Source organism: Taudactylus pleione, unplaced genomic scaffold, assembly GCF_031769625.1.
Source record: "Taudactylus pleione unplaced genomic scaffold, aTauple2 ptg000762l, whole genome shotgun sequence".
NCBI classification, from domain to species: Eukaryota; Metazoa; Chordata; class Amphibia; order Anura; family Myobatrachidae; genus Taudactylus; species Taudactylus pleione.
Genome location: NW_028285164.1, coordinates 684,094 through 828,272, shown reverse-complemented (window position 1 = coordinate 828,272; position 144,179 = coordinate 684,094). Strand labels below are relative to the sequence as shown.

Genomic DNA, 144,179 nt, shown 5'->3' with positions numbered 1-144,179 from the left:
GTTGTACAATAACATCACAGTGGGATCGGGAGCCGGGTGTTGTACAATAACATCACAGTGGGACTGGGAGCCGGGTGTTGTACAATAACATCACAGTGGGATCGGGAGCCGGGTGTTCTGCAATAACATCACAGTGGGACCGGGAGCCGGGTGTTGTACAATAACATCACAGTGTGACTGGGAGCCGGGTGTTGCACAATAACATCACAGTGTGACAGGGATCCGGGTGTTGTGCAATAACATCACAGTGGGATCGGGAGCCGGGTGTTGTACAATAACATCACAGTGGGATCGGGATCCGGGTGTTCTACAATAACATCACAGTGGTATCGGGAGCCGGGTGTTGCGCAATAACATCACAGTGGGACTGGGAGCCGGGTGTTGCGCAACAACATCACAGTGTGACTGGGAGCCGGGTGTTGCGCAATTACTTCACAGTGGGACTGGGAGCCGGGTGGTGCGCAATAACATCACAGTGGGACCGGGAGCCGGGTGTTGCGCAATAACATCACAGTGGGAACGGGAGCCGGGTGTTGCGCAATAACATCACAGTGGGACCGGGAGCCGGGTGTTGCGCAATAACATCACAGTGTGACCGGGAGCCGGGTGTTGCGCAATAACATCACAGGGTGACTGGGAGCCGGGAGTTGCACAATAACATCACAGTGGGACCAGGAGCAGTGGGACCGGGAGCCGGGTGTTGTATAATAACATCACAGGGTGACTGGGAGCCGGGTGTTGCGCAATAACATCACAGTGGGACCGGGAGCAGTGGGACTCGGAGCCGGGTGTTGTATAATAACATCACAGTGGGACCGGGAGCCGGGTGTTGTACAATAACATCACAGTGGGATCGGGAGCCGGGTGTTGCGCAATAACATCACAGTGGGACCGGGAGCAGTGGGACTGGGAGCCGGGTGTTGTATAATAACATCACAGTTGGACCGGGAGCTGGGTGTTGTACAATAACATCACAGTGGGATCGGGAGCCGGGTGTTGCACAATAACATCACAGTGGGACTGGGAGCCGGGTGTTGTACAATAACATCACAGTGGGATCGGGAGCCGGGTGTTGTACAATAACATCACAGTGGGACCGGGAGCCGGGTGTTGCACAATAACATCACAGTGGGACCGGGAGCCGGGTGTTGCACAATAACATCACAGTGGGACCGGGAGCCGGGTGTTGTACAATAACATCACAGTGGGACCGGGAGCCGGGTGCTGCACAATAACATCACAGTGGGACCAGGAGCCGACATCACAGTGGGACTGGGAGCCGGGTGTTGCATAATAACATCACAGTGGGCCTGGGAGCCGGGTGTTGCGCAATAACATCACAGTGAGACCGGGAGCCGGGTGTTGTATAATAACATCACAGTGGGACTGGGAGCCGGGTGTTGTACAATAACATCACAGTGGGACTGGGAGCCGGGTGTTGTACAAAAATATCACAGTGGGACCGGGAGCCGACATCACAGTGGGACTGGGAGCCGGGTGTTGCATAATAACATCACAGTGGGCCTGGGAGCCGGGTGTTGCGCAATAACATCACAGTGGGACCGGGAGCCGGGTGTTGTATAATAACATCACAGTGGGACCGGGAGCCGGGTGTTGTACAATAACATCACAGTGGGATCGGGAGCCGGGTGTTGCACAATAACATCACAGTGGGTCTGGGAGCCGGGTGTTGTACAATAACATCACAGTTGGATCGGGAGCCGGGTGTTGTACAATAACATCACAGTGGGACCGGGAGCCGGGTGTTGCACAATAACATCACAGTGGGACCTGGAGCCGGGTGTTGCACAATAACATCACAGTGGGACCGGGAGCCGGGTGTTGCACAATAACATCACAGTGGGACCAGGAGCCGACATCACAGTGGGACTGGGAGCCGGGTGTTGCATAATAACATCACAGTGGGACTGGGAGCCGGGTGTTGTACAATAATATCACAATGGGGTCGGGAGCCGGGTGTTGTACAATAACATCACAGTGGGATCGGGAGTCGGGTGTTCTACAATAACATCACAGTGGGACTGGGAGCCTGGTGTTGCACAATAACATCACAGTGGGACTGGGAGCAGTGTGTTGCGCAATAACATCACAGTGGGACTGGGAGCCGGGTGTTGCGCAATAACATCACAGTGTGACTGGGACCCGGGAGTTGCGCAATAACATCACAGTGTGACTGGGAGCCGGGTGTTGCGCAATAACATCACAGTGTGTCTGGGAGCCGGGTGTTGCACAATAACATCACAGTGGGACTGGGAACCGGGTGTTGTACAATAACATCACAGTGGGAACAGGAGCCGGGTGTTGCACAATAACATCACAGTGGGACCAGGAGCCGACATCACAGTGGGACTGGGAGCCGGGTGTTGCATAATAACATCACAGTGGGCCTGGGAGCCGGGTGTTGCATAATAGCATCACAGTGGGACTGGGAGCCGGGTGTTGTACAATAACATCACAGTGGGATCGGGAGCCGGGTGTTGTACAATAACATCACAGTGGGATCGGGAGCCGGGTGTTCTACAATAACATCACAGTGTGACTGGGAGCCGGGTGTTGCGCAATAACATCACAGAGGGACCAGGAGTCGGGTGTTGCACAATAACATCACAGTGGGACTGGGAGACGGGTGTTGCACAATAACATCACAGTGTGACTGCGATCCGGGTGTTGCACAATAACATCACAGTGTGACTGGGAGCCGGGTGTTGCACAATAACATCACAGTGGGACTGGGAGCCGGGTGTTGTACAATAACATCACAGGGGGACCAGGAGCCGGGTGCTGCACAATAACATCACAGTGGGACCAGGAGCCGACATCACAGTGGGACCGGGAGCCGGGTGTTGCATAATAACATCACAGTGGGATCGGGAGCCGGGTGTTGCACAATAACATCACAGTGGGTCCGGGAGCCGGGTGTTGTACAAAAACATCACAGTGGGATCGGGAGCCGGGTGTTGTACAATAACATCACAGTGGGACCGGGAGCCGGGTGTTGCACAATAACATCAAAGTGGGACCGGGAGCCGGGTGTTGCACAATAACATCACAGTGGGACCGGGAGCCGGGTGTTGTACAATAAAATCACAGTGGGACCGGGAGTCGGTTGTTGCACAATAACAACACAGTGGGACCAGGAGCCGACATCACAGTGGGACTGGGAGCCGGGTGTTGCATAATAACATCACAGTGGGACTGGGAGCCGGGTGTTGCATAATAACATCACAGTGGGACTGGGAGCCGGGTGTTGTACAATAACATCACAGTGGGGTCGGGAGCCGGGTGTTGTACAATAACATCACAGTGGGATCGGGAGCCGGGTGTTCTGCAATAACATCACAGTGGGACCGGGAGCCGGGTGTTGCACAATAACATCACAGTGGGACCGGGAGCCGGGTGTTGCACAATAACATCACAGTGGGACCGGGAGCCGGGTGTTGTACAATAACATCACAGTGTGACTGGGAGCCGGGTGTTGCACAATAACATCACAGTGTGACTGGGATCCGGGTGTTGTGCAATAACATCACAGTGGGATCGGGAGCCGGGTCTTGTACAATAACATCACAGTGGGATCGGGAGCCGGGTGTTCTACAATAACATCACAGTGGGATCGGGAGCCGGGTGTTGCGCAATAACATCACAGTGGGACTGGGAGCCGGGTGTTGAGCAACAACATCACAGTGTGACTGGGAGCCGGGTGTTGCGCAATTACTTCACAGTGGGACTGGGAGCCGGGTGTTGCGCAATAACATCACAGTGGGACCGGGAGCCGGGTGTTGCGCAATAACATCACAGTGGGAACGGGAGCCGGGTGTTGTGCAATAACATCACAGTGGGACCGGGAGCCGGGTGTTGCGCAATAACATCACAGTGTGACCGGGAGCCGGGTGTTGCGCAATAACATCACAGGGTGACTGGGAGCCGGGTGTTGCGCAATAACATCACGGTGGGACCAGGAGCAGTGGGACCGGGAGCCGGGTGTTGTATAATAACATCACAGGGTGACTGGGAGCCGGGTGTTGCGCAATAACATCACAGTGGGACCGGGAGCAGTGGGACTCGGAGCCGGGTGTTGTACAATAACATCACAGTGGGACCGGGAGCCGGGTGTTGTAAAATAACATCACAGTGGGATCGGGAGCCGGATGTTGCGCAATAACATCACAGTGGGACCGGGAGCAGTGGGACTGGGAGCCGGGTGTTGTATAATAACATCACAGTTGGACCGGGAGCCGGGTGTTGTACAATAACATCACAGTGGGATCGGGAGCCGGGTGTTGCACAATAACATCACAGTGGGACTGGGAGCCGGGTGTTGTACAATAACATCACAGTGGGATCGGGAGCCGGGTGTTGTACAATAACATCACAGTGGGACCGGGAGCCGGGTGTTGCACAATAACATGACAGTGGGACCGGGAGCCGGGTGTTGCACAATAACATCACAGTGGGACCGGGAGCCGGGTGTTGTACAATAACATCACAGTGGGACCGGGAGCCGGGTGCTGCACAATAACATCACAGTGGGACCAGGAGCCGACATCACAGTGGGACTGGGAGCCGGGTGTTGCATAATAACATCACAGTGGGCCTGGGAGCCGGGTGTTGCGCAATAACATCACAGTGAGACCGGGAGCCGGGTGTTGTATAATAACATCACAGTGGGACTGGGAGCCGGGTGTTGTACAATAACATCACAGTGGGACTGGGAGCCGGGTGTTGTACAAAAACATCACAGTGGGACCGGGAGCCGACATCACAGTGGGACTGGGAGCCGGGTGTTGCATAATAACATCACAGTGGGCCTGGGAGCCGGGTGTTGCGCAATAACATCACAGTGGGACCGGGAGCCGGGTGTTGTATAATAATATCACAGTGGGATCGGGAGCCGGGTGTTGTACAATAACATCACAGTGGGACCGGGAGCCGGGTGTTTCACAATAACATCACAGTGGGACCTGGAGCCGGGTGTTGCACAATAACATCACAGTGGGACCGGGAGCCGGGTGTTGCACAATAACATCACAGTGGGACCAGGAGCCGACATCACAGTGGGACTGGGAGCCGGGTGTTGCATAATAACATCACAGTGGGACTGGGAGCCGGGTGTTGTACAATAATATCACAATGGGGTCGGGAGCCGGGTGTTGTACAATAACATCACAGTGGGATCGGGAGTCGGGTGTTCTACAATAACATCACAGTGGGACTGGGAGCCTGGTGTTGCACAATAACATCACAGTGGGTTCGGGAGCCGGGTGTTGCACAATAACATCACAGTGGGACTGGGAGCAGTGTGTTGCGCAATAACATCACAGTGGGACTGGGAGCCGGGTGTTGCGCAATAACATCACAGTGTGACTGGGACCCGGGAGTTGCGCAATAACATCACAGTGTGACTGGGAGCCGGGTGTTGCGCAATAACATCACAGTGTGTCTGGGAGCCGGGTGTTGCACAATAACATCACAGTGGGACTGGGAACCGGGTGTTGTACAATAACATCACAGTGGGACCAGGAGCCGGGTGTTGCACAATAACATCACAGTGGGACCAGGAGCCGACATCACAGTGGGACTGGGAGCCGGGTGTTGCATAATAACATCACAGTGGGCCTGGGAGCCGGGTGTTGCATAATAGCATCACAGTGGGACTGGGAGCCGGGTGTTGTACAATAACATCACAGTGGGATCGGGAGCCGGGTGTTGTACAATAACATCACAGTGGGATCGGGAGCCGGGTGTTCTACAATAACATCACAGTGTGACTGGGAGCCGGGTGTTGCGCAATAACATCACAGTGTGACTGGGAGCCGGGTGTTGCGCAATAACATCACAGTGGGACCAGGAGCCGGGTGCTGCACAATAACATCACAGTGGGACCAGGAGCCGACATCACAGTGGGACTGGGAGCCGGGTGTTGCATAATAACATCACAGTGGGCCTGGGAGCCGGGTGTTGCGCAATAACATCACAGTGGGACCGGGAGCCGGGTGTTGTATAATAACATCACAGTGGGACCGGGAGCCGGGTGTTGTACAATAACATCACAGTGGGATCGGGAGCCGGGTGTTGCACAATAACATCACAGTGGGTCTGGGAGCCGGGTGTTGTACAATAACCTCACAGTGGGATCGGGAGCCGGGTGTTGTACAATAACATCACAGTGGGACCGGGAACCGGGTGTTGCACAATAACATCACAGAGGGACCGGGAGTCGGGTGTTGCACAATAACATCACAGTGGGACTGGGAGACGGGTGTTGCACAATAACATCACAGTGTGACTGCGATCCGGGTGTTGCACAATAACATCACAGTGTGACTGGGAGCCGGGTTTTGCACAATAACATCACAGTGGGACTGGGAGCCGGGTGTTGTACAATAACATCACAGTGGGACCAGGAGCCGGGTGCTGCACAATAACATCACAGTGGGACTAGGAGCCGACATCACAGTGGGACCGGGAGCCGGGTGTTGCATAATAACATCACAGTGGGATCGGGAGCCGGGTGTTGCACAATAACATCACAGTGGGTCCGGGAGCCGGGTGTTGTACAATAACATCACAGTGGGATCGGGAGCCGGGTGTTGTACAATAACATCACAGTGGGACTGGGAGCCGGGTGTTGCACAATAACATCACAGTGGGACCGGGAGCCGGGTGTTGCACAATAACATCACAGTGGGACCGGGAGCCGGGTGTTGTACAATAACATCACAGTGGGACCGGGAGTCGGTTGTTGCACAATAACAACACAGTGGGACCAGGAGCCGACATCACAGTGGGACTGGGAGCCGGGTGTTGCATAATAACATCACAGTGGGACTGGGAGCCGGGTGTTGCATAATAACATCACAGTGGGACTGGGAGCCGGGTGTTGTACAATAACATCACAGTGGGGTCGGGAGCCGGGTGTTGTACAATAACATCACAGTGGGATCGGGAGCCGGGTGTTCTGCAATAACATCACAGTGGGACCGGGAGCCGTGTGTTGCACAATAACATCACAGTGGGACCGGGAGCAGGGTGTTGCACAATAACATAACAGTGGGACCTGGAGCCGGGTGTTGCACAATAACATCACAGTGGGACCGGGAGCCGGGTGTTGCACAATAACATCACAGTGGGACCAGGAGCCGACATCACAGTGGGACTGGGAGCCGGGTGTTGCATAACAACATCACAGTGGGACTGGGAGCCGGGTGTTGTACAATAACATCACAATGGGGTCGGGAGCCGGGTGTTGTACAATAACATCACAGTGGGATCGGGAGTCGGGTGTTCTACAATAACATCACAGTGGGACTGGGAGCCTGGTGTTGCACAATAACATCACAGTGGGATCGGGAGCCGGGTGTTGCACAATAACATCACAGTGGGACTGGGAGCAGTGTGTTGCGCAATAACATCACAGTGGGACTGGGAGCCGGGTGTTGCGCAATAACATCACAGTGTGACTGGGACCCGGGAGTTGCGCAATAACATCACAGTGTGACTGGGAGCAGGGTGTTGCGCAATAACATCACAGTGTGTCTGGGAGCCGGGTGTTGCGCAATAACATCACAGTGGGACTGGGAACCGGGTGTTGTACAATAACATCACAGTGGGACCGGGTGTTGCACAATAACATCACAGTGGGACCAGGAGCCGACATCACAGTGGGACTGGGAGCCGGGTGTTGCATAATAACATCACAGTGGGCCTGGGAGCCGGGTGTTGCATAATAGCATCACAGTGGGACTGGGAGCCGGGTGTTGTACAATAACATCACAGTGGGATCGGGAGCCGGGTGTTGTACAATAACATCACAGTGGGATCGGGAGCCGGGTGTTCTACAATAACATCACAGTGTGACTGGGAGCCGGGTGTTGCGCAATAACATCACAGTGTGACTGGGAGCCGGGTGTTGCGCAATAACATCACAGTGGGACCAGGAGCCGGGTGCTGCACAATAACATCACAGTGGGACCAGGAGCCGACATCACAGTGGGACTGGGAGCCGGGTGTTGCATAATAACATCACAGTGGGCCTGGGAGCCGGGTGTTGCGCAATAACATCACAGTGGGACCGGGAGCCGGGTGTTGTATAATAACATCACAGTGGGACCGGGAGCCGGGTGTTGTACAATAATATCACAGTGGGATCGGGAGCCGGGTGTTGCACAATAACATCACAGTGGGTCTGGGAGCCGGGTGTTGTACAATAACATCACAGTGGGATCGGGAGCCGGGTGTTGTACAATAACATCACAGTGGGACCGGGAGCCGGGTGTTGCACAATAACATCACAGAGGGACCGGGAGTCGGGTGTTGCACAATTACATCACAGTGGGACTGGGAGACTGGTGTTGCACAATAACATCACAGTGTGATTGCGATCCGGGTGTTGCACAATAACATCACAGTGTGACTGGGAGCCGGGTGTTGCACAATAACATCACAGTGGGACTGGGAGCTGGGTGTTGTACAATAACATCACAGGGGGACCAGGAGCAGGGTGCTGCACAATAACATCACAGTGGGACCAGGAGCCGACATCACAGTGGGACCGGGAGCCGGGTGTTGCATAATAACATCACAGTGGGATCGGGAGCCGGGTGTTGCACAATAACATCACAGTGGGTCCGGGAGCCGGGTGTTGTACAATAACATCACAGTGGGATCGGGAGCCGGGTGTTGTACAATAACATCACAGTGGGACCGGGAGCCGGGTGTTGCACAATAACATCACAGTGGGACCGGGAGCCGGGTGTTGCACAATAACATCACAGTGGGACCGGGAGCCGGGTGTTGTACAATAACATCACAGTGGGACCGGGAGTCGGTTGTTGCACAATAACAACACAGTGGGACCAGGAGCCGACATCACAGTGGGACTGGGAGCCGGGTGTTGCATAATAACATCACAGTGGGACTGGGAGCCGGGTGTTGCATAATAACATCACAGTGGGACTGGGAGCCGGGTGTTGTACAATAACATCACAGTGGGGTCGGGAGCCGGTTGTTGTACAATAACATCACAGTGGGATCGGGAGCCGGGTGTTCAGCAATAACATCACAGTGGGACCGGGAGCCGGGTGTTGCACAATAACATCACAGTGGGACCGGGAGCCGGGTGTTGCACAATAACATCACAGTGGGACCGGGAGCCGGGTGTTGTACAATAACATCACAGTGTGACTGGGAGCCGGGTGTTGCACAATAACATCACAGTGTGACTGGGATCCGGGTGTTGTGCAATAACATCACAGTGGGATCGGGAGCCGGGTGTTCTACAATAACATCACAGTGGGATCGGGAGCCGGGTGTTGCGTAATAACATCACAGTGGGACTGGGAGCCGGGTGTTGCGCAACAACATCACAGTGTGACTGGGAGCCGGGTGTTGCGCAATTACTTCACAGTGGGACTGGGAGCCGGGTGTTGCGCAATAACATCACAATGGGACCGGGAGCCGGGTGTTGCGCAATAACATCACAGTGGGAACGGGAGCCGGGTGTTGCGCAATAACATCACAGTGGGACCGGGAGCCGGGTGTTGCGCAATAACATCACAGTGTGACCGGGAGCCGGGTGTTGCGCAATAACATCACAGGGTGACTGGGAGCCGGGTGTAGCGCAATAACATCACAGTGGGACCAGGAGCAGTGGGACCGGGAGCCGGGTGTTGTATAATAACATCACAGGGTGACTGGGAGCCGGGTGTTGCGCAATAACATCACAGTGGGACCGGGAGCAGTGGGACTCGGAGCCGGGTGTTGTATAATAACATCACAGTGGGACCGGGAGCCGGGTGTTGTACAATAACATCACAGTGGGATCGGGAGCCGGGTGTTGCGCAATAACATCACAGTGGGACCGGGAGCAGTGGGACTGGGAGCCGGGTGTTGTATAATAACATCACAGTTGGACCGGGAGCCGGGTGTTGTACAATAACATCACAGTGGGATCGGGAGCCGGGTGTTGCACAATAACATCACAGTGGGACTGGGAGCCGGGTGTTGTACAATAACATCACAGTGGGATCGGGAGCCGGGTGTTGTACAATAACATCACAGTGGGACCGGGAGCCGGGTGTTGCACAATAACATCACAGTGGGACCGGGAGCCGGGTGTTGCACAATAACATCACAGTGGGACCGGGAGCCGGGTGTTGTACAATAACATCACAGTGGGACCGGGAGCCGGGTGCTGCACAATAACATCACAGTGGGACCAGGAGCCGACATCACAGTGGGACTGGGAGCCGGGTGTTGCATAATAACATCACAGTGGGCCTGGGAGCCGGGTGTTGCGCAATAACATCACAGTGAGACCGGGAGCCGGGTGTTGTATAATAACATCACAGTGGGACTGGGAGCCGGGTGTTGTACAATAACATCACAGTGGGACTGGGAGCCGGGTGTTGTACAAAAACATCACTGTGGGACCGGGAGCCGACATCACAGTGGGACTGGGAGCCGGGTGTTGCATAATAACATCACAGTGGGCCTGGGAGCCGGGTGTTGCGCAATAACATCACAGTGGGACCGGGAGCCGGGTGTTGTATAATATCATCACAGTGGGACCGGGAGCTGGGTGTTGTACAATAACATCACAGTGGGATCGGGAGCCGGGTGTTGCACAATAACATCACAGTGGGTCTGGGAGCCGGGTGTTGTACAATAACATCACAGTGGGATCGGGAGCCGGGTGTTGTACAATAACATCACAGTGGGACCGGGAGCCGGGTGTTGCACAATAACATCACAGTGGGACCTGGAGCCGGGTGTTGCACAATAACATCACAGTGGGACCGGGAGCCGGGTGTTGCACAATAACATCACAGTGGGACCAGGAGCCGACATCACAGTGGGACTGGGAGCCGGGTGTTGCATAATAACATCACAGTGGGACTGGGAGCCGGGTGTTGTACAATAACATCACAATGGGGTCGGGAGCCGGGTGTTGTACAATAACATCACAGTGGGATCGGGAGTCGGGTGTTCTACAATAACATCACAGTGGGACTGGGAGCCTGGTGTTGCACAATAACATCACAGTGGGTTCGGGAGCAGTGTGTTGCACAATAACATCACAGTGGGACTGGGAGCAGTGTGTTGCGCAATAACATCACAGTGGGACTGGGAGCCGGGTGTTGCGCAATAACATCACAGTGTGACTGGGACCCGGGAGTTGCGCAATAACATCACAGTGTGACTGGGAGCCGGGTGTTGCGCAATAACATCACAGTGTGTCTGGGAGCCGGGTGTTGCACAATAACATCACAGTGGGACTTGGAACCGGGTGTTGTACAATAACATCACAGTGGGACCAGGAGCCGGATTTTGCACAATAACATCACAGTGGGACCAGGAGCCGACATCACAGTGGGACTGGGAGCCGGGTGTTGCATAATAACATCACAGTGGGCCTGGGAGCCGGGTGTTGCATAATAGCATCACAGTGGGACTGGGAGCCGGGTGTTGTACAATAACATCACAGTGGGATCGGGAGCCAGGTGTTGTACAATAACATCACAGTGGGATCGGGAGCCGGGTGTTCTACAATAACATCACAGTGTGACTGGGAGCCGGGTGTTGCGCAATAACATCACAGTGTGACTGGGAGCCGGGTGTTGCGCAATAACATCACAGTGGGACCAGGAGCCGGGTGCTGCACAATAACATCACAGTGGGACCAGGAGCCGACATCACAGTGGGACTGGGAGCCGGGTGTTGCATAATAACATCACAGTGGGCCTGGGAGCCGGGTGTTGCGCAATAACATCACAGTGGGACCGGGAGCCGGGTGTTGTATAATAACATCACAGTGGGACCGGGAGCCGGGTGTTGTACAATAACATCACAGTGGGATCGGGAGCCGGGTGTTGCACAATAACATCACAGTGGGTCTGGGAGCCGGGTGTTGTACAATAACATCACAGTGGGATCGGGAGCCGGGTGTTGTACAATAACATCACAGTGGGACCGGGAACCGGGTGTTGCACAATAACATCACAGAGGGACCGGGAGTCGGGTGTTGCACAATAACATCACAGTGGGACTGGGAGACGGGTGTTGCACAATAACATCACAGTGTGACTGCGATCCGGGTGTTGCACAATAACATCACAGTGTGACTGGGAGCCGGGTGTTGCACAATAACATCACAGTGGGACTGGGAGCCGGGTGTTGTACAATAACATCACAGTGGGACCAGGAGCCGGGTGCTGCACAAAAACATCACAGTGGGACTAGGAGCCGACATCACAGTGGGACCGGGAGCCGGGTGTTGCATAATAACATCACAGTGGGATTGGGAGCCGGGTGTTGCATAATAACATCACAGTGGGACTGGGAGCCGGGTGTTGCATAATAACATCACAGTGGGACTGGGAGCCGGGTGTTGTACAATAACATCACAGTGGGGTCGGGAGCCGGGTGTTGTACAATAACATCACAGTGGGATCGGGAGCCGGGTGTTCTGCAATAACATCACAGTGGGACCGGGAGCCGGGTGTTGCACAATAACATCACAGTGGGACCGGGAGCCGGGTGTTGCACAATAACATCACAGTGGGACCGGGAGCCGGGTGTTGTACAATAACATCACAGTGGGACCGGGAGCCGGGTGTTGCACAGTAACAACACAGTGGGACCAGGAGCCGACATCACAGTGGGACTGGGAGCCGGGTGTTGCATAATAACATCACAGTGGGACTGGGACCCGGGTGTTGCATAATAACATCACAGTGGGACTGGGAGCCGGGTGTTGTACAATAACATCACAGTGGGGTCGGGAGCCGGGTGTTGTACAATAACATCACAGTGGGATCGGGAGCCGGGTGTTCTACAATAACATCCCTGTGGGACTGGGAGCCGGGTGTTGCACAATAACATCACAGTGGGATCCAGAGCTGGGTGTTGCACAATAACATCACATTGGGACTGGGAGCCGGGTGTTGCGCAATAACATCACAGTGGGACTGGGAGCCGGGTGTTGCGCAATAACATCACAGTGTGACTGGGACCCGGGTGTTGCGCAATAACATCACAGTGTGACTGGGAGCCGGGTGTTGCACAATAACATCACAGTGTGACTGGGAGCCGGGTGTTGCACAATAACATCAGAGTGTGACTGGGAGCCGGGTGTTGAACAATAACATCACAGTGGGACCAGGAGCTGGGTGCTGTACAATAACATCACAGTGGGACTGGGAGCCGACATCACAGTGGGACTGGGAGCCGGGTGTTGCATAATAACATCACAGTGGGCCTGGGAGCCGGGTGTTGCGCAATAACATCACAGTGGGACCGGGAGCCGGGTGTTGTATAATAACATTAAAGTGGGACCGGGAGCCGGGTGTTGTACAATAACATCACAGTGGGATCGGGAGCCGAGTGTTGCACAATAACATCACAGTGGGTCTGGGAGCCGGGTGTTGTACAATAACATCACAGTGGGATCGGGAGCCGGGTGTTGCACAATAACATCACAGTGGGACCGGGAGCCGGGTGTTGCACAATAACATCACAGTGGGACCGGGAGCCGGGTGTTGCACAATAACATCACAGTGGGACCTGGAGCCGGGTGTTGAACAATAACATCACAGTGTGACTGGGAGCCGGGTGTTGCACAATAACATCACAGTGTGACTGGGAGCCGGGTGTTGCACAATAACATCACAGTGGGACCGGGAGCCGGGTGTTGTACAATAACATCACAGTGGGACCGGGAGCCGGGTGCTGCACAATAACATCACAGTGGGACCAGGAGCCGACATCACAGTGGACTGGGAGCCGGGTGTTGCATAATAACATCACAGTGGGCCTGGGAGCCGGGTGTTGCGCAATAACATCACAGTGGGACCGGGAGCCGGGTGTTGTATAATAACATCACAGTGGGACCGGGAGCCGGGTGTTGTACAATAACATCACAGTGGGATCGGGAGCAGGGTGTTGCACAATAACATCACAGTGGGACTGGGAGCCGGGTGTTGTACAATAACATCACAGTGGGATCGGGAGCCGGGTGTTGTACAATAACATCACAGTGGGACCGGGAGCCGGGTGTTGCACAATAACATCACAGTGGGACCTGGAGCCGGGTGTTGCACAATAACATCACAGTGGGACCGGGAGCCGGGTGTTGTACAATAACATCACAGTGGGACCGGGAGCCGGGTGTTGCACAATAACAACACAGTGGGACCAGGAGCCGACATCACAGTGGGTCTGGGAGCCGAGTGTTGCATAATAACATCACAGTGGGACTGGGAGCCGGGTGTTGTACAATAACATCACAGTGGGATCGGGAGCCGGGTGTTCTACAATAACATCACAGTGGGACTGGGAGCCGGGTGTTGCACAATAACACAGTGGGACCAGGAGCCGACATCACAGTGGGACTGGGAGCCGGGTGTTGCATAATAACATCACAGTGGGACTGGGAGCCGGGTGTTGTACAATAACATCACAGTGGGGTCGGGAGCCGGGTGTTGTACAATAACATCACAGTGGGATCGGGAGCGGGAGCCGGGTGTTCTACAATAACATCACAGTGGGACTGGGAGCCGTGTGTTGCGCAACAACATCACAGTGGGACTGGGAGCCGTGTGTTGCGCAACAACATCACAGTGGGACTGGGAGCCGGGTGTTGCGCAATAACATCACAGTGTGACAGGGACCCGAGTGTTGCGCAATAACATCACAGTGTGACAGGGAGCCGGGTGTTGCGCAATAACATCACAGTGTGTCTGGGAGCCGGGTGTTGCACAATAACATCACAGTGTGACTGGGAGCCGGGTGTTGCGCAATAACATCACAGTGGGACTGGGAGCCGGGTGTTGTGCAATAACATCACAGTGGGACCAGGAGCCGGGTGTTGCACAATAACATCACAGTGGGACTGGGAGCCGGGTGTTGCACAATAACATCACAGTGGGACCGGGAGCCGGGTGTTGCATAATAACATCACAGTGGGAATGGGAGCCGGGTGTTGCATAATAACATCACAGTGGGCCTGGGAGCCGGGTGTTGCACAATAACATGACAGTGGGAGCAGGAGCCGACATCACAGTGGGACTGGGAGCCGGGTGTTGCATAATAACATCACAGTGGGCCTGGGAGCCGGGTGTTCTACAATAACATCACAGTGGGACTGGGAGCCGGGTGTTGAGCATTAACATCACAGTGTGACTGGGAGCCGGGTGTTGTCCAATAACATCACAGTGTGACTGGGAGCCGGGTGTTGCGCAATAACATCACAGTGTGACTGGGAGCCGGGTGTTGCGCAATAACATCACAGTGTGACTGGGAGCCGGGTGTTGTGCAATAACATCACAGTGGGATCGGGAGCCGGGTTTTGTGCAATAACATCACAGTGTGACTATGAGCCGGGTGTTGTATTATAACATCACAGTGTGACTGGGATCCGGGTGTTGTATAATAACATCACAGTGTGACTGGGAGCCTTGTGTTGTATAATAACATCACAGTGGGACCAGGAGCTGGGTGCTGCACAATAGCATCACAGTGGGACCAGGAGCCGACATCACAGTGGGACTGGGAGCCGGGTGTTGCATAATAACATCACAGTGGGACTGGGAGCCGGGTTTTGCCCAATAACATCACAGTGGGCCTGGGAGCCGGGTGTTGCACAATAACATGACAGTGGGAGCAGGAGCCGACATCACAGTGGGACTGGGAGCCGGGTGTTGCATAATAACATCACAGTGGGCCTGGGAGCCGGGTGTTCTACAATAACATCACAGTGGGACTGGGAGCCGGGTGTTGAGCATTAACATCACAGTGTGACTGGGAGCCGGGTGTTGTCCAATAACATCACAGTGTGACTGGGAGCCGGGTGTTGCGCAATAACATCACAGTGTGACTGGGAGCCGGGTGTTGCGCAATAACATCACAGTGTGACTGGGAGCCGGGTGTTGTGCAATAACATCACAGTGGGATCGGGAGCCGGGTTTTGTGCAATAACATCACAGTGTGACTATGAGCCGGGTGTTGTATTATAACATCACAGTGTGACTGGGATCCGGGTGTTGTATAATAACATCACAGTGTGACTGGGAGCCTTGTGTTGTATAATAACATCACAGTGGGACCAGGAGCTGGGTGCTGCACAATAGCATCACAGTGGGACCAGGAGCCGACATCACAGTGGGACTGGGAGCCGGGTGTTGCATAATAACATCACAGTGTGACTGGGAGCCGGGTTTTGCCCAATAACATCACAGTGGGACCGGGAGCCGGCTGTTGCGCAACAACATCACAGTGTGACTGGGAGCCGGGTTTTGCCCAATAACATCACAGTGGGACCGGGAGCCGGGTGTTGTATAATAACATCACAGTGGGACCGGGAGCCGGGTGTTGTACAATAACATCACAGTGGGATCGGGAGCCGTGTGTTGCACAATAACATCACCGTGGGACTGGGAGCCGGGTGTTGTACAATAACATCACAGTGGGACCGGGAGCCGGGTGTTGCACAATAACATCACAGTGGGACCTGGAGTCGGGTGTTGCACAATTAACATCACAGTGGGACCGGGAGCCGGGTGTTGTACAATAACATCACAGTGGGACCGGGAGCCGGGTGTTGCACAATAACAACACAGTGGGACCAGGAGCCGACATCACAGTGGGACTTGGAGCCGTGTGTTGCATAATAACATCACAGTGGGACTGGGAGCCGGGTGTTGCATAATAACATCACAGTGGGACTGGGAGCCGGGTGTTGTACAATAACATCACAGTGGGGTCGGGAGCCGGGTGTTGTACAATAACATCACAGTGGTATCAGGAGCCGGGTGTTCTACAATAACATCACAGTGGGACCGGGAGCCGGGTGTTGCACAATAACATCACAGTGGGATCGGGAGCCGGGTGTTGCACAATAACATCAGAGTGGGACTGGGAGCCGGGTGTTGCGCAATAACATCACAGTGGGACTGGGAGCCGGGTGTTGCGTAATAACATCACAGTGTGACTGGGACCCGGGTGTTGCGCAATAACATTACAGTGTGACTGGGAGCCGGGTGTTGCGCAATAACATCACAGTGTGACTGGGAGCCGGGTGTTGTGCAATAACATCACAGTGGTACTGGGAGCCGGGTGTTGCGCAATAACATCACAGTGGGACTGGGAGCCGGCACAATAACATCACAGTGTGACTGGGAGCCGGGTGTTGCACAATAACATCACAGTGGGACCAGGAGCCGACATCACAGTGGGCCTGGGAGCCGGGTGTTGCACAATAACATCACAGTGGGACTGGGAGCCGGGTGTTGTACAATAACATCACAGTGGGATCGGGAGCCGGGTGTTGTACAATAACATCACAGTGGGAGCCGGGTGTTGCGCAATAACATCACAGTGGGACTGGGAGCCGGGTGTTGCACGATAACATCACAGTGGGATCGGGAGCCGGGTGTTCTACAATAACATCACAGTGGGATCGGGAGCCGGGTGTTGTGCAATAACATCACAGTGTGACTGGGAGCTGGGTGTTGCACAATAACATCACAGTGGGTCCGGGAGCCGGGTGTTGCACAATAACCTCACAGTGGGACCGGGAGCTGGGTGTTGCACAATAACATCACAGTGGGATCGGGAGCCGGGTGTTCTACAATAACATCACAGTGGGATCGGGAGCCGGGTGTTGCACAATGACATCACAGTTTGAGTGGGAGCCGGGTGTTGCACAATAACATCACAGTGGGACCGGGAGCCGGGTGTTGCACAATAACATCACAGTGGGACCGGGAGCCGGGTGTTGCACAATAACTTCACAGTGGGACCGGGAGCCGGGTGTTGCACAATAACATCACAGTGGGACCGGGAGCCGGGTGTTGTACAATAACATCACAGTGGGACTGGGAGCCGGGTGTTGCACAATAACATCACAGTGGGACTGGGAGCTGGGTGATGCCCGATAATATCACAGTGGGGCTGGGAGCCGGGTGTTGCACGATAACATCACAGTGGGACTGGGAGCCGGGTGTTGTATTATAACATCACAGTGTGACTGGGAGCCGGGTGTTGTATTATAACATCACAGTGTGACTGGGAGCCGGGTGTTGTATAATAACATCACAGTGTGACTGGGAGCCGGGTTTTGTATTATAACATCACAGTGTGACTGGGAGCCGGGTGTTGTATTAAAACATCACAGTGTGACTGGGAGCCGGGTGTTGCACAATAACATCACAGTGTGACTGGGAGCCGGGTGTTGTATTATAACATCACAGTGTGACTGGGATCCGGGTGATGCATAATAACATCACAGTGTGACTGGGTGCCGCGTGTTGTATAATAATATCACAGTGTGACTGGGAGCCGAGTGTTGTATAATAACATCACAGTGTGACTGGGAGCCGGGTGTTGTATAATAACATCACAATGTGACTGGGAGCCGGGTGTTGTATAATAACATCACAGTGTGACTGGGAGACGGGTGTTGTACAATAACATCACAGTGTGACTGGGAGCCGGGTGTTGTATAATAACATCACAGTGTGACTGGGAGACGGGTGTTGTATAATAACATCCCAGTGTGACTGGAAGCCGGGTGTTGCATAATAACATCACAGTGTGACTGGGAGTCGGGTGTTGCACAATAACATCACAGTGTGACTGGGAGTTGGGTGTTGCATAATAACATTACAGTGTGACTGGGAGCCGGGTGTTGTACAATAACATCACAGTGTGACTGGGAGCCGGGTGTTGTATAATAACATCACAGTGTGACTGGGAGCCGGGTGTTGTATAAGAAAATCACAGTGCAGTACTTGGCTCCAGGTCAATGAGGAGAATCCAGCCTTTTGATGTTACCCCCTCGGAGGTTGACACCCTATGCAGTCCACAGCCCCCTAATGATGCCACTGGCCCCCAGGTCCTTCACTATGATTCTTTGTACACCGATGAACCCGGACTGGGCCGGGGGGCAGGGTGCCACCTGCCCCCGGGGCTGGTACAATTTCAGTGTTCTAGTGCCGCCAGGGTGCCGCAGGCAAGCGGATGATGCTTCTACTCCCTAGCCCCGGCACAGGTAGAGAGATCCGACTGAAGTGCTAGGGACTAAAAGAAAATGGCTGCCCCCGTCACAGACTACAAAAAGATGGCCGCCTTTGACCAATGGGGAGCCAGGTTTCCCTACCCAGAAACCCAAGAGGCTGGAGAATGGGTAAAGGGGGCGTGGCTTATCAAGTGGGAAGAGAAGTTGAAATTTTTTTTTATGGCACCCATGGAGGTGAAAGTCAGAGGACAGAGATGAGTTTCACAGAGAGTGGAGGAGAGTCTGCTTCCTGTCTTCTCCACTCATACCAGGTAAGTGGAAGGTGGGGTGAGACATATATACATATATATATATATATATATATTTATATATATATATATATATCTATCTGTACATACACACACATAAATAATAGAGAGAGAGATTTAACTGTTACCACACAACTGTTTTATTTTTTTCTGTTTAATATTTGTGACCAACAAATTTGTTACAAAGTTGTAACTTACATTAGTTCCACGGTATCACTATTTTTGGACTGGTATCTGTAATGTGCATACAGCATAATAATAACATAAAAAACTTTAGAGGTCTATGTACTAACTTGGAGAGTAATAAAGTGAATGGAGATAAAGTACCAACCAATCAGCTCGTATCAGTTTACATGCTGTGTTTTAAAAATGATAGTTAGGAGCTGATTAGTTGGTACTTTATCTCCGTCCACTTTATCTCTCTCCAAGGCTTAGTACCTAGACCCCTATGTACTATGGGCCTGATTCAGAGGTGGACGCTATTGCAATTCGCACGCAGACTGAGAGATTGTTTGCCATTGAGCATGCGATCGCTGTGCGAGCTCGCAGACCACGGAGGCCCATTGCAGATTGGTTGACAGGAAGTGGTCGTTTGGGGGTGGTGACGGGGGGGTGGTTAAGGAAACACAGGTGTGTCTGGGCGTTTGAACGCCGTTACGTGGGTGTGCATAAATTAGCCACTGCTAGTGCATACGCAGCCCTGCGTGGTAGAAGAGCGCCCTAGGCTGCGGCAGGTCAGACCTTCCGCAAGGGTAAAACGGCCGCCGATGTCCTTCGATGTTACCGATATTTATGCGTGCATGCGCACGCAAGTACGAATGCTTATGCTCGGGTGATCTTTGCTAACATTAGCATATTGTTACAGCTGCGAGCGTAGGGATGCACGGCTGCGTACGCATTAGCGTCCACCTCTGAATCAGGCCCCATGTCTCCAGCAGCCCAATCCACGCAAGCGCACACGTATGTACAGCTTTCCCCTGTGACTGCAAGACACCAGAGCACAGGAATTTACCTGAAGGATATGGAGCAGGCTGAATGCTGTGGGCCAGGATCCGGCATGACAGGCATTACTAGATGCTACACACACAGGCTGCTGGTCACCTTGTAATTGTCAGTGAGAGGCGAGGGCGGACCGGCGGCTAGACACAGGCGGACGGTAGTGACCATAGCTGGATAACACCTCACCATGAAGAGGCCCCTATTTCTACTGTGACCTTAGCACAGTCTAAGCCTTTTTCTTTTTAAAAAAATCGGCCCACCGTAATAAACAGCCTTATATTTACCTGATTTTACGCAAACCACACCCCCAACATTATGGTCACGCCCATTTTTAAAAGTGCATTTGCTGGGCCACTTGCTTGTGCTTGCCCCCCAGGCTGAAAATTGCTAGCCAGCCCCTGCCGATGATCTGATTGGCTACAGCTTGTTATGCATGTCAGGATTTGAAGATTGAATTGAATAAGCTGCACAGCCCTAGCCAATCACATCTTAACAAATATATCATTGGTATAATGTACTCTCCTACTGTGCAATTTATGGATAGTAGAGGACACAGGGAAATTCTGTGACTGGTGCTGGTCCTCTCCTATTTGGGCTTTGCCCATAATGAAACCTTGAAATAACAAAGCAGGAGACGTGTGTGGCAGAAATTGGGTATCAGTGTTTTATGGAGTATTAAAGCAATGGGGAAAACGGAAGAGTGGGGGCATCTTTCTCGACTTCGCACACAGGGTTTTCCATTTAGGGTTGTCCATGTTCATAAATGTAAAGACATCTGTAGTGGCTTCCCGTGCTTACTGTAGGGCCGTTCCATGTAGGTGACTGCAGCACTTCTGCCAAACAAGGTCCAAGGGGCTACTGCCCCTGCCTGCCTACCCTTCTGTGACCTACAGAGGGCGCTACTAATGACTGGCCCTGGTCCCTTGGGCACGTGCCACAGATTTTTCCTTTAGGATTCTGGGCCTGAATCAGGGCCGTCCTAGCTGAAATTTGAGCAGCCTCCTGGACGCTCGCATAGCTGTGGGTGACCACCCACAGCTTATGCGATTGTACAAAAAGATGGTCGCGATGGTCAAGACCATCGTGACCATCGGGCTTGCGACGAGACCCTTGTGGTAGGGTCTCGTCTGCCGCAAGGCCGGAGTGCTTTTGGCTCTATCAGAGCCAAAAACACTCCCACTGACATCACTAGTGATGTCAGTGGGGCCGGACCCAGACGGTAGGCGTTCCCATGGGACCGCCTCCGTCTGGGCAGCCATGCCCTTGGCACGCCCACCAAAGGGGGCGTGCTGTCACTCACCATTGACAGCACGCCCCCTTTGGTGCGAGACCCATATCGACGGCTTGGCCGCCGTTATTCGGGTCTCGCGCATGCGCACGACGGAACTCCCTCCGTCGTGCGCATGCGCACTTGGGCACCATCGACCCGCTTGCGAGCGGGTCTGAATTAGGCCCTCTGTTCCCGAGGAGGACAGTGCTGGAAATTTTCATCTCTACATGCGGAAATGTAAGTCGGTGTCAGACATCTCTCTGCGGTAATACTCATCACATCTCTCATTCTGAGCCACAGTGAAATGGTTCTTCCAGTCCCCGCAGATTCCTAGGGAGAGACACATAAACAGTCAGAGAGACCGTCTAACATAACTGAAGAGAGGTAACAGAAATGAGAGATCCTTGTGTAGCTTTTCCTGATGGGCTGCAGTTTAACCAAACAGACAGCACCTGCTCTGCAAAGGAGTCACTTCCTGCCTGGTAAATGATGATCCCCCATGGTGCACACATTCTTTCACACAGATACGCACAGATTCTGCATTAACATAGCGATACATAGGGCATGACTCTGGCTCGCACTCAGTGCCGATATTTACCCAAATGGTTCATGTCTTTCAACTGCGCTTGCGTCCAGTTAGCTAAAAAGTTGCACAGCACATGCGTTCCAATGTGTATACGTACAGAGTCGGTGTAGCAATTGAGACGCACGTGTGTGAAATGTGTTTGGCGTTTCTGGGAGGTGGTTATTCAGACGCATGGAGATGTATCATAACTAGTCCTTTATCTACCCACAATGGAGGCCGTATACTGACGCAGAATAAGCACCGAACGTGGGGTTGGTGCTAGCTTCGATTGTAGGTTCTAAAGATGCACAAAGTGGGCGTGCCAGTTCTTACACATGCAGACGCACGGCTGTACACCAGGGGAAGGGCACTAGCATAAAATAGCAAACGCGAATACGGAAAAAGAGGGTATATAGTCTCATAATGTATTAAGAATAATAAAAAAAAAAATACATGAAACCTTTCGTTTATACCCAGCTCCGCACTTCCACTGCGTGCTGCCATCCAACCTTTTCAGTGCCCGTTTCTCTGATTTTCATTTTTTGTTAAATTGAACTCTGCTTATTGTGACTAGGGGTGAGCGGGTTCGGATTTCTGAAATCCGAACCCCCCCGAGCCCCCCCGATCCGAGTCAGGCTCGACTTTTCCCGCGTGACTCGGATCTGAAATCGAGGCAAAACGTCATCATCCCGCCTTCCGAATCTCGCGGGTTTTGGATCCTATATAAGGTACCCGCGTCGGCGCCATTTTCTCACTCGGCTGTGGACAGTGAAGAGGGAGGGTGGGAGTTAGGGCTGTGTAGTGTAGTGTAGTGTAGTGCTGCTGTTGTCCACTACTTCAAAGTCCATAGGGGCTGGCTGTGTTGTGCTGTGCTGCTGTTGTTAATAGGGGCTGTGTCCACTACTTCAAAGTCCATAGGGGCTGGCTGGACTGTGTTGTGCAGTCAGTTGTCCATAGGGGCTGTGTCCACTCCAAAGTCCTGTGCAGTGTCCCAGTCCTAAAGGGGTGCTGTAGTGTTGTCCAGGGGGTGCTCTGTCCATCAGGGGTGCTCCCCCCAAGTGCTAAAAAAATAATATATTTTCTGTGTTTGTGAATTGTGTGCGCAGTAGCCGCACGTGCATCAACAAAGTAGTGCCAAGCGTGCGCCTGTGTCATAAGTAAAGGGCCGGCTGGCTTGACCGTTAAGGGTGCTGTAACCCCCGAAAGTACACTCCAGTCCAAACCAAAAAAAAAATTATTTTCTGTGTTTGTGAATTGTGTGCGCAGTAGCCGCACGTGCATCAACAAAGTAGTGCCAAGCGTGCGCCTGTGTCATAAGTAAAGGGCCGGCTGGCTTGACCGTTAAAGGGTGCTGTAACCCCCAAAGTACACTCCAGTCCAAACCAAAAAAAAAATTATTTTCTGTGTTTGTGAATTGTGTGCGCAGTAGCCGCACGTGCATCAACAAAGTAGTGCCAAGCGTGCGCCTGTGTCATAAGTAAAGGGCCGGCTGGCTTGACCGTTAAAGGGTGCTGTAACCCCCGAAAGTACACTCCAGTCCAAACCAAAAAAAAATTATTTTCTGTGTTTGTGAATTGTGTGCGCAGTAGCCGCACGTGCATCAACAAAGTAGTGCCAAGCGTGCGCCTGTGTCATAAGTAAAGGGCCGGCTGGCTTGACCGTTAAAGGGTGCTGTAACCCCCAAAGTACACTCCAGTCCAAACCAAAAAAAAAATTATTTTCTGTGTTTGTGAATTGTGTGCGCAGTAGCCGCACGTGCATCAACAAAGTAGTGCCAAGCGTGCGCCTGTGTCATAAGTAAAGGGCCGGCTGGCTTGACCGTTAAAGGGTGCTGTAACCCCCAAAGTACACTCCAGTCCAAACCAAAAAAAAAATTATTTTCTGTGTTTGTGAATTGTGTGCGCAGTAGCCGCACGTGCATCAACAAAGTAGTGCCAAGCGTGCGCCTGTGTCATAAGTAAAGGGCCGGCTGGCTTGACCGTTAAAGGGTGCTGTAACCCCCAAAGTACACTCCAGTCCAAACCAAAAAAAAAATTATTTTCTGTGTTTGTGAATTGTGTGCGCAGTAGCCGCACGTGCATCAACAAAGTAGTGCCAAGCGTGCGCCTGTGTCATAAGTAAAGGGCCGGCTGGCTTGACCGTTAAAGGGTGCTGTAACCCCCGAAAGTACACTCCAGTCCAAACCAAAAAAAAATTATTTTCTGTGTTTGTGAATTGTGTGCGCAGTAGCCGCACGTGCATCAACAAAGTAGTGCCAAGCGTGCGCCTGTGTCATAAGTAAAGGGCCGGCTGGCTTGACCGTTAAAGGGTGCTGTAACCCCCGAAAGTACACTCCAGTCCAAACCAAAAAAAAAAATATTTTCTGTGTTTGTGAATTGTGTGCGCAGTAGCCGCACGTGCATCAACAAAGTAGTGCCAAGCGTGCGCCTGTGTCATAAGTAAAGGGCCGGCTGGCTTGACCGTTAAAGGGTGCTGTAACCCCCGAAAGTACACTCCAGTCCAAACCAAAAAAAAATTATTTTCTGTGTTTAGCTGCACGTATATATCAAATCGATATAACATAAATGGAGGACCAAACTTTCTCCGATAAAAATAAAATAGAGAAAGATCAAGAACCACTTCCTCCTAGTGCTGAAGCTGCTGCCACTAGTCATGACATAGACGATAACATGCCATCAACGTCGTCTGCCAAGGCCGATGCCCAATGTCATAGTAGAGGGCACATACAATCCCAAATGGCAAAGTTCAGGAAAATGACCTTGAAAAAGACATTTAAATCAGCTGAAGAGAAACGTAAACTTGCCAATATGCCATTTACGACACGGAGTGGCAAGGAACGGCTAAGGTCGATCCCTAGTATGTTCATGACTAGTGGTTCAGCTTCACATGACGATGGAAGCCCTCCTCCCACTAAAAAAATCAAAAGAGTTAAGCTGGCAAAAGCACAGCGAAGAACTGTGCTTTCTAAGAAGATATCACAAATCCCCAAGGAGAGTCCAAGTGTGGTGGTGGTTGCGATGCCTGACCTTCCCAGCACTGGACGGGAAGAGGTGGCTCTTTCCACCATTTGCACGCCCCCTGCAAGTGCTGAAAGGAGCACCCACAGTCCACTTGCTGATATGCAAATTGAAGATGTCACTGTTGAAGTACAACAGGATGAGGATACTGGTGTAGCTGGCGCTGAGGAGGAAGTTGGCGAGGAGGATTCTGATGGTGATGTGGTTTGTTTAAATCAGGCTCCGGGGGAGACAGTTGTTGTCCGTGGGATGAAAAAGCCCATCACGGTCATGCCTGGGCAGAAGACCAAACATTCCACCTCTTTGGTCTGGCAATATTTCTATCCAAATCCGGACAACAACTGTCTTGCCATATGTACCATATGTAAAGGTGAAATAAGTAGGGGTAGGGACGTCAACCACCTAGGAACATCCTCCCTTATACGGCACCTGCAGCGCGCTCATAAAAAGTTACTGTCAAGTTCAGAAACTTTGGCTAAGACCGTAAGCAGTCCAGGGACACCTAAATCCCGTTGTCCTGTTGTATCCAAGCGCCTGCAAACCACACCGTCAACTCCCTCCTCGTCAATTTCCTCCTTAGTCAGGATCGGAAGTAGTCCTGCAGGCCATGTCACTGGCATGACTGACTCTCCTATCCGGGATTCCTCTGGAGGATCCTGCATTGCTACGCCTACTGCTGCCGCTGCTGCTGTTGCTGCTGCTGGGAGTCGTTCATCATCCCAGAGAGGAAGTAGGAACACCACTACTTTTACTAAACAATTGACCCTCCAACAGTCCTTAGCGAGGAGGATGAAGTACGACAGCAGTCATCCTGAAGCAAAACGTATAACTGAGGCCTTGACTGCTATGTTGGTGTTAGACGTGCGTCCGGTATCCGCCATTAGTGCAGTGGGATTTAGACAATTGATGGAGGTAGTGTGTTCCCGGTTTCAAATCCCGTCTAGATTCCACTTCACTAGGCAGGCGATACCGAGACTGTACAGAAACGTCAGAAAAAGTGTCCTCAGTGTCCTGAAAAATGCCGTTGTACACAATGTCCACTTAACCGTGGACAAGTGGAACAGGACAGACTAAGGACTATATGACTGTGACAGCCCACTGGGTAGATGTATCACCTTACGCAGCAACAGCAGCAGCGTCACCAGTAGCAGCATCTCAGAAACGCCAGCTCGTTACAAGGCAGGCTACGCTGTGTATCACCGGTTTCAGTAAGAGGCACACCGCCGACAACCTCTTAGAGAAACTGAGGGAAATCATCGCCCAGTGGCTTACCCCACTTAGACTCTCCTGGGGATTTGTGATATCTGACAACGCCACCAATATTGTGCGGGCATTACATCTGGGCAAATTCCAGCACGTCCCATGTTTTGCTCACACAATAAACTTGGTGGTGCAGAATTTTCTGAAAAGCGACAGGGGCGTGCAGGAGACGCTTTGGGTGGCCCGAAAAATTTCTGGCCACTTTCGCCATTCAGCGACTGCGTGCCGAAGACTGGAGCGCCAGCAAACACTCTTGAACCTGCCCCGCCATCACCTGAAGCAAGAGGTTGTGACGCGGTGGAACTCAACCCTCTATATGCTTCAGAGGATGGAGGAGCAGCAAAAGGCCATACAAGCCTATACATCCACCTATGACATAGGCAAAGGAGGGGGTATGCACCTGACTCAAGCGCAGTGGAGAATGATTTCCGTGTTGTGCAAGGTTCTCCAGCCCTTCGAACTTGCCACACGTGAAGTCAGTTCAGACACAGCCAGCTTGAGTCAGGTCATTCCCCTCATCAGGCTTTTGCAGAAGCAGCTGGAGAAAGTGAAGGAGGAGCTAAGACGGAGCGATTCCGCTCGGCATGTGGGACTTGTGGATGAAGCCCTTCATTCGCTTTGCCAGGATTCCAGGGTGGTCAATCTGTTGAAATCAGACCACTACATTTTGGCCACCGTGCTTGATCCTAGGTTTAAAGCCTATGTGGTGTCTCTCTTTCCGGCCGACACAAGCCTGCAGAGGTGCAAAGACCTGCTGGTGAACACACTGTCAGCTGAAGCGGAACGTGACACGTCAACGGCTCCTTCTTCATTTTCTCCCGCAACTGGGGCTGCCAGGAAAAAACTTAGGTATCCTAAGCAACCCGCTGGCGGTGATGCAGGGCAGGCAGGACCAAGTTTGGACATCTGGTCCGGACTGAAGGACCTGGCAACAATTTCTGACATGTCTACTGTCACTGCATATGATACTGTCACCATTGACAGAATGGTGGAGGATTACATCGGTGACAGCATCCAAGTAGGCATGTCAGACAGTCCATACCTGTACTAGCAGGAAAAAGAGGCAATTTGGAGGCCCCTGTACAAGCTGGCTCTATTTTACCTGAGTTGCCCCCCCTCCAGTGTGTACTCCGAAAGAGTGTTTAGTGCAGCCGGGAACCTTGTCAGCGAAAGGCGTAGGAGGTTGCTTCCACAGAATGTGGAGAAGATGATGTTCATCAAAATGAATTATCAGCTCTTCCAGGGAGACCAGCCTCCAGAAGGTACAGAGGGACCTGTGGTGGTGGATTCAAGTGGGGACGAGTTAATACTTTGTGAGGATGAGGATGTACACACTGAAGAGGAGGAGGATGAGGATGACATCTTGCCTCCGTAGAGCCAGTTTGTGCAGGGACACATTAATTGCCAGCTTGTTTTGTGGGGGCCCAAACGAACCAATCATTTCAGCCACAGTTGTGTGGCAGACCCTGGCGCTGAAATGATTGATTTGTTAAAGTGTGCATGTCCTGTTTATACAACATAAGGGTGGGTGGGAGGGCCCAAGGACAATTCCATCTTGCACTTCTTTTTTTTCTTTGCATTATGTACAGTTTGGGGCCTAGTTTTTCTAACTGCCATCCTGTCTGCCACTGCAGTGTCACTCCTAGATGGGTCACGTGTTTGTGCCGCCCACTCGTGTCGCTTAGCATAGTCATCCAGCTACCTCGGTGCAACCTTTTGGACATGAAAACACTATTGTGAGGTGTGAGGTGTTCAGAATAGACTGGAAATGAGTGGAAATTAAGGTTATTGAGGTTAATAATAGCATAGGAGCAGAGAAACCAACAAATTCTGTGATTTTAGCTGTTTTTATGCTTTTTAAAAAAAAAATACAGATCCAAAACACAAAACCCAGAACCCAAAACACGGAAGGGTGGTTTTGGCAAAACCAATCCAGATCCAAAACACGAAGAAAGATCCAGATCCAAAACCAAAACACAAAACACGAAAAGTGGCCGGTGCACACCCCTAATTGTGACAGTTAAAAAAAAAAAAAAAATCACTTGTCACTACAATTTAGCCCAAAAAATTTCCAGGGCAGCTGACAAAAGTATCGGCCCGTGGTGGTAAGTTTAATTGTGGGCATGCTTGAGAAGGCTTTCTATGTCAGGAGAGCGATAAGAGGTCAAAATCATTTTTATTAAAAAATACTTTATTCTAAGAATAAAACACTTTTTGAAAATTAAATATTGATTAAGAATAATTAAATTTTTAAAAGTAAGTCATTTATTTCTAGACTTGATATATATGCATACTGTTTTTTGGTTATTGCCACGTTAAGTAGTTAAAACTAAACTCAGAGACTTATCACATCTGTAGGGCTCAATAGTAAATCATCATCTATATCCTCCTCCTTTCTAGGCCAGTACCCACCCCAAATCCTACTACTCCCCACTCCCTACACTAGTACCCTTACACACCCTACTAATCCCCACACATTACATTGTGTTCCCCACTCCCTACACATCCTACTAATCCCCTCACATTACATTGTGTTCCCCACTCCCTACACACCCTACTAATCCCCACACATTACATTGTGTTCCCCACTCCCTACACACCCTACTAATCCCCACACATTACATTGTGTTCCCCACTCCCTACACTAGTACCCTTACACATCCTACTAATCCCCAAACATTACATTGTGTTCCCCACTCCCTACACTAGTACCCTACACATCCTACTAATCCCCACACATTACATTGTGTTCCCCACTCCCTACACTAGTAACCTACACATCCTACTAATCCCCACACATTACATTGTGTTCCCCACTCCCTACACTAGTACCCTACACATCCTACTAATCCCCACACATTACATTGTGTTCCCCACTCCCTACACCAGTACCCTACACATCCTACTAATCCTCACACATTACATTGTGTTCCCCACTCCCTACACCAGTACCTCTACACACCCTACTAATCCCCACACATTACATTGTGTTCCCCACTCCCTACACTAGTAACCTACACATCCTACTAATCCCCACACATTACATTGTGTTCCCCACTCCCTACACTAGTACCCCTACACATCCTACTAATCCCCACACATTACATTGTGTTCCCCACTCCCTACACTAGTAGCCCTACACATCCTACTAATCCCCACACATTACATTGTGTTCCCCACTCCCTACACCAGTAGCCCTACACATCCTACTAATCCCCACACATTACATTGTGTTCCCCACTCCCTACACCAGTACCCCTACACATCCTACTAATCCCCACACATTACATTGTGTTCCCCACTCCCTACACCAGTACCCCTACACATCCTACTAATCCCCGCACATTACATTGTGTTCCTCACTCCCTACACCAGTACCCCTACACATCCTACTAATCCCCGCACATTACATTGTGTTCCTCACTCCCTACACCAGTACCCCTACACATCCTACTAATCCCCGCACATTACATTGTGTTCCTCACTCCCTACACCAGTACCCCTACACATCCTACTAATCCCCGCACATTACATTGTGTTCCCCACTCCCTACACCAGTACCCCTACACATCCTACTAATCCCCACACATTACATTGTGTTCCCCACTCCCTACACCAGTACCCCTACACATCCTACTAATCCCCGCACATTACATTGTGTTCCTCACTCCCTATACAAACTAAAGCTGTAGTTGGTATGAAAGCAATATATGGTGATAGGTAGAGTGATGGGGCCTACCTTTCCTCATGAAGGGGGAGATAGAGTGATCCATGTTTGGAAAGGTACTATAATTGGACATCGGGTTGTTCTTCATGGCCTGGAAGGAGGAATGCTGATCAATCTTCTCCAGAACTTCATCTGATAAATTCTTCCCCAAGAACGTCATCACCTTTTTTATCTCGCGCATTGGGTCCTGTCCAGAGAAGAAATGTAGAATATAATTGTATCATACCCTTTATTACCTTCACGAGTCATATCCACAGGACTGCATAGCTGTAGCTTCATGATGAAGAACAGTTTCTTACCTCAAGCATATCCTCATAGAACAGGTACAGGATGTCTCTCTGCTGTCTCATCTTCCACCAGCCCTTCACATGGGAGCTCCATGACCCATAAGAAACTGCAGGAGATGGGACACTAACATCACCATTCTACAGCCCAGATACAATGGACGACAATTTCAGTGGGGAAGCTAAAGTCCCCTATTTGAATTTTGGACTGCATTGCAGCCCCCACCTACAGATCTGCCACTGGTTACCAACTTACCATACATGCAGAAACATCTACCTCATCCACTGATGCTTTCCCCTTTGTGCATGTCTTCCCGGGGGCTTTCTCAAATCTGTCACCCTTTGTCTCCGGCTTGCCTCTCTCATTTATCTCATGACTTTAGTGTCTATCCTGCCCTGTCTTCCACGTCCAGTTTCATCTCCTTCCTTGTGATTGCAGAAGATTTAGTAGAACTTCTAGTTCTGAGTTCAAACCTTCACCTTGCTGCATCGTTACGGCAAAAATTGAGAACCTCATGTTTTGCTATTAAAAACATTGCCCTTTAAATGCGCAGTGAAGCGCCAGTTTATACATGTGGTTTAGTGAATAAACCCCTGTGACACTTTGCAGCTTTTATTTCCCTTCAAATAAGTTGGCTCTCAATTTAAACATATGTCCCAATGCAGAGCCTCATTGTATAGCGTTAGGACTATCCAATAGCATACCATGACTTATTGGGTAGCTTAGCATATATATGGGTGACAGTCTGACCCCAATAGTTAGATTATGATGGCTACTGCAGCTATACCATTTAAACCTGTTATGGACAAGGGCCCTCATTCAGAGCCACTCGCTATTTGCGGTCGTTCGTTCTAAAACAAGGGGTGGCTATTCAAATGATCCGTTCGCAAATTGCAGTCTGTTCACACCTCTAAGTCTGAACGAGCGAGCAAAACATACGCTCGTTTATTTGTTAAAAACGCCCCCTGGCCGCTCGTCATGTCATGTCATGTCCGCTATTTATTAGATTAATCGAGTACATCGTACAGCATATGAACTGCTCGCTATTCTTGTGGTTGGTTTTTTCAACCGCTATTTTGCGAGCAGTTCTGAGTAAAAAAAAAACAAGTGACGTGGTCAATGACGCTGCTGTATTAATTATGCACACCCTTAAAACGCCCGTTTTGACCTTTAAGCACGCCTGCGTTCTGATCTCCACTCCCCGTTTACAAGCACCTTCCCCTGTTACCACCCACATACACCTCATTCTGTCACTCAAAATAGCAGGCACTCGCTATATAGCGTACAAACGATTTTCGGCCGCAATGACTGGTTCGCGCATGCGTACTAAAAACCATACGCATGCGCAGATGTGCGAACATCGCTCGGAACGAGCGTACGGCCGCTAGCGAGCGGCTCTGAATGAGGGCCAATGTCTCCTTGAACAGTTGTAGACACACTTACCCTTCCCCTCCATGAAGGTGGTGAGATATTCCTCCCATGTGCCCGGATCTGGGTGTATAAGTGCCATCCTGTAGAAATGGTAGTACGATACTGCCACATCTTTCGCGTTACGAGCCACGTAGATCATCTAGACATAGGGGAGAGTCGTCAGTGAACGGATGGAAGCCGTGACAATAGGACGCAGTCTCTGTAATGTGGAATGGGTGTACGGCCAAATAATTCCTACATAAAGCAATGAGAGAGCCAAGTGTGGAAGCACAACTTATAAACTGGATTTCAATCTCATAATTAATGTGTACAGGGTTCTTGATTAGAGATGAAGAAGTCTGCAAAAGGCCACTAGGGAGATTGGAAAATGGTGCTGAGCAGATATGTGATACGCAGTAAGGCATGGAGGGCCTGATACAGAGACTGATGGAAACCTGATGGTTTGTATACATCTCCAATGGCGGGGAGACCCCCTAAGCCCCAGCCTGATTGACAGGCTCTTACCCTTTGTGGGGAGGGGGCGGCACTGCGCACATTTCCAGAAAACAGGTGTGTGTCAGCCCCATTTCCTGGTAGTACTGTGACCAGTGTCATCGTCGACTGATGCAGATTTATTGGCCTCCAGGAGGTGGCCATCCTGAGTAAGCTTAGGCTTACTCAGATGACCATTGTTGACCAATGTTTTTCCTTCAGACGCCTCCTGCAGACAATATCATATTTTTGCACAGCACCTGCATCCAAAGATGTAGTAACAGAAGAGGGTTAAGCTTCTCTGTGACCATGAAGTATGAAGTGAGAGATTGGTGTCTAAAATGAGATGGAGGAACCTTGCAATTCTTTTCCCAGAAGCTCTTAGGAAGAACATTCACTGGAAGATGCGTCTTAATCACACGGGGGCCATTCTGTTTACTGAGTAACTCGGCTCCTGAAGGAGACAGAAGTTGGGACATGGGAAATGGACGTCAGAAGGGAGCGGGCTTTGGATGCAAACTGGTTAAGAAGGTCTACATTAGAAGCCACATTCACAGAAGGTTTAGTTGTGTGGTAATATATATATATTTTTTCATGGCCAATTCAGGTAAGTTGCATAGGGATGTAGTTAGCACAATGGCGGACGGCATGCCCCCAGTCTGAATCGCGACGCTGGAAGTCTGACACTGGACTGAAGATTGGCATCGAAATACCGACGCCTATCTTAATCCTGACACCGGAACACAGACAGACGCCAGCCCGAACCAGGTAAGTCCGGGGCATCTTAGCTGTTAACCGTGGGGAGGAGGGTTAGGTTTAGGTACCATAGTGGGGTTAGCGTTAAGTTTTGGGAGGGTTAGTGTTAGGCACCCCTAGGGGGGAGGGTTAGGTTTAGGCACGAAAGGGGGAGACTTAGTGCTTAAACCTATCGGGGAGGGTTAGGGTGCGGGGTGGGGAGGGTTATACTTACCCGACCCCTGTTGGGATACTAACCATTGGGATGCTCCTGTCAGTATTTTGATAGGAGGCATCCCAACAGCCGGCATTACGTACCCATTCCGTCGCATAGCGGTGTCTGAATTTCCCATATTATTAGTAGTTCTCTCTAATGAAGAACTGAAATGACCTTTCCTGGATTTGTTGGTGTAACCATGGATTTTATAATCCTTTCAACATATCTTGTTGGAACGAATGCTAACATTAATTACATCTTAAGCTACAGTTGAACAACTGCAATCACCCTTTTGTGAATTCAACCGTCTTACTTTATTCCGGTAGTAGTCCCTGTAATACCAGGTAGTTAGCCATATTCAGATCTTCTCTATTGTCCATAGCAGAATTGCCCCTTTTTCTCTATAGCGTATCAGAAAAGGTACCTGAGGGTATGCCTTGTATCCCACACTCCAGGAAGGGAATACGCTCAAATATGGCTTTTTTCTGGCTTTCCTCCGTATCTGCTCCATTCCAGATTAAATCCACAATCTTACTCACCCACGTTGTTCCTAGGAGTAAAATACACATTTATATCACCATGCTAGTGTTATGACCATGGGTCATCATAATAATCACAGAGTAATGAGAATGCTGGTGGGGTTCTACATACTTGTATGATGTATGTATATGTGTAAATGCTCACCAGATTTAGGATAAGTAGATATCAGCAGATCATCTGCTCTGGCCTGGAACCGCTGCACATTCTCCCAGTTCTCTGCGAATGGCCCCAAGATGGGCATCCCACTCACCAGCTTCAGTGGGCAGCGACTTTCCATGTCTGCCGGCAGAATGAGGGGGACAGCTGGCAGCAAGAGGCACTGTCTGTTCCACCAGGTTGCTGTACCCGTCACAAAGCCTGCAGGGGAAATACAACCAACCAATATCAGGTCAGTAGATGCCCATTGTGTCTTCAGTAAGTTGTCTACATATCTTGTTGCCAAGTGGAATCTCACGGTCTGGAGAGCTCTGCTTTCACTTTCTCTTCCCCATAAACAATTTGCCATCTGTGGATGGCGTAATGAGGGGAAATTAGCCCATTGGCGGGAGAAGGGCAGTTTGAGATCTTCCTGCCTCCTCCCCTTCCACCTCACCACTTGCTCCGCCCCTTTTGTAGGGTCCAGCGGCCATTCCAGCAGTGTGTGGGGGCAATAGAATCATTCTACACTGTGCCCAAAGAGTATGAAATTATACTATAAAGGTAAAGGCGACATGTCTGGGTAACGTGTGTTGGAAAATGTATGAATAAGATGTGTCATACTGTCCACATTTCCAATTTTGGCATTTATAGGGGTCTATTCATGAAGCAGGGAAGTTCCCGGTTTAGCTGAAATCAGGGCTCTTCTCTGCTTCGTGCTCCATACCTGTATGGCATCACCATACTATTGTATGGCCAGGGCTGCCATCAGAGATTGCGGGGCCCAGGACTGCCAAAATAGGCAGGGCCCCAGGCCCCTCTCCCTACCTTATTCATACCCCCCCCCCAGGTTATTATATCCAGTCTCCGCCCAGTTTTTTTTTTTTTTTTAACACCTCAATCCCACTTACCTTACTTTCGGGAAGAAGGAAGAATCAGGCTTCTTCCACCAGTACTGCAGACGCTGCTCCTCTTAATCCGCGGCTCCTCCGACATTGACGATCTCTCCAGTGGCAGGACTAGAGAGTGGTGGGCCCAGGTGAAAGAATATGCTGTGGGCCCTCTCCCTCCCCCCGTGTGTGTATCCTGATGATGAGGATGTAACCCCCGAAATGTTGAAAATGTGCCGCCTATATATACACATAATTACATTATGTCCATATAAAATACGTTGGAGAAGCCGGATGTAAATTAAATACATTAAAATAGTATAATTGACATAAAATACATTGAAATAGCCACTTCCACCATTACACTTGTGCAGTTCAGATGGGTAAGACTTCACCTGCGTCTCTCAGCCCCTGACCCAGCCCCTGCATCTCTCAGCCTCAAACCTAGCCCCTGCGTCTCTCAGCCCCAAACCCAGCTCCATGCGTCTCTCAGCCCCAAACCCAGCCCCTGCATCTCTCAGCCCCAAACCCTGCCCCTGCATCTCTCAGCCCCAAACCCTGCGTCTCTCGGCCCCAGACCCATCTACTGCATCTCTCAGCCCCAAACCCATCTACTGCGTCTCTCAGCCCCAAACCCATCTACTGCATCCCTCAGCCCCAAACCCAGCCCCTGCGTCTCAGCCCTAAACCCATCTACTGCGTCTCTCAGCCCCAAACCCATCTACTGTGACCCAAACCCATCTGCTGCGTCTTTCAGCCCCAAACCCATCTACTGCATCCCTAACCCAGCCCCTGTGTCCCTCAGCCGCAACCTCAGCCCCAAACCAAGCCCCTGCATCTCAGCCCCAAACTCTGCCCGTGTCTCACAACCCTCAGCCCCTGTGCCTCACAAACCCCAGATGTGCCTCACAGCCCTCAGCCTTTGTGCCTCACAACCCTCAGCCTTTGTGCCTCACAGCCCCCAGACCCTGTGCCTCACAACCTGACTCTGTGTCTCACAAGCCCCAGACTCTGCATCTCACAGCCCCAGCCCGTGCCACTGAGCCCCCAACCTCTGAGTCTCACAGCCACAGCGTCTTCATCTCCAGCCCCCCCCAGCATCTTTATCTCCAGCTCTCCCCCCTCCGCAACCACCGCCCATACCGTTGCTCTCCTCACCAGCCAACACTTACCTGCTGCCTCCTGTGCTGTTCCTCTTCTCCAACAGCTCGGTCCTGGCTCTTTTCTGCATGCAGTGATGGGACGTCATGCGCGGCACTGCATCAATAAAAACTTGATTGCGCCAGGCCTCCTAGGCTCCGCCTCCCGCAGCCACATGCCAATCATAGCTTGCAGACCGGCAGCCAATCAGGAGTGGCTGTCGGTCCGCGAGCTGTAATTGGCCAGCGGCCGGCATTTGATCTGCTGCCGGGCACCCCTCTCTCTGTAAGGGCCAGGACTAGTCTGATGGCGGGCCTGCCCGGAGGTCTCTCCCTCCAGCGGCGCGCGCCGACTGTCATGTAAAGTGGTGGAGGAGCGGCCAGAGCAGCTTCTACCTCCAGCTCCATCCATGGGGACGGGTCGTTCGGGCTGCAGGCTCTGCAGTGGCCGTAGAAGCGGCTGGGCCCCCCTCCGTTCAGCCAGGGTCCGGGCCTGGGACTCCAGTCCCGGCAGTCCCCCCCTGATAGCGGCCCTGTGTATGGCGAGTGCGATTCATGAAGGAATGGAAAGCTCAGGTTTCCATTCCTCTCCTGCGGTACAATAATATGGGAAATTCAGACACCGCTATGCGACGGAATGGGTACGTAATGCCGGCTGTTGGGATGCCTCCTATCAAAATACTGACAGGGGCATCCCAATGGTTAGTATCCCAACAGGGGTCGGGTAAGTATAACCCTCCCCACCCCGCACCCTAACCCTCCCCGATAGGTTTAAGCACTAAGTCTCCCCCTTTCGTGCCTAAACCTAACCCTCCCCCCTAGGGGTGCCTAACCCTAACCCTCCCAAAACTTAACGCTAACCCCACTATGGTACCTAAACCTAACCCTCCATCCATCGTTTGGGCTGCAGTGGCCTTAGAAGCGGCCGGGCCCCCCTCCGTTCAGCCAGGGTCCGGGCCTGGGACTCCAGTCCCGGCAGTCCCCCTTGATAGCGGCCCCGTGTATGGCGAGTGCGATTCATGAAGGAATGGAAATCTCAGGTTTCCATTCCTCTCCTGCGGTACAATAATATGGGAAATTCAGACACCGCTATGCGACGGAATGGGTACGTAATGCCGGCTGTTGGGATGCCTCCTATCAAAATACTGACAGGGGCATCCCAATGGTTAGTATCCCAACAGGGGTCGGGTAAGTATAACCCTCCCCACCCCGCACCCTAACCCTCCCCGATAGGTTTAAGCACTAAGTCTCCCCCTTTCGTGCCTAAACCTAACCCTCCCCCCTAGGGGTGCCTAACCCTAACCCTCCCAAAACTTAACGCTAACCCCACTATGGTACCTAAACCTAACCCTCCATCCATCGTTTGGGCTGCAGTGGCCTTAGAAGCGGCCGGGCCCCCCTCCGTTCAGCCAGGGTCCGGGCCTGGGACTCCAGTCCCGGCAGTCCCCCTTGATAGCGGCCCCGTGTATGGCGAGTGCGATTCATGAAGGAATGGAAATCTCAGGTTTCCATTCCTCTCCTGCGGTACAATAATATGGGAAATTCAGACACCGCTATGCGACGGAATGGGTACGTAATGCCGGCTGTTGGGATGCCTCCTATCAAAATACTGACAGGGGCATCCCAATGGTTAGTATCCCAACAGGGGTCGGGTAAGTATAACCCTCCCCACCCCGCACCCTAACCCTCCCCGATAGGTTTAAGCACTAAGTCTCCCCCTTTCGTGCCTAAACCTAACCCTCCCCCCTAGGGGTGCCTAACCCTAACCCTCCCAAAACTTAACGCTAACCCCACTATGGTACCTAAACCTAACCCTCCATCCATCGTTTGGGCTGCAGTGGCCTTAGAAGCGGCCGGGCCCCCCTCCGTTCAGCCAGGGTCCGGGCCTGGGACTCCAGTCCCGGCAGTCCCCCTTGATAGCGGCCCCGTGTATGGCGAGTGCGATTCATGAAGGAATGGAAATCTCAGGTTTCCATTCCTCTCCTGCGGTACAATAATATGGGAAATTCAGACACCGCTATGCGACGGAATGGGTACGTAATGCCGGCTGTTGGGATGCCTCCTATCAAAATACTGACAGGGGCATCCCAATGGTTAGTATCCCAACAGGGGTCGGGTAAGTATAACCCTCCCCACCCCGCACCCTAACCCTCCCCGATAGGTTTAAGCACTAAGTCTCCCCCTTTCGTGCCTAAACCTAACCCTCCCCCCTAGGGGTGCCTAACCCTCCCAAAACTTAACGCTAACCCCACTATGGTACCTAAACCTAACCCTCCATCCATCGTTTGGGCTGCAGTGGCCTTAGAAGCGGCCGGGCCCCCCTCCGTTCAGCCAGGGTCCGGGCCTGGGACTCCAGTCCCGGCAGTCCCCCTTGATAGCGGCCCCGTGTATGGCGAGTGCGATTCATGAAGGAATGGAAAGCTCAGGTTTCCATTCCTCTCCTGCGGTACAGATTCACCATCTGCGGATGGCGTAAGCTGTACCGGTAGTCAAACAGAGCAGGGAAGCTGCATACTTCCCTGCTGTCTGACCGGTACCCAGCGCTGATACCGCCCCCTTTTCCCAGCGTCCTCTGACCTGACCTGCTGCCCTGGGATGCCGGGGCATGCGCAGTGAGGAGCGGGCATATGGGGCTCCCGATATGTCTGTCTTCTCACTGCGTACAGGCATCGCGGAGGGGCCAGATACCGCCGGAAGACTCTAGAGAGATAAGTGTACACGAATCGTTAGTAAACATCAATATATATCGCATCGATGTGATGCGATATATAGCGATATATTTTATTAGCCACTTCATGTTCTACATGAATTGACCCCATAATGTCTATACCACAATGGCGACAGTTATGATGTTGAAATGTTCACAATGTTGACGTATGGAATGTGGACTTTCTAATCTACACAGTCCGACAGCCGGGGTTTAGGGTTAGGCTATGGGAGGCGCATGTGCACTCATATCTGAAGCCGATCGCCCTGACTGGACTCGGTGCTGATTGGAGTTCCGCTATGGGGACAGATATGGGATCACTATTCAGAGAGATTATCCTCTGTGAATGCCTCCAAACAATATTATTTTTTTGGGGGGTTGAAAACTATTCTGCATTAGTACTTGAATAGATCTTTTTGAATCTCCCATCTTTTCAGGGGCATATTAAGAGAGGAGGGGGCCAGTGTGTGGTCTCTGTCTGGGGCCCCCTCCTCTCTCTCCGGCACTGAGCGCAGCGCCACAGCAGTAGACTCTGGGGACTATTTTGTGACCAGAGTCTACTGCGCAGGCCGCTGGGAAAATGGGTGCCATGCCACGGCTTACTGCGCATGCACAAAATCCTTGGAAAATGGGCACTGCGCCCATTTTCCAGGCAATTTTTCCAGCGCTGACATCGCCGACGTGGGACTCCGGAGAGGCGAGTATAATATTGGTGTAGGGTCCGGAGAGGCGAGTATAATATTGGTGCAGGGTCCGGAGAGGCGAGTATAATATTGGTGTAAGGTCCGGAGAGGCGAGTATAATATTGGTGCAGGGTCCGGAGAGGCGAGTATAATATTGGTGCAGGGTCCGGAGAGGCGAGTATAATATTGGTGGAGGGTCCGGAGAGGCGAGTATAATATTGGTGCAGGGTCCGGAGAGGCGAGTATAATATTGGTGCAGGGTCCGGAGAGGCGAGTATAATATTGGTGTAAGGTCCGGAGAGGCGAGTATAATATTGGTGTAAGGTCCGGAGAGGCGAGTATAATATTGGTGTAGGGTCCGGAGAGGCGAGTATAATATTGGTGCAGGGTCCGGAGAGGCGAGTATAATATTGGTGCAGGGTCCGGAGAGGCGAGTATAATATTGGTGTAAGGTCCGGAGAGGCGAGTATAATATTGGTGCAGGGTCCGGAGATGCGAGTATAATATTTGTGTAGGGTCCGGAGAGGCGAGCATAATATTGGTGTACGGTCCGGAGAGGCGAGTATAATATTGGTGCAGGGTCCGGAGAGGCGAGTATAATATTGGTGCAGGGTCCGGAGAGGCGAGTATAATATTGGTGTAGGATCCGGAGAGGCGAGTATAATATTGGTGTAGGGTCCGGAGAGGCGAGTATAATATTGGTGCAGGGTCCGGAGAGGTGAGTATAATATTGGTGCAGGGTCCGAAGAGGCGAGTATAATATTGGTGCAGGGTCCGGAGAAGCGAGTATAATATTGGTGCAGGGTCCGGAGAGGTGAGTATAATATTGGTGCCGGGTGTGCGGTGTGGGCCCCCTGAACCCAGGGGCCCATGTGCCCCGCACAACCCTACACCCATTATAGAAACGCACCTGTGTCATTTCCTGGTTCCTTTTTACTTGAGCCTGGCTCTAACCATCTGCAAAACAAGCTGCTTACTGTGACCCCCTCATAGTTACTATACTGCAAAGGTCGCCCCTTTTGTAGTTTCCCGGTACAGTGTAGTTAATGGCAATTCATATTAGTATCATAGTGTTCATTTCTTTTAGGTCGACTGCCTATATTTGTATTTTTGTTTTGTCCTGTGATAAGATATTGACTGTTGGGATATGGAAAAGTACAGTACTTTGACAAAACCATGGCTTTGATATAAGTAATTACATCTTCTACCACTAGAATGCTTCAAACAAATCAGCCCCAGCCTCATCTCATAGAAACGGAATCGGTATGAAATACCGCCGGCCGCATGGTTCGATCCCGGCAGCACCTGGCCGAGAGATGAGCAGAGCCCGGCAGCGGAAGCCCGACAGCGCTGGAAATCCCGATCATAGCTAAGGTAAGTATATACTAACCTAACCCTAACCTCCCCCCCAAGTGCCTAACCGTAATCCACCCTCTACGTGCCTAACCCTAACCCCCCCTTCCCCGCTGCTTAACCCTAAGTCCCTCCCGGGGGTGCCTAACCCTCCCTCCCCCTAGCCTAACCCTCCCGGGGGGTGCCTAACCCTAAGTTCCCCCAGGGTGCCCTAAACCTAACCCTTCCCCCCCGTCCCTCCCCCCCGGGCCCGCCGCTCTCGGCGCCCGGCATCCCTTCGATCAGGATGCCGGGCGCCGATCTCCCGGCGTCGGGGAAATGTCAGGCGTCTACATCTAGACACCCGGCATTTCACCCTCGCCGGGATATGACAGTCGGGAAGCCGGCTGCCGGTTTCCCGATTGTATACCCATAGAAACACCCAAGATCTAGCTGACCCAATGGGTCTCTGAAACATGGCAACGTATCATATTTTTGGTGTACCTATCATGTCCTTAAAGTGGACCCATCGCCTCTATACAGCAGAGGCAGTTACAGTCACTATTGATGTTTTGTGGGGCAACATTGTTACAGCTGTGGAGGGAGTAAAGGGGGCATCATTGTGGCCGTTTGCTTTACAGAAGTGAATCCCCCCCCCCCCCCCCCCTGCACAGAGCTGGCACCGGGTCTTATCCAACACTTCTAGCAGGGCACGTTTTGCAACAAGGAGTGACAACAACATCACAATGTCCTGCTGTGTGAAAACATCCAGCCTTTGCTCTACATAGCAGAAGCCCTGGCCTCACCCTGCTCCTGGCACAGCTGCCAGTTTATGCCAATACTGCCCTGTGTACAGATAAACTAGGGCAGGAAATCCTGCAGAAAGGTTACACTGATGGCAGTAAAGATATAAATACCTGTACAGCAGTCAGCAATTCAATATATGGAGTGAGGTCTTCACAGGAGCTGGGTGCGGTTCCTCAACCTCAAAATATGCCATCCTATTCCCTAGGGAATTGGGAGGAATGTGGGAAGGCGCCCTCCCCTCCAGGGAATTAGGAGAACTCAAGAGTTTCCTCTACATTGAACACGTCCTCCCATCTCTCACCTCAATTATTCCTTACTTCCACCCTTTGCTCATCACATATCCCCCCTCACCTCTGTCACACCCTTCTCACCTCAGTAACGTTTCTTTGCTACCCTCACCTCTAACACACCCCGTACCTCTAACACACCCCGTACCTCTATCACACCCCGTACCTCGGTAACGTCTCTTTTCCCCACACGTCTCACCTCTATCACACCCTCCTCATCTCAGTAACGTTTCCTCACACTGCCTTAGTGCCATCCCCCTGTTTACCCATCTAGTGCTAAAGGACACAGAGGCTCCCAGACAGCGGCATAACGTCATCTGGTTAGTACGTCATCTCTCCATTTTATCTCTCCCCCTGGATCTTTCGGTGTGGTATAAAAGGTTGATACCAGAAGGTCGACTGGTTCTGGAATGTCGACATGGTCATTAAATTGACCATCATTCTGTAGACATGTATTTATAAGTCAACGGGGTTAAATGGTTGACAGTCAAAAGGTCGACATTTAACATGTTGACACACTAACATTTTTACACGTTTTCTTATTTTAGCCTTAACTTAACCGTATGCCTTAAAAAATCAAGAAAAAATTTGTCGACATTTTAGTTTCAACATGTTAAATTTCAACATTGTGACTGCTTCGGCCATTTAACCCTGTCGACCTAAATACATGTCTACAGAATGATGGTAGACCTAATTACCAAGTCGACCTTTTCACCATCGGCATTCACGTGTCGACCTTCTGGTGTCGACCTTGTTTTAAAATTTGTTGACCAATTGACCGGTATCCGGTCTTTTATCTCCATCCTGAGAAGGCTTGCAGAAGCTTTGACCAGTGAAAGATGACAAATCTTTGGTCGGGGGGGGGGATGACCCTTTCATGCACCAGAAATTGCCGGATGGGCACGTATCACGCTCTTATTATGGAGAGCCATTTCATCCTTCCGCTCTTATTCTGATACAGTATTTTCCCAATGCTATTTTTTCCCCAGCGCTAATTCCGGGCAGAAATCTTTATACAATTATATAACTAGCATCCAAGGTGCCAGAAGCAGCTGCTTATTCCTTACACTCCCACTCGCTCACTTCCATCCACAGATGAAGGTCTATTAGTAGTACCTAGAAGTTCCCATACTTCATTTGGGGGTCAAGCTTTTAGCCTCTCTGGAACTCGGTACCTCGCAGAGTACAATGGGCCTCCACAGCACAGACTCTAGCCTTGCCTGGTTACTCACGCATTTCATTAATACCCTGCAACTTTGTACAGAAAACCCTAAATGCTTAGTTCTCCTTTCTGTAGTACGGTATTACTCAATTTCAGGCTTGTCAAACTCAAAATACCAACCGGGCCGAATATTCAAGGTCTACGAGTGTGTGGGCCACAATAAAAAAAAAGTCATATGCAATTTTGAAAGGTTTATTATTAATAAAAACCAATGCAATGCCCCCTGTAGTAGTGCCCCTTATGCAATTCCACCCTGTATTAGAGCCACTTTTGCAATGCCTCCTGAATTTGTGCCCATTATGCAATGCCCCAGTAATGTCCCTAGAAGTGCCCCTTATGCAGTGCCCCAGTAATGTCCCTAGTAGTGCCCCTTATGCAGTGCCCCAGTAATGTCCCTAGTAGTGCCCCTTATGCAGTGCCTCAGTAATGTCCCTAGTAGTGCCCCTTATGCAGTGCCCCCAGTAATGTCCCTAGAAGTGCCCCTTATGCAGTGCCCCAGTAATGTCCCTAGAAGTGCCCCTTATGCAGTGCCCCAGTAATGTCCCTAGTAGTGCCCCTTATGCAGTGCCCCAGTAATGTCCCTAGTAGTGCCCCTTATGCAGTGCCCCAGTAATGTCCCTAGTAGTGCCCCTTATGCAGTGCCCCAGTAATGTCCCTAGTAGTGCCCCTTATGCAGTGCCCCCAGTAATGTCCCTAGAAGTGCCCCTTATGCAGTGCCCCCAGTAATGTACCTAGTTGTGCCCCTTATGCAGTGCCCCAGTAATGTCCCTAGTAGTGCCCCAGTAATGTCCCTAGTAGTGCCCCTTATGCAGTGCCCCAGTAATGTACCTAGTAGTGCCCCTTATGCAGTGCCCCAGTAATGTCCCTAGTAGTGCCCCTTATGCAGTGCCCCAGTAATGTCCCTAGTAGTGCCCCTTATGCAGTGCCCCAGTAATGTCCCTAGTAGTGCCCCTTATGCAGTGCCCCAGTAATGTCCCTAGTAGTGCCCCTTATGCAGTGCCCCAGTAATGTCCCTAGTAGTGCCCCTTATGCAGTGCCCCAGTAATGTCCCTAGTAGTGCCCCTTATGCAGTGCCCCAGTAATGTCCCTAGTAGTGCCCCTTATGCAGTGCCCCAGTAATGTCCCTAGTAGTGCCCCTTATGCAGTGCCCCAGTAATGTCCCTAGTAGTGCCCCTTATGCAGTGCCCCAGTAATGTCCCTAGTAGTGCCCCTTATGCAGTGCCCCAGTAATGTCCCTAGTAGTGCCCCTTATGCAGTGCCCCAGTAATGTCCCTAGTAGTGCCCCTTATGCAGTGCCCCCAGTAATGTCCCTAGAAGTGCCCCTTATGCAGTGCCCCCAGTAATGTCCCTAGAAGTGCCCCTTATGCGTGCCCCCAGTAATGTCCCTAGTAGTGCCCCTTATGCAGAGCCCCCAGTAATGTCCATAGAAGTGCCCGTTATGTTGTGCCCCCAGTAATGCCCCTAGTAGTGCCCCTTATGCAGTGCCCCAGTAATGCCCCTTATGTTGTGCCTCCATTTAATGCCCCTTATGCAGAGCCCCCAGTAATTCCCCTTATGAAGAGCCCCCAGTAATGTCCCTTTATGCAGAGCCCCCAGTAATGTCCTTAGTAGTGCCCCTTATGCAGAGCCCCCAGTAATGCCCCTTATGTTGTGCCCCATCCCAGTATAGAACAGGCCCCACTCACCTATCTCTGCAATAATTACCTTTCTTAATGACGGCCGCTGGGCACCGCTTCAGTCCACGCCGTCTCGTGTAGACGCTGCCGCTGACTGGATCTATTTATTAGATCCAGAGTGGCAGACGCAGGCGCCGCTCGTCGTGGCGCTGAATCACTGTGAACGCTGGCCTCTGAAGCAATCGGAGGCTTCTGATCGCTTCAGAGACCACTGTTGCCAGCCTGGCAAGTGAACACTGCCCGATCAGAGCTATGCTCCGATCGTGGCAGGGGTGTGGGCTGCATATTATATATATGTGAGCCCACACTCTGGGGCCACAGAAAATGTTTATTCGGCGCGCGGGCCGCATGTCTGACATGCCTGCTCAAGTTTATTTTGTATCATGCAATCTGCAATGGTAAAGCACTTTGAGTCCTATTGGGAGGAAAGCACCATATACATAACATAATAATAATTAATTTAATTACATTTAAAAAAAATAGTAATGTTTCCACCCATCCATCACCATATGAAATAAAACAGTATCTCTACGCTCATCTTAATGGTTAGTACTTTAAAGAAGAGAGATCTCCATTTACCCTTTTTAGACTGCCACCACGGGTGGTACTAGCTCAAAAAGGGACCACCGGTCCCCTACCTCTATAACAATACTGCAGGCTCAGTGATACAACCCCCCTCAGTTAGCTGGCCTGCACTCTGCTTCTAGCAATCAACACAGTTATAGCGTAAAGCTCTATCCCAATTGCAGTCTCGACATCATAGATGATCATACAGTTCCCTGGGACGCCCCCTACTTCTAGCAATTACTAATAGATACAGTGCATCCTTAGCGGTCTAATAATCTCTTCAAACACTGGGTTTTGGCGCATATATGAAATAAACTAATACAGAATACTTTATTTACAAAAGGAGTACAATGCTTAGTAATAAAAAAAATGTTACAAAGGAAATAGGTTACCAATGTACATACAAGTATTGCAATTACAAATAAATATGGAAAACTTACGGAAGTAACACTCAGCTAAGTCCATGCTGGGGGCACAGCTGATGTCATGGACCAGTCCCTCAGTCAGATTGAACCCCAGAGTCTGAATCCAGAACACAGAACTCCAATACCTTTTATCCCCTGTGCTACCCCCTTGTGATGTCATTAGCAAGCGTTTGCCTACTGGCTGACCAGCTAATTAAATCCGTGACCCTCCCCAAACTACTTCAGTCACATTTATCTTAACTGACGATTCTTCCTGGCAAAAACGGGCAAAAATTGCCGGGTCCGCAGGAGTATCCGGTGAGTCAGAGGAGATCCCTTCTGCACGGGATCTGGTCTAAAGATCTACAGTAAAAAGGTCGACAATGTCTAGATAGAGACCAGATGTTAGACAGTCAATAGGTTGACAGGGACATTTTGTTGACGCACTAAATGTCGACATGTAAAAAGGTTGACGCAAAAATGGTCAACACATTTTTTTTTGTTAGGTTTAGGGTTAGGCACTTAATGGAGGGTTCGGGCTAGGCACTTACCCCGATGGTTAGGGTAAGGCACCAGGAGGGAGGGTTAGGCACTTACCGGAGGGTTAAGGTTAGGCACTAGAAAGGAAAGTTAGTGTCAGGCACCTACTCCAACAGTTAGGGTTAGGGTTAGGCACCAAGGGGAGGATTAGGGTTAAAAAATAAAAATGTATCAACCATTTTTGTGTCGGCCTATTGATCCTGTCGACCTTTTGTCTCTGACGACCTTTTGACCCTGTCGACCTACTGGCTGTATAACATCAGTTCACAGACATATCGGTGGTACACACCGGCTGAGATATATTGGCCAATCGATTGATGGAGGGGTAGGGGGTAGGTGGCTGGCCGGAAGACTTGCCTGCGTTTTTGGGGGACCGGGTGCGCCAGACAATTTTCAGGAGGCTCCCGGACGTCCCTGGAGAGTAGGAAAGTATGTCCTTGTTCCAAATACCAGGCAGACCCGGGAATTAATTATAAAAGGGATATAAATTTACTTACGCCACTTGTTAAAGTCTCAGGCATGTGTTGGCTGTACAGTCAGGCTGCTGTACACATATGACATGGTACGCTGACCTCACACAATGCTCTATATCAGGGCTGCCCAGTATTTCAGCCAATGCAGCAATATTCTCACCTTCAGCTGCTCTCTGAGGTCGGAGAGAGAGGACAACTCCAGCAGGTCAGGTCCTCCAGGTGTAAAGTCCCTGTGCTGTGAGTGTGACAGGGCAGAGATACAGAGACAGGAGAATCAGGGAGGAGTTTATAGGGTCAGACTCAGGAAGGACAATTAAGATCTCCAACAATAAAAGCGTTAAATCAGAGAGTGCAAACCTCATCATGACCCGAGCAGAACTGTATTCCAAGGGTTTTTAGCACTTCTTAGCCCAAAATGCTTGGAACCCAATATAAACCAAATATAACTATTGCATGTACTATGAGAGTTCTATGAATAAATAATTACAATATTATTGTTATTTTTGTTTTTCAAAATGTATCACTGCAAAGGAGAAATACATTTTGTGGACAACCCCCCAGAGACACACACACACACACACACCATGAATAGATCCCCCCCACACACACAGTCTCACACACAGACACACACATCACATTACTACACACACACACAGAAACTAGAGATGAGCGGGTTTGGTTTCCAGGGATCCGAACCCATCCGAATTTAGCAGAACCGAGGCGGATCCAAGCAGGCTCGGAGTTTCCCACCTGACTCGGATCTCGAAACCGAGGCAAAAACAATAGAGTCTGAAATCTCGCAGTTCGCGAGCTTTCGTCTCTATGATCAATGTAGTATATAAGGTACCACGCGACGGACGCCATTTCACTCCAGCCGTGGAGACTGAACAGGGAGGGTGGGTAGTGTAGGGCTGGGAGAGGTGCTGGTGCTGTGTCCTGGGCTGGTGACTGCTGATCCATTCTGGGCTGGTGCTGTCACTGTCACTGTGCTGTCTGCTGTGTCCATCTGGGCTGGTGCTGATCCATCTGGGCTGTCTGCTGTGTCCATCTGGGCTGGTGCTGATCCATCTGGGCTGTCACTGTGCTGTCTGCTGTGTCCTGGGCTGGTGTTTTTCATGTCAGCTGTGTCCATCTGGGCTGGTGCAGAACTGTAGATACATGTGGGCTGTGCTGTGTCCAACTGGGCCCAAGTTCTGGACTCAAAAAATAAAATATAGTAAAAAAAAAAATCAATCAAAGTGTCTTTTATATTTTTCTGTGTGCGTGCGTGCGTGTTAGGCTTAACCGTAATACCGCACAAGATCCAGCCAGCAACGCAAGTTGCAAGATAGTGCTGCCCGACTCCAGTCGTGATCAATCTGTGCTCTGGGCCCAAGATCTGGAGCTGAAAAAAAATTAAAATCAATTGTCTTTTTTTCTAATAATTGTCTGTGCGTGTTAGGCTTAGCCGCGCAAAATCTAGCAAGTCGGCAACGCAAGCTAGTGCTGCCCGACTCCAGTCGTGATCAATCTGTGCTCTGGGCCCAAGTTCTGGAGCATAAAAAAAATTTAAATCAATTGTCTATTTTTCTAATAATTGTCTGTGTGTCTGTAACCCTTCATTACCAGTTAGTAAACAGTGCATCCACCCAGATTTGTATTTGATATAAATTATCTAGGCTAACCTGGGAAAGCCCATACTATGTAATGACAGTATTATACTTGGGGTGTATAGTGTTAGTGTTAGTGTATATTGTATTAGGATACAATTTCAATACATTACATACCCAATCACTTATCTTTTCTTTCAGGTTCTGGCTCAACAGTTTCTCTACTCTACACTCCTTCAGGTAAGTAAATCATGCAATATATTTATATATTTTAGTTATTATTTTATCAAAGAAAATCACATATAGTTGCAAAATTAACCTATGCTATTAAGTTTCAATTATAACACTCCTACCAATATAATTATACTATTATAACATCAAGCAGTATTTTGACAATATAACAATACCCATATAAATATGCAATGGATTGGATAAACTATCGGGATTCCCTATAACTTAAAATGTCCTTCCCACAGTTCTGGTTTCTTTTTGTTATAATCACTTACTATAAGTCAAAGTCTTGAATACAGCCTCCTGGCAGCATAGATAGTTTCCGTCAGTCCTCTTTTACGGACCAAATAATATTTCCGCTTAAAGGTGAACCCTGTTCTCAGCTTACGGTATCAGTTCACACTCTTATTAAACAGCATAAATATATACAGGCTCTGATAGAGGGGCAAAAGTCACAGTGAGAGTTTATAGGTGAAATATTTACAATATCCCCAGATTTCTTTAAAACTAATTCCTTACTAGGTGTTCCTCTCTCTCTGTGTCTGATGTCCATGAAAGATGCAATTGTTACAATGTTGCAGCCTTGAATCCTCTGTAGACTGAATAAGTGACTCTGTAACAAGTTATATTCAGCTGCATCAGATGTCTTATTTCATTAGGAGCATTAACTCCCCCTACTCTCCGCTGGTGTACTCCTGCTACACTTTCTCTTTCACTATTATTGCTCCTCAGTGATAGCTAAATATAAGTGCTCAAAGAGAGGGGGCAAAAATACTGTTTGAAGTATAAGTCACTATCATTATCCTAGCTGAGACAAATGAGGACTTCCCCTATATCTCTATATATTCTGGGTTGTTAACTTGCTCCTCTTTAATGGTCCTGGCCTTTGGCTGATCCCTCTGTTCTGTATTAGCGAAGCTTACTGGGCTTCTGTATAAGCAAAGTGGTTTATATATGTTGGTACCCTCAATTGGTAAAGCAAGGTTGCTATACCTATCCACGTCCCATGCAGCCTTTACGGCTACTACGACTCCTAGATTAAACTGACTGCTTCGGCTTGCACTTCACCGGCTTACTTAACTGTCTGGCCAGCCGTCCGTCTACTTCATTCACTCCCCCGGCCTGGAGTCTTCTCTGACGCGGCTGCCTGCCCTGGAAACCACCCCCCCTGGAGATCTCAGGCTACCTTAACAACCGCAGGCCCCCACCATCAAGTGCCTGCTGGGAGCCTCTTACTTCTCCTCCGCCACAAAGTCCAGCGACTGCAGTTCGGCAGCTGCCGCTGAAGGTACCAGAAATACCAGAAAGCCCCACACTGGCCTGCCACTATCCGGCTACTGGCTGCCGCTAGGTTTTTCTCTCATCGCAGCGCTGGTAAGTCTGTTGTCCAGCTCTGGAGGGGGGAACCAGCGACTGACCCAACCACCGCTGTACTTCCTGTATCCCTCTGGTCATCACATGACCCGGTCCTTTCCTATGGCACTAACCTCTACCCTGAGTGTTTGTGCTCCAACAATGACTTTTACCACCCTGTACAAAATATACACATTTCCTATAACATCCTGTTATCTATATAAACATTAACATAAATATAAAATATTCTCTGTATTCAAAAGGGTTATTCTGGTTACCAATGACTGGTGCGGGTCCCTACTATAGGGGTAGTGTTGCTACCACCCAGCCCTTTTAGACTAAATACCCCAACACTCCAGTCATCATCAATCGCTGCTCTGGGCCAAAGTTCTGGAGCATAAAAAAAATTAAAATCAATTGTCTTTTTTTCTAATAATTCTCTGTGTGTCTGTGAGTGTTAGGCTTAGCCGCGCAAAATCTAGCAAGTCGGCAACGCAAGCTAGTGCTCCCGGACTCCAGTCATCATCAATCTGTGCTCTGGGCCCAAGATCTGGAGCATAACATTTTTTAAAATCAATTGTCTTTTTTTCTAATAATTGTCTGTGTGTCTGTGCATGTTAGGCTTAGCCGCATAAGATCTAGCAAGTCGGGAATGCAAGCTAGTGCTGCCCGACTCCAGTCGTGATCAATCTGTGCTCTGGGCCCAAGTTCTGGAGCATAAAAAAAATTAAAATCAATTGTCTTTTTTTTATCTTTTACTGTCTATGTGTTTGTGTCTGTGCGTGTTAGGCTTAACCACACAAGATCCAGCCAGCAACGCAAGTTGCAACCTAGTGCTGCCCCACTCCAGTCGTGATCAATCACTGCTCTGGGCCCAAGTTCTTGAGCATAAAAAAAATTAAAATCAATTGTCTTTTTTTTGTCTAATATTTTTGTGTGTGCGCACGACTGCACGTGTGAATTTTGTAACCGCACCTTGGCTACACTATTGGTGCTTGTGACACTGCTTCAAGACTGCAGAAAATATGGAGGGCTGTCACATGACAGGAGAGCAAGGCCAAGAACCACATGTTGTAGCTGCTGACAGCAGTGCAAGACCGTCAACTTCCTTGTCATCTATGAAGGCCCATGCCCCAGGGCTTAAGTCACGCCATAGATATGGTAAAGCTACTTGTACTGAAGTTAATAATAAAAAATTGAAAGGAAATTTGCCTTTAGATATACAAAAAATTGGCAATATGCCCTTCACTACACGAAGTGGCAAGAAAAGGATAAGGCCTTGGCCTTTCTTTAGGAAGACTGCTGATTCTGATAGCCCTTCGGAAAAAACAACTGTGTGCCCTGAGAAATCGAATTCACAAATCCCCGAGGAGAGTGCAAGTGTGTCCACGGTTGCCATGTGTGAGCCAGACCTAAATACTAGTGTACTGGAGGATCCTCCAAGTTCAAACATTTGTGTGCCCTCTGTAAATGTGGGGAAGGGCAGTCAACATCTTGCACACGTAGTCATTGAGGGTGCTTCTGTGGAATTGCACATGGAGGAGGAGGATATTTTGGTAGTTGAAGGTGCTAAGGAAGATGAGGATGTTGATGATGAAGATGTTGGTGATGAGGATGTTGATGCTGAGGATGTCCTTTGTGTAAGTAAGGCAACAGCTGCTGCCCATGGATTGAAAAAGACAAAGTCCATTGTTGTCATGCCGTGTCAAAAGACAAAAAAATCCACTTCTCACGTGTGGAATTATTTCAGCCCCAATCCGGACAACAGTTGTCAAGCCATATATACGCATTGCCAAGCAAGAGTGAGTAGAGGGAGGGACCTAAACCACCTAGGAACCTCCTCCTTGTTACGTCACTTAGTTCCAACGCATTCATCAAATATCAAAGTGTATGTCACCAAGTTCCAAAACTCAAAACGTAACAAGTCCAGTGTCACCTACCTGCTCCCTCTCTGTGGGATCCAAGTGCTTTCGATCTACAACACCAACACCATTATCATCAACATCCTCATTCGTCATCGGGAGTAGTCCTGCTGCATCCAATGTTGTTATTTGAAGCATGATTGACTCCTCTCCTATCCATGATTCCTCAGAAGGGTCCTTGATGACTACGCCTGTTGCTGCTGCTGTTGCTGTCAGTGGATCTTCATCCCAGAAGGGGACCAGGAGGAAGACTACTTGTAGTGTAGCCTCCAAAAAACAACTGTCAAACAATCGTTTGCAAGGGCAAACAAGTATGACAGCAATCACACAGTTGCACAGCGGATTTCTGACGCCATAACAGCTATGCTGGTATTAGATGTGCATCCAGTACCCGCCATTACTGCAGTGGGTTTTCAACAGTTAATTGAGGTCCTGTGCCCTTGCTACCAGATCCCTTCTAGATTCCACTTTGCTAGAAGAGCAATTCCAAATCTGTACAAGGACATTAAAAAAAACCTTATTAATGTCCTCAGAAATGCTGTTGTACCCACTGTCCACTTGACCACTGATATGTGGACAAGTGGGACAGGGCAAACTAAGGATTACATGACTGTGACAGCCCACTGGGTAGGTGTATTGCCTACAACAGCAGCAGCAACAACATCTACCAAAAGACAGCTGATACAGAGGCAGGCTACTCTTTGTATAACTGGTTTCACTAAGAGGCATACTGCTGAGAACCTCTTAGAAAAACTCAGGGAAATCAATGGCTTACCCCACTTGGACTCTCTTTGGGATTTATGATTTCGGACAATGCCACCAATATTGTGAGAACATTACATGTGGGCGACTTCCAACACGTCCCATGTTTTGCTCACACAATTAATTTGGCGGTGCAACATTTTTAAACAAATGACAGGGGCGTGCAGGAGATGCTCTCCGTGGCCCGCAAAATATCTGGACATTTTAGACATTCGGCAACCGCTTGTCGAATATTGCATGACCAGCAGGTACTGTTAAATTTGCCCTGCCATCAGCTAAAGCAAGAGGTAGTAACTCGGTGGAATTCTACCCTCTATATGCTTCAGCGGATGGAGGTACAGCAAAAGGCCATCCAGGGCTATACAACGGACTATGAAATAGGCTGTGGAGGGGGAATGCACCTTACTTAAGCGCAGTGGAAAATAATTTCCGTGTTGTGCAAGGTTCTCAAACCCTTTGAACTTGCCACACGTGAAGTTAGTTCAGACACTGCCAGCTTGAGTCAGGTCATTCCCCTCATCATGCTTCTTGAAGAAACTGCAAGTGCCGAGAAATGCGTCAAGCTAACAACCCCCGTTTGCTGATTATGCACATCTGAACCTCACGTGGGTGGATTGTATACACGCCGCAGCCTGAGTGGAGCCAAACTAGGAGTTTCCAGACATACGTAGTAGCTGCCCCCTAGTTGGACCTGGAGCTCCGGGACACACGCTGCAGTTACTGCTGTCCCGCTAATCAACTCAAGAGCGCTGACAGTCCACTACTAGGCGGCCACGAGTGCACTCGGTAAGGATATATCCCGGACGGCCGGAGGCTGTGGAATCCGTCCATTGGACACTGAGGTACCATTATTATTTCCACAGTAGCCGTGTACCACTGGCTCCAGAGTGTCCGTTTGTCAGGACACTACATATGTACTGTCCTTACACCCCAATCGGGTCTCCTATACAGGCTGAATCGGGACTATACCAGCGGCGTCACAGGGACTTAACCCTGGTGCTAATTCATGTGCATGAAATGTACCATTGTTTTTCACTAACCCTTTCATGACTGGTGGCTACTATTACAACTTCCAGCATTTTTGCCATCAATTGGCAACACTGTTGCAGCCTATTGAAAGTGTATGGCAATTTAGTTGCCACCATAGGCATCTGTCCAAACTTGGGTTACAGGTTAAATTCAGCAAGATACTATATATGATTTTGCCACATTACCAAATAGATGGTTTTAAGCCATTAGATGTTTGTAATTATGTCACTGCAATTTATGTGTATTTAATTTAATTTTATTTGGTTTTTATTTTTAATTGTATTTTATTTTATATGTCCATTTCATTATCTGTGTTTTTATCTATATTTTTTACTTTTGTCTTAATATTTCTCTTCATATAAAGTTTATTTTATAGATTTGCCGAAGGTATTGTCCATTAATTACCAGCTCAATTTATGTTTATTGTGTTAACATCAATAGTTGACACCATTACACTTATTATTGAGGTTCTCAGGGACAGCGCTTCCATTTGTGTTATTTTTTCCTTTTGCAAAAACAGCTGGAGAAACTGAAGGAGGAGGTGAAATGGAGCGATTGCGCAAAGTATGTCGGACTGGTGGATCAAGCCCTTGATTCACTTCACCAGGATCCAAGAGTCGTCAATCTATTGAAATCTGAAAAATATATTTTGGCCATCATTCTGGATCCTAGGTTTAAGTCCTACCTTGTGAGTTGTTTTCCAACAGACCGAAATCTAGAACTGTACAAAGAGAAGTTGGTAAAAAAATTGTCAGCTGCAGCCGCACGTGAAACGCCTTCATCTCCTCCTTCAGTTTCTGCAGCTGCCAAGAAAAGATTCAATTTTCCTTACAGAATGCCTGCTGGTCATGCAGATCAGTCACCAAAAAATTACATCTGGTCGGGCCTGAGAGAACTGCCTGCTAGTGACATGTCTTCTACCGTGACTATGTGTGTTACGGTCTCCATTCACAGAATGGTGGAGGACTATTTCAGAGAGAACATCCTAATAGGCATGTCAGACAGTCCCTTTCACTACTGGAAAGAAAAAGAGGCAATTTGGAGTCCCATACACAAACTGGCTTTGCATTACTTAAGTCCAGTGTGTACTCCGAAAAGATGTTTCAATGCAGCTGGCAACCTTGTCAGTGATCGGTGTAGAAGGTTACTTCCTCAAAATGTGGAAAAGATGATGTTCGTTAAATTGAATTACAAATTCCACCTCTACCAACAATTACATCCAAAAATTACAAATTATGGTGGATTCCAGCAGGGATGAATTTATATTGTGTGAAGAAGAGGATGTACACTGATGGGGATGACGAGGACAACAATGACAACTGATGTTGTAATATAAAGCCAGTTTGTGTATGGGATCATTTCCATGTCCAATGCACATTGGCAGCTTGTTTTAAGGGAGTCCAAACAAACCAATAATTTCAGCCACAATTGGCAGTCCTTGTCGCTGAAATGATTGGTTTGTTATACTGTGAATGTCCTGTTTCGTATACAACATAAGGGTGGGTGGGAGGGCCCAAGGACTATTCCATCTTGCACCTTTTTCCTTTCAATTATTAATGTTATGGTTGTTTTAGGAACCAGTGATTTGTCTTTAAATTAAATTATTATCAATTTTACAGCCAGGGTCTGCACCAATGAATTTATTTTTATTAATTATTCAGCCAGGGACTGCACCCAATGAATTGTTTTTTAATTAATTTATTATCAATTTTACAGCCAGGGGCTGCACCAATGAATTTATTTAGTATTATTACGCCTGGGGATGCACCAATGAATTGTTTAATTCATTTATTATCAATTTTACAGCCAGGGGTTACACCAATGAATTTCTTTTTATTATTTATTCAGCCATGGGATGCACCCAATGAATTGTTTTTAAATTAATTTATTATCAATTTTACAGCCAGGGGCTGCACCAATGAATTATTTTATAATTAATTTATTATCAATTTTACAGCCGGGACTGCACCAACTATCAATTCTTCAATCCTCAAGGGTATCCCAACCATCATCTTTGCACAGTCCTCAACTCTATTAATAATTATATCAATCAGTTTTGAGCCAGCAAGCTGCATGCAACCTTTTGGCCCTTTAACTATATGAAAAAATCAATATTGTGAGCTGTGAGGTGGTCAAAATTGACTGGAAACGAGTGGAAATAAATGTTATTGAGGTTTTTAATACTGTAGGAACAAAAAAAGGCCCATTTTATGTGATTTTAGCAGTTTTTTTTATTTTTTAAGAAAAAATCCAGATCCAAAACCAAAACACGGAGGTGAGGTTTTGGCAAAACAAATCCAGATCCAAAACCAGGGGAGATTCAGATCCAAAACCAAAACACGGGGGTCGGCACACATCTCTAATAGAAATACTAAGGAAAAATCCTTTGAGCTGATGTAAAAAATGAAGAAATGAAGAGTGGTACAATCTGTTGTATATCAAATAATTATATATATATATATATATATATATATATAAAAAAACACATAAATTAACTCACATATAATCTAATTTGTTGACCAGTCAACAGAAATAACAGATTAAACATTACATACTTTTTATTGAATCCATGGATTTTTTTCTGTATTAGACACATTAAACACATTATAAAGTAAATTCTTGTTCTAGTTCCAAGCTAATATTATAGTTGGAGGAGGTGAATGTATTAATTTGATGTTTCAATAACAGGTAATTTCTGTATCCACACCCAATATGTTGTCTTTAATATGATTAATATGTCCTCTTAGGAGAGAGTATGTATAACATCACTCATCTGGTAGACTCTTGCCGCAATTGATTGAGATGTAGTTGCCCGTTAGATTGGCTCCATATTATCCAGACACAATAATTGTATCAACATGTGGTAGCTCCGTAAGTGAGAGACAGCTTGGAACTAGAACAAGAATTTATTTTGTAATGTGTTTAATGTGTGCAATACTTTTTATTGAATCCATGGATTTTTTTCCATATGTAATGTTTAGGGGTCTATTTACTAAGCAGTGTTAGGAGACAGAGTGAAAAGTGATAAGAAAGTGATAAGGTACCAGCTAATCAGCTCCCAACTGTCTTCTCACAGGCGGTGGTTGAAAAATGATAGTTGGGAGCTGATTGGCTGGCACCAGCAACTTAAGCTCAGGCTCTGCCCCCTTTATCTCCGGACTCGCGCATGCGCAGTCCAGATTTTTAAATTTGTAAATGCGGGGGATTCAGCCTACTTTGCAGGGTGGCGGGAGCCCCCACCTTAATTCGGGAGACTCTCGCAAAATTCGAGAGAGTAGGCAACTCTGCTTATATGTGTAGCCCTGGTTAATGACTGGAGCAACTATATTTGTAACAAAAATATATATGTGAGAAATCCTGAGGATGACAGGTACTTTATATGTACATATTTCATGTTTTGCATACTCCTGAGGAAAAATTTGGTAATTTATGTAACTATATTGTTTATTGAGATGACTTATGTAATAATGAATGTACATTTATATAACTTTATGTATAATATGTATTAATACCCTCTTGAGGTAAAAAATGTGGCCCCAGTGTGTGGGATACACATGCACTGTGGAGGAAGGGGCGGAATGATAAAAGTAGGAGTGATTTGGTTCCTGTCAGGGAAAGAGGTTCCGGTTTGAGAGAGGTATATAAGAGCTGTCAGCAGCAGCTGACAGTCAGTCTGGAAATCCCTCCCTTCAGTGCCGACTCCTCCCCCTATGCCTTGAGCAGTAGCAGTGCTGTAAACAGGCTGCCGGGCACAAGGGGGGAGGGTGAAGCCAGTGAGGGAGCCGCACTGATGAAGGCAAGTGGTAGCACCGACTAGTCAGCTGTCCCCTCTCCAGCACTTGCGTCCCTGAAGCCTGAGCTGTATCTGAGCAGTAATTAGGGCTATAAACAAACAGACATTCTCAGGATTGGTAAAGTCAGTATGGGTGCCGGTTATCGCAGAAGCTGCTGTGAAGCACTTATCAGGTGATGACGATGGTACCAGATGGGCAGGAGCCAGTGAGGGCTGTGAGAGGTGCCCTGATAGGTGGTCAGCCGCTATCAGACAGCACCACAAGGGAGCAGTGGCAGCAGGTATCCGAGGTGGGGAGCAATCTGTTAGGTGAACCAGAGTGACCAAAGCCGCACCAGGGAGCCTGGCAGTGGCGGTAGTGGTTGCAAGTAGAGTCAAGCCCCCTTCAGCTGATTGGGCATAGGTAGGAGATAGAGGACAGCTGCCAGCAAAGAGCCAGTCCTGCCAGCCCAGTAAAGAGGGGTATCCAGGTATTCTACACAGCAGCAGTCAGCAGAGGTTCATCACTATTGGCCATCAGGGAGTAAATCATATGTACTGTACACATACAGCTACGGTATAGTGAGAGCGAGAGCTGGGCAGTCACATCGATAGCAGGCCGTGTTACTTGCACTTACTAACCCCATGCAGAGCCGTAACTAGACTTTTTGGTGCCCTGTGCCAGGAAGAGCATTTTTCAAAGGGACATAATACACCCAAAAAAAGGCCATGGCCTCATGGGGAAGGGCCAGGGAAAAGATATGAGAGGCCAGGAGATGCTGGGGATGAAATAAGAGGAAACTACAAGCAATAATGATAATAAACAGAAATTTGACAGGCCCAAACAGAGCCCCCTGACCTGTGGTGCCCTGTGCGATGGCACCGGCCGCACTACCCTAGCTACGGCCTTAGCCCCATGTACTGTATCCCTAATGGTGCATACACACGGTACGATCAGCCAGCGATACCATATCATTTTCTGATCATCCTGCACATTCCCTGATGTGCTGGATGATCGATATCGATCATCGCGCACACCACCAACGTTGGCAGGTGACCTGGGGTCTATGATCGCAGGTCCCTATGCAACCTGGACGAAATCGTCCAGGTTGACCTGCATTCACGGGCGATGGACGATATCGGTATCGTTCTTACGTGCCCACGCATCACTGGTCGTTTTGCGGTTGGAAGAGGCCAAAAACTGAATGATAATGATATAATCGATATCGTTATCGTTCATATCGCCCAGTTTTATCACTCCGTGTGTACGCACCATAATGCTCTCTCATTGTTATCTACCAGACTGACTAAAGAGTTGGGGGAGAGAATAGTTTACTGCATTTATTCTGACAAAGCTAGAAACTGGTTCTGTGTATTGACATTTGACCACACAGTAAAGTAACTATTCAGTTTTAGCTTCTGATAGCAGAGATCCACAGGAACTATTTCTGTATCTTGTGTTAAATATATTGTTCTCTCTAAAAAAACAAAACAAAAAATGAACACCCAGGAGGGAAATCCCGCGATCGCACGGCCAGGCTAAAGGACGCCCTCTATGTCTTAGAGAGCGATGGCAGAGTGATCGCACGCCGGTGTAATGACGCCCACTTTTCTTTCTTAGCACACGTCATCTCCAGAAAGTGTATGATTAATCAGTAACATCGAGAGCCATCGGAGCTGCTCGCAGCGATTGAGGTAGACCCCACCCCGCCACAAGCACTGCGATCACTGCAGGCTGAAATACCACCAGGTGACGTGTAATGACGCTTCCATGCTAATTATGTACACCCAAAGTATGCCGTTTTGACGCTCAGACACGCCTGCGCTCGCACATCCACTCCCCCGTTTTCCAACCCTTTCCCCTGTTACTACCCACAAACAGCACTATCTGTCACTCAAAGGAGCGGCCCGTCTGCGGGCTTCGAGCGAGCACTTCCCCATCGCACAGACTGCTTCGCGCACACACACCGCGATGCATACTCATGCACAGACAGGCGACAATCACCCATAGCGAGCGATTGCGGCTTAGTGTCCGGGTCTGAATCGCCCCCTTAGTATTAAACAGAATATCTATCTACATAGATATATTGTTATTATTTATGTATGATGTTCCTGCATTGTTCAGATAAACATATGTATGTCAATGTTATACACAGTATACTGTTATGTCATGTAATGAGGTGAATGTATGTTCTTATTTACTTGGAATTTCGTCAATATAATGTACGTTATATGTAGATGTACTTGTGTTTACTCACCTGGAGTTGTGATGCAAGCATCCAAAAAGAATAAGGAACAGATGTATTTGAAACTGTTATTTATTGTGTAATATTAATGTTTTCAACTAACATGCCCCTTCTGCACACTACCCTATTAATATTAATACTTGAGTGTATCCTTGGGCTTACATAGGCAAGTCCTATATACTGTATATGTACTATGGGTTTTCCTAAGTTTGCCCATAACGACAACCAATACTTGGGTGGAGGCAATAAAGGTACACCACTTAATATGAGATTACAGGTGGGTAAACTGAACCACGAGCGAGTTAGTAACCTGGTGACCCTTTAGTGGAAAAAGGTTTGTTACATATGTCTAATAGACTGACCTTGAAAAGAAACTTGACAAGGGCTCCTCTCCATTCTGTTCCCCACATACCGCTTCCTCACTAGTATGTTCGTCACATGCCCCCTACTCACCAGTCTGTTCCCCACATGCCCCCTACTCTCCAGTCTGTTCCCCACATGCCCCTACTCACCACTCTGTTCCCTACATACACCCCTCCTTGCCGTCTGTTCCCCACATCTCCCTTCCCAGTCTGATTATTACATGCCCCCTATTCACAAGTCTGTTGTCCACTTGCCCCCTGTTGTCCAGTCTGTTGTCCACATACCCCCTACTCACCAGTCTGTTCCCCACATGCCCCCTACTCACCAGTCTGTTCCCCGCATACCCCCTACTCACCAGACTGTTCCCACATATCCCCTCCTCACCAGTCTGTCATGTTCTCCACATGACCCATAGTCAATAGTCTGTTCCCAACATACCCCCTCCTCGCCAGCTTATTCCCCACATAACCCCTCGCCAGTCTTCCCCACATACCCCCTACTCACCAGTCTGTTCCCCACATACCCCCTACTCACCAGTCTGTTCCCACATATCCCCTCCTCACCAGTCTGTCATGTTCTCCACATGACCCATAGTCGATAGTCTGTTCCCAACATACCCCCTCCTCGCCAGCTTATTCCCCACATAACCCCTCGCCAGTCTTCCCCACATACCCCCTACTCACCAGTCTGTTCCCCGCATACCCCCTACTCACCAGACTGTTCCCACATATCCCCTCACCAGTCTGTCATGTTCTCCACATGACCCATAGTCAATAGTCTGTTCCCAACATACCCCCTCCTCGCCAGCTTATTCCCCACATAACCCCTCGCCAGTCTTCCCCACATACCCCCTACTCACCAGTCTGTTCCCCGCATACCCCCTACTCACCAGACTGTTCCCACATATCCCCTCACCAGTCTGTCATGTTCTCCACATGACCCATAGTCAATAGTCTGTTCCCAACATACCCCCTCCTCGCCAGCTTATTCCCCACATAACCCCTCGCCAGTCTTCCCCACATACCCCCTACTCACCAGTCTGTTCCCCACATACCCCCTACTCACCAGTCTGTTCCCCACATACCCCCTACTCACCAGACTGTTCCCACATATCCCCTCCTCACCAGTCTGTCATGTTCTCCACATGACCCATAGTCAATAGTCTGTTCCCAACATACCCCCTCCTCACCAGGTTGTTCCCCACATACCCCCTCACCAGTCTTCCCCACATAGTCCCTACTCACCAGTCTATTCCAAACATTCCCCCTCCAGGCCAGTCTGTTCCCCTTATTTCTCACATACCTCCTACTCACCAATCTATTCCTCACATCCACTGGTTACCAGTCTGTTCTCCACATGCCCCCTTCTCACCAGTCTACTCCCCACATACTCTCTTCTCATCAGTCTGTTCTTCACAACCCCCTCCTGACCAGTGTATCCCGCACATACCCCCTCATCACTAATCTGCTCCCCACATACTCCCTTCTCACAAGTCTGTTGCCCACATGGGATGTAGTTAATAGACCGGCGGACTAAACTCCGCCGGTCTATTATCCCGACAACAGAAGCCCGACAAGGGACTTAAGATAGGCGACGAAATACCGTTACCTATCCCAACCCAGGAATTTCGTGGGACGCTGGACCGATCGAGGTTAAGTCCAGCCGCCCATAGCACTTAGCTGCGCGTGAAGGGGGGGGGATTTGTTTAGGCAACCCCGGTGGAATTTAGGGATAGGCACCACCCCCGGAGTTTTAGGGTTAGGCACCACTAAGGTAGGGTTGGGGTAAGGGGGGGGGGCAGGGGAGGGTTAGAGTACTTACCTGCCCCAGACGGTATCTTCATACTGTCGGGATTTGAACCGTCGAAATACTATTCCCCCAACATACCTCTCCACACCAGTCTGTTCCTCACATACTACATCCTCACCAGTCGGTTCCATACATGCCCCCTCCTCATCAGTCTGTTCTCCACACACCCCCTCCTCTCCAGCCTCTTACCTATATGTCCCCTCCTCACCAGTCTGTTCCCCATATGCCCATCTCCTCTGTGGCTCATGACTAAAGTAATCACAGACTTGGTGTAATGGTTCCCGTTCCTGTCACCGAGGATGCTCACCACTGTTTCTCCTCTTTAGGGATACAACCATCGATGGTTTCCCACTGAAGGCCTGATGGTTACTCCACCGTCGATGGCAGAAATTTAGTGATGGTGTGGAAATTTTTGTCTGATGCACAGTGCTTAGCCCAACCCCTGTTGTGTTACAATCAACTCCACCCCCTTCTCCAGTTATCCTATTGCATTCACCTGGCTCCAGCTAGTGATGTCCATCAGTGGCTCAAACCATCCCTGGTTTTCCCTTGTATGTAAATTACTGATGGCACTATTGATGGAATCAATCTCTACTTTTCGTCATAGAAAATGAATAGGTGTGGGTGGGGGCGATGTAGTCCACGATTCCATGCCCCTTATGGGGAACAGTGATTGTATCATCTCTGATATGTATAGATTGGTGTCACCAGCGGGAGAATACTGTATCAGTGTACAGAAGAGGTGGGCAACCTGCCAGAGAGCCAAAGGACACTGACCTATGATTTCCACAATGGCTGGCATGGTAAGGGCCTAAACTCTCAGTAGAGTAGTCAGCATGCTATTGAGCAGATAGTTGTGTGTGGCTCATGTGACAGCGACTCCCTGCAAGTGGTGTAATACAATTATAATGAGGTTGCCATGAGACTGAAAGCACCAGATTACTGGCAGATTATTTTGCAGAGATGTAAAGAGCTATGAAATTCCAGAGGACCTGCTGACACAGAGCTCGTGTTCCTATAACCATGGAACTGCCTGAACTTGTGAACCTCTCTCTTGATTCACTTTCCCCAATTTCAAATCACTTGTGGCTCACATCCAATGTAAACCTCTTCACCGAGTACATAACATGTGGGCGTCATATCAGTGGTAACCTATAGATAACAGAGCTATATCTCCAACAATAAATGGTTGTTTGAACATGAAAAGGAAATTGAATGTATGAACTTGGGGCCTGATTCAGACTCGCTCGCGAGCGCACAGCGCTCGCAATCGGGTCGATGGTCCCCCACTGCGCATGCGCACGTCGGAGCCGGCTCCGGCGTGCGCGAGACCCGGCCAGCGATGGGCGCTCCGTCGTTACGGGTCTCGCACCAAAGCGGGGCAGCTGTCGATTGTGATTGACAGCTTGCCCCGTTTTGGAGGCGGGCAGGGGGGGTGGCTGGCCAAATGGAGGCGTTCCCGAAGGAAAGCCTGTCGTTTGGGGGCGGCCCCACTGACATCACAAGTGATGTCAGTGGTGAGCTTTCGGCTCTATTAGAGCCAAAAGCTCGCTGGGGCTTGCGGGAACGAGACCCTACCACAAGGGTCTCGTCGCAAGCCTTAATGGTCGAGATGGTCACAACCATCACCTGGCCGCTTGCTAAAGCTGTGGGTGGTCACCCACAGCTATGCGAGCGGCCAGGAGGCCATCTTTAAAAAAAAAAACAGGGACGCCCTGCTCTGAATCAGGCCCTTGGTTTTATATAGTGGTGCAATCTTCCAGCATTAATGTGACAGGAGCCTCACATCACTACTGTGCTGCTGAGGACCCTGATCCATCCACTATATAACTCTCTGGAGCTCATTCAGATCCGCTCGCTAGATGCGTTCGCACGCAGCTGTTCGGCTGCTAATATATGCATAGGCTGCGATCACATGCTAAGACATTAGTACGCCCGCTATGTCTTAGCGTACGACGGCAGTGCGATCACAAGCCAGTCTTATGACGCCCCCTTTCCCTTCGCAGGACACGTCATCTCCAGGAAGTGTATGTTAAAACAGTAACATCGAGTGCCATCGGAGCCGCTCGCTGTACATGAGGTTGACCCTACCCCATCGCAAGCACTGCGATCGCTGTAGTGTGAAATACAACTAAGTGACGTGTACAGTGACGCTCCATGTTACTTATGCACGCCCAAGAAACGCCATTAGAGCACACAGGCACGCCTGCGCTCGCATACCCACTCCCTCGTATTCATGGACCATCCCCTGTCACCACCCACAAACGGCACTACCTGTCACTCATGCTAACGAGTGTTCTATGGCTGTCTTGCGATCGCTACCCGATGACAGAAATTGGTTTGTGCACGAGCACTGTGATGCATATGCAGGCGCAGTTAGCTAAAATCAGCCAGCTGTGAGCGATCGCAGCCTAGAGAGTGGGTCTGAATCTCCCCCTCTGTGGCTTCCTGCTGCCCCCATTTCCCTCCTCACATCATGTCACTGCTCCTGTCACATGCAGCCCTGTCCTCACTAACACATCTCTCATCTCCTGATATACTCTGTGCTGCTGGGGGCCCTGCTCCTCCCACTATATAACACTCAGTCTGAGGCTTCCTGCTGCCTCCATTCCCCTCCTCACATCATGTCACTGCCCCTGTCACATACAGCCCCATCCTCACTAACACATCACTCATCTCCTGATATACTCTGTGCTGCTGAGGACCTTGTTCCTTCCACTATATAACTCTGTCTGTGGCTTCCTGTTGCCCCCATTCCCCTCCTCATATCATGTCACTGCCCCTGTCATATGCAGCCCTGCCCTCACTAACACATCACTCATATCCTCAAATACTCTGTGCTGCTGGGGACTCTGCTCCTCCCACTATATAACTCTCAACCTGTGGTTTCCTGATGCCTCCATTCCCCTCCAGTTGTGGTCTCACTATGGTTAGTGACGCCCAGGACGCCAATTAGCCCCCTCTCTGAAAAGGGAGTATGGTCTCACTGGCCTTGCGTCACACCCCTAGTTTTATCACTTTGGGGGTGAGCCCACCACTCCCGGAGATGCCGGAATGCCCCCAGAGACTCTCCCCACTGCCGGCTCCTCCTCAGTGAATGCGAGCCGGGCCCTGCACTGTGATGTTATTATGCAAAGCCCGTCTCCAGGTCAATGAGGAGGAGCCGGCATTTTGGGGTCACCCTCGCGGATGGTGACACCCGGTGCGGTCCGCACCCCACTACTGACTCCTCTCTCTGATCCTTTGTACACGCTGATGATCTGATTGGCTACAGGTTGTTATACATGTCAGGATTTGAAGATTGAATTGAATAAGCTGCACAGCCCTAATCATTCACATCTTAACAAATGTATAATTGGTAGAATGTACTCGCCTACTGGATAGTAGAGGACACAGGGAAGTTCTGGGACTTTAAGGTGCTGAAGCCTCCCCTACAATTTGGTTCTAGCCCATATGGAAACCTTGAAATAACAAAGCAGGAGACACGGGTGTGGCAGAAATTAGGTCACAGCGTTTATGGAGAACTAAAGTAATAACAGAAATGTAAGAGTAGGGGCATCTTTCTTCACCCACACAGGGTTTTCCATGTGGGATTGTCCATGTCCATAAATCATCTGTAGTGGCTTCTCTTGCTTACTGTTCCATGCACAGTATGTGACTACAGCACTACTGACAAACAAGGTCCTAAGGGCCGCTGCCTGCCTACCCTTCTATGACCTACAGAGGGCGCTACTAATGACTGGCCCTGGTCTCTTGGGCACGTGCCACTGAGTTTTCCTTTAGGATTCTGTTCCCGAGGAGGACAGTGCTGGAAATTTTCATCTCTACATGCGGAAATGTAAGTCGGTGTCAGACATCTCTCTGCGGTAATACTCATCAAAGCACTCATTCTGAGCCATGGTGAAATAGTTCTTCCAGTCCCCGCAGATTCCTAGGGGGAGACACAAACTGTCAGAGAGGCCGTATAACATAACGGAAGAGAGGTAACAGAAGTGAGAGATCTTTGTGTAGCTTTTCCTGATAGGTTGCAGTTTAACCAAACAGACAGCACCTGCTCTGCAAAGGAGTAACTTCCTGCCTGGTAAATGATGATCCCCTATGGTGCACACATTCTTTCACACAGATACGCACAGACTCTGCATTAACATAGTGATACATAGCGCATGACTCTGGCTCGCACAAATGGTGCAGTTAGCTAAAAAGTCGCTCAGCACATGCGTCCCACGGTGTGTAGCCATTGAGACACACGGTGTGTGAAATGTAATGGAAATGTGTTTGGCTGGACTGGGAGGTGGCTATTTAGATGCACGGAGATGTACAGTGTAATGAGAATGTTGCATAACTAGCTGTGAATTTTTTATCCGCCCACATTGGAGGCCGTATACTGACGAAGAATCTACGCCTAACATGGGGCTGGTGCTAGTTTCGATGGTACATCCGATGGTAGCGTCTAAAAGCGCACAATGTGGGTGCCCCAGCTCTTGTACATTCAGACGCACGGTTGTACACCAGGGGAAGGGCATTAGCATAAAATAGCAAACACGATTAAGGAAAAAGATGCTATATAGCGATCGCAGCAGTGCGCAAGTCTGATTAAGGCCATCTTGTATTAAAAATAATAATAAATACAGGAAGCCTTTAGTTTATACCCATCTTTGCATTTCCGCTTCCTCTGCGTGATACCACCCTCCCTTTTCAGTGCCCGTTTGCCCGATTTTCATTTTTTTTATTGTGGCAATTTAAAAATCACTTATCACTACAATTTAGCCAAAAGCAATCGCCAGGGCAGCTGACAAACTCATTTGTATAAAAAATACTTTATTCTAATGCTGCATACACACGGTCAGATTTAGTTTCAGATATGAACGATAACGATTGTAAAAATCGTTCAATCATTCATATCTTTGACATGTAGGGCATGCATCGACCAACGATGAACGTTCCCGCATGTCAGATAACGATCTCTGACATCAACTGTGTTTGCAGTCAGATTTTGACGATATCATTTATTTTAATACTGTCAGAAATGATAAAATCGTTCAATCGTTCATCGTTCATTGATAATTAAATCTGACAGTGTGTATGCACCATAAGCAGGAAACTCTTTTTTTTAAATTAAATATTGATTAGGAATATAATTATTAAAAGTAAATGTTAATTATTTCTAGACTAGTACCCCCACACATTACATTGTGTTCCCCACTCCCTACACCAGTACCCTACACATCCTACTAATCCCCACACATTACATTGTGTTCCCCACTCCATACACCAGTACCCTACACATCCTACTAATCCCCACACATTACATTGTGTTCCCCACTCCCTATACCAGTACCCCTACACATCCTACTAATCTCCACACATTACATTGTGTTCCCCACTCCCTATACCAGTACCCCTACTCATCCTACTAATCCCCACACATTACATTGTGTTCCCCACTCCCTCCACTAGTACCCTACTCATCCTACTAATCCCCTCACATTACATTGTGTTCCCCACTCCCTATACCAGTAACCCTACACATCCTACTAATCCCCACACATTACATTGTGTTCCCCACTCCCTACACTAGTACCCCTACACATCCTACTAATCCCCTCACATTACATTGTGTTCCCCACTCCCTACACTAGTACCAATACACATCCTACTAATCCCCACACATTACATTGTGTTCCCCACTCCCTACACTAGTACCCCTACACATCCTACTAATCCCCACACATTACATTGTGTTCCCCACTCCCTACACCAGTACCCCTACTCATCCTAATAATCCCCACACATTACATTGTGTTCCCCACTCCCTACACTAGTACCCTACACACCCTACTAATCCCCACACATTACATTGTGTTCCCCACTCCCTACACTAGTACCCTTACACATCCTACTAATCCCCTCACATTACATTGTGTTGCCCACTCCCTACACTAGTACCCCTACACATCCTACTAATCCCCACACATTACATTGTGTTCCCCACTCCCTACACTAGTACCCCTACACATCCTACTAATCCCCACACATTACATTGTGTTCCCCACTCCCTACACCAGTACCCCTACTCATCCTACTAATCCCCTCACATTACATTGTGTTCCCCACTCCCTACACTAGTACCCCTACACATCCTACTAATCCCCACACATTACATTGTGTTCCCCACTCCCTGCACCAGTACCCTACACATCCTACTAATCTCCACACATTACATTGTGTTCCCCACTCCCTACACCAGTACCCTACACATCCTACTAATCCCCACACATTACATTGTGTTCCCCACTCCCTAAACCAGTACCCCTACACATCCTACTAATCCCCACACATTACATGGTGTTCCCCACTCCCTACACTGGTACCCCTACACATCCTACTAATCCCCACACATTACATAGTGTTCTCCACTCCCTACACTAGTACCCTACTCATCCTACTAATCGCCACACATTACATTGTGTTCCCCACTCCCTACACCAGTACCCTACTCATCCTACTAATCCCCCCACATTACATTGTGTTCCCCACTCCCTACACACCCTACTAATCCCCACACATTACATTCTGTTCCCCACTCCCTACACTAGTACCCCTACACATCCTACTAATCCCCACACATTACATTGTGTTCCCCTCTCCCTACACTAGTACCCCTACACATCCTACTAAGCCCCACACATTACATAGTGTTCTCCACTCCCTACACTAGTACCCTACTCATCCTACTAATCGCCACACATTACATTGTGTTCCCCACTCCCTACACTAGTACCCTACTCATCCTACTAATCCCCACACATTACATTGTGTTCCCCACTCTCTATAACAGTACCCTACTCATCCTACTAATCCCCACACATTACATTGTGTTCCCCACTCCCTATACCAGTACCCTACTCATCCTACTAATCCCCACACATTACATTGTGTTCCCCACTCCCTACACCAGTACCCCTACTAATCCCCACACATTACATTGTGTTCCCCACTCCCTACACCAGTACCCCTACACATTCTACTAATCCCCACACATTACATTGTGTTCCCCACTCCCTACACTAGTACCCCTACTCATCCTACTAATCCCCCCACATTACATTGTGTTCCCCACTCCCTCCACTAGTACCCTACACACCCTACTAATCCCCACACATTACATTGTGTTCCCCACTCCCTACACTAGTACCCCTACACATCCTACTAATCCCCACACATTACATTGTGTTCCCCACTCCCTACACTAGTACTCCTACACATCCTACTAATCCCCACACATTACATTGTGTTCCCCACTCCCTACACTAGTACCCTACACATCCTACTAATCCCCACACATTACATTGTGTTCCCCACTCCCTACACCAGTACCCTACACATCCTACTAATCCCCACACATTACATTGTGTTCCCCACTCCCGACACCAGTACCCTACACATCCTACTAATCCCCACACATTACATTGTGTTCCCCACTCCCTACACCAGTACCCCTACACATCTTACTAATCCCCACACATTACATTGTGTTCCCCACTCCATACACCAGTACCCTACACATCCTACTAATCCCCACACATTACATTGTGTTCCCCACTCCCTACACCAGTACCCTACACATCCTACTAATCCCCACACATTACATTGTGTTCCCCACTCCCTACACCAGTACCCCTACACATCCTACTAATCCCCACACATTACATTGTGTTCCCCACTCCCTACACCAGTACCCCTACTCATCCTACTAATCCCCACACATTACATTGTGTTCCCCACTCCCTCCACTAGTACCCTACACACCCTACTAATCCCCACACATTACATTGTGTTCCCCACTCCCTACACTAGTACCCCTACACATCCTACTAATCCCCTCACATTACATTGTGTTCCCCACTCCCTACACTAGTACCCCTACACATCCTACTAATCCCCACACATTACATTGTGTTCCCCACTCCCTACACTAGTACCCCTACACATCCTACTAATCCCCACACATTACATTGTGTTCCCCACTCCCTACACCAGTACCCCTACTCATCCTACTCATCCCCACACATTACATTGTGTTCCCCACTCCCTACACTAGTACCCTACACACCCTACTAATCCCCACACATTACATTGTGTTCCCCACTCCCTACACTAGTACCCCTACACATCCTACTAATCCCCTCACATTACATTGTGTTCCCCACTCCCTACACTAGTACCCCTACACATCCTACTAATCCCCACACATTACATTGTGTCCCCCACTCCCTACACTAGTACCCCTACACATCCTACTAATCCCCACACATTACATTGTGTTCCCCACTCCCTACACTAGTACCCTACTCATCCTACTAATCCCCACACATTACATTGTGTTCCCCACTCCCTGCACCAGTACCCTACACATCCTACTAATCTCCACACATTGCATTGTGTTCCCCACTCCCTACACCAGTACCCTACACATCCTACTAATCCCCACACATTACATTGTGTTCCCCACTCACTACACCAGTACCCTACTCATCCTACTAATCTCCACACATTACATTGTGTTCCCCACTCCCTACACTAGTACCCCTACACATCCTACTAATCCCCACACATTACATTGTGTTCCCCACTCCCTACACTAGTACCCCTACACATCCTACTAATCCCCACATATTACATTGTGTTCCCCACTCCCTACACTAGTACCCCTACACATCCTACTAATCCCCACACTGTCACGGCTATGAGCGAACCTGGACCCGGAGTGGAGTCGGACGGTGCTGGAAGGGTTGCTTTTTGGTACTGGAAGGCAGCCGGTCTTATCAGGGTGTAACTCATGAATGGAGGATACATGTAGGGCGAGGATGGTTAAGGAGATACTGGCAGTACTAGCGAACCGTGGTCAGCCAGGCGTATAGCAGTTGGTGAGTGCCGGAGGCAGCTGGAGACCAGGAGCCAGACTGGAAGTGGGCTATGAGACAAAGGTACTGGGAAGCACTGGAACTGGAGCACACTGATACTGGAATACACTGATACACAGTGGAACTCCCTGATACTGTGGAATACTGAGGCAAGGGAGCACAGAGAACTAGCTCACAGCATAAGCTGTGATAGACGTTGCACTGGCATCTAAAGAGTCTCTTGACAGCCCTTTAGTACCCTCAGGTAGTGCAGGATTGGTTGCTAGCACTCCAGCCCAAGCTGCAAGCTGATTGGCCCAAATTAGACATGTGACCTGGATCCAAGATGGCCGCGCCCAGTGGTCACAGTGCAGAAGTGCTGCAAGCTACATCCCCTCTCACCTGTCTCCAGGTGGAAGCCCCTCAGTCTGCAGAGGCTCCCTGTGCCCAGAGCCGCTCTCCAGGGCCCTGCACCCCCGCCAGACGCCCCGCGCCAGAGCGCCTGAATCGGTAAGGACCGCTGTCTCAGCAGCCCCTCAGCCCTGGTCGTGACAGTACCCCCTCCTTTAGGAGTGGCCCCCGGACACCTTTTGGGTTTCTCAGGATTTTCTGAATGGAGTTTGAGCACCATTCGAAGAGCATGGATGTCTTCTGCCTTTACCCAGCAACGTTCTTCGGGCCCATAACCCCTCCAATCCAGCAAATATTGAAGCTGACCGAAGCGAAAACTAGAGTCCAGGATTTGTTTGACTTCGAACTCCATACTCCTCTCAGTACGGACTTTAGGAGGATGAGGCAGAACCTTATGGAAGCGATTCAGGATGAGAGGTTTCAACAGAGAGATATGAAAAGAGTTGGGTATCTTGAGGTATGCTGGAAGTTTTAGTCTGTACGCCACTGGATTAATCACTTGAATAATGGGAAAAGGACCAATAAAGCGAGGAGCAAATTTCAAAGAAGGGACCTTGAGACGAAGATTACGAGTAGACAGCCATACAAGATCACCCTCCTTCCTGTTGGGCACTGCTCTTCTTTTCTTATCCACCCCAATTTTGTATCGATTCGAGGCTTTTCGTAATGCAACATGAACTTGAGTCTAGATTTGAGACAATTTCTGTAGTGTAGAGACACATCAACAACCGGTAAATCTTTAAATTCTGGTACCCTGGGATGCAGACTGAAGACTATAAAAAAATGGAGTTTGGCCTGTAGAGGAATGATATGAATTGTTATGAGCAAACTCTGCCCAGGGTAAAGTGTCCGCCCAATTGTCTTGGGAAGAAGACATATGAATTCGTAAAAAGGTCTCCAGGTCTTGATTGACCCTTTCAGTAGAACCGTTAGATTGAGGGTGGTAGGCCGTGGAAAAATTTAATTTGACTTTGAGAACAGAACAAAGAGCCCTCCAGAATTTCGCCACAAATTGCACCCCCGGTCGGAGACAATCTCGGTCGGAAGTCCATGAAGGCGGAAAATATTGAAGATATATAATTGAGCCAACTCAGGAGCAGATGGTAATTTCTTGAGAGGGACATTGGGAGTGATTCAGAGACTGACGCTATTTGCGGTCATTCGTTCAGAAAAAAGGGGTGGATATTCAAATGAACCGTTCGCTCTTTGCGGTCTGTTCACACCTCTATGTCTGAACGAGCTAACAAAACTTGCGGTCGTTTTTTGGATAACTACGCCCCCTGGCCGCTCGCATCCTACGTCATGTCCGCTATTTATTAGATTAATCGAGTACATCGACCAGCGTATGAACTGCTCGCTATTCTTGTGGTCGGTTTTTCCTACCATAATCTTGCGAGCAGTTCTGACTATAAAATAACCCAGTGACGTGGTCAATGACGCTGCTGTATTAATTATGCACACCCATAAAACGCCCGTTTTGACCTTTAAGCACGCCTGCGTTCGGATCTCCACTCCCCGTTTTCAAGCTCCTTCCCCTGTTACCACCCACATACGCCTCCTCCTGTCACTCAAAATAGCAGGCATTCGCTATTTAGCGAACAAACGATTTTCGGCCGCACTGACTGGTTCGCGTATGCATATTACGATCCGTTCGCATGCGCAGTTGGGCAAACATCGCTCGGAACGAATGAGCGGCCGCTTACGAGCTGCTCTGAATCAGGCCCATAGTGTACCATTTTCGATAACCGATCTACCACTACCCAAATGGTGGTAAACCCGTTGGAGGTGGGTAAATCAGTTATAAAGTCCATGGATACATGTGTCCAGGGGCGAGTGGGAATGAACAAGGGCAGTAAGGTACCAGCTAGAGCTTGTCTGGATGATTTATGCTGTGCGCACTGTGGGCAGGAAGAAACAAATTCTGTGATTTCGGTTCTCATGGTGGGCCACCAATACGAACGTTGTAAGAATTCCAGGGTCTTACGAACGCCCGTGTGACCGGAAAAACGAGAGGAGTGAGCCCAATTTAATAGCTGTTTGTGAAGAGACGGAGCCACAAAGGTTTTTCCAGGAGGAGGTTGAATGCGGGTAGAAGCAAAAACTTTAGAGTCTAGGACTGGGGTTTCTTTATGTTCCTCTGAGGAGGCTTCAGAGGAGAAGGAACGAGAGAGGGCATCTTCTTTTTGGTTTAGTGAACCAGGACGATAGGTCAAGATAAAGTTAAAACGAGAGAAAAATATTGCCCATCGGGCCAGGCGGGAAGTGAGACACTGGATATTTTTTAAATAAAGAAGATTCCGATGATCTGTATATACAGTGATGGGGAACATAGCTCCTTTGAGAAGGTAACGTCATTCTTCAAAGGCTAATGTCACTGCCAATAGCTCCTGTTCTCCAATGGGATAATTTTTTTCAGCCAGAGAAAATTTTTTAGAGAAGAACCCACAGGGATGGAACTTATTGTCCTCAAACTTCTGTGAAAGCACTGCCCCAACAGCTTCGGAAGAGGCATCTACCTCCAGAAAAAATGGATTATTGACGTTAGGTTGTCTTAGTACTGGAGCAGAAATGAAGGCTTGTTTGAGAATTTGAAAGGCGGTTTCTGCCTCAGGAGAGCATAGAGATGGATTTGCCCCTTTGCGAGTCAATGCTGAAATGGGTGCCTTGAGAGTGGAGAATCCCTTGATGAATCTTCGATAATAGTTGGCGAAGCCTAAGAACCTCTGCACTGCTTTCAGGGAGTTAGGACGAGACCAGTCCAGGATAGCTTTTACTTTTTTGGGGCCCATTTCAAGGCCGGAGCCAGAGATGATATAACCTAAAAATGGAACGGAGGGTACTTCAAACACATACTTCTCGGCCTTGCAATATAGATGATTATTGCGCAGACGAGCCAGGACTTCCTTGACTTGAAGACGATGTTTGTCGATACTGGAGGAGAAAATCAAGATGTCGTCTAGGTAGACCACTACAGAAACATACAATAAGTCCTGGAAGATCTCATTCACAAAATTTTGAAACACAGCAGAAGCGTTGCATAGGCCAAAGGGCATAACAAGATATTCAAGATGACCATCCCGCGTATTGAAGGCGGTCTTCCACTCATCACCGGCGCGTATTCTAATGAGATTATAAGCCCCTCTTAAATCCAATTTGGGGTGCAGACCTCCATCTTTTTTGGCTACGAAAAAGAAACCTGCCCCAGCCGGTGATGAAGATGGTCGAATGAACCCCTTCTGAAGGTTTTCCTGAATGTACGCTGACATGGCCTTGGTTTCCGGCAATGACAGTGGGTAAGTACGACCTCGTGGAGGGGTTTTCCCGGGAGTCAAGTCAATAGGACAGTCCCATTCTCGGTGTGGAGTCAGAATGTCTGCTCCTGCTTTGCAGAACGCATCACTAAAAGACTGATAGTGAATGGGTATTAGTGCGGTAGTTTCAGTATGGACTCCTTTAAGGGGCATAATCCGAGGCAGACAGGATTCATGATAGGTTTCTCCCCAGGATAATATTTGCATGGTACTCCAGTCAATCATGGGGGTATGCTTGCATAACCAAGGGTATCCAAGGATGATTCCATGGGAGGCTTTGGAGATAACTAGGAATTGAATGGTTTCTGTGTGAAAGGCCCCCACACGAACCTGTACGGGTCGAGTACGGTGAGATACAGATCCATGAGTAATTAAAGTAACATCCATGGCAGATAGGGTGATAGTATGATCGAGGACGGTCACAGGAATCTGGAACTTCCGGACGATCTCAGGGGAGATAAAGTTCCCCTGACTCAAGAAGAGAGAGAACAATTTTAGGACCGTGTTTTAGTTCCAGAGTAATGGTCAAGGCAGACTCAGCTTTTGATGGAGACAAAGATATAACTCCCAACCTGGTGTCTCCCGTACTGGTTAGGAGCGGGAGTTTCTCGGATGACTGGGACAGGTAGCGACCAGATGACCAGTCTCCCTGCAGTACATACAAAGATTCTCTCGACGGCGTCTTTGACGTTCCTCAATAGTGAGCCCGGTTGATTTGCATAGGTTCGTCGCCCACTGGTTTGGGTGGAAGGGTAGGTGGCGTAGAGGCTGGCCGGAATCTGAAGCGATCACCCCTAGTTTTCTCACTTTGTCACTCTCGAAATCGCAGATCCACTTTATTACAGAGGGAACAAAGTTCAGTAAGAGTGGTAGGAAGGTCACGGGTGGCGAGATCGTCCTTTATTCGGTCAGACAACCCACTCCAAAAGGCAGAAATCAGGGCTTCCTCATTACATTTTAGCTCTGATGCCAGCGTTTGGAACTGTATAATATACTGGCTGACCGGGCGGTTCCCTTGACGTAGGCACAGAATCTCGGCTGCGGCCGATGTAGTTCTTCCTGGTTCATCAAAAAACTTTCGGAAGGACGTGAGGAATTCAGAGTAACTGTCCAACAATGGGTCAGACCTCTCCCAAAGTGGTGAAACCCATTCAAGGGCTGTGCCAGACAATAGAGAGACAATATAGGCCACTTTGTATTTAGGGGAAGGAAAGTTCATTGGCTGCAACGCAAAGTGGACATCACATTGGTTAAGGAATCCCCGGCATAATTTAGGGTTCCCGTCAAACTTGTTGGGCGTCGGGAGATGCAAATGGGGTGGTGCGACTGGAGCGAGGACAGCTGGAGGCGGTGGCTGGTTCATAGCGGTAGGCATGTTTACTGTGACCAGGGAAGCCTGTAACATGTCCTGACGAGCGGACATTTCCTGTAGGAACTGAGCCATTTGCCGTTGTGTAGCCTCTAATCCTTCTAACTGACTGGCGATACCTTGAAGTAAGTCGCCCCTCAAATCCTGTCCACTAGCCGAATCCATCTGGCCAGTGCAAACTGTCATGGCTAGGAGCGAACCTGGACCCGGAGTGGAGTGGGCCGGTGCTGGAAAGGTTGCTTTTTGGTACTGGAAGGCAGCCGGTCTTCTCGGGGTGTAAATCATGAATGGAGGATACACGTAGGGCAAGGACGGTTATGGAGATACTGGCAGTACTAGCGAACCGGGGTCAGCCGTGCGTATAGCAGATGGTGAGTGCCGGAGGCGGCTGGAGACCAGGAGCCGGACTGGAAGTGGGCTATGAGACAGAGGTACTGGGAAGCACTGGAACTGGAGCACACTGGTACTGGAACACTCTGATACTGGAACACACTGGTACACACTGGAACTCACTGATACTGTGGAATACTGAGGCAAGGGAGCACAGAGAACTAGCTCACAGCATAAGCTGTGATAGACGTTGCACTGGCAGCTAAAGAGCCTCTTGACAGCCCTTTAGTACCCTCAGGTAGTGCAGGATTGGTTGCTAGCACTCCAGCCCAAGCTGCAAACTGATTGGCCCAAATTAGACATGTGACCTGGATCCAAGATGGCCACGCCCAGTGGTCACAGTGCAAAAGTGCTGCCAGCTACATCCCCTCTCACCTGTCTCCAGATGGAAGCCCCTCAGTCTGCAGAGACTCCCTGTGCCCAGCGCTGCTCTCCAGGGCCCTGCACCCCCGCCAGACGCCCCACGCCAGAGCGCCCGAATCGGTAAGGACCGCGATCTCGGCAGCCCCTCAGCCCTGGTCGTGACACACACATTACATTGTGTTCCCCACTCCCTACACCAGTACCCCTACACATCCTACTAATCTCCACACATTACATTGTATTCCCCAATCCCTACACAAGTTCCCCTACTCATCCTACCAATCCCCACACATTACATTGTGTTCCCCACTCCCTACACCAGTATCCCTACTCATCCTACTAATCCCCACACATTACATTGTGTTCCCCAATCCCTACACCAGTATCCCTACTCATCCTACTAATCCCCACACATTACGTTGTGTTTCTCACTCCCTACACCAGTACCCCTACACATCCTACTAATCCCCACACATTACATTGTGTTCCCCAATCCCTACACCAGTATCCCTACTCATCCTACTAATCCCCACACATTACATTGTGTTCCCCACTCCCTACACCAGTATCCCTACTAATCCCCGCTCATTACGTTGTGTTCCCCAATCCCTACACCAGTATCCCTACTCATCCTACTAATCCCCACACATTACATTGTGTTCCCCACTCCCTACACCAGTATCCCTACTCATCCTACTAATCCCCACACATTACGTTGTGTTCCTCACTCCCTACACCAGTATCCCTACTCATCCCCACACATTACGTTGTGTTCCTCACTCCCTACACCAGTACCCCTAAACATCCTACTAATCCCCACACATTACATTGTGTTCCCCAATCCCTACACCAGTATCCCTACTCATCCTACTAATCCCCACACATTACATTGTGTTCCTTACTCCCTACACCAGTACCCCTACATATTTTACTAATTCCCACGCATTACATTGCGTTCCCCACTGAGTACACTAACTAAAGATGTAGTTGGTATGAAAGCAATAGATGGTGATCGGTAGAGTGATGGGGTCTACCTTTCCTCATGAAGGGGGAGATAGAGTGATCCATGTTTGGACAGGTGCTATAATTGGACATCGGGTTGTTCTTCATGGCCTGGAAGGAGGAATGCTGATCAATCTTCTCCAGAACTTCATCTGATAATTCCTTTCCCAAGAACGTCATCACCTTTTTTATCTCACACATTGGGTCCTGTCCAGAGAAGAAATGTAGATACCCTTTATTACCTTAATGAGGCATATCCATAGGGCATGCATTCAGCATCCCAGCGGAGGGGATGCAGACGCTTACATTACTGGGGCCATAATAATGACACTGGTCATAATCCCGGTGACAGCATCCCGACCGCCAAGATGCCGAAGGTAAGTAGCTTTTTAGGGTTAGGCACTAGGGGGAGGGTTAGGCACTAAGGGGGAGGGTTCAATTTAGGGTGCGGGGAGGAGGGGTGAGGTCAGGCACTAGGGGGTGAGATTAGGGTTAGGCACCAAAGAGGGAGGGTTAGGGTAGGGAGAGGGGGAGGGTTAGCATACCGACCAAGTATCGGCATTTTAACCTTGTCGGGAACCCAGGGTCAGGATTCTGACCGTCAGGATCCCGACTGTCGGTATTTCATACAGATTCCCTGCATAGCTGTAGCTTCATGCTATAGAACAGTTACTTACCTCCTGCATATCCTTGTAGAACAGGTAAAGGATGTCTCTCTGCTGTCTCATCTTCCACCAGCCCTTCACATGGGAGCTCCATGACCCAAAAGCAACTGCAGGAGATGGGACACTAACATCACCATTCTACAGCCCAGATACAATGGCAACAATTTCAGTGGGGAAGATAAGGCCCACGAGCCCAGCCTAACATCTTAGCTGAGACCACGTTCCACCTTCAATAACAGTGACTGCGCATGCAGGCATAACATCTGCCTCATCTATTAATGCTTTGTCCTTTGTGTGTGTCTTTCTGGGGGCTTTCTGAAACCCTGTTTCCTGTTTGCCCTATGTTCCCCCTTGTCTCTTGAACGTAGTGTCTATCCTGCCTTGTCTTCCATGTCCAGTTTCATCTCCTCCTTCCTTGTGATTACAGAAGATTTAGGAGACCTTGTGTGGTAACCCCCCAGCATGTAAAATAATAAATGAATCTTCAAACTGCATTTGTAGCAGGCACTTGACAACAGATCAGCGCTGTGCGTGCTGAAATCACGGCTCTTACGGCTTTAGCACTGGTTGTTTTGGAAATCCAGATGGCGTCTTTTCACCCCATATCCATCTCTCTGTCTGCAGATTTTGGTCGTGTAGGTGGGCTGGATCACAGACTTCAGTCTGTTGGCTGTTGTGAGTTTAAAAAGCTGCTACCTGTAGTAAACTTCACTGGTGCAAGTGATAGTTCCTGCTTTGCGTGTATCTGAACTTGTGTTACTTTATATATGCCTCTTGTCACTGATTGGACTTGCTTTTTGGGTTTGGCTATTTTCTCCTGTCCTGACCTTGACCTATTTTAGATTTTTTTTTTTCTCTACTGCCAGTCATGTTTCTGGAGTGTAGAATACCGATATTGCTTGTCTGCTGCCATCCCTAACACTGAGGTGTATACTAATATTGCTTGTCTGCTGCCATCCCTAACACTGAGGTGCATACTAATATTGCTTGTCTGCTGCCATCCCTAATACTGAGGTGTATACTGATATTGCTTGTCTGCTGCCATCCCTAACACTGAGGTGTATACTAATATTGCTTGTCTGCTGCCATCCCTAACACTGAGGTGTATACTAATATTGCTTGTCTGCTGCCATCCCTAACACTGAGGTGCATACTAATATTGCTTGTCTGCTGCCATCCCTAATACTGAGGTGTATACTGATATTGCTTGTCTGCTGCCATCCCTAACACTGAGGTGTATACTAATATTGCTTGTCTGCTGCCATCCCTAACACTGAGGTGTATACTAATATTGCTTGTCTGCTGCCATCCCTAACACTGAGGTGCATACTAATATTGCTTGTCTGCTGCCATCCCTAACACTGAGGTGTATACTAATATTGCTTGTCTGCTGCCATCCCTAACACTGAGGTGTATACTAATATTGCTTGTCTGCTGCCATCCCTAACACTGAGGTGTATACTAATATTGCTTGTCTGCTGCCATCCCTAACACTGAGGTGTATAATAATATTGCTTGTCTGCTGCAATCCCTAACACTGAGGTGTATACTAATATTGCTTGTCTGCTGCCATCCCTAACACTGAGGTGTATACTAATATTGCTTGTCTGCTGCCATCCCTAACACTGAGGTGTATACTAATATTGCTTGTCTGCTGCCATCCCTAACACTGAGGTGCATACTAATATTGCTTGTCTGCTGCCATCCCTAACACTGAGGTGTATACTAATATTGCTTGTCTGCTGCCATCCCTAACACTGAGGTGTATACTAATATTGCTTGTCTGCTGCCATCCCTAACACTGAGGTGCATACTAATATTGCTTGTCTGCTGCCATCCCTAACACTGAGGTGTATACTAATATTGCTTGTCTGCTGCCATCCCTAACACTGAGGTGTATACTAATATTGCTTGTCTGCTGCCATCCCTAACACTGAGGTGTATACTAATATTGCTTGTCTGCTGCCATCCCTAACACTGAGGTGTATAATAATATTGCTTGTCTGCTGCAATCCCTAACACTGAGGTGTATACTAATATTGCTTGTCTGCTGCCATCCCTAACACTGAGGTGTATACTAATATTGCTTGTCTGCTGCCATCCCTAATACTGAGGTGTATACTGATATTGCTTGTCTGCTGCCATCCCTAACACTGAGGTGTATACTAATATTGCTTGTCTGCTGCCATCCCTAACACTGAGGTGTATACTAATATTGCTTGTCTGCTGCCATCCCTAACACTGAGGTGTATAATAATATTGCTTGTCTGCTGCCATCCCTAACACTGAGGTGTATACTAATATTGCTTGTCTGCTGCCATCCCTAACACTGAGGTGTATACTAATATTGCTTGTCTGCTGCCATCCCTAATACTGAGGTGTATACTGATATTGCTTGTCTGCTGCCATCCCTAACACTGAGGTGTATACTAATATTGCTTGTCTGCTGCCATCCCTAACACTGAGGTGTATACTAATATTGCTTGTCTGCTGCCATCCCTAACACTGAGGTGCATACTAATATTGCTTGTCTGCTGCCATCCCTAACACTGAGGTGTATACTAATATTGCTTGTCTGCTGCCATCCCTAACACTGAGGTGTATACTAATATTGCTTGTCTGCTGCCATCCCTAACACTGAGGTGTATACTAATATTGCTTGTCTGCTGCCATCCCTAACACTGAGGTGTATAATAATATTGCTTGTCTGCTGCAATCCCTAACACTGAGGTGTATACTAATATTGCTTGTCTGCTGCCATCCCTAACACTGAGGTGTATACTAATATTGCTTGTCTGCTGCCATCCCTAACACTGAGGTGTATACTAATATTGCTTGTCTGCTGCCATCCCTAACACTGAGGTGTATACTAATATTGCTTGTCTGCTGCCATCCCTAACACTGAGGTGCATACTAATATTGCTTGTCTGCTGCCATCCCTAACACTGAGGTGTATACTAATATTGCTTGTCTGCTGCCATCCCTAACACTGAGGTGCATACTAATATTGCTTGTCTGCTGCCATCCCTAACACTGAGGTGTATACTAATATTGCTTGTCTGCTGCCATCCCTAACACTGAGGTGTATACTAATATTGCTTGTCTGCTGCCATCCCTAATACTGAGGTGTATACTGATATTGCTTGTCTGCTGCCATCCCTAACACTGAGGTGTATACTAATATTGCTTGTCTGCTGCCATCCCTAACACTGAGGTGTATACTAATATTGCTTGTCTGCTGCCATCCCTAACACTGAGGTGCATACTAATATTGCTTGTCTGCTGCCATCCCTAACACTGAGGTGTATACTAATATTGCTTGTCTGCTGCCATCCCTAACACTGAGGTGTATACTAATATTGCTTGTCTGCTGCCATCCCTAACACTGAGGTGCATACTAATATTGCTTGTCTGCTGCCATCCCTAACACTGAGGTGTATACTAATATTGCTTGTCTGCTGCCATCCCTAACACTGAGGTGTATACTAATATTGCTTGTCTGCTGCCATCCCTAACACTGAGGTGTATACTAATATTGCTTGTCTGCTGCCATCCCTAACACTGAGGTGTATAATAATATTGCTTGTCTGCTGCAATCCCTAACACTGAGGTGTATACTAATATTGCTTGTCTGCTGCCATCCCTAACACTGAGGTGTATACTAATATTGCTTGTCTGCTGCCATCCCTAATACTGAGGTGTATACTGATATTGCTTGTCTGCTGCCATCCCTAACACTGAGGTGTATACTAATATTGCTTGTCTGCTGCCATCCCTAACACTGAGGTGTATACTAATATTGCTTGTCTGCTGCCATCCCTAACACTGAGGTGTATAATAATATTGCTTGTCTGCTGCCATCCCTAACACTGAGGTGTATACTAATATTGCTTGTCTGCTGCCATCCCTAACACTGAGGTGTATACTAATATTGCTTGTCTGCTGCCATCCCTAATACTGAGGTGTATACTGATATTGCTTGTCTGCTGCCATCCCTAACACTGAGGTGTATACTAATATTGCTTGTCTGCTGCCATCCCTAACACTGAGGTGTATACTAATATTGCTTGTCTGCTGCCATCCCTAATACTGAGGTGTATACTGATATTGCTTGTCTGCTGCCATCCCTAACACTGAGGTGTATACTAATATTGCTTGTCTGCTGCCATCCCTAACACTGAGGTGTATACTAATATTGCTTGTCTGCTGCCATCCCTAACACTGAGGTGCATACTAATATTGCTTGTCTGCTGCCATCCCTAACACTGAGGTGTATACTAATATTGCTTGTCTGCTGCCATCCCTAACACTGAGGTGTATACTAATATTGCTTGTCTGCTGCCATCCCTAACACTGAGGTGTATACTAATATTGCTTGTCTGCTGCCATCCCTAACACTGAGGTGTATAATAATATTGCTTGTCTGCTGCAATCCCTAACACTGAGGTGTATACTAATATTGCTTGTCTGCTGCCATCCCTAACACTGAGGTGTATAATAATATTGCTTGTCTGCTGCAATCCCTAACACTGAGGTGTATACTAATATTGCTTGTCTGCTGCAATCCCTAACACTGAGGTGTATACTAATATTGCTTGTCTGCTGCCATCCCTAATACTGAGGTGTATACTGATATTGCTTGTCTGCTGCCATCCCTAACACTGAGGTGTATACTAATATTGCTTGTCTGCTGCCATCCCTAACACTGAGGTGTATACTAATATTGCTTGTCTGCTGCCATCCCTAACACTGAGGTGCATACTAATATTGCTTGTCTGCTGCCATCCCTAACACTGAGGTGTATACTAATATTGCTTGTCTGCTGCCATCCCTAACACTGAGGTGTATACTAATATTGCTTGTCTGCTGCCATCCCTAACACTGAGGTGTATACTAATATTGCTTGTCTGCTGCCATCCATAACACTGAGGTGTATAATATTCCTTGTCTGCTGCCATCCCTAACTCTGAGGTGTATAATATTCCTTGTCTGCTGCCATCCCTAACTCTGAGGTGTATACTAATATTGCTTGTCTGCTGCCATCCCTAACACTGAGGTGTATAATAATATTGCTTGTCTGCTGCAATCCCTAACACTGAGGTGTATACTAATATTGCTTGTCTGCTGCCATCCCTAACACTGAGGTGTATACTAATATTGCTTGTCTGCTGCCATCCCTAACACTGAGGTGTATACTAATATTGCTTGTCTGCTGCCATCCCTAACACTGAGGTGTATACTAATATTGCTTGTCTGCTGCCATCCCTAACACTGAGGTGTATACTAATATTGCTTGTCTGCTGCCATCCATAACACTGAGGTGTATAATATTCCTTGTCTGCTGCCATCCCTAACTCTGAGGTGTATAATATTCCTTGTCTGCTGCCATCCCTAACTCTGAGGTGTATACTAATATTGCTTGTCTGCTGCCATCCCTAACACTGAGGTGTATACTAATATTGCTTGTCTGCTGCAATCCCTAACACTGAGGTGTATACTAATATTGCTTGTCTGCTGCCATCCCTAACACTGAGGTGTATACTAATATTGCTTGTCTGCTGCCATCCCTAACACTGAGGTGTATACTAATATTGCTTGTCTGCTGCCATCCCTAACACTGAGGTGTATACTGATATTGCTTGTCTGCTGCCATCCCTAACACTGAGGTGTATACTAATATTGCTTGTCTGCTGCCATCCCTAACACTGAGGTGTATACTAATATTGCTTGTCTGCTGCCATCCCTAACACTGAGGTGCATACTAATATTGCTTGTCTGCTGCCATCCCTAACACTGAGGTGTATACTAATATTGCTTGTCTGCTGCCATCCTTAACTCTGAGGTGTATACCGATATTGCTTGTCTGCTGCCATCCCTAACTCTGAGGTGTATACTAATATTGCTTGTCTGCTGCCATCCCTAACTCTGAGGTGTATACTAATATTGCTTGTCTGCTGCCATCCCTAACACTGAGGTGTATACTAATATTGCTTGTCTGCTGCCATCCCTAACACTGAGGTGTATACTGATATTGCTTGTCTGCTGCCATCCCTAACACTGAGGTGTATACTAATATTGCTTGTCTGCTGCCATCCCTAACACTGAGGTGTATAATATTCCTTGTCTGCTGCCATCCCTAACTCTGAGGTGTATACTAATATTGCTTGTCTGCTGCCATCCCTAACACTGAGGTGTATAATAATATTGCTTGTCTGCTGCAATCCCTAACACTGAGGTGTATACTAATATTGCTTGTCTGCTGCCATCCCTAACACTGAGGTGTATACTAATATTGCTTGTCTGCTGCCATCCCTAACACTGAGGTGTATACTAATATTGCCTGTCTGCTGCCATCCCTAACACTGAGGTGTATACTAATATTGCTTGTCTGCTGCCATCCCTAACACTGAGGTGTATACTAATATTGCTTGTCTGCTGCCATCCCTAACACTGAGGTGTATACTAATATTGCTTGTCTGCTGCCATCCCTAACACTGAGGTGTATAATAATATTGCAAGGCTGCCATCCCTAACACTGAGGTGTATACTAATATTGCTTGTCTGCTGCCTTCCCTAACACTGAGGTGTATACTAATATTGCTTGTCTGCTGCAATCCCTAACACTGAGGTGTATACTAATATTGCTTGTCTGCTGCAATCCCTAACACTGAGGTGTATACTAATATTGCTTGTCTGCTGCCATCCCTAACACTGAGGTGTATACTAATATTGCTTGTCTGCTGCCATCCCTAACACTGAGGTGTATACTAATATTGCTTGTCTGCTGCCATCCCTAACACTGAGGTGTATACTAATATTGCTTGTCTGCTGCCATCCCTAACACTGAGGTGTATACTAATATTGCTTGTCTGCTGCCATCCCTAACACTGAGGTGTATAATAATATTGCTTGTCTGCTGCAATCCCTAACACTGAGGTGTATACTAATATTGCTTGTCTGCTGCCATCCCTAACACTGAGGTGTATACTAATATTGCTTGTCTGCTGCCATCCCTAACACTGAGGTGTATACTGATATTGCTTGTCTGCTGCCATCCCTAACACTGAGGTGTATACTGATATTGCTTGTCTGCTGCCATCCCTAACACTGAGGTGTATACTAATATTGCTTGTCTGCTGCCATCCCTAACACTGAGGTGTATACTAATATTGCTTGTCTGCTGCCATCCCTAACACTGAGGTGTATAATAATATTGCTTGTCTGCTGCCATCCCTAACACTGAGGTGTATAATAATATTGCTTGTCTGCTGCCATCCCTAACACTGAGGTGTATACTAATATTGCTTGTCTGCTGCCATCCCTAATACTGAGGTGTATACTGATATTGCTTGTATGCTGCCATCCCTAACACTGAGGTGTATACTAATATTGCTTGTCTGCTGCCATCCCTAACACTGAGGTGTATACTAATATTGCTTGTCTGCTGCCATCCCTAATACTGAGGTGTATACTGATATTGCTTGTCTGCTGCCATCCCTAACACTGAGGTGTATACTAATATTGCTTGTCTGCTGCCATCCCTAACACTGAGGTGTATACTAATATTGCTTGTCTGCTGCCATCCCTAACACTGAGGTGCATACTAATATTGCTTGTCTGCTGCCATCCCTAACACTGAGGTGTATACTAATATTGCTTGTCTGCTGCCATCCCTAACACTGAGGTGTATACTAATATTGCTTGTCTGCTGCCATCCCTAACACTGAGGTGTATACTAATATTGCTTGTCTGCTGCCATCCCTAACACTGAGGTGTATAATAATATTGCTTGTCTGCTGCAATCCCTAACACTGAGGTGTATACTAATATTGCTTGTCTGCTGCCATCCCTAACACTGAGGTGTATAATAATATTGCTTGTCTGCTGCAATCCCTAACACTGAGGTGTATACTAATATTGCTTGTCTGCTGCAATCCCTAACACTGAGGTGTATACTAATATTGCTTGTCTGCTGCCATCCCTAATACTGAGGTGTATACTGATATTGCTTGTCTGCTGCCATCCCTAACACTGAGGTGTATACTAATATTGCTTGTCTGCTGCCATCCCTAACACTGAGGTGTATACTAATATTGCTTGTCTGCTGCCATCCCTAACACTGAGGTGCATACTAATATTGCTTGTCTGCTGCCATCCCTAACACTGAGGTGTATACTAATATTGCTTGTCTGCTGCCATCCCTAACACTGAGGTGTATACTAATATTGCTTGTCTGCTGCCATCCCTAACACTGAGGTGTATACTAATATTGCTTGTCTGCTGCCATCCATAACACTGAGGTGTATAATATTCCTTGTCTGCTGCCATCCCTAACTCTGAGGTGTATAATATTCCTTGTCTGCTGCCATCCCTAACTCTGAGGTGTATACTAATATTGCTTGTCTGCTGCCATCCCTAACACTGAGGTGTATAATAATATTGCTTGTCTGCTGCAATCCCTAACACTGAGGTGTATACTAATATTGCTTGTCTGCTGCCATCCCTAACACTGAGGTGTATACTAATATTGCTTGTCTGCTGCCATCCCTAACACTGAGGTGTATACTAATATTGCTTGTCTGCTGCCATCCCTAACACTGAGGTGTATACTAATATTGCTTGTCTGCTGCCATCCCTAACACTGAGGTGTATACTAATATTGCTTGTCTGCTGCCATCCATAACACTGAGGTGTATAATATTCCTTGTCTGCTGCCATCCCTAACTCTGAGGTGTATAATATTCCTTGTCTGCTGCCATCCCTAACTCTGAGGTGTATACTAATATTGCTTGTCTGCTGCCATCCCTAACACTGAGGTGTATAATAATATTGCTTGTCTGCTGCAATCCCTAACACTGAGGTGTATACTAATATTGCTTGTCTGCTGCCATCCCTAACACTGAGGTGTATACTAATATTGCTTGTCTGCTGCCATCCCTAACACTGAGGTGTATACTAATATTGCTTGTCTGCTGCCATCCCTAACACTGAGGTGTATACTGATATTGCTTGTCTGCTGCCATCCCTAACACTGAGGTGTATACTAATATTGCTTGTCTGCTGCCATCCCTAACACTGAGGTGTATACTAATATTGCTTGTCTGCTGCCATCCCTAACACTGAGGTGCATACTAATATTGCTTGTCTGCTGCCATCCCTAACACTGAGGTGTATACTAATATTGCTTGTCTGCTGCCATCCTTAACTCTGAGGTGTATACCGATATTGCTTGTCTGCTGCCATCCCTAACTCTGAGGTGTATACTAATATTGCTTGTCTGCTGCCATCCCTAACTCTGAGGTGTATACTAATATTGCTTGTCTGCTGCCATCCCTAACACTGAGGTGTATACTAATATTGCTTGTCTGCTGCCATCCCTAACACTGAGGTGTATACTGATATTGCTTGTCTGCTGCCATCCCTAACACTGAGGTGTATACTAATATTGCTTGTCTGCTGCCATCCCTAACACTGAGGTGTATAATATTCCTTGTCTGCTGCCATCCCTAACTCTGAGGTGTATACTAATATTGCTTGTCTGCTGCCATCCCTAACACTGAGGTGTATAATAATATTGCTTGTCTGCTGCAATCCCTAACACTGAGGTGTATACTAATATTGCTTGTCTGCTGCCATCCCTAACACTGAGGTGTATACTAATATTGCTTGTCTGCTGCCATCCCTAACTCTGAGGTGTATACTAATATTGCCTGTCTGCTGCCATCCCTAACACTGAGGTGTATACTAATATTGCTTGTCTGCTGCCATCCCTAACACTGAGGTGTATACTAATATTGCTTGTCTGCTGCCATCCCTAACACTGAGGTGTATACTAATATTGCTTGTCTGCTGCCATCCCTAACACTGAGGTGTATAATAATATTGCAAGGCTGCCATCCCTAACACTGAGGTGTATACTAATATTGCTTGTCTGCTGCCTTCCCTAACACTGAGGTGTATACTAATATTGCTTGTCTGCTGCAATCCCTAACACTGAGGTGTATACTAATATTGCTTGTCTGCTGCAATCCCTAACACTGAGGTGTATACTAATATTGCTTGTCTGCTGCTATCCCTAACACTGAGGTGTATACTAATATTGCTTGTCTGCTGCCATCCCTAACACTGAGGTGTATACTAATATTGCTTGTCTGCTGCCATCCCTAACACTGAGGTGAATACTAATATTGCTTGTCTGCTGCTATCCCTAACACTGAGGTGTATAATAATATTGCATGGCTGCCATCCGTAACACTGAGGTATATACTAATATTGCTTGTCTGCTGCCATCCTTAACTCTGAGGTGTATACTAATATTGCTTGTCTGCTGCCATCCCTAACACTGAGGTGTATACTAATATTGCTTGTCTGCTGCCATCCCTAACACTGAGGTGTATACTAATATTGCTTGTCTGCTGCCATCCATAACACTGAGGTGTATAATATTCCTTGTCTGCTGCCATCCCTAACCCTGAGGTGTATAATATTCCTTGTCTGCTGCCATCCCTAACTCTGAGGTGTATACTAATATTGCTTGTCTGCTGCCATCCCTAACACTGAGGTGTATAATAATATTGCTTGTCTGCTGCAATCCCTAACACTGAGGTGTATACTAATATTGCTTGTCTGCTGCCATCCCTAACACTGAGGTGTATACTAATATTGCTTGTCTGCTGCCATCCCTAACACTGAGGTGTATACTAATATTGCTTGTCTGCTGCCATCCCTAACACTGAGGTGTATACTGATATTGCTTGTCTGCTGCCATCCCTAACACTGAGGTGTATACTAATATTGCTTGTCTGCTGCCATCCCTAACACTGAGGTGTATACTAATATTGCTTGTCTGCTGCCATCCCTAACACTGAGGTGCATACTAATATTGCTTGTCTGCTGCCATCCCTAACACTGAGGTGTATACTAATATTGCTTGTCTGCTGCCATCCTTAACTCTGAGGTGTATACCGATATTGCTTGTCTGCTGCCATCCCTAACTCTGAGGTGTATACTAATATTGCTTGTCTGCTGCCATCCCTAACTCTGAGGTGTATACTAATATTGCTTGTCTGCTGCTATCCCTAACACTGAGGTGTATACTAATATTGCTTGTCTGCTGCCATCCCTAACACTGAGGTGTATACTGATATTGCTTGTCTGCTGCCATCCCTAACACTGAGGTGTATACTAATATTGCTTGTCTGCTGCCATCCCTAACACTGAGGTGTATAATATTCCTTGTCTGCTGCCATCCCTAACTCTGAGGTGTATACTAATATTGCTTGTCTGCTGCCATCCCTAACACTGAGGTGTATAATAATATTGCTTGTCTGCTGCAATCCCTAACACTGAGGTGTATACTAATATTGCTTGTCTGCTGCCATCCCTAACACTGAGGTGTATACTAATATTGCTTGTCTGCTGCCATCCCTAACTCTGAGGTGTATACTAATATTGCCTGTCTGCTGCCATCCCTAACACTGAGGTGTATACTAATATTGCTTGTCTGCTGCCATCCCTAACACTGAGGTGTATACTAATATTGCTTGTCTGCTGCCATCCCTAACACTGAGGTGTATACTAATATTGCTTGTCTGCTGCCATCCCTAACACTGAGGTGTATAATAATATTGCAAGGCTGCCATCCCTAACACTGAGGTGTATACTAATATTGCTTGTCTGCTGCCTTCCCTAACACTGAGGTGTATACTAATATTGCTTGTCTGCTGCAATCCCTAACACTGAGGTGTATACTAATATTGCTTGTCTGCTGCAATCCCTAACACTGAGGTGTATACTAATATTGCTTGTCTGCTGCTATCCCTAACACTGAGGTGTATACTAATATTGCTTGTCTGCTGCCATCCCTAACACTGAGGTGTATACTAATATTGCTTGTCTGCTGCCATCCCTAACACTGAGGTGAATACTAATATTGCTTGTCTGCTGCTATCCCTAACACTGAGGTGTATAATAATATTGCATGGCTGTCATCCGTAACACTGAGGTATATACTAATATTGCTTGTCTGCTGCCATCCTTAACTCTGAGGTGTATACTAATATTGCTTGTCTGCTGCCATCCCTAACACTGAGGTGTATAATAATATTGCTTGTGTGCTGCCATCCCTAACTCTGAGGTGTATACTAATATTGCTTGTCTGCTGCCATCCCTAACTCTGAGGTGTATACTAATATTGCTTGTCTGCTGCCATCCCTAACACTGAGGTGTATAATAATATTGCATGGCTGCCATCCCTAACACTGAGGTGTATACTAATATTGCTTGTCTGCTGCCATCCCTAACTCTGAGGTGTATACTAATATTGCTTGTCTGCTGCCATCCCTAACTCTGAGGTGTATACTAATATTGCTTGTCTGCTGCCATCCTTAACTCTGAGATGTATACTAATATTGCTTGTCTGCTGCCATCCCTAACTCTGAGGTGTATACTAATATTGCTTGTCTGCTGCCATCCCTAACACTGAGGTGTATACTAATATTGCTTGTCTGCTGCCATCCTTAACTCTGAGGTGTATACCGATATTGCTTGTCTGCTGCCATCCCTAACTCTGAGGTGTATACTAATATTGCTTGTCTGCTGCCATCCCTAACTCTGAGGTGTATACTAATATTGCTTGTCTGCTGCCATCCCTAACACTGAGGTGTATACTAATATTGCTTGTCTGCTGCCATCCCTAACACTGAGGTGTATACTGATATTGCTTGTCTGCTGCCATCCCTAACACTGAGGTGTATACTAATATTGCTTGTCTGCTGCCATCCCTAACACTGAGGTGTATAATATTCCTTGTCTGCTGCCATCCCTAACTCTGAGGTGTATACTAATATTGCTTGTCTGCTGCCATCCCTAACACTGAGGTGTATAATAATATTGCTTGTCTGCTGCAATCCCTAACACTGAGGTGTATACTAATATTGCTTGTCTGCTGCCATCCCTAACACTGAGGTGTATACTAATATTGCTTGTCTGCTGCCATCCCTAACTCTGAGGTGTATACTAATATTGCCTGTCTGCTGCCATCCCTAACACTGAGGTGTATACTAATATTGCTTGTCTGCTGCCATCCCTAACACTGAGGTGTATACTAATATTGCTTGTCTGCTGCCATCCCTAACACTGAGGTGTATACTAATATTGCTTGTCTGCTGCCATCCCTAACACTGAGGTGTATAATAATATTGCAAGGCTGCCATCCCTAACACTGAGGTGTATACTAATATTGCTTGTCTGCTGCCATCCTTAACTCTGAGGTGTATACTAATATTGCTTGTCTGCTGCCATCCCTAACACTGAGGTGTATACTAATATTGCTTGTCTGCTGCCATCCCTAACACTGAGGTGTATACTAATATTGCTTGTCTGCTGCCATCCATAACACTGAGGTGTATAATATTCCTTGTCTGCTGCCATCCCTAACCCTGAGGTGTATAATATTCCTTGTCTGCTGCCATCCCTAACTCTGAGGTGTATACTAATATTGCTTGTCTGCTGCCATCCCTAACACTGAGGTGTATAATAATATTGCTTGTCTGCTGCCATCCCTAACACTGAGGTGTATACTAATATTGCTTGTCTGCTGCCATCCCTAACACTGAGGTGTATACTAATATTGCTTGTCTGCTGCCATCCCTAACACTGAGGTGTATACTAATATTGCTTGTCTGCTGCCATCCCTAACACTGAGGTGTATACTGATATTGCTTGTCTGCTGCCATCCCTAACACTGAGGTGTATACTAATATTGCTTGTCTGCTGCCATCCCTAACACTGAGGTGTATACTAATATTGCTTGTCTGCTGCCATCCCTAACACTGAGGTGCATACTAATATTGCTTGTCTGCTGCCATCCCTAACACTGAGGTGTATACTAATATTGCTTGTCTGCTGCCATCCTTAACTCTGAGGTGTATACCGATATTGCTTGTCTGCTGCCATCCCTAACTCTGAGGTGTATACTAATATTGCTTGTCTGCTGCCATCCCTAACTCTGAGGTGTATACTAATATTGCTTGTCTGCTGCCATCCCTAACACTGAGGTGTATACTAATATTGCTTGTCTGCTGCCATCCCTAACACTGAGGTGTATACTGATATTGCTTGTCTGCTGCCATCCCTAACACTGAGGTGTATACTAATATTGCTTGTCTGCTGCCATCCCTAACACTGAGGTGTATAATATTCCTTGTCTGCTGCCATCCCTAACTCTGAGGTGTATACTAATATTGCTTGTCTGCTGCCATCCCTAACACTGAGGTGTATAATAATATTGCTTGTCTGCTGCAATCCCTAACACTGAGGTGTATACTAATATTGCTTGTCTGCTGCCATCCCTAACACTGAGGTGTATACTAATATTGCTTGTCTGCTGCCATCCCTAACTCTGAGGTGTATACTAATATTGCCTGTCTGCTGCCATCCCTAACACTGAGGTGTATACTAATATTGCTTGTCTGCTGCCATCCCTAACACTGAGGTGTATACTAATATTGCTTGTCTGCTGCCATCCCTAACACTGAGGTGTATACTAATATTGCTTGTCTGCTGCCATCCCTAACACTGAGGTGTATAATAATATTGCAAGGCTGCCATCCCTAACACTGAGGTGTATACTAATATTGCTTGTCTGCTGCCTTCCCTAACACTGAGGTGTATACTAATATTGCTTGTCTGCTGCAATCCCTAACACTGAGGTGTATACTAATATTGCTTGTCTGCTGCAATCCCTAACACTGAGGTGTATACTAATATTGCTTGTCTGCTGCTATCCCTAACACTGAGGTGTATACTAATATTGCTTGTCTGCTGCCATCCCTAACACTGAGGTGTATACTAATATTGCTTGTCTGCTGCCATCCCTAACACTGAGGTGAATACTAATATTGCTTGTCTGCTGCTATCCCTAACACTGAGGTGTATAATAATATTGCATGGCTGCCATCCGTAACACTGAGGTATATACTAATATTGCTTGTCTGCTGCCATCCTTAACTCTGAGGTGTATACTAATATTGCTTGTCTGCTGCCATCCCTAACACTGAGGTGTATAATAATATTGCTTGTGTGCTGCCATCCATAACTCTGAGGTGTATACTAATATTGCTTGTCTGCTGCCATCCCTAACTCTGAGGTGTATACTAATATTGCTTGTGTACTGCCATCCATAACTCTGAGGTGTATACTAATATTGCTTGTCTGCTGCCATCCATAACTCTGAGGTGTATACTAATATTGCTTGTCTGCTGCCATCCCTAACTCTGAGGTGTATACTAAGATTGCTTGTCTGCTGCCATCCATAACAATGAGGTGTATAATAATATTGCTTGTCTGCTGCCATCCCTAACACTGAGGTGTATAATAATATTGCTTGTCTGCTGCCATCCCTAACTCTGAGGTGCATACTAATATTGCTTGTCTGCTGCCATCCCTAACACTGAGGTGTATAATAATATTGCTTGTCTGCTGCCATCCCTAACACTGAGGTGTATACTAATATTGCTTGTCTGCTGCCATCCTTAACTCTGAGGTGTATACTAATATTGCTTGTCTGCTGCCATCCCTAACACTGAGGTGTACACTAATATTTCTTGTCTGCTGCCATCCCTAACACTGAGGTGTATACTAATATTGCTTGTCTGTTGCCATCCTTAACTCGGAGATGTATACTAATATTGCTTGTCTGCTGCCATCCTTACCACTGAGATGTATACTAATATTGCTTGTCTGCTGCCATCCCTAACTCTGAGGTGTATACTAATATTGCTTGTCTGCTGCAATCCCTAACACTGAGGTGTATACTAATATTGCTTGTTTGCTGCCATCCCTAACACTGAGGTGTATACTAATATTGCTTGTCTGCTGCCATCCCTAACACTGAGGTGTATAATAATATTGCATGGCTGCCATCCCTAACACTGAGGTGTATACTAATATTGCTTGTCTGCTGCCATCCCTAACTCTGAGGTGTATACTAATATTGCTTGTCTGCTGCCATCCCTAACTCTGAGGTGTATACTAATATTGCTTGTCTGCTGCCATCCTTAACTCTGAGATGTATACTAATATTGCTTGTCTGCTGCCATCCCTAACTCTGAGGTGTATACTAATATTGCTTGTCTGCTGCCATCCTTAACTCTGAGATGTATACTAATATTGCTTGTCTGCTGCCATCCTTACCACTGAGGTGTATACTAATATTGCTTGTCTGCTGCCATCCCTAACTCTGAGGTGTATACTAATATTGCTTGTCTGCTGCCATCCCTAACACTGAGGTGTATAATAATATTGCTTGTCTGCTGCCATCCCTAACTCTGAGGTGCATACTAATATTGCTTGTCTGCTGCCATCCCTAACACTGAGGTGTATAATAATATTGCTTGTCTGCTGCCATCCCTAACACTGAGGTGTATACTAATATTGCTTGTCTGCTGCCATCCTTAACTCTGAGGTGTATACTAATATTGCTTGTCTGCTGCCATCCTTAACTCTGAGATGTATACTAATATTGCTTGTCTGCTGCCATCCCTAACTCTGAGGTGTATACTAATATTGCTTGTCTGCTGCCATCCTTAACTCTGAGATGTATACTAATATTGCTTGTCTGCTGCCATCCTTACCACTGAGGTGTATAATAATATTGCTTGTCTGCTGCCATCCCTAACTCTGAGGTGTATACTAATATTGCTTGTCTGCTGCCATCCCTAACACTGAGGTGTACACTAATATTTCTTGTCTGCTGCCATCCCTAACACTGAGGTGTATACTAATATTGCTTGTCTGTTGCCATCCTTAACTCTGAGATGTATACTAATATTGCTTGTCTGCTGCCATCCTTACCACTGAGATGTATACTAATATTGCTTGTCTGCTGCCATCCCTAACTCTGAGGTGTATACTAATATTGCTTGTCTGCTGCAATCCCTAACACTGAGGTGTATACTAATATTGCTTGTTTGCTGCCATCCCTAACACTGAGGTGTATACTAATATTGCTTGTCTGCTGCCATCCCTAACACTGAGGTGTATAATAATATTGCATGGCTGCCATCCCTAACACTGAGGTGTATACTAATATTGCTTGTCTGCTGCCATCCTTAACTCTGAGGTGTATACTAATATTGCTTGTCTGCTGCCATCCCTAACACTGAGGTGTATACTAATATTGCTTGTCTGCTGCCATCCTTAACTCTGAGATGTATACTAATATTGCTTGTCTGCTGCCATCCCTAACTCTGAGGTGTATACTAATATTGCTTGTCTGCTGCCATCCTTAACTCTGAGGTGTATACTAATATTGCTTGTCTGCTGCCATCCTTACCACTGAGGTGTATACTAATATTGCTTGTCTGCTGCCATCCCTAACTCTGAGGTGTATACTAATATTGCTTGTCTGCTGCAATCCCTAACACTGAGGTGTATACTAATATTGCTTGTTTGCTGCCATCCCTAACACTGAGGTATATACTAATATTGCTTGTCTGCTGCCATCCCTAACACTGAGGTGTATAATAATATTGCATGGCTGCCATCCCTAACACTGAGGTGTATACTAATATTTCTTGTCTGCTGCCATCCCTAACACTGAGGTGTATAGCAATATTGGGCCTGAATTAGCTTGGGTCGCAAGATAGCAAACACATGCACCTGGTCGATTGTTGCTTTCTGCACCTGCATCGCAGTGTATGTGCGCAAAATGGCCAATGCGATCGGGAATGCGAACACAGCGGGTATGCAGGCCCTTTGCCAATTGACAGGAAGTGCTGTTTGGAGGTGGAGACGGGGGGTGGTCAGGGGACCACAGGCGTGCCAGTGCGGTTGAATACCGTTACAGGGGCATGCATAATTAAGCCACTGCGATGGCATATGCAGCCTGAGCTCTAGATGCACACAGGAAGTTTAGCAGTTTCTGAGTCAGGTCTGATCAACCTTAACTGTGCAAATGGGTCCGATGGTTCTCGATTGTACCGATGATTTTGCTGACTAAAGGGAAGTGTGAGTAAAGGGAAGTGGGCGTCTTTATATGCTGCTGGGCGTCTTTATAGTTTGCTGCAGTCGCATTAATTTGCATATTCTCGCAGCAGCCATATGTGCGTGAGTGCACACTTGCGATCCATTCTGAATCAGACCCTTTGTTTGTATACAGTCAGCCCTTATCACGGAGTATATGTGTATATATAGTGATACCTTGGGGTAATTAGCTGGCAGATGGGTGTCAGTGGTGCAATGCCTAAGGTGCTCAATCAGGGTCCACACATCTTTTCAGTCATAAATAAAAGAAAAGTGCTTTACTGTCAGCATACTGTAGAAGGAAAATAACAAACTCCTAGCCCCCATCCGGGGCACTGACTCACTTCTTGCCCCCTGACTATAATGGTGCAGCTAGTCTGCAAATAAAGTCTCTGTCTGCTTCTCTGCAGGTCTATCACCGGCTCCAGCCTGGCTTGGCTGCCACAGCTACAGTACACAAAGCACAGCTCAGTCTTGGTGGCCTTCCCTGTCTCCTCCAGGTACAGGCCTGCAGCTTAGCTGCTTCAATTTCACATATACAATCTTTGGAGTTTTTTGGTCCTCCCTGCCTCCTGCAGGTCTGGACTCAGGCCCCCTGGCACCCAATTGACTCCAGGCACACTGGGCTCTGTAGCTCCACATGTAGCCTAACTGTAGTTCTGTCTCGTTATCCCTCACCTGAGCCCTTTCCACTAGAGATGGCTACTGAGTGCGTGTCTCAACACAATGACTCGAATCATTCAGATGTTTGAATGATTCGAGTCACTCAACGATTGGCGTGTCGAGACAGCCACCTCTCTAGCCTCTCTGTCAGTGGGAGCCTGAGTCAGTGCAGAAGTGTGATCAGGTCGGATCAGCAGTGTAGGGGGCGGAGCTGTGAGCGACTCACTCTGAGTCGCGCTGCTACTGCCAGGGCTCTGGGGTGTGCACTGACTCAGGAGAGTCAGTGCAGAAGCATGATCTGGGCTGCGGGGGGCGGAGCTGTCAGTGACTCACTCAGAGTCCCCGACAACTCTGCTTCCTACAGCTCTAAAGAGACGTGTCTGGAGACACTCCACTGAGTTGAGCCATGTGGCTCAAGTCAGTTCGGGGAAACGATCTGCCCATCTCTACTTTCCACAAGGCAGCCACTCTGCATTTTCCCACAATACTTTTCTTCTCTGTGTGGGCGGATCTCTACGGCCCCACCCAGAATCTGCTGCTCACCAGCACCACCTCTGGTGATCCTGTCACAAGATATATATATACACACACACACACACACACACGTTGAGTCTACCATATACGAATATTCCATAACACAGAATATTTTTTAACATGTCTGAGATAGTGACACCTTTGTTTTCTGATGGATCAGTGTACACAAACTTTGTTTCGGGCACAAGATTATTACTAATATTGTATAAAATTACCTTCAGAAATCAGAATTAGAATCTTGGCGTAAACTAGTGTGCTCAGCTAAAATATGCATGATCAAATATAGAGAGCAAACAATTTGATAAATTAAAAAAAAAAACATTTATGGCAATCAAACAAATAGTAAATAAAAAGAATTCCATATGAACTAAGGCTCTGATTCAGAGCCGGACGCTTTGACAGAGCGCTCGCTCTGAATCAGGGCCGTCCTTCTCTTTTTTTAGAGCGGTCTCCTGGTCGCTCGCATAGCTGTGGGTGACCACCCACAGCTATAGCGAGCGGCCAGGAAGATGGTCACGATGGTCAAGACCATCGCGACCATCGGGCTTGTGACGAGACCCTTGCGGTAGGGTCTCATTGCCGCAAACCCAAGAGTGCTTTTGGCTCTGACAGAGCCAAAAGCACTCCCACTGACATCACTAGTGATGTCAGTGGGGCCGGTCCTAGACGGTAGGCATTCCCATGGGAACGCCTCCATCTGGGCAGCCATGCCCCCTGGCCCACCCACCAAAGGGGGCGAGCTGTCACACAACATCGACAGCACGCCCCCTTTGTAGCGAGACCCAGGGCGACGGCTTGCCCGTCGCTATCCGGGTCGTGCGCATGCGCACTGGGCCAACATCGACTGAATCAGGCCCTAAAAACCTTAAATTTACAGATCAATGAGGTGTAGCACAATGATGAAGATCTTTAAATGAAAAAGTAGTACAGTAATCCTGTATGTTGAAGCTATCTCTCTCTCTGCTGGTTCACAGAAGAAGCTACGCACGCACGCACCTGGCCGCTGCGAGAATATGCTAATCAATGCATACTCGCGGAGACCGCAGCTCAACATGCAGAAACCCAGCCCCGTATGAAGCCGCCCATCTCCCTTTACTCAAAGCCTGATCAGTAAGCAAGATAGCGTAAACATCAGTAACATCGAGAACCATCGACCACATTTGCATAATAATGGTTGACCAGATCTCGCGCAGGATCTTGGCAACTTCCTGCGTGCACGGAGTCTCATCACTGCGTCCGTCGCCGGACTGGCTTAATTATGGACGCCCCTAAATCGGTGTCCCAATGCACAGACACGTCTGCGTTCGCTCGACCACCCCCCCCGTCGCCACCCACAAAACGGCACTTCCTGTCAATCATTATCTGAAGGGGTCTGCGTACGCGCTGCGCGTAATCTGCGTACGCTTGCCCCATCGCACTGGCTAGTTCGCGTGCGCGCAGTACGCTGCATATGCGTGGGCAGTACAAAACCATCGGCCAAGTGCGTGAGTTCTCTCCTGTGCGCCGCTTGCTGAACCAGGCCCAGGGTCTGTTAAAACAGTGTGGCAAAATAGCGCTTTCATTAGTTTCCTTCTGCATACCGGTAAGACTTGCCGGCTGAGGTCCCATCCATCTTCCCATCAACTGGTAGTCTGGGTGAGTTCGAGGTGCACCCTGCGTCAGTGCGGATAATGCGGGTAGGTAGATATCAGAAGTAGAATCTTGGCTACCCCGTCTTCACGTGCCATTTTGTGGCTTTTAGGTACTTTCTAATACGTTGGCGTCTCAATTTAAAGATATGTGTCCTAATGCAGAGCCTCATTGTAGAGTTAGGACTATCCAATAGCACGTGTACCATGGCATATCAAGTAGCTTAGCATATACGTGTGACAGCCTGACCCCGATAGTTAGATTATGATGGCTACTGCAGCTATGCCATTTAATCCTGTTATGGACAATGGGGTCTATTTGCTAAGCCTTGGAGAGAGATGAAATGGAGAAAGTTATTCCAGCCAGTCAGCTCCTGTCATTTTTCTAACACAGCCTGTAACATGACAGTTAGGAGCCGATTGGCTGGGACTTCTCTTTCTCCATTTTATCTCTCTCCAAAGGTTAGTGAATGGACCTCAATGTCTCCTTGCATAGTTGTAGACACACTTACCCTTCCCCTCCATGAAGGTGGTGAGATATTCCTCCCACGTGCCCGGATCCGGGTGTATAAGTGCCATCCTGTAGAAATGGTAGTACGATACTGCCACATCTTTCGCGTTACGAGCCACGTAGATCATCTAGACAGAGAGGAGAGTTGTCAGTGAATGAAAGGAGGCCGTGACAATAGGACGTGGTCTCTATAATGTGGAATGGGTGTACGGCCAAATATTTCCTATATAAAGCAATGAGAGAGCCAAGTTTGGAAACACAATTTATAAACTGGATTTCTCAATCTCAGAATTCCAGGTTTCTTGATTGAAGATGAAAAAACCCAATGGTTTGCGTACACCTCCGATGGTGGGTGGGGGGGGGCTGTGCATGCACATGACCCAATCTGCCCATTTGCAGAACGGGTCCTGCGTCGCCGCACGCAGTACCTCCTAAGCCCCAGCCTGTTTGACCTTTGTGGGTAGGTGCTGCATGCGTTTCCAGAAAACGGGTCTGCGTCTGCTCCATTCTCTGGGTTGCGGAGGCCCGTGTCTGTCATGGGTGGCCATTCTGAGTAAGCTTAGGTTTACTCAGATGGCCGGTGTTGATCTGATCCTGTATATTTTTCACAGCAGCTGCGTCCAAAGACACCCACGTGTGAATCGGGCCCCGAGACCAGGATGTAGTAACAGAAGAGGGCAGAGCCTGCTTAAGTCTTGTGGGGAACCCAGGGCAACTAAATTGTGGGGGCCCACTCCAGAAAAATTGACACCCCGTCCCACCTTTCAGCAGTGCCCCCTATGCATGCCCCACAGTGCCTCCCCCCAGATATGCGCCACAGTAGCCCACTGTTTGCTACACAGTGCCATACCCCCTGCCCTCTTGAGCCACCATGTACTCACCTTCCGTCCCGTGGCATGCATTCAGTGCAGCAGAGCAGCTCCCGAGTGAGTCCTCTCATCGGCGCTATGGACGTGATGCGTGACGTGATACTGATGAGGGGACTTGGGAGCCACACTGCGTTCTTTGCACCATGTGACTGCGCATGCAGCAGCAGAACGCAGAGCCGCACAAACCCTGTTCTCTTCTATTGCATGGTCTGACCAACCCTGTGGGGGGGTCCTTCTGTGTGTGGGGGCCCCAGGGCTCCTGTGCCCCCCCCCTCCCCTTAATCCAGCCCTGGAAGACGGTTAAGCTTCTCTGTGACCATGAAGTATGAGGTGAGAGATTGGTGTGTAAAGTGAGATGGAGGAACCTTGCAATTCTTTTCCCAGAAGCTCTCAGGAAGAACATTCGCTGGAAGATGCGTCTTAATCACACGGGGGCCATTTTGTTTACTGAGCAACGCGACTCCTGAAGGAGACAGAAGTTGGGACATGGGAAATGGACGTCAGAAGCGAGCGGACTTTGGATGCAAACTGGTTAAGAAGGTCTACATTAGAAGCCACATTCACAGAAGGTTTAGTTCTGTGGTAAAATATCTTTTTTATGGCCAAGTCGTGTAAGTCGCATAGATGTGTCTGACTTTCCCATATTATTAGTAGATCTCTGATGAAGAACTGAAATGATCATTCCTGGATTGTGATTTGTTATAATCCTTTCAACATAGATCTTGTTGGAATGAATGCTAACATTAATTACATCTTAAGCTAAAGTTGAAATTCTGCAATCACCCTTATGTGAATTCAGCTATTAATGTCTTTATTCCGGTAGTAGTCCCTGTATTACCCAATAGTTTAGTCATATTCAGATCTTATCTATTGACATTGTGTCCTTAGCAGAATTGCCCCCTTTTCTATATAGCGTATCAGACAGGTACCTGATGGTATGCCAGGACCCCCACACTCCAGGAAGGGAATACGCTCAAATATGGGTTTGTTCTGGCTTTCCTCTGTATCTCCTCCGTTCCGGATTAAATCCACAATCTTACTCACCCACGTTGTTCCTAGGAGTAAAATACATATTTATATCACCATGCTAGGGTTATGAACAATATGAGCATGCCGGTGGGGTTCTACATATTTGTACGAGTGTAGATCCTCACCAGATTTAGGATAGGTAGATATCAGCAGGTCATCTGCTCTGGTCTGGAACCGCTGCACATTATGCCAGTTCTCTGCAAATGGCCCCACGATGGGCATCCCACTCACCAGCTTCAGTGGGCAGCGACTTTCCATGTCTGCTAGCAGAATGAGGGGGACAGCTGGCAGCAAGAGGCACTCTCTGTTCCACCAGGGTCAGATGCTTACTGTACCCGTCACAAAGCCTGCAGGGCAAACACAACCAATCAATATCAGGTAGATCAGTAGATGCCTAAAAGGGACACTGGGTGACTTATTGGCAGGATATGCCTCAATATCAATGGTATATGTTAGCGTCTGTGCCTCTACCCAAGCTATTATAGTTTGCCTGGGAAAACCTTACTGACAAAGGGGCCTATTCATTAAACGTAAAAAATCTCTGGAGATAATTAGCTTTAGAACTCTCATGGAGTTCCAGCTAATTATAGGTGGAATTCATCATTCCACCTCTCCATAAGTATCTATTCCGAAAAGCTGTCATTTTTGCGATGACAGCTTTTCGGGAAATAGATAATTTTCCCTGCCTACACTACCTTATCGCATCTGGAAACAGTGCTGCGCATGCGCTGTTACATCTGTAAAACCAGCGCATGCGCAGCACTGCCTACAGATGCGTTAAGTTTCGGACCCCCCCCCGACCCCCCCACCCCCCCTCCCCCCTCCGCTCACCTCCCCCCCCCCGACTTACCTGTCCCAGCAGACCACATGACAGATTAGAAAAAAAAAAAAAAACTTTGACTAAACTTTCTTGTGCTCTGCTGGGGAGCACATATGTCCGACCAGCCTCCGGAGCCTGAGGACGGAGCAGAGCGCCGGAGGGACTCCTCGGGGGACCTGCACACGCTGATACAGGTAAGTCGATTCTGCTATTCGCCACCTCACAGTGGCGAATAGTAACTGCATCAAATTCCGAAAATTGATAATTTTCGTAATTTGATGAATACCATAATTTCCACATCCCCATACTAATGTACTAATGTACTAATGTATGGGGAGTGTGGAAATTAACGCAGGGGAACTTAGCAAGGAGATATCTGTGATATCTCCTGTGCTAAGTGGCTACATGAATACCAAAATAACGTTATTTAAGGAAAATGTCCTTAAAAACGTTATTTTAGTGTTGATGAATAGGCCCCAAAGTGTGTAATGTAGCAAATGTTCTACATGCAAATTATCATACAGTATTGCTTTACATATAGTTACCACCTGGATCTTTTCTTCCACAGGATATCACGGTCCTGGAACTCCCACACTGTCTGCTCCAGGTAAGTACCACACAATTAAATCTATTACAAGTTTCTTTTATAAAGAGTAATGGCAAAGAACATTCACTTGTGATTTACTCAGACATTACAATGGGTATACACAAAAAATACAATGTTCTTGTATCTACTATAAATACATGCCCTATTATGGATATAACATAAACCTATGGACTATGTTTATAGATATTATCAGTTCGATATACTAATGTCCAGCTTAGTCCATAAATTCCAGATATTGTCTCTACTATATGTCCAATTGTCCTTCCACTTCTCCTTGATGTAAATATAACCACCGTTGTATCCTAGGTTAGTGTAAATATATTCCGGGCTGCGTCAAGGATAAATACATATAAAATACCCAAGTAGGTATCTTGATGAAATAAACTTTACAACAGATAACTTCCTGTGGAGTATGCAAAAGCCAGAGAGTAAGGCTGTGTGCCTATTAAATTATTGAAGTCTCATATATTACAGGCTTGCCTACCCTCCCGATTTGGCCGGGAGCCTCCCGAATACCGGGTGCCCCACCTGGCCCCCCGGAAAGGCAGGCAAGCCTCCCGACAGCCGCCATCCCTCCCTACCGTCCCGAAGAGTTAATATCAAAACCCCCGCAGCGGGGGGCCCGTTGATGAGTTTCGCTATGAATTGCGTCATCGATCTCACGGCCACGCCCCCACAACGGCATTATTGTGCGGCCACGCCCCCCTCTGTAAGATGACATTCAGTTCCCTCCTTCCGGGAGGGGGCGTGGCCGTGAGATTGCGTCATCGAGTCCTCGCCCCCTCTTCACAATGCCGGAATAAACGTATATATATTATATAGATTTTACTTGACGGTAGGGTTTCCTTCTGCCACAATAGTGAATAATGTTCCCCTCCTCATTTTATATATATATATATATATATATATATATATATATATAAAATATATTCCCAACAATGAATGGGTAACCAAACACTCTAAAGATAAAACTATATTGATGTGCCAGGCAGCTACTTCCAATATTAAATGGAAAGCAATTCTAATGTGCTGACCTGAAGCTGCGGGTGTCTAGGGTTGTCAGACCCTCTAAGGTACAGTAATAGTAAATAGGTAGAACATCTGCGCTGTAAACCACATAAAATATAACACTGTTGGACAGTTGAAACAAATTAAAAAATAATTTAATACATTGATAAAAATAAATAAACATAAAGAGTAGTTCTGAATGAGCTGAAATAAGTGCTCTGAGAATAAGGCACAAGGCTTATTGCAATAAAGTACATAGTGATCCACTTGATCCGTTCCTAGGCCCTCATTCAGAGCCGGAAGCTCTGAGCAGAGCGCACGCTCTGAATGAGGGCCGTCCTCCATAATTATGGAGCGTCCTCCTGGACGCTCGTATAGCTGTGGGTCACCACCCACAGCCTATACGAGCGTGCAGGTTGATGGCCGCGATGGTCTTGACCATCGCGACCATCACCACTGCGAGCCGGAGCCTGCGGTTGAGTTTCTCAACCGCAAGGCCCGGAGTGATTTTGGCTCTATCAGAGCCAAAATCACTCCCACTGACATCACTAGTGATGTCAGTGGGCCGGCTTCTGACGGTAGGCGTTCCCTTGGGAACGCCCCCATCTGGGAGGCACGCCCCCGGCACGCCCACCAAAGGGGGCGTGCTGTCAATCAACATCGACAGCACGTCCCCTTTGATCAGACACAACGAGCGAAGGAAAGTCCTTCGCTCGTCGCGTCTGGCGCATGCGCACGACGGAGCTTCCGCCGTCGTGCGCATGCGCAATGCACACCATCGACCCACTTGCGAGCGGACAGCCGCTTGCGAGTGGGTCTGAATCAGGCCCCTAGTTACTAATAGCTACAGTCAATGGTATTAGGACTGACTCTCATTGAAATGGTGAACTGTATCGGGGCAGCATAGAGGGCCTGATTCAGAGCCGGACGCTCTGACAGAGCGCTCGCTCTGAATCAGGGCCGGCCCTCTGGTTTTTTTAGAGCGGCCTCCTGGCTGCTCGCATAGCTGTGGGTGACCACCCACAGTTATAGCGAGCGGCCAGGAAGATGGTCGCGATGGTCAAGACCATCGCGACCATCGGGCTTGCGACGAGACCCTTGCGGTAGGGTCTCGTTGCCACAAGCTCCAGAGTGCTTTCGGCTCTAACAGAACCAAAAGCACTCCCACTGACATCACTTGTGATGTCAGTGGGGCCGGCCCCAGACGGTAGGCGTTCCCATGGGAACGCCTCCATCTGGGCAGCCACGCCCCCGGCCCACCCACTAAAGGGGGCGTGCTGTCACTCAACATCGACAGCACGCCCCCTTTGGTACGAGACCCGGAGCGACGGTTTGCCCGTCGCTATCCGGGTCTCGCGCATGCGCACGACGGAGCCGTCTCCGTCGTGCGCATGCGCACTGGGCCACCATCGACCCGCTTGCGAGCGCATAGTGCTCGCGAGCGGGTCTGAATCAGGCCTACAGTTCCAAGATAGAGAGAAATATCGCAATGGTCGCTCACTCCTGATGAAGCTGAGCGACCATTGCTCAGGGAAACGCGTTGAGACCCAGATTACACTCACTTCCGGACTCCAGTGCTACCTTGGATTATATTGGACTATTTCTCTTTATCTTGGAACTGTATGCAGCATTTGGAGGATACCTTATATTTGTGCTTCAATACCATCTCTGATGGTCTGGATGCCAGAGGCTTTCCCCAGGAACTGCTCATCCATTATTGGTAAAGTTCTGCTGCCCTGATACAATTCACCATTTCAATTCCAATGGAATGTATAATACCCGGTGAAGACAAAACATCTCTCTGGACAAGCTATTCGTTTTTTTGTTACTTTCCAGTTGAAGGAAGGATCATTTCAGGTCATGTCACAACACAATCTGTTCCCAGTGCTGGGAAATGTGTCTGTGGGAGGTTTGGGCCAGAGAGGATAAACCAGCGCTGCCAATATATAGAGAGGAAACACATGTGAATGAGAATCTAGATTCCCTCCGGTCGGTTTATCACTGCTTAGTAAATCTCTCCCAGTACCCATATTCCATCAAGATGGCCAGTTCTCAGAGGGCCCCATCTGCAGAGGCACCTGTCCCTGAATTGATCATATTTCTGTTGTACCTATCATGTCCTTAAAGTGGACCATCGCATTTATAGTAGAGATGAACGGGTCCGGTTCTCTGAGAACCGAAAACACCCGAACATACGGGATCCAAGTCCTGCTCGGGTTTTCCTGCTTGACTCAGTTCCCAAAACGATGCAAATCGAGTCCTGGGCTGTCAGGATGTGCTTCATCCAAGGGGGGCTGTGTTTAATACAGGGGTGTGCTGTGCTGGGCTGTATTGTCCAATACAGGCAGGCACTACAAAGCGGCCCGGAGGACTGACGGAGGAGCTGATAGCGGCAGCGGGACCAAGAGCAGGAGCGGGGTTTCAGGTAAGCGCTACAAGGGGGAACTACTGCTGGGGGCACTACAAGGAGGGATTACTACTGGGGGCACTACAAGGGGGGATTACTACTGGGAGCGCTACAAGGGGGAACTACTACTGGGGGCACTACAAGGGGGGATTACTACTGGGGGCACTACAATAGGGGGGTTAATACTGGGGGTACTACAAGGGGGATTACTACTGGGCGCACTACAAGGGGGGCTACCACTGGGGGCACTACAAGGGGTGGGCAATTTCTGGGGGAACTGCATAGGGGGGAACCTCCACTGTGGGGACTACAAGAGGGGGGACTACAAGAGGGAGGACTACTACTAGGGGCACTACAAGGGGGGGACCACTACTGGGGGCACTATATAAGCATAGGGGATCCGAGTCCTGCTCAGGTTTTCCTGCTTGACTCAGTTCCCAAAACGATGCAAATCGAGTCCTTGGCTGTCAGGATGTGCTTCATCCAAGGGGGGCTGTGTTTAATACAGGGGTGTGCTGTGCTGGGCTGTATTGTCCAATACAGGCAGGGGCGTAGGGAGGGCGGATCCGGCGGAGCGCGAGCTCCAGGCGCCGAAAAGGTGAAAGGGTGCTGCCGCTGAACTTACTGTCACTGTAACTTATGTGACTCCAGCCCTGCGGAACCGCCGACAAGACGCGATCGCACTCCTCGCGAAACCACGCCCCCTTGCAGTGATGCAAGCTAGTCGCTTCACTGCCTCTCCACCCACCCTGCCCTCTTCATGCCTTCCCGGAGACTGACGTTGCTGGGAGGCGGGACTTAAGTCAGGCGGCAATTGGAGCCGGGGCTTAAGTCCGGGAGCGGAGCTTAAACCCATAGCCGCGGCCCGGTTACTGCACATGAACGGAGAGAGGATCCGTGGATGTGCTGGTGCCCACTATCAATAAAAAGAAAGAAAAGTGGTGTGTGTTGCTAAATGTAATTGTTGTTTGTGTGTGTATATATATATATATATATATCAGTACAAATGTCCACACTCTGCGCAATGGTGTCCTGTAAAATCCAGACTTTTTTCCCTTTCTGTTAAGATGTATTGCTGCTTAATCCCAGTCCTCCTTATGCTTGAGGAAAGTATACACAGACTAGAATCCAGGCCGGTTCTCCCATTACGCATGGTACGCAGCTGCGTAGGGCGCCTCAGCTGCGTACCATGCGGGCCACGGGCAGTCTGTGTCTCTGTGACACAGCTGCACCGCGTATGTAGCGCTGACCGGACGGAGTTCGGTCAGCACTACACAGTGCCAAACACACAGCTGCCGACGCAGCCGCCGGCGCCGGCAGTTCTGTGTGTTTGCTTTAGCAGCTGATGAGAGTCAGACAGACTCATCGTCTGCTGCTCCCCCTGCCGGAGCCGGGCATCTTCCGGCTCCCGCAGTGGGTAATGGATAATGGGTGAGACGTCATGACATCTCTCCCATGATGCAAAGCGGCCCGGAGGACTGATGGAGGAGCTGATAGCAGCGGCGGAACCAGGAGCAGGAGCGGGGTTTCACGTAAGTGTTTTTTTTTTTTTTTTATTTCGGCACTACAAGGGGGGGCTACTACTGGGAGCACTACAAGGGGGGGCTACTACTTGGAGCACTACAAGGGGGGCTACTACTGGGAGCACTACAAGGGGGGGCTACTACTGCGGGCACTACAAGGGGGGCTACTACTGGGGGCACTACAAGGGGGTCCAACTACTGGGGGCACTACAAGGGGGGGCTACTACTGGGAGCACTACAAGGGGGGCTACTACTGGGGGCACTTCAAGGGGGGCTACTACTGGGGGCACTACAAGGGGGCCAACTACTCGGGGACTACAAGGGGGGCTACTACTGGGGGCACTACAAGGGGGGGACTACTACTGGGAGCACTACAAGGGGGGCTGCTACTAGGGGCACTACAAGGGGGGCTACTACTGGGGGCACTACAAGGGGGGCTACTACTAGGGGCACTACAAGGGGGTCTACTACTGGGGGCACTACAAGGGGGGCCAACTACTGGGGGCACTACAAGGGGGGGACTACTACTGGGGGCACTACAAGGGGGGGACTACTACTGGGAGCACTACAAGGGGGGCTACTACTGGGGGCACTACAATGGGGGGCTACTATTGGGGGCATTACAAGGGGGGCTACTACTGGGGGCACTACAAGGGGGCTACTACTGGGGGCACTACAAGGGGGTCCAACTACTGGGGGCACTACAAGGGGGGGCTACTACTGGGAGCACTACAAGGGGGGCTACTACTGGGGGCACTACAAGGGGGGCTACTACTGGGGGCACTACAAGGGGGGCCAACTACTGGGGCACTACAAGGGGGGCTACTACTGGGGGCACTACAAGGGGGGGACTACTACTGGGAGCACTACAAGGGGGGCTACTACTAGGGGCACTACAAGGGGGGCTACTACTGGGGGCACTACAAGGGGGGCCAACTACTGGGGCACTACAAGGGGGGATTACTACTGGGAGCGCTACAAGGGGGGACTACTACTGGGGGCACTACAAGGAGGGATTTTACTACTGGGGGTACTACAAGGGGGGGATTACTACTGGGTGCACTACAAGGGGGGGATACTACTGGGGGACTACAAGAGGGAGGACTACTACTAGGGGCACTACAAGGGGGGGGACCACTACTGGGGGCACTATATAAAGGGCAATACTGGGGGTACTGCATAGGGGGGAACTACAACTGGGGCCACTGTTTAAAGGGCACTGCATAAGGGGTACCACTATTGCGGGCACTGCATGGGGGGACTACTACTGGGGGCACTATATAAGGGGCTTACTACTGGGGGCACAAGGGGCACTGCACAGGGGGACCACTACTGGGGGCATTATATAAGGTGCACTGCACAGGGGGGACCACTACCGGGGGCACTGCATAGGGGGCTCCAAAAAATATACTCGCTTACCAAAAAATTTGGGCTAGGGCCAGCCCTGACTAGAATGCAATCACAGAGGGAAGATGCTAACATGAGAATAGTAAAAAACACAATGATTAATAAAATCTGCTCACATACATCAGTTAGAAGTTTCACGTGTGATCTGGTGGGTCTGTAAACTTAGCCGGACATCTTCCGTACTGAGCGATCAGCCGCAAACACCGCACTGCCTCTGGAAGTAGACAGATGACTGTTCCGCAGTCTCACAGTTCCCGGCCACACCCAACTAGTTTCGGCAGAGACTTCATCAAGGTGTGTGGTTTGCAATCTCTACCAGCACTTCTTTATACTTAATTATCCCTGCATTAATTGGCTCACATCTAATACACATATCTGGTGCATGGGGGGCATCCACTACACGATTTTAGCAGGCGATTGAACGATAACGACGCCGTTATCGATCAATCGTTAAAAATTGTTATAAGTCGTGCAGTGTTTGGTCGTTAACGATCAACGATGCGCGCTCCCGCTGGTCGTTTGATCGTCTTGTCAGCCGACCGAACATGCAGGTCAATTTCACTTGATCTATTGAAGACAGTTTGCAAATCGTTGAGACTGAATGATAAAATTTCAAGGGAAAAAAAATCAAGAGAAAATCGTTTAGAGATTGGACAGGGAGTAGATCGTCTAGTGGATGTGCCCCTTTACAATAAAATCTTTTTATATCAATCCAGTCTAGTATAATGAGCTCTTATGCAAATTACATTACACAGAATTTAAAAGAGAGGAGAGCACTAAATTAGGGGTGTGCACCGGCCACTTTTCGTGTTTTGTGTTTTGGATCTGGATCTTTCTTCGTGTTTTGGATCTGGATTGGTTTTGCCAAAACCACCGTTCCGTGTTTTGTGTTTTGGATCTGTATTTTTTTTAAAAAAGCATAAAAACAGCTAAAATCACAGAATTTGTGGGTTTTTCTGCTCCTATGCTATCAATAACCTTAATTTCCACTCATTTCCAGTCTATTCTGAACACCTCACACCTCACAATAGTGTTTTCATGTCCAAAAGGTTGCACCGAGGTAGCTGGATGACTATGCTAAGCGACACAAGTGGGCGGCACAAACACGTGACCCATCTAAGAGTGACACTGCAGTGGCAGACAGGATGGCAGTTTGAAAAACTAGGCCCCAAACTGTACATAATGCAAAGAAAAAAAAGAGGTGCAAGATGGAATTGTCCTTGGGCCCTCCCACCCACCCTTATGTTGTATAAACAGGACATGCACACTTTAACAAACCAATCATTTCAGCGCCAGGGTCTGCCACACGACTGTGGCTGAAATGATTGGTTCGTTTGGGCCCCCACAAAATAAGCTGCCAATTAATCTGTCCCTACACAAACTGGCTCTACGGAGGCAAGATGTCATCCTCATCCTCCTCATCCACCGATTCTTCACCCTCTTCAGTGTTGTGTACATCCTCATCCTCACAGAGTATTAATTCGTCCCCGCTGGAATCCACCACCACAGGTCCCTCTGTACGTTCTGGAGGCTGGTCTCCCTGGAAGAGTTGATAATTCATTTTTATGAACATCATCTTCTCCATATTTTGTGGAAGCAACCTCCTACGCCTTTCGCTGACAAGGTTCCCGGCTGCACTAAATACTCTTTCAGAGTACACACTGGAGGGGGGGCAACTCAGGTAAAAGAGAGCCAGTTTGTACAGGGGCCTCCAAATTGCCTTTTTTTCCTGCCAGTACAGGTACGGACTGTCTGACATCACTACTTGGATGCTGTCACCAATGTAATCCTCCACCATTCTGTCAGTGGTGACAGTATCATATGCATTGACAGTAGACATGTCAGAAATTGTTGGCACGTCCTTCAGTCCGGACCAGATGTTCAAACCGCCCCTTGACTTATGACACAAGCGCACGCTTGGCGCTGCTGCTGTGTTGGTGCATGTGCGGCTACTGCGCATACATTTCGCACACAAACACAGAAAAAAAAAACTTTCTTTTTTGTGGAGCGCACTTTGGGGGTTACACCACGCTTTAACAGACTTATGGGACACAGGCGCACGCTAGGCGCTGCTCCTTTGTTGATGCACGTGCAGCTACAGTGCACACAATTCACAAAGACAGAAAAAAAGATTTTTTTATTTTTTGTGGAGCGCACTTTGAGGGTTACACCACCCTTTAACAGACAGACGCACGCTTGTCGCTGCTGCTTTGAGGATGCAGGTGCGGCTAATGTGCATACATTTCACACACAAACACAGAAAAAAAGATTATTTTATTTTTGTTGGAGCACACTTTAACGGAAAAGCCAGTCGGCCCTTTACTTATGACACAGGCTCCTTTGTTGATGCACGTGCAGCCACAGTGCACACAATTCGTAAACACAGAAAATAATTTTTTATTTTGTTTGGAGTGTATTTTGGGGGTTACAGCACCCTTTAACGGTCAAGCCAGCCGGCCCTTAACTTATGACACAGGCGCACACTTGGCGCTACTTTGTTGATGCACGTGCGGCTACTGCACACACAATTCACAAACACAGAAAAAAAAAAATATTATTTGGAGTGCACTTTGGGGGTTAGAGCACCCTTTAACGGTCAAGCCAGCCGGCCCTTTACTTATGACACAGGCGCACGCTTGGCACTACTTTGTTGATGCACGTGCGGCTACTGCGCACACAATTCACAAACACAGAAAAAAAAATATATTATTTGGAGTGCACTTTGGGGGTTAGAGCACCCTTTAACGGATGAGCCAGCCGGCCCTTTACTTATGACACAGGCGCACGCTTGGCGCTACTTTGTTGATGCACGTGCGGCTACTGCGCACACAATTCACAAGCACAGAAAAAATTTATATATTTTTTGGCACTTGGGGGAGCACCCCTGATGGACAGAGCACCCCCTGGACAACACTACAGCACCCCTTTAGGACTGGGACACTGCACTGGACTTTGGAGTGGACACAGCCCCTATGGACAACTGACTGCACAACACAGTCCAGCATACATTTCGCACTCAAACACAGAAAAAAAAAATTGTTTCTTTTTTGTGGAGCACACTTTGGGGGTTACACCACGCTTTAACAGACTTATGGGACACAGGCACACGCTTGGCGCTGCTCCTTTGTTGATGCACGTGCAGCCACAGTGCACACAATTCACAAACACAGAAAATAATTTTTTATTTTGTTTGGAGTGCACTTTGGGGGTTACACCACCCTTTAAGAGACAGACGCACGCATGTCGCTGCTGCTTTGAGGATGCAGGTGCGGCTACTGGGCATACATTTCACACACAAACACAGAAAAAAAGATTATTTTATTTTTGTTGGAGCGCACTTTGGGGGTTACAGCACCCTTTAACGGACAAGCCAGCTGGCCCTTAACTTATGACACAGGCGCACGCTTGGCGCTACTTTGTTGATGCACTTGCAGCCACAGTGCACACAATTCACAAACACAGAAAATAATTTTTTATTTTGTTTGGAGTGCACTTTGGGGGTTACAGCACCCTTTAACGGTCAAGCCAGCCGGCCCTTTACTTATGACACAGGCGCACACTTGGCGCTACTTTGTTGATGCACATGCGGCTACTGCGCACACAATTCACAAACACAGAAAAAATATATATATTTTTTTGCACTTGGGGGAGCACCCCTGATGGACAGAGCACCCCCTGGACAACACTACAGCACCCCTTTAGGACTGGGACACTGCACAGGACTTTGGAGTGGACACAGCCCCTATGGACAACTGACTGCACAACACAGTCCAGCCAGCCCCTATGGACTTTGGAGGAGTGGACACAGCCCCTATAGACAACTGACTGCACAACACAGTCCAGCCAGCCCCTATGGACTTTGGAGGAGTGGACACAGCCCCTATGGACAACAGCAGCACAGCGCAGCACAGCACAACACTACACTACACAGCCCAGCCAGCCCTAACTCCCACCCTCCCTCTTCATTGTCCACAGCCGAGTGAGAAAATGGCGCCGACGCGGGTACCTTTATATAGAATCCAAAACCCTCGAGACCCGGAAGGCGAGATGATGACATTTTGCCTCGATTTCAGATCCGAGTCAGGCGGGAAAAGTCGAGCCTGACTCGGATCGGCCTCGGATCGGGGGGGTTCGGATTTCAGAAATCCGAACCCGCTCACCCCTACACTAAATACATCATTACAATCATATATCACATTCAGATATCTTTCAATTAATCTATTAATTAGCACACTTCACAGACTATTACATAGCCAAACTTTATAAAATTTCAACCTAAATGATCTATACCTTAATAAACAGTTGTATTCATTAACAGCCAGAACAGAGACTTTAGCAATAATCTTAATATGTATTAATAGAAGACCAGTATAAATAAGTGCTGGTAAAGGTTGCAAACCACGCCCCTTGATGAAGTCTTTGACGAAACTAGTTGGGCATCGCCAGGAACTGTGAGATTGCGGAACAGTCATCTGTCTACTTCCAGAGGCAGTGCGGTGTGCGGCTGGTCGCTGAGTATGGAAGATGTCCGGCAAAGTGGCCGCTGACATACAGCGGGGAATGACCAAATAATCTCCCAATATATTGATATGGTTCTGAGTGTTATTAAGCAGCCCTTTAGACTGCTGCCAACTATAATCCATATAAAGAGATAAAAATCTGAATCGTAAAATACATATGTATATGAATACTATACAAATATACAGAGGTGCCATTTTGACTAAGGGCAAAATTACTTATCTAATGCAAATCTTCTGAGATGCCAATGGAGACCCAAAGTCCATACACAGAAAGAAAGAATCACAGTATAAAAACAACCTAAATATGATAAATGTAAGAGGAAAATCTATATAAAAATTATGTTAAAACTAAAAAGGGCTACAGTAAAAAAAATCTAAAAACTAACAATAAAAAATCATATAGCACCAAATTAGAGAAAAGGGAGCAATTTCATATTAATCATTTAGCCCATTGGGATTAAGCGAATTTAATTTAAAAATCCAAAACATCTCCCATTGGGAGAGGAGAATATCTAAATTACCCCCCCCCCCCCCCCCTTGTGTTTAGTTTAACCTGTTCAATGGCCTGACAAACCTGAGGGATCTGAGTTATGAACTTCTCCAAAATGTTTAGGAACAAAGAGGTTAGTAAGTTATTGTTTAATTCCTCGTATGTGTTCCTGTACCCTAATTTTAAAAGGTCTTTTAGTTTTACCTATATATATATATATATATATATATATATAAGGTTACAAGGACATCTCAACATATAAACCACTGAACACGAGTTATAATATAACTACATATGGGAAATTTTTCAGTACCATTCATAGTGGAGAATTCCTTCCCAGGCTTGGCAATATGTTATTATTATTATTATTATTATTACCAGTATATTTTTGGAATATGTTTGCAAGTGATGCATCTACCACACTGATAACGTCCTTTAATTACTGGTTTCTTCCTATTAACAGCTGTATCTTGGATTCTATTAGGAGCCAAGATATCCTTCAAATTCTGCAATTATTCTTAGACGTGCATAGGAAAATCCATATGAAGGACGGCAAAAGCTCCTTGTCTGGATCCACACCACCTCCTCCGATCTGAAATAAAATAAATGATAAAAGGCGCCTCCTAGAGCAAATTCCACTAATGTGAGCTCAATATGACTAATAAGTGGACCCGTATCACATAATAAGATAAATAGGCTTATCTCAATGTATCCCACAGATACACATGGATGTCTTCACCGTTTTCAGAGAATTTAATGGAGCTCCAAAAACATACATAGGATAAAAACAAAAACAAAACACATATAGTGCAAGATGGTCTGTACACAACAGCACAAATGTACATATATAAAATGCTCTTACATCAAGAATAGAATAAAAAGGCTTATCTGAATGAGATCATCTAGAAGTACCCAACGCGTTTCGACTGGATGGGGTTATGTCCCATCTCCTGGAATTCTTCAGGGGTAATGAAAAACCTCTCACATACAGAACAGGTTTATATAGCACTCCCAATTATTCAATTACACAGAGAATCCACAATGTACGAAACCGGATTTCCTGTTCTCAAATTCTCGATTATGCACGCAGATGGCCAATTGTTGCATACCGCGCATGCGTATGCATAACAGTGCGTGAGCGCTAAGGCTTCACTGCGATCACAGACATCATGCAGATACATCACAGAGTGATTGGCAGGAAGTGACCACTTGGGGGTGGTCGGCGAAATACAGTCATGCCAGTGTGTTTGAACACCATTAGAGGGGCGTGCATAAATTATCCGCTGCGATGGCATACACAGCTTGAGATCTCACTGCGAAGATTAGCAATTTCTGAATAAGGTCTGACCTTGTGCAAGTGTGCGTGAGGCTCCGATGTTACTCAATGTTACCGATGACGTCACTCCCATAGTTCCGAGGAGCGGGCGCCGGGGACGGACGGCAGCAGGCACTGGAGCGGGGTTTAAGGTAAGTATTTTTTTTGTGTGTGTGTGTATATGTGTGCGCAGGGGTGGCTTACTACTGGGGGCATCATATGGGGGCACTACAGGGACCTTACTACTGGGGGCATCATATGGGGGCACTACAGTGGCCTTACTACTGGGGCATCATATGGGGCACTACAGGGGCCTTACTATTGGGGGCACTACAGGGGCCTTACTACTGGGGGCACTACAGGGACCCTTACTACTGGGGCCACTTCAAGGGGCATTACTACTGGGGAACTGCAGGGAGCATTACTACTGGGGGCACTACAAGGGCATTACAACTGGGGGCACTACAGGGGCCCTTACTACAGGGGGCATTATTACCAGGGGGCATTGTTACTACTGGGGTCACTGCGTAAGGCACCATTACAGTGGGCATTGCAAAAGGGGTACCATTACAGTGGGCATTTAGTGTTTTAAGGGAACTACTACTGTGGGCACTGTCTAAGACCTAAGTTAGGGGGCCCCTTAAAAATGTTGCTATGGGGCCCAAAACGTTCTAGTTATGCCCCTGGCTGGCGTTGTTGATGCAGGCTGCAGAGCTGGGCGGTGTGGAGGTGAAGACCGTGTGGGAGAGTAACAAGTCTCGTTCAGCTTTTTGCTCTCTCCTTCCTTTTCCTTTCTGTGGTGTCTGGCTAGGTGCCCTGCAAGTTTCCCCTCTCTGGTCACAGTGTGCACTGGTGCCTCATGTGCGCATAAGGACTGGACTTGGCGATACCCACCCAGGATCTCTCTCTTCACAGGCAATACATATCATTGCGTTGTCCTCCCTCTGCACTGTAATGTAATTCAGTCTTGCGGGGAGTGTGTGCCTAAACAGTGGACTGTGGTGGTGAGGGGCTGGGTGCAGAGGGAGGGGAAGGGGGTAGAGGTTGAGTAGGGTGAAGGGGTTTGGGGCTGAGGAAGATGAAGGAGGTTGGGGACTGAGGATGGTGTGGGTGCGGGGTCGCAGCTGGTGGTGAGAAGGTGGGCCCCCAGAAACATCAGTGTACTGGGCCCCAAGATTTTTGTTGCTGGCCCTGGCTGTACCCCATACTGTGATGCTGTATGCCACCCCCCCACCAGTGTATCCAAAACACACTAAGTGGTAGCGCAATGTATTATTCATAAACAATATTGTGACACTGTAAGTGGTAGCGCAGTGTATTCATAAAAAATATTGTGACACAGTAAGTGAAACCGCAGTGTATGATTCATAATAAATATTGTGACGCAGTGTATTCATAAAAAATATTGTGACACTAAGGGATAGCGCAGTGTATTATTCATAAACAAACATTGTGACACTGTAAGGGATAGCGCAGTTTATTCATAAAAAATATTGTGACACTGTAAGTTATTGATACCACAGTGTAATATTTAAAATTGGTACAAATTGACGTATGTGCTGTACCCCAATTCGTTCGTGTTTGTTGATATGGAGAACAATCAGATGAGAGGAGAGCAGGAACCACATACTAGTGCTGGAGCTGCTGCCAGTGCCACCAGTCATGAAGATACTAGTCCGTCTACGTCATCTACTAAAGTCAATGCCCAAGGGCATACGGGCTTAAGTCAGGGCATCTGAAATCAAAAGGAGCAATATTTTACATTGGTAAGGAAAAAAACATCAAAGGGAAAGTTAGCTGCAGAAAGACATAAAATTGGCAATATGCTTTTCTCCACACGAAGTGGCAAGGAGAAGCTAAGGCCTTGGCCTTTATTTATGACTGGTGGTTCTGCCTCTTATGATGATGTAAGCCCTTCTCCCTGTAGACATTTGAAAAAAATTTAAATTGTTAAGGCACAGCAACCAACTGTGCGCTCAGAAATGTCACAAATCCCTGGGGAGAGTCTAAGTGTGTCGGGTGCCATGTGTGAGCCTGACCTTTCCAAAACTGTGGGCCTGATTCAGCAAGGATCGCCGTTGCTAGTACTTATGCAATCGGCCAATTAATTTGCACTGTGCATGCGTACGCATCACATTGCAAGTGCCCGAACCAGCCACTGAGAACGGGACTGCGATCGCAGAGGCTATGCAGACCCATCACAGAGTGATTGACAGGAACTGCTGTTTGTGGCTAGTGACGGGGGGTGGTGGTGCGAACGCAGGCGTGCCAGTGTGTTTCAACGCCGTTGCATGGGCATTCATGGCCATACGCAACCTGAGGTTTCATAGCGTGTGTGGCTGTTAGCAATTTCTGAGTAAGGTCTGGGCTTGTGCAAGTGTGCGTATGGGTAAAATATTACCAATTGTTTTGCCTTTCTGCTAAGTATTATGGATGTGAGACAAGGGAAAGTGGGCGTCCTTATCTGAGGCTGCGATCGAACTGTTATACTGCGATCGCAATGCATTTGCATATTACCGCTGATATTAGCAGCTGCGTTGCGTGCGCATTATCAAAATAGCAATCCATGATGAATCTGGCCCTGTACTCGAACAGGAGCCTCCTTCTGCCACTTGTGCGTCCTCTGCAAATGTGGGGATGAGCAGCACAAGTCAACATGCTGACATAGAAATCGAGGATGCTTCTGTGGAAGTGCACCAGGATGAGGAGGATATTTGTGTAGCTGACGCTAATAAATATGTTGATGATGCTGATGGCGAGAATGTTGTTGAGGAGGATGTTGTTTGTGTAAATCAGGCCCCAGTGGAAACAGTTGTTGCCCATGTTAAGGAAAAGCCCATTGTCATGCCTGGGCATAAAACAAAAAATCCACTTATGTGTGGAATAATTTCTAACCAATTCCGGACAACAATTGTCAAGTCATCTGTACCCATTGTCATGCTAGAGTAAGTAGAAGTAGGGACCTTAACCATATAGGAACCTCCTCCCTGTTATGTCATCTACAGCGTATCCATCAAAAGTGTTTGCAAAATTCAGAAACTTTGGCTAAAAAAGTAACAACAAGCAGTCTAGCGTCAGCTAGCTCCCTTCTCTCTGCTAGATCCAAGCACCTGGCATCTTCGCCACCAACACCTTCATCAACAATATCCTCAATCATGCTCTGAACTAGTCCTGCATCCAATTTGATAAGGCTAACTCAGTCCTCCCTTATCCTAGATTCCTCAGAAGAATCCTTGAGTGCTACGCCTGCTGCTGCGAGTGGATCTACATCCCAGAAGGGGACCAGGAAGACTACTAGTAGTAGTTCAAAAAAACAAATGAATGTTAAACAATCCTTTGCAAGGGGGAGCAATTATGACAGCAGTCACCAATTGCACAGCGGATCACTGACGCCATAATATCTATGCTGGTATTAGATGTGCGTCCAATATCCGCCATTAGTGCAGTGGCTGTTAGACCATTAATTTAGGTCCTGTGTCCCTGCTACCAAATCCCATCAGGGTGCCACTTCACTAGAAAAGCAATTCCCAGCCTGTACAGGGATGTTATAAAAAATTAATTAGTGTCCTCCAAAATGCCGTTGTATGCACTGTCCACTTAGCCACAGATATGTGGACAAGTGGATCAGGGCAAACGCATGATTACATGATTGTAACAGCCCACTGGGTGGGTGTTTACCCTTCAACAGCACCAACAGCAGAAGTGGGAGCAGCATCTAAGAAACAGCAGATCATTCAAAGGCAGGCTACTCTGTCTATCACCGTTTTCACTAAGAGGCATACCACTGACAACCTCTTAGATAAACTCAGGGGTCTTTGCAAAATGGCTTACCCCTCTTGGACTCTCCTCAGGATTTGTGATTTCTGACAATACCACCAATATTTTGAGACCATTACAGCAGGGTGAATTCTAATTTTTAAAAAAAAAAAATAACAGGACCGTGCAGGAGATGCTCTCTGTGGGCCGCAACATTTCTGGACATTTTCGCCATGCAGCAGGTGCATGTAGAAGATTGCAGCATCTGCAAGAAATGTTGAATTTGCCCTGTCACCAGCTGAAGCAAGAGGTAGTTCCAAGATGGAACTCCACCCTTTGTATGCTTCAGCGTATGCAAGAACAGCAAAAAGCCATCCAAAGCTACACAACAAAGTATGGGGAGGAAGTAGGGGAAATGTACCTTACTCAAACTCAGTGGAAAATACTTCCATGTTGTGCAAAGTGCTGAAACCCTTCAAAGTAGTCACCTGTGAAGTGAGTTCAGACACTGCCAACTTGAGTCAGGTAATTCCCCTAATTAGCCTGGTTTAAAGCAGCCTGAGAAACTGAAGGAGGAGATGAACAATGTCGGACTTGTAGATTAAGTCCTATATTCGCTTCTCCCGTATCCAAGGGTTGTCAGGATCTTACAATTGGATCAATACATTTTGGCAACCGTGCTGGATCATAGGTTTGTCATACACCATGTCTTTCTTCCCAGCAGACACAGATCTGAAGAGATGCAAAGAGATGTTGGTAAAGAAATTGTCAGCTCAAGTGGCACGTGATACAAAGATGGGTCCTCATTCAGCTTCTCCAGCAAGTGCGGCTGCCAGGAAAACACGAAACTTTCTAAAAAAAACCCACTGGTGATGCAGATGAGTCAACACGACCAAGTTTTGACATCTGGTTGGGTCTAAAAGAATTGCTTACAAATAATAAGACCTCTACCGTGTCTCCATCTGATACGGTCACCATTCAAAGAATGGTTGAGGACTATTTTAATGATAGCGTCTAAATTGTTATATCAGACAGTCCATTTGACTACTGGCAGGAAAAAAAGGCAATTTGGCCCTTGCACAAACTGGCTTTGCTTTACTTGAGCTGCCCAAACTCCAGTGTGTACTCAGAAAGAGTTTTCAGTACAGCCGGGAACCCCAACCCGGTTGCCCCAGGACCCTGGTGAATTTATAGGCTGTTATAATAACGGTTCAGCTCAATAAACACCTGCCTCTTCTGTATGTAGGTGACTAAGAGGAATAACTGGATAATGTAGATGGTGGGTGTCATGCGAGAGACCAAAAATATGAGCAGCAGCAGCACAGAGCATCTTCCTGCCAGGATGTGTGTGCAATAAAGTGCAAATACGTTTGCTACAAAAATTAGTGGTGTATATTGGTCACTCACATTACATACATAATTACATGTTACATATAGTGCATAAAGCAGGCTGAGGTAACCTGAGGCATGCCACCTGTTGTTGACAAATAACTTCCAGTAGGCCCAGCAAACATCATATCTAGTTCAGCCGGAGAGCTACAGGCTGCTTTCCTCTGATGTAAACAGCAAGCCTTGGTCCCATTATCCCTAACAACCAGCACAAAACGTCTGTGTACAGTTTGTTGTAGCAGCACCTCCACAAGCAAGGCCGTCTCATTTCTATTAGATGTATAAAAAACCTCCTACAGATAAAAGATGTCTTTCATAAACTACTTTTTTTTTACATTCAAACAAGAATTTACTTACTGTTAAAAGGACTTGCTGTGGCGTAAGTCACACGCTCGGGCACAATAGCTCAGTATTTTAAATAATACTAAATAAAAAAAAAAAGTAGAAGAGTAAAAAAAAACACAAAACAGAAGATATTGACAATCGCAGTGTCCTCTTGAACCACCTTCCCCCCCCCCCCCCCAAAAAAAAAAAAATTCCCATGTGTCCATCCACCACCTTATTCAGTGGCAGCAGCCTGCACAATGTCCCGAATGTGAATGGGAGTGTCTCCAAGCTTTGTCTTGCGGCTCAGAATCTCATACGTACAATCATCACAGCAGCACCCCGATACACTGGGAGAGGTCTCGTCTATCTCAAACTATAAAGCGTCTCTGAAGAAATTGGTAAACACCGTGATTGTGTTTGAACAGTGTAAGGACAACTTTCTTTATCTGTGTGCCATCAATTGTAAGATTTGTACCAGTAATCTTCCCAATCCTTTCCTGCGGAAACCTTTAGGCCTAAACGGATGAAATCAATATTATGAGTTGTGAGGTGGTCAAAATTGACTGGAAATAAATGTTATTGCGGTTAATAATACTGTAGGAACAAAGGCCCTCATTCAGAGCCGTATGCTCTGAGCAGAGCGCACGCTCTGAATGAGGGCCGCCCTCCATGAAAATGGAGCGTCTTCCTGGACGCTCGTATAGCTGTGGGTCACCACCCACAGCCTATACGAGCGTGCATTTTGATGGCCGCGATGGTCTTGACCATCGCGACCATCGAAACTGCGAGCCGGAGCCTGCGGTTGAGGTTTTCAACCGCAAGCTCCGGAGTGATTTTGGCTCTATCAGAGCCAAAATCACTCCCACTGACATCACTAGTGATGTCAGTGGGCCGGCTTCTGACGGGAGGCGTTCCCATAGGAACGCCCCCGTCAGGGAGGCACGCCCCCGGCACGCCCACCAAAGGGGGCGTGCTGTCAATCAACATCGACAGCACGCCCCCTTTGATCAGACACAACGAGCGAAGGACTTTCCTTCGCTCGTCGCGTCTGGCGCATGCGCACGACGGAGCACCCTCCGTCGTGCGCATGCTCAGTGAAGAACATCGACCCACTTGCGAGCGGACAGCCGCTCGCGAGTGGGTCTGAATCAGGCCCGAAGACAGGCCCAAATTTGCAATTTTAGCTGTTTTTATGATTTTTAAAAAAAAATACATATCCAAAACCAAAACACGCAAGAGCGGTTTTGACAAAACCAAATCCAGATCCAAAACATGAAGGAGATACAGACCCAAAACCAAAATATGGGGATCGGCGAACATCCCTAGTTTATACAGCAGAGGCAGTTTCAGTCACTATTGATGTTTTGTGGGGCAGCATTATTACAGCTGTAGAGGGAGTAAAGGGGGCATAATTGTGGCCATTTGCTATGCAGAAGTAAACCCCCCAAACAGAGCTGGCTGAGACCGGGTCTTAAAGGTGCCCGTCTACTAGCAGACCTCAAGATGACTGCACGATTACGACATTGTAACCGTGCAGTCGTTTGTCAGTCTGTGCTGTGCCTGCACTGAGCGAGCAGTCGTTCAGTGTACGCAAATCAATCATCTGCAAACATGCTGAACCTGATGTTATCGTCAGGTTGTCCAGCATGTTTGCCTGATGATAGATGTCTAAACAACCAGCGGGAGCGCGCATCGCTGGTCGTTTTAGACATTTTTCTTAACGATTTGCAAACGATTTATGAATGATTGAACGATATCGTTATCGTTCAATCAAATCGTCTAGTGGATGGTGAGCTTTATCCAATACTTCTAGTAATGTACATGTTGCACCTGCCGATTGTAGGAGTGATAACGTCACTTAGTATAAAATGTCCTGATGTGTGAAGACATCCGGACTTTGCTCTACACAGAAGTAGCCCTGGCCTCACCCTGCTCCTGGCTGTTTCTGCAACACTGCCCTGTGTACAGATAAACTAGGGCAGAAAGGTTACACTGATGGCAGCAAAGATATAAATACCTGTACAACAGTCAGCAATACAATATATGAAAGACATAGAAAACTGCTGGACAATGGTCTCCAAAACCCCAAAATATGCCGACCTATTCCCAGGGGAAGTAGTTGGAATGTGGGAAGCGCCCTCCTCTCCAGGGAATTAGGTGAACTCCCTGAAATTCAGGTTTCCTGTACATTGAACACATCCCCCCATCCCATACCTGCCGACTTTCTGGCTGCTCCTTCCGGGAGGGAGCAGCCAGATCGGCAGGACGGGGTGGGTGTGGCTGAGGCAAGGGGGAGTGGCCGGTCGGGTGACATCACTTGTGGGCGTGGCGGGGGCGGAGTCACACATTCGTGTCAGTTTGGCCCCGCCCCCGCTACACAATGCCGATAAAATAGGCATTGTGAAGCAGGGGGCGGGGACAAAATGACGCGAATCGCGTCGCAGCCCCCCCCCCGCTGTGGGGGTTGCAGGGGTTATAGCGGGGGGGATAGGAGGAGAGAGCGGCAGCCGGGAGAATTTCCTGCCTTCCCAGGAGGTCGGGAGCGGCGCCCGATGCCCCATCCCTCACCTTAATTTATTAAAGCCACTTATGGCAACAATTAAACAAAAAAATATTAGGTTAAGTCAGTGCCTCTCCAGTCTTTGTAGTTGTAGATTTTAATATTTTTAATAACTTTAGATTTTTTTTGTGTGTGTGTCTGGGGGGGGGAGGGGAGTATTGAGATTTATCAAAGCTGGGAGAGCGATAAACTACCAACCAATCAGCTCCCAACTGTCATTTTTCAAACAGCCTGTAACATGACAGTTAGGAGCTGTTTGGTTAGTACTTTATCTCTCTCTACTTTATCTCTCTCCAAGCTTTGATACATCTCCCCCACAGTCTCTAAAATGATATTAGCTGATTGGTTAGTACTTCATCTCTCTCCACTTTATCTCTCCCCCTGGATCTTTTGAGTGTGGTATAAAAGGTCGACCTTTAGAAGGTTAACACCAGAAGGCCGACTGGTTCTCAAAGTCAATAGTAACAAGGTCGACATGGTCATTAGGTCGACCATCATTCTGTTGACATGTATTCAGTTCAACGTTGTTAAATGGTCGACACAGTCAAAAGAACAATATTTACCATGTCGAAAGTAAAATGTTTACACATTTTTTTTTGTTATTTTAGCCTAATCCTAACCCAAACCCTAATACCTAAACCCAAACCCTAGCTCTAACCCTATCTCCTAACCCTAATGCCTAACCCAAACCCTAGCTCTAACCCTATCTCCTAACCCTAATGCCTAACCCAAACCCTAGCCCTAACCCTATCTACTAACCCACACCCTAACCCTATCTCCTAACCCAAACCCTAAAAATCATGAAATTTAATGTGCTGATCTTTTGACTGTGTCGGCCATTTAACCCTGTTGACCTAAATACGTACCTTCTGGTGTCAACATTTTTATTATCGACCAATCGACTGGTATCCGATCTTTTAGTTGTCCTAGGATGCAGCATTGGATTTTCTGCAAGACCATTGGCAACCTGAGTAACCCTGAGCAGCTCTGTAGCCGAGGACAGGAATCTGCGTCCCAGGCCTCGACGCTCCCAGAAAACGAGGGTGATGCGTACCCATTCTCTGGAACAGAGACTGGCCCCGCCCTCTCCACTCCCCCAAACGTCCGCAGCCTATCAGTCAGGCCGTGGCTTGGGGGAACAGCGAGTGATCTCGCAGAGAGAGACCTGCATATGCACAGTACAGAGCCTAGGCGTGCGCAGGTCTCTCACAATCGGTGTTGTACGCAAACCATTGGGTTTGAATACTACTGTGAATACTGCTCCATGTCACTAAAGAGAGTACTGTATATTGTATTATTGTCAATTATATACCGGAAGTGACATATGCATTCCATTTGGAACGGCTGTTTTGGTACCTTGTTTGGCCACTTAAGGGAGCCAGAGGAGTATGGTAAGTGTGTATTTTATTTTGGGTGGTGGTTGTTGTGCTGCTGTATCTGAAACAATAGCACATGCTCAGTGACACAACCCCCCTCAGTTAGCTGGCCTGCCCCCTGCTTCTAGCAATTAACAGTTATAGCGTAAAGCTCTATGCCAATTGCAGTCTCGGCACCATAGATCAGCGGTTTTCAACTGGTGTGCCGCGGCACACTGGTGTGCCGTGGCCGGTTGTGAAGTGTGCCGCGGGGCTGTCAGAGCCACCGGGCACATTTTACTGTACTTCAGCATCCCGGGCCGCTGAGCTCCTCTGGGAGACTCAGGCGCGACCGGGTAGTGACCTGCAAAGATGCGGCGGCGTGACATCACAGGTCACGCACGCCGCGTTGTCCACTGCCCTCCAGCCCGCTCTGCCAGCCAACGCCCTGCGCCAATCAGCCAGCCCGCGCTCTGTCCAGGCAGGCTCTGCAGCCTGTCTGGAAGCCCGCCCGCACGCGATCCTGCTGCAGTGTGAGTGACAAGGGGGGAAGAAATGTGGGTTTTGTGGGGACCAGACATTTTTTTCTTCTTCGTGGGTACCAGCCATAGTTTATTTTTTCGTGGGAACCAGTCATGTCATTTTTTTTAGTGAGAACCAGCCATATGTTATCCAGCCATATATTTGCCTATTTAGTGGGGAACAATGTGTTTTGTTTTGTTTTTTGTTTCTGTGGGGCCAGCCATAGGTTTCTTTTTCTGTGGGGAGCAATTCTGTGGGGTGCAATGTGGTATGGTTGTTTTTTTTGTGGGGAGCAATGTGTTTTTTTTTTTCTGTTAGGCCAGCCAATGGGATTGTTTTATTCTTGTGGGGGCCAATGTAGTGTGTTTTTTATTCTTGTGGGGGCCAATGTAGTGTGTTTTTTATTCTTGTGGGGGCCAATGTAGTGTGTTTTTTATTCTTGTGGGTGCCAATGTAGTGTGTTTTTTATTCTTGTGGGGGCCAATGTAGTGTGTTTTTTATTCTTGTGGGGGCCAATGTAGTGTGTTTTGTTCCTGTGGGAACTAATGTAGTGTGTTTTTTATTCTTGTGGGGGCCAATGTAGTGTGTTTTTTATTCTTGTGGGGGCCAATGTAGTGTGTTTTGTTCCTGTGGGAACTAATGTAGTGTGTTTTTTCATAGTCCGCGCACACCGCATCGCCGGATAGTGTGCCTTGGCAATTTTAAAATCTCGTGTAGTGTGCCGCGAGTTAAAAAAGGTTGAAAATCACTGCCATAGATAATCATACAGTTCCCTGCGCTTCTAGCAATTACTAATAGATACAGCGCATCCTTAGCGGTCTAGTAATCTCTTCAAAGACCGGGTTTTGGAGCATATGTGAAATAAACTAATACAGAATACTTTATTTACAAAAGGAGCACAATGCTTAGTAATAAAACAAAATGTTACAAATGTACATACAAGTATTGCAATTATAAATAAAATAGGAAAACTTACGGAAGTAACACTCAGCTAAGTCCATGCTGGGGGCACAGCAGAAGTCACGGAACAGTCCCTCAATCAGATTGAGCCCCAGAGTCAGAACACAGAACCTATCCCCCGTGCATCCCCCTTTTGATGTAATAATGAAGTGTTTGCTGGCTGGCTGACCAGCTAATTAAATCTGTGACCCTCCCCAAACTACTTCAGTCACATTTAACTTAAAACCAAATAATTCTTCATAACTCCCCCTGCGGAATGATAACCAAATATATGGGGTGTGCACATTAATATCTGTTAGTTTAACTATCATATGATTGTACATATCATGTGTTTATGATGGCACATTGTTAAGACATCTCATCGCTTTGAAACGGTACTTCTGAGTGATTTTTAAATCGCACCCAACCAACGAGCAGATGTGATATCTCTTTATAGAATCTTGGACGCTCCTACAAATTATAGGAAGATTAATTTTTCATCCAAACCCCCGTCAAAGACTTTTAAATATCTGCTTATCTGCAATCAAACCTGAAGTCCAGACTGAATACACTTTGGTTTGACCAGTCTTTGCAGATGTCTGCTGTGACTGGTTTCCCGATTCACGGGATCAAAGTTGGGTACACACTACTGTAGATGATGTGCACCCTGCCGAACATCGCCGGCAACGGGACCCTGCATGCGGAAAGTGCACACACTCTTGCCCGTGCCGGGCTATGTGGCTTGCGGCCTGCGGGTGCACGCATATCATGGATACACACTAGACGATGTACCCAAAATGTCGCTCTGATCCGCAGGATCGGACGACGTAAAAGTCTAGTGTGTATGCCACTTTAGTAATTAACATGTGGCCCCAGACAAAAGACCTTGTTAAATTGAGTTTCTTGGTCATAGGATGTCCTCCTAGAGATACATCCTAATGTCCTCCAAACATCCTCTCCTGAGTAGAATTAACATGCTATGAAATCTTGGCCTGGCATTTAGGGCCTGATTCAGAGCCGGACGCTATTTGCGGACGGTCATTTCGAAAAAGGGGCCGGATATTTAAATTAAGCGCTCGCTCTTTGCGGTCTGTTGACGCCTCTATGTCTGAACGAGCGAACGAAACATGCGCTCGCTATTTTGAAAAAATGCCCACTGGCCGCTCGCATCATACATCATCTCCGCTATTTATTAGATTAATCGAGTACATCGATCGGCGTATGAACTGCTCGCTATTCTTGTAGCATTTTCCTACCGCAATCATGCGAGCAGTTCAGACCAACAGACAACCAAGTGACGTGGTCGATGACGCTGCTTTGTTAATTATGCACACCCTTAAAACGGCCGTTTTCACCGTTTGGCACGCCTGCGTTCGGATCTCCACTCCCCGTTTTCAAACACCTTCCCCTGTTACCACCCACAAACGCCTCATCCTGTCACTCATATTAGCAGGCAATCGCTATTTTGCGAGCACACGATTTCCGACCGCACTGACTGGTTCGCGCATGCGTATTACAACGCATGCGCAGATGTGTGAACATCGCTCGGAACGAACGAGCGGCCGCTTACGAGCGGCTCTGAATCAGGTCCTTAATTCACTCACCTGTGATAGTATGACAGGACTTATCAAAAGAGTCTTCCTAGGCCCCTTACGCTTAAAAAGACAGTTCTCCAGCGAGTCACAGGAATTGGCATCCTATTGATCTATGAGGGGCCACAGTTTTAACAGTACATCAACAAGGAAATGCAGGGGTCGATTCAGCTCCGCTCGCTAGATGCGTTCGCATGCAGCGAAAGTATGCAAATTCGCAATCGCACAGTAAGGCATTAGCACGCCCACTATGTCTTGGCGTGTGATCGCGGTGTGTATGTAGATGCCCGCCAGCCTGTCTTAAGATGCCCACTTGCACACGTCATCTCCAGGAAGTGTATGCAACCATTGGTAACATCGAGTACCATCGGATGCATACGCAGCACTTGTGGTTGACCATACCCTACCGCAAGCACTGCGAGCGCTTCAGTGACAAAAATCAGCCAAGTGACGTGTACTATGACGCTGCAACTTAATTATGCACGCCTCTGAAACGGCGTTAAGACGCTCGGGCACGCCTGCGTTCGCACCACCACTCCCTTGTTTTCATCGACCAATCCCTGTCACCACCCAGAAACGGCTTCTCCTGTCACTCATTCAGGCGGGCTGTCTATGCGCAGCGAGCGAACGCTTCCCGATCGCTCGTACTGGTTCGCGCACTGCAATGCATACACATATGCCAGTCTGCATGTGAATTTCTTAGCGAGCGGGTCTGAATCGGACCCATAATTCACTATATCCTAATATCTCTATTTCTGACAATATATATTTATTTTTAATATATTATTACATGACATGATAACTTTTCCAACTCAGATTTGCCACAAAAATTTAACATTAGCGTTCCCCGGAACTCTCGCACGCAGAGTTGTCGCCATTGTTTGATTGCTGACAATTCAACGTAAACGTAAATACTTACTGACAATGTATATTGTTGTGCTAAATTAACGCCAAACACTAATTGTACCTCCAGTATGTAGAAAGATGAAAGCAGTTTGTAATTGTACAAATCTCCAAAAGTTACTTTAGTTCACTACTGCAATCACGTGTAATGTTATATCGTATAGGGGATTGGAGATGGAATATTTTACTGAATGTCTGCAAATTTACTGACACCAACCACTGGTTAAAACGTCTTCATCACACCCATGTAGTTCAGCAGGCAAGTGCTGGCCCCACAGTCAGGCTGCTGTATACATATAACATTGTACACTGACCTCACACAATGCACTTATATCAGGGCTGCCCAGTATTTCAGCCAGTGCAGCAATATCCTCACCTTCTGCTCTCTGAGGTAGGAGAGAGAGAGGAAAACTCCAGCAGGTCAGCTTCTCCAAGTTCCTGTGCTGTGAGTGTGACAGGGCCGAGATACAGAGAGGCAGAGACAGAAGAATCAGCGAGGAGTTTATAGGGGCAGATCCCCAACAAGTAGAAATAAAAGCGTTAAATCAGTGCTTGCCAAACTCACAGTGACCCGTGCAGAACTGTATTCCAAGGGTTTTTAACACTTCCAACTTTGGAACCAAATATAAACTAAATATAACTAATGCATGTTCTATGAGACTTCTATGAAATAAATAATTACATATTATTGTTACTTTTTTTTTTTTTTTTATGTATCACTGCAAAGGAAAAATAAATTTAGTGGACAAACGAACCCCCTCCCCCACACCAATATAAATCAATCACTACTGTACATTAGGTCAGTGTTTCCCAAACTCAGGGCCTGATTCAGACCCGGTCGCAAGCGCTGAGCGCTCGCAACCGGGTCGATGGTGGCCCAGAGCGCATGCGCACGACGGGGCGTGCTGTCGATGTTGAGTGACAGCACACCCCCTTTGGAGGGCGGGCCGGGGACGGTGGCTGCCCACCAAAGGCGTGGGAACGCCTACCGTCTGGGGGCGGCCCCACTGACATCACAAGTGATGTCAGTGGGAGAGATTTTGGCTCTGTTAGAGCCGAAAGCACTCTGGGGCTTGCGGCCACGAGACCCTACCACAAGGGTCTCGTCGCAAGCCTGATGGTCGCGATGGTCTTGACCATCGCGACCATCTTCCTGGCCGCTCGCTATAGCTGTGGGTGGTAACCCACAGCTATGCGAGCGGCCAGGAGGCCGCTCTAAAAAACCAGAAGGCCGGCCCTGATTCAGAGCGAGCGCTCGGTCAGAGCGTCCGGCTCTGAATCAGAGCCTCTATCCTTACGGAGCACTAACTGTCCAGCCAGCACAGGGACCAAGTGTCAGATCCCAGCAATTTAAAAGCAGTGGTGGTTTGGTGCTGAGGGGTGTCCATCTGGGTACACAGCGGCAGGCAGATCGTATGCTGGTCACGGCTCGCAGACCGGTAGCCATGAAGAGACAGCGGCAGCATTTTGAATTTAGCGCCATCCCTGGACATGTAAGGACAAGTTGTGGCTGGATCAAGGTGTCCGGAGAAGACATCATTAGGGCAATGCAGCAGACGATACAGAGCTGCAAAGAAGAGTGCTGGGAAAAGGGACGCAAGAAAGCCGCTGTGACATTATGTCAGTGAATGTCCCTGGCGCGAGGCAGGGTTGGTGCAAGACGAGAAGAAGACATTCCCAGAAGAGGAAACCTCTGATGCAACAGGTGGAGCATCGCTGGAAACTCTGTGAGGAGAGGGGTCATGTGATCCAAAATTGTCCATTGAATGAAGACCGGATGATAGGAGATGGCAGAGCCAAGAAATGATTTGAAAAAAAAAAAAGAGGAACATTTAGAATAAGGGCCCCTGGGCAGGAGTCTAAAGAGAGAGATCCCCTTGCGCAGAAGGTGGCTGAAGTACTCCCATGCTGTAAGTGTCGGTGGCAAGGGCACTTGGCCCACAAGTCCCCACGAAGATGCCGTGGTACAGTTATGCCACAAAGAAAGAAGATCCTTACCCGCAAAAGATGGATGTGGATGACTGGGGCTTAGAGATACTGCGCTATGAGGAAGATCATGAAGACCCAGTAACAAAGAAGCCAAGGATCTTCCTGCATTGGAAAAGTACACAGCCTGGACCTGTGGAACGAGTGTGCTTAGTACTTGGAGATACCAGAAGAAGTGAAGTATGCCAAAGAAGAAAATCGTCCCTGGATGCAGGGGTCTGTGGAGAATACTTGTGAGATGTCTGCCACTTCCAAAGATTGACCAGTCCATCTAGAGACAATGGATAGATGAAGAACCAGAAAAAGTGAATGCCTGAGGGTATAAATAAAAGAACCCACTGGAGCCATGCTCACAGTTGATTGTCCTCTCTGAAGAGGAAGTCTGGGAGAGTGACCCTCACCTACCAGACATGATGAGGGGGATGGCTATCGAAGGAGGAGATCTTTGAGCAGGTCTCTGTGCAGTGGGACATATGGAAATGTGGGACAGGAGAAGACAGCCCATGAGAAGATGCTGCAGTTCCACCCCATGTGAAGACACCCCAGAAGTGCTGGAAGATGGAGAGTTGGTAGTTGCTGCACTCTCAGAAGACAATGGGTGGCCCAAATGAGTCAGCACTCCAAGGAGAATCCACAATACAATGGCAGAGGGTGCAAAGAAGAGGAACCTAGAGTGTCAGGATCCGTACTTACCCTCGGGGTCATGCTGCTCTGTGTTGGCGGGGGTCCCATCCTGGGGGCTCTCAGAGTGTGCTGTCAACAGGTTCTGAGCCCGTGTTAAACCCTGCTATTTACCTGGGTTGGATTGCCGGGTCACTCGACCCGGCGATCCAACCCTCTCCCCTTTTACACCAGGGAGCTGCCCGGGTTAACCCTGCAATAACCCGGGTTTTAGCTCCGGTGTAAAAGGGGTATAAGACGCTCTGACGAATCCTGCGCCAGCTCCAGTGTGAACTCCAAGTCCGGTCCCACTCCGGCTCCAGTCACTGCTCCAAGTCTGGTCCCATTCCGACTCCAGTCTATCTTCAAAGTCCGGTTCTATTCCGGTTCCGGTTTATGCTCTAAGTCCAGTCCCATTCCAGCTCCAGTGTAAACTCCAAGTCTGGTCCCACTCCGGCTCCAGTGTATGCTCCAAGTCCAGTTTCATTCCAGCATTAGATGTATGGGGCCCTTTACAAAACAAATGTTGATGTTAATCTTTGATTTAAACCTGAAAATGTTCATTTACTGGTAATGATCATTCACTTGCTGACTTGTCCCATGTTTTATTAATACTTAGGCAAGGGAAATACCTTATTAATGTATAGTGGTGGTTCCAAGTGGACCGCTTGTGTGTGAATCTAGAGCAGAGACATTGCGCTGTACTGGTCATACGTACTTTTATAGCATGTAGGTGTGATACTTGTCTGAAATATGTGCAGTCTGATTTGCGAGTGTTAAAATCATATTTTTTATGCTTAATATATTATTGATGTATATTGTCTGCAATGTTTTGGATCCAGTAATTGAGTATTTTCTGTGTATCTTATAGTTTTTTACTTTACTAATTCTATTCTGCAGGTAACCACTACTCCTATTTCTATAGTTTAAAAATAGTTAAATAGCCTGTTATGGGGATTGGGATGTTTCTGCAGTTTATCATACTGTAATAAGCTACTGTGATAAACTAGACTCATATCATACTGTGATAAGCTAGACTCATATCATGCTGTGATAAGCTAGATTGATATCATACTGTAATAAGCTAGACTCATATCATACTGTAATAAGCTAGACTCATATCATACTGTGATAAGCTAGACTCATATCATACTGTAATAAGCTAGACTCATATCATACTATGGTAAACTAGACTCATATCATACTGTGATCAGCTAGACTCATATCATACTGTGATAAGCTAGACTCATATCATGCTGTGATAAGCTAGACTCATATCATACTGTGGTAAGCTAGACTCATATCATACTGTGGTAAGCTAGACTCATATCATACTGTGATAAGCTAGACTCATATCATACTGTGATAAGCTAGACTCATATCATACTGTGACAAGCTAGACTCATATCATACTGTGACAAGCTAGACTCATATCATACTGTGATAAGCTAGACTCATATCATACTATGGTAAGCTAGACTCATATCATACTGTGATAAGCTAGACTCATATCATACTGTGATAAGCTAGACTCATATCATACTGTGACAAGCTAGACTCATATCATGCTGTGATAAGCTAGACTCATATCATACTGTGATAAGCTAGACTCATATCATACTGTGGTAAGCTAGACTCATATCATACTGTGATAAGCTAGACTCATATCATACTGTGATAAGCTAGACTCATATCATACTGTGACAAGCTAGACTCATATCATACTGTGACAAGCTAGACTCATATCATACTGTGATAAGCTAGACTCATATCATACTATGGTAAGCTAGACTCATATCATACTGTGATAAGCTAGACTCATATCATACTGTGATAAGCTAGACTCATATCATACTGTGACAAGCTAGACTCATATCATACTGTGACAAGCTAGACTCATATCATACTGTGACAAGCTAGACTCATATACTGTGATAAGCTAGACTCATATTATACTGTGATAAGCTAGACTCATCATACTGTAATAAGCTAGACTCATATCATACTGTGATAAGCTAGACTCATCATACTGTAATAAGCTAGACTCATATTATACTGTGATAAGCTAGACTCATCATACTGTAATAAGCTAGACTCATATCATACTGTGATAAGCTAGACTCATATCATACTGTGATAAGCTAGACTCATATCATACTGTAATAAGCTAGACTCATATCATACTGTGATAAGCTAGACTCATCATACTGTGATAAGCTAGACTCATATCATACTGTGACAAGCTAGACTCATATCATACTGTGACAAGCTAGACTCATATACTGTGATAAGCTAGACTCATATTATACTGTGATAAGCTAGACTCATCATACTGTAATAAGCTAGACTCATATCATACTGTGATAAGCTAGACTCATCATACTGTAATAAGCTAGACTCATATCATACTGTGATAAGCTAGACTCATATCATACTGTGATAAGCTAGACTCATCATACTGTGATAAGCTAGACTCATCATACTGTGATAAGCTAGACTCATATCATACTGTGATAAGCTAGACTCATATCATACTGTGATAAGCTAGACTCATATCATACTGTAATAAGCTAGACTCATATCATACTGTGATAAGCTAGACTCATCATACTGTGATAAGCTAGACTCATATCATACTGTGACAAGCTAGACTCATATCATACTGTGACAAGCTAGACTCATATACTGTGATAAGCTAGACTCATATTATACTGTGATAAGCTAGACTCATCATACTGTAATAAGCTAGACTCATATCATACTGTGATAAGCTAGACTCATCATACTGTAATAAGCTAGACTCATATCATACTGTAATAAGCTAGACTCATATCATACTGTGATAAGCTAGACTCATATCATACTGTGATAAGCTAGACTCATATTATACTGTGATAAGCTAGACTCATCATACTGTAATAAGCTAGACTCATATCATACTGTGATAAGCTAGACTCATCATACTGTAATAAGCTAGACTCATATCATACTGTGATAAGCTAGACTCATATCATACTGTGATAAGCTAGACTCATCATACTGTGATAAGCTAGACTCATCATACTGTGATAAGCTAGACTCATATCATACTGTGATAAGCTAGACTCATATCATACTGTGATAAGCTAGACTCATATCATACTGTAATAAGCTAGACTCATATCATACTGTGATAAGCTAGACTCATCATACTGTGATAAGCTAGACTCATATCATACTGTGACAAGCTAGACTCATATCATACTGTGACAAGCTAGACTCATATACTGTGATAAGCTAGACTCATATTATACTGTGATAAGCTAGACTCATCATACTGTAATAAGCTAGACTCATATCATACTGTGATAAGCTAGACTCATCATACTGTAATAAGCTAGACTCATATCATACTGTAATAAGCTAGACTCATATCATACTGTGATAAGCTAGACTCATATCATACTGTAATAAGCTAGACTCATATCATACTGTGATAAGCTAGACTCATATCATACTGTGATAAGCTAGACTCATCATACTGTGATAAGCTAGACTCATATCATACTGTAATAAGCTAGACTCATATCATACTGTGATAAGCTAGACTCATATCATACTGTAATAAGCTAGACTCATATCATACTGTGATAAGCTAGACTCATCATACTGTGATAAGCTAGACTCATCATACTGTAATAAGCTAGACTCATATCATACTGTGACAAGCTAGACTCATATCATACTGTGACAAGCTAGACTCATATCATACTGTAATAAGCTAGACTCATATACTGTGATAAGCTAGACTCATATCATACTGTGATAAGCTAGACTCATATCATACTGTGATAAGCTAGACTCATCATACTGTAATAAGCTAGACTCATATCATACTGTGATAAGCTAGACTCATATCATACTATGGTAAGCTAGACTCATATCATACTGTGATAAGCTAGACTCATATCATACTGTGATAAGCTAGACTCATATCATACTGTGACAAGCTAGACTCATATCATACTGTAATAAGCTAGACTCATATCATACTGTGATAAGCTAGACTCATATCATACTGTGATAAGTCGTGGAAGTTAAAAGGTCAAACGCTCCTTTTTGGAAAACAGTGCTGATACATGTCCTGGGTAAAAGTAAAACCTGATAACATGGAAGACTTAATTAAGGCCTTGCGACAGGCTACATCAGTGCAGCAAGAAGCCACCAGGGCCCAGCAGGAAGCCACAAGGCAACAGCAATTGGATATCGAGGAGAAAATTAAGGCAACAGCACCAAAACTGTGAGGCTTTAAAAAAAAGGTGGTGCAGCATCTCGCAGCCCTGCCTGGAAATGCTAACTCGGATCTCCCAACCAGCTCCAGCTCTATATGAGCTAGTTACTTTCTGATGACGTGGAGGCTTAACTGACCAGCTTTGAGAGAACCACCGCGCGTCAAAGTTGGCCTAAAGAACAGTGTGCCGGCCTCTTCAGGAGAACCTCAAAAGTCTTATTTCGATTTAAGCATCTGAACTATGAAAAGCTAAAAACTAAAATCCTGACTTGCCTGGGAGTTACACTGTCAGTTTGAGCGCAATGAGTGCACCGCTGGGTGTACTCCATGGACGAACCTCCCCGCTCACAATTGCACGACATCATCCACCTGACCAAGAAATGGTTACATCCAGAGACATTAACTGGTCCTCAGATTGTTGAAAAAGTTGTCATGGACCGTTATTAGAGGTCTCTGCCCATGGTTTTGTGCAAGTGGGTGAGTCATGGGGACCCTAAGACAGCTGACCAGTTAGTAGAGATGGTGGAGAGGTATCTGGCAGCAGAGGAATTACTGACCACACCGCAGCACCCCTTAGGTCTGCGACAATGCACTCCAGTAAAACCTGGTAAGACTGTTCCGTGGTGAAAGGGTGCCAGGTGGTTGAGAGAACGTAAAAATGGAAAGACTGTAGGCACTGGACCTGGAGATGGGACGGTGGGACCCGGAAGATTCTCGCCACACAAAAGGCATGACAATCAAATGTTTTAGATGTAGTATGCCTGGACATATGATTGCTAATTGCCCAGTTGTTCAAGAACCCATGCAATGTGATGCTGCCTTTAAATGTTGTAGAATGTCTTTCTTTGCCAGGTTAGCCTGAATCATTGTACCTCCGACTGAGCTGGAAAAACAGATATGTGCATAATTTCTATGGAGGGCCACCAGAGAGAGGCATTGTTAGATTCGGGAAGTTTGGTCACCCTTGTGAAACCTGGGTTAGTAAACTCCTCCCAGTTCCAGTGAACAATTGTTGGTGTAACTCGCATAAATGGTGACACCCGGCATTATAACACTGCTGAAGTGAATATTGAGACCCCTTGTGGATCTGCTATCGTTAAGATGGTATTGTTCCCTTCCTTGGTACATGAGGCTATAATAGGGAGATATTTTCCCCATTTTTGTATATTATGGGAATCCTGTATGCGTGAACAGTATAGAGCCGGGTGACAGTGCTGGTGGTTTGCTGGCTGTAGATGTGTCCTCTGAATTCTGTCACCTATTACCTTTTGCTAGTATGGCTGGGGAAGTAGCAGATGATGAGGATCTAATGTAGAGAGAGCTGGAAGTATGCCTAACCTTGAGGCAAGCTTACCTACCCTCCCGATTTGGTTGGGAGCCTCCCGAATATTGGGTGCTGCTCCCGCCCCCCCCCGGGAAAAGCAGACAAGCATCCTGGCTGCCGTCTGGCCCCCGGTGAAGGGGGAGGGGGGCGATGACGCATGGTATTCTGAAGAGGGGACGGGTCCATGATGACACGATCGTGCGCCCACGCCCCCAATATTGAGTCATTGCCCGGAACGCCCCCCCGCTGTATGCAGGCATTCAGCTCCCTCCCGGAAGGAGGGAGCTGAATGTCGACAAGTATGCCTTGAGGTGAGGAAGGAACTGTTTGCGTCAGGACAGTTAAAAGACCTCACTCTAATAAAAGCCAGAGAAAACGTTAACGTAATTAATGGGGAGCTGGTTGAACCTGGTGACAGGCTTGTGTACCCACACGTGGTCATCTGTAATGAGCTGTTGTACCAAGTGAGGGGTGAAGATGTGGTAGAACAGCTGGGCGTTCCCCAGCTCTATAGGAGAACCGTATTAGACCTAGCTCATGATCACATCACAGCAGGTCACTTAGGATCAGAAAAAAACACTGAGAGAATTTTACAGAGGTTCTTTTGGCCAGAGGTACATGGTACATAAAGAGGTGTCTGAATATTGTTCTTCCTCTCCTGATTGCCAGTATCATGCTCCAGGACCCCATTTCAGTAGCCCACTAATTTCCCATGTCTATTATAGAGGTCCCTTTTGACAGTATAGCCATGGATCTTGTGGGACCCTTGTTTAATTCTGCTCGAGGCCATCAGTACATCCTAGTGATAATGGATTATGCTACTGGTATCCCAAGGCAATCTCTTTGCACAATATCTTAACCAAGACAATAACAGGCGTGCCAGTGCGTTTGAACGCCGTTACAGGGGTGCGCATAAATTAGCCACTGCGATGCCTTACGCAGCCTGAGGCCTCATAGCGTGTGATGAGGTTAGCAATTCCTGAGTAAGGTCAGAGTTTGTACAAGTGTGCGTGAGGCTGTGATGGTACTCACTGTTACCGATGGTTTCACAGTCTTACTTAACATTACGGATGTGTGTAAGGTAAGGTGGGCGTCCTTATGTTGTGCTGCGATGGCATAGTGATCGCAATGGATTAGCATACTAACACAGTTGAACTGCGCGCGTAATCGCTATTGCAGTTGGGATCAGTAGTGAATCAGGCCCTAGGCCCCAATTGAACAAAATTGAGGCTATCCAAAACTGGCCCCGTCCGGCAAATAAAAAAACAGGTGAGAGCCTTTTTGGGGATCACAGGGTATTACCGATGGTTCTTTCCTAATTTCCCCACCACAGCAGTTGCGTTGTCAGACCTTACCAAAGGGAAGCAGTCAAATTTGGTGAAATGGAACTATGGAAATTTGGTGAAATGGAACTATGAGGCATAAAAAGTGTTTCAGGCAGTAAAAGTGGCATTACGTACACAACCTGTGTTGATAACAGCAGACTTTTTGGTAGAATTTGTGGTACAGACAGAGGCCTCAGAGGTAGAGGTAGGTGCCATATTGTCTCAATACAGAGATGGGGAGGAGCTCCCCATAATTTATTTGAGTAGAAAACTCAATGAACATGAAAAGAGGTACGCCATTGTGGAAAAGGAAGCCTTAGGCATTAGACACTTTGAGATATAGGGGTCTAGTTACTAAGCAGTGTTAGGAGACAGAGTGAAAAGTGATAAGGTACCAGCCAATCAGCTCCCAACTGTAATTTTTCAAACACAGCCTGTGAGATGACAGTTGGGAGCTGATTGGCTGGCACCTTATCACTTTTCACTCTCTCTCCTAACACTGCTTAATAACTAGACCCCATAACCTCTTGGGCAGAGCGTTTAAGCTGGTGACAGATCACGCCCCTTTAAAATGGATGTGTGCAAATAAAGGCCAGAATGCTTCCGGGTGATGGTTTTTAGCATTGCAAGATTTTAAGTTTGCTGTTAAACAAACAAAACATTGAAAAAGACCCTTGGTCGAAACGCGTTGGTTTGGGGACTGTTGAACCTTTATGGGCTTATTGATTGGCCTGTGCTATTTTCTTTAAGGTACACCCATTGATGTTGATACCAATCCAGAAGGTATCATCCACCTGAAACCATCTAGGGAGTCCCTTGTTATAGACTTTCCTGATGTTATTTCTTATATATTTTATTGGTACACTTGTAATTAAAAACTTTTTCTACTATCCACCAGGATGTTGGAGTACTTATATCGATCCTAATAAAGATACCTTGAATAGAAAGGAGACTACACGCCTTGAAGTGAGTATGGTACGCTCATCTTTAAAGATACTTTTAAGGGGCATATTCAATAGGCTGCGAGAATAAAAAGTATCCAATTAGCTTAATTAGTCCTTAATTACTTACCTTCTACAGCCCTGTCTTCTGCATCCAGCGTCGGGAGCCAGGTCTTCTGCAGCAAGGTGAGTATGTCAGTGTGTGTAGAGTTGGTAAGTGTGTATGAGTGTGTATGTGTGTGTATATGAGTGTGTGTGTGACCCCTGGTGTATGTGTCCATCCCCAGTGTTAGTGTGGCCCCCTGGAATGGGCGCTGAGAGAACTACATCTCCCAGAAGCCCTTGCCCCTCCAACCTGCCCCTGGAGCCTCCCAGCAGCCCCCAGGACTCCCAGCAGCCCCCTCTCCAATAAGAAAATAGAGAGGAGGCCACTGGGAGCCGCGGAGACCACCGGAGACCCCCGGGCAGGTAAGTGAAGATTTTTTTTTCATTACGCGGTGCTGGGTTTTCAGCTCTGAAAACCCTGCAACTACTATTTTTTCAATTGAATACCATGGGTATCGGGAACGGGCATACTCGCAGTATTCCGGAATTGGGCGCGAGGTGCGCAAGGTTTTTACCTCGCTAAACTTCGCGCCCAATTGTATATGCCCCTATAAGTATTACCTTGCTTATGTTGGAAGTAAGTGGGGTATGTGTCAGGATGATTTAGCAGGTTGGATTATTGATTCCCTATTGATATAAGATTTGGTACATCATTACCTTCTATGTTTGTATCTCCCATTTGACATATTGGACCTACTTGATAACGAAACAAGGAGGAAACTCTATTGTGGGGACGCACCGCTACAAAGAAACTGATATATGTTTGAACCCACTTGTATTTGAAGTGAGTGAGTTGCGTCCCTTTGTTATTTTATCCTGATTTTGATGTTTTGTGGAATATTAGTTGGTGAAAGATCAACTTAAAGAAACCTATATAAGTTTATCCACTCTCACTAACCACGTGAGTGTGGTACGTTGTTTATTATTGATTGATCAAGATTTGGTTGTTGAATTAGGAACAATCTATTGAAAGAAGAGTCTACACATTATTTTCTTTCTCTCTGTTTCCCCCTTTTTTCCGAATCCTCCTATTTGAGGGGACGTTTGAAAGAAAAAGACGACCAACTGGTTAAAAGAACATCTTGGGTCCTGTACGGCGCTCACCTCCAGGAACCACTTTTTTTACTTTTTATACAGTACTATTGGCCCGGCACACAACTAGCCAATGCAGACGCGTTTTCTCGCTTCTTCTGTTTAGGGGCTACAAGAGTTCCGCCCCTTAGGTCGAAACAGGGGAGGGGGATGTTGCCGGTGATCTCCTCTCTGTGACTAAGGGTGCAGTGCGGCTCTCAGTCTGCTTTAGGCTTTTGCGCTTGTGACCTCATGGAGGCGTGTCATTCTGTGATGTCTTCCTATTTAAACTATTCCCTGGCAGTAGTATGTTGCCATAGTACTAGTGTTCTGATTTGAAGTCACTGAAATGCGCCCTGCCCTTATGGCGGTGCCCCACTGAAACAGCCGCCCCCACCCGTGGGCCGCAATGTCCCGCATGGGGGGAGTTCTGGTGAAACAATCACCGGCGAGTGAATGGATGTCGTGTGTGAAAGGAGACAACGGGGGAGATGATGATGCCGGGGTGGCGCCAGGAAGAGCTATAGCCAATGACACAATAGTTACTCGCTTGTTACCATCCAATACTTGCAGATTGTAACCTGATTTACCAATATTAAGACCACAATGGAAGGAATGAGCTGCAAAACGTGCTTGTTGAGATGTGGCAGCGATGACTGGATGTAGGTAATATATTATTATTGTACATATGTATTGTAAGGCTGCCATGCTTAGTGGATATTACTATTGGCATATTAGCTGGCTTTAAGGTTTTCACCTCACTGGATAGCACTACTGCTGGCATATTGCTGGGATGGCTGCTTCAGCACGTTTGGGGCTTCACTAGCATTCAGCAACTGCAGTAGATCTGACTAACAGTTCCTACTGGTGCCTGTTAGCCAAGCTGCCCGTTCTACTACGGTGAGTGTCAACTGCATACCAACACGGTGAACACCCCCCACTCCCTCCTCCATGGCACACCAAGGAATTGCTGGCACTTCTTGGTTAATGCATTTGTTTGCTAGCTGCTTTGGCTGAATCCTTTGTGAATGTCTACAGCGATCTGATGGGTATCCGGCCAGGAGCTGCCTCTGGAGTGCTGGGCTCAAGGAAGTACAGCTGGGCTGTGGATTTCTGTGTGAGCATGGGAGTACAGCTGTGCAGGGACGGGTTGGATCTAATTAGTACATCTTTGAGCAACAGTGATGATGTTGCCCAGAATATTAACATTGTCACGATTTTTTATCAATTGTTGAAATGTATTGCTGCTATTTTCTGCAGGGACGGCGGTTGCGGTAACGCGCTGTCCTTGCGATGTCACAGAAGGGATTGTTTTGGGAATTCCGAAAACAATCCCTTCTGATTGTTCCTCTGCACATGCTCAGTCATGTGCTCGGGAACAGTCTCCGTCCTGGCTTCCCGGTGACCGCGGAGGGGTAAGTACAGTTCCAGCCTTTCCAAATAGATTGACATGTGTATACAGGCTTTATATTAGCCTGTATGCATGTATATTTATGTGCTTTTATATTTAAAATGTATATATACATTTTAAATCTAATAGCACATAAATCTAAATGTATACAGACTAACATAAAAAGCCTGTGTACACATATCAGTATATTTAGCCAGGTTCAACAGGCTCTGATTGAACTTACAGTACCTGCCGGCGATCACCGGGAAGCAGGGACGGAGACTGGGCGGAGTTACAAAATGCTGCAGGGGCTTATGGGAAAATTTCCCTCTGTCTCTGCAGTTTTCGGGGAATTTAATGCATTTTCTCCATATAACGCCATTCTGAGATGGCGTTATATAATGTAAATATTTTTCGAGCAATTAAGCGCTTTTTGCTTTGCTGAATAGCAAAAAACGTTAAAGCGCTTTAGAGATCAATGGTTGATCCCTACAGTGCGGTACACAGCGAGATGGGAATCAATGGTTGATCCCTACAGTGCGGTACTCAGCGAGCAGGGAATTAGTGGAGAAGATAATTGCGTTATCTTCTCCATTATCCCATTGCTGAATAGGGGATTTACATAAAAAGTACGGAAATCATAGTTTCCGCATTTTTTATGTAAAAAAATCATTGCTGAATAGACCCCTGTATCGCCTCAGTTAGCTCTTGTTCCATTTCAAAGACATATTCTATGAGTATACAGTTTTTGTAGTCTACAAGCCCCTCCTTCATCCAGTATCAGTGGAGGAGGAAGGGGGCATAGTCCAATTCCTAGCCCCTATAGCCACACAAGTGACACTCTTCACTGGAACATTATCTTCCTTGCCACATTCCATTGGATGACCTGGAGTGGGAACAGCCTGTTTTCCACGCTTGCATTAGTCAAGCAAGCTAACCGGCTGCCACGCTCAAGCTGGTGTTATTATTTGGTATGTGACCTTTACCGCAGCCACTTTGACCTTGACCACAAGCATCGGGTTTGCTTCACTTGTTCCAACTCTTATTGCCGTCAGCTGCTGCCTACTTAACAAAAGGTGCCGGCACTCATTGGGCCTGGTAGTTCCTGTTCCAGCTTTAGGGTGGTCCTGTCGCTATGAGAAACAGTTCTGGAAATTCCTTACGGGTCAATGCTATGGCTATTGCATGGGTGTGTCTTTGTGCATGGCTGCTATTGGCTCACCCGGGTGCCCCTCCGCCACTGGCATGTCTTCTATCTCTCAGCTTACTGGCGCCCTCCTCTTCCACTGCTGAGGGGAGGAGCTTGATTTTATTTTACCCTGCTCTCCGCCATAACATAGCCGGCATCCTGTGCATTTCTCTGTACCGCAGAGACTCTCTTTTTACATTACTTACCTCTAATAAAGCTGCAGACGGCCATTTATGTGTATATCCCACTGCGTACATAAATGGCCCCCACTGTTCGTTAATAGTCTCCACCATCCCCTACATTACATATATAGCCTCCACCGGCTGCCACATTGCATTACTACCCCTTACTAAATTACATTATGTTACTTTCCCCCACTGTCATACTTTAATACCCCACACAAGATTATGTTAATACCACCAACTACATTACATAATAAATAATAATAATAATAATAATAACCCATTATACCTTCTCTTGAGGGGTTGTCTGCTGTGGGAGGCAGAATCCTCTGTCTGCCCCCTGTGTGTGCTGAGGCATAGATGCCCATGAGGAGGAAAGCGCGGAGGAGGGCAGGAGCAGGACTGGAGACATTATGAGGGGGACATAAGAAACAAGGCACAAAGATCCCTGTATACATACTAACAACTCTCCGAAGCTGCCCACACACATAGCGATATTTTACACGATCTAGCCAATTCCGACGCATTGGAACGACAGATCATGTAAACTTCAAACTCCTCACCTTCACATACAAGGCCCTCTCTAACTCCACTGCTCCCTACATCTCCAACCTCATCTCCTTACACACTCCCTCCCGCTCACTCCGGTCTGCCAATGACTGTTACCTCTCCTCCACCCTGGTTACTTCATCTCATGCTCGTATCAAAGATTTTGCCCGTGCAGCCCCCCTCCACTGGAATGAGCTTCCTCGCTCGATCAGGCTCTCCCCGACCTTGCAGAGCTTCAAACGTGCACGAAAATCCACCTGTTCATCAATGCATACC

The 144,179-nt window shown here is 47.7% G+C and overlaps 2 protein-coding genes across 2 annotated transcripts; both read right to left on the bottom strand.

Annotated features, from left to right (window-relative positions):
- Nucleotides 1-21,807: 21,807 nt before the first annotated feature.
- Nucleotides 21,808-36,124, bottom strand: LOC148476878 (sulfotransferase 1B1-like). The gene is made up of 8 exons (XM_088457508.1): nt 36,059-36,124; nt 34,006-34,218; nt 33,746-33,871; nt 32,726-32,823; nt 31,911-32,037; nt 30,482-30,576; nt 30,195-30,369; nt 21,808-21,943 (listed from the first exon to the last, which is right to left on the bottom strand). Exons 2-8 carry the CDS (start codon nt 34,136-34,138, stop codon nt 21,837-21,839), a joined length of 861 nt encoding a protein of 286 aa, XP_088313634.1. The 5' UTR covers nt 34,139-34,218; nt 36,059-36,124; the 3' UTR covers nt 21,808-21,836.
- A 29,499-nt stretch (nt 36,125-65,623) lies between these two features.
- On the bottom strand, nt 65,624-101,735 carry LOC148476877 (sulfotransferase 1 family member D1-like). Its single transcript, XM_088457509.1, has 7 exons — nt 101,597-101,735; nt 101,372-101,497; nt 100,808-100,905; nt 99,575-99,701; nt 78,226-78,320; nt 77,581-77,755; nt 65,624-65,730 (listed from the first exon to the last, which is right to left on the bottom strand). The coding sequence occupies exons 1-7, from the start codon at nt 101,727-101,729 to the stop codon at nt 65,624-65,626; spliced, it is 861 nt and encodes a 286-aa protein (XP_088313635.1). The 5' UTR covers nt 101,730-101,735.
- Between the last annotated feature and the right edge of the window lie 42,444 nt (nt 101,736-144,179).

Excerpts from the sequence above, each read along its gene's own strand:
- LOC148476878 (XM_088457508.1), bottom strand. The coding sequence starts at position 34,138 with ATGGAAAGTCGCTGCCCACTGAAGCTGGTGAGTGGGATGCCCATCTTG. Across the intron at positions 33,872-34,005 it reads ATCTACTTATCCTAAATCTG|GAACAACGTGGGTGAGTAAG; the intron begins GTGAGCATTTAC and ends TTTTACTCCTAG. Across the intron at positions 30,577-31,910 it reads CACCTTCATGGAGGGGAAGG|TTTCTTATGGGTCATGGAGC; the intron begins GTAAGTGTGTCT and ends CATCTCCTGCAG.
- LOC148476877 (XM_088457509.1), bottom strand. The coding sequence starts at position 101,729 with ATGGAAAGTCGCTGCCCACTGAAGCTGGTGAGTGGGATGCCCATCGTG. Across the intron at positions 100,906-101,371 it reads GGGTCCTGGCATACCATCAG|GAGTCGCGTTGCTCAGTAAA; the intron begins GTACCTGTCTGA and ends TGTCTCCTTCAG. Across the intron at positions 99,702-100,807 it reads TCTGGGAAAAGAATTGCAAG|ATGATCTACGTGGCTCGTAA; the intron begins GTTCCTCCATCT and ends CTCTCTGTCTAG.